This window comes from Acinonyx jubatus, chromosome C1 (assembly GCF_027475565.1).
Source record: "Acinonyx jubatus isolate Ajub_Pintada_27869175 chromosome C1, VMU_Ajub_asm_v1.0, whole genome shotgun sequence".
NCBI classification, from domain to species: Eukaryota; Metazoa; Chordata; class Mammalia; order Carnivora; family Felidae; genus Acinonyx; species Acinonyx jubatus.
The window spans coordinates 98368335-98490230 of NC_069381.1; the positions used below are offsets into that span (position 1 = coordinate 98368335).

At 47.8% G+C, this 121896-nt stretch overlaps 2 protein-coding genes across 2 annotated transcripts; one reads left to right on the forward strand and one right to left on the reverse strand.

The window, feature by feature from the left end:
* Positions 1-34419: 34419 nt before the first annotated feature.
* On the forward strand, positions 34420-121378 carry PTGFRN (prostaglandin F2 receptor inhibitor). Its single transcript, XM_027060835.2, has 10 exons — positions 34420-34435; positions 35258-35731; positions 76935-77303; positions 80132-80545; positions 84845-85225; positions 97599-98024; positions 102485-102904; positions 111100-111207; positions 115973-116278; positions 117776-121378. The coding sequence occupies exons 1-10, from the start codon at positions 34420-34422 to the stop codon at positions 117940-117942; spliced, it is 3081 nt and encodes a 1026-aa protein (XP_026916636.1). The 3' UTR covers positions 117943-121378.
* LOC106969660 (60S ribosomal protein L37-like) lies at positions 59302-59698 on the reverse strand. The gene has a single exon (XM_053214665.1). The coding sequence runs from the start codon at positions 59667-59669 to the stop codon at positions 59376-59378; it is 294 nt and encodes a 97-aa protein (XP_053070640.1). The 5' UTR covers positions 59670-59698; the 3' UTR covers positions 59302-59375.
* Positions 121379-121896: the final 518 nt, after the last annotated feature.

Sequence of the window (121896 nt, forward strand, 5' to 3'; positions counted from 1 at the left end):
TTCCCTCCCAGCCCAAATTCAAACCGTCATCAGCTACGCTTTTTAAATAAACCTGGAATTTAACCTCTTCCTCACCATTTACCACTGCCACCACCCATCCAAGCCATCACCGTGTCTTTCCTGTGCGGTTAAAAAGCTCCTAATGGGCCTGCGTTTCTGTGTTTGTCTTTTCTGTTTTCAACGCAGCAACGGGAGCGCTCTTGTTCAGTCATAAGCCAAATGACGTCACTCAACAGCTCAAGGCCTTCCAGCGGTTCCCAGCCCATCCAGAATGAAGGCCAAAGTCCTTGCTCTGACTCACAAGGCCCTGCTGATCTGCGCCCCCAACGTCTTCAACCTCATCACCAGCGACCTCACCCTCCTTCCCTCCGTCCCAGCTGCATTTGCCTCTGTGCTTCTTGATTCTCTCAGATGTGCTGCCATTTCAGGGCCTCTGCAGTCACTGTTGGCGCCCCGGGGCACGCCCCAGGTAGCCACATGGCTAACTCCCACTGCTCTTCGTTTCTGACTCAAAAATCTTCTTCTCAGGGATCCTTCACCAGCAACCCTAGCCAAGCCTTCCCCAGCCCCCTCTCCTCTCCTTTTCTACTTTATTTTCTCTCCTGGGCCTTTATTACTATTTGTGTATTTACCTTTTTTATTGGCTACCTTTCCTGCTAGCCTGTGGATTCACGAGGGATCACATTTTCATTCGTTTTGCTCACTCTCCAATCTCTAGAACAGTGCCTGGCTCATTTAAATTAGCTATTGCTGTGTCATAAGCCATCCTATAAAATGTAGTGACTTAAAGCAACAGTCAGTTCTAATCTCACAATCCCATGGGTTGACTGGGCTTGGCTGGGTGGTTCTTCATGGGCAATCTTCCGTGTGGTTGGAGTCAATGGCACCTGGGCTGGAGTCATCTGGAGTGCACGTGACTGGCACCCAGCGCTCACTACTGTCTACGCGTTCGGCTGGGGCTGTGGTCTAGAGTGCCTACACATGACCTCTCCAAGTTCATTGGGGGTGACATTTTTGAAGATTAGCTACCACCGCATTTGAGAAGTATCCGTGGGTGGCAGAAAGGCAGAAGGGAGGAGAGGTGGTAGGAGGGAAAGAAATAGGACTTCAGAAAGGAGAAAATGAGGAAGGGAGGGAGAAATGGGGCTCCACGCCCATCCATGAATATGCACGATAGCCCTGGAATAAAACCTGTTTTCCTATCTGACTCTCCTTTCCCATCTCCCTCAAGTTGCACAATGACCTGGCCTGAAAGCAGAAATTCATCCAACACTGTATATCAGAACTAGAGTGCTCTTGGCAGAATCTTTTACAATTTATACCCCAAGTTCCAATTTGAGCCAAGGCATATTTCCAAGGGAAGAACAACACAGCACTTTATCTTGATGTAGCTTTTTCCCCCCTTGGTAATGTCAAAGCAGTTTTATAAACAAGCACCATCATTGTACAAGAGAGGAAACGGAAGGGAGCTAGTGATATTTAGGTAACCAATAGCAAAATCATTGAATCAGTGTTTATACCGAGGTGATTAAATAATGATGTGGGATCAGAGGCAGGCTTCAACGGCAGCAAATTCATAAAATATAATTTGGAAGAAACAGAATCTGAAAATTTCCATATAAAAAACGCAGCCTATGAAGATATAAGGAGTTAAGAAATAAAAATAGATTTATACCGAACTAGATGGAACAGAATTTCCACAGTTGTTGGGATATTAAGAATGGATTTGCTTTTAAAATAATTTGGAAGAGTTTAGTCATTTTCCAGAACCACAGATATTCTGTGCCAGTCGGGAAATTTTTCCTAAACCAACCTGGCAGACAGTGGTCTAATAAGGGAGCTCTTTGCAGACAAGCTCCCTGGCGAAAACCCAGAGAAGTAAATGAATTTGGGTTTCTGAAGTTCCAGTGTCTCAAGACAGAGGGAGAGGGAATTCCCTGAGCACGGGATTCTCCTCTAATTTCTGTATCATGGGACAAGGTGGCATCTTGTTTAATTCCGTTGATGGCCTCTGCAAGCCATTTTCGGTCTTCAGCCTCCAAAATATGCTCACCTTTAGGAAAATCGGGATAACTCAAGAAAGTAACTTCTCACGTATTAGTTAGGATTAGGTTTGCCAAGCAGGAGGTTGAACTCTCCTTACCCTTCTCCCCTACAAAACCAAACCAAAAACAAACAAACCAAAACCAAAACACACACAGTGGCTTAACCAACATGAACGTTTATTTATCTTTTTAATAAGCCTGGGTAAGGAGTCCACAGATTGTAAAGTGCCACCAGTATCAGGGACTCAGATTCCTTTTCCTCAATTTTCTGCCTTGCATAATCTTGAGTTCCCAAACCATTTCATGGTCCAAAATAGCTGCTTTAGCTCCAGCCCTCACATCCCATTCCAACCAGGACGAAGAAACTCCTCCTTCCTTTAAGAACACTTGCTAGAAGTTGCTCACACTATTACTTACCGTGACCAAACCTTAATCGCGTGACCTTACCTAACTGGAAGCGAGCCAGGAAGACTAGGAAGTGGAGTCTTTCCAGCAGTATGTGCGTGCCTAAATATGAGATGTTCTGATACTATAGAATTAAGGAAAACAAATGTTTTCAGACAATTAAGCAGCCACTGCCGTAGTTCAACTCTTGACTTCCCCAAAATATGTATGAACCTTTCTTTCCTCACATAGGACATATTCCTTCCCCAAGAGAAGAAACACCAAAATTTTATCAAGGGTCTGCCTTCAGCTCAAAATTGAGCTCAGCGGGTATCATGCAGTCTCCTTGCTTGAGTCCAGATGTGATGTTACACGATCTCGCAAACCACCAATTAAAAACTAGCTGTCTGCCCCCAACCACACTACATACACGGCGATGGAGTAGGAACAGGAAAACCACAATTAAAGCTACCGTTCCGAAAATGGGAAAGCCTAAGCAGTCACAGTCTACAGCAATTATCAAATCCTGCCAAGCAAGAATAGAGGAGGTTGCCTTCTTCCACAGAAGAGGTCAGCCAACTGTCCTCTGGGAGGCACCTCTATGTCCATTATCCTCCGTGGCCCTCGCGGGGGCATGAAGCAGCGAGCATGCCCTCTGGGGGTGCACGGCTTTCATTGCCTGTTTCCCGCTGTTGCAGATTTGGAGGTACCAAGGTTGCTTTGACACTGCTTTTGCACTGCTTTTGGAGGCACAGGCTTTTGCACGTCACGTCTATGGTTTCTTTGGGAATGCAATTCTTTCAAAACCTCAGTAGGTATCTCTTCCATTTCCCTTCCATCACGTCCATGGACCAGTAACGGCAGCCAAGGGTCTTGTCTAAAAATAGGTTTTAAATGTGAAGACTCCGGCTTGAACTTATACACCTTGGTCCTCTGTCCACCCCTCCCCTCAGTTTAATGGCAGTTAGTTGAGGCTACTTGAAACAATCCATTCTGGAAGGAAAGCAACACCTTTACTCTTTTAAGTTTATTTTCATTTTTGAGAGAGTGAGTGAGCAGGGGAGGGACAGAGCGAGAGGGAGAGAGAGAATCCCAAGCAGCTCCTGCACTGTCAGAGCAGAGCCTGACATGGGGCTTGAATGAAGTCCTGAACCATGAGATCATGACCAGAGCCAAAATCAGGAGCTGGATGCTTACCCAACTGAGCCATCCAGGTGCCCCATGGAAAGCATCACTTCTTTTCTTTAAATGTTTATTTACTTTTGAGAAAGAGAGAGAGAGAGAGAGAGAGAGAGAGAGACAGTGTGAGTGAGCGAGGGGCAGAAAGAGGGAGACACAGAATCCGAAGCAGGCTGCAGGCTCTGAGTTGTCAGCACAGAGCCCCACTCGGGGCTCAAACTCAGGAACGACGAGATCATGACCTGAGCTGGAATCAGATGCTCAACTGACAGAGCCACCCAGGTGCCCCAGAAAGCATCGCTTTTAATTGCATCTTAACAGCTAAGCTGTCACCCATTGTCTAGCAGAGAGGTTTGTTTGTTTGTTTTTAATGTTTTTTGAGAGAGTGCAAATGGGGGAGGGGCAGAGAGAGGAGGACAGAGGATCCGAAGCAGGTCCTACATTGAGCATCGAGCCTGATGTGGGGCTTGAACTCATGAACTGTGAGATCAGGACCTGAGCCTAAGTCAGATGATCAACTTACTGAGCCACTCAGGCGCCCTCGGCAAAGAGCTTTTAATGGCACTTAGAAGAATGCAACTTACTATAGTTTTAGAGCCACTGCTTATGAATGCATGTTTTGAGGGGGTGAGGATAATTGTCTTTTTCCCTTTTTAAAAAAATGTTTATTTATTCTTGAGAGACAGAGAGAGAGCATGAGTGGGGGAGGGGCAGAGAGCGAGAACCCAAGCAGGCTTTGAGCTGTTGGCCCAGAGCCCAATGCAGGGCTCCTTCTCACCAACCCAGAGATCATGACCTGAGCCAAAACTAAGAGTCGGACACTCAACCGACTGAGCCACCCAGGCACCCTGTTGTCTTTTTCACTTTTCAGTTCCCGAACCACTGGACTGCTCATCAATTTAGATGGCAGGCCAATGGCAGGAAGCCATTATCGCTTATTGCTTTCCTGATATCTTACAGATTGGGTAGACTGAGCTTTAGTTTTCTACTCTTCCTGATGTTCAAGGATTTTAGGAATATGTAATGACGATACTCCACAAACCCCCAATCCTGATACTAATTTTATGTGTTAGCCAAGATAGATCCATTACCAAAAGCGGGCCCAAGAATTTTACCACGCTAATACAAAAGAAATGAATTTTCCTTTGACGTAACTATTGGAGATAGGTGTTCCAGAGATCTAGGGTCCCAGACCACCTGAGGCCATCTTCATCAACTTCAGCCATACTAATTCTAGACAATAGGTTGACTAAGGGCCTCTTATCCTAGGCCCTGGCCTGTCAAGAAATACCGATGGAACCTACCTGCAATCTACACAGCAGATTGCTATGTAGGCAAGACTCAGCGTTTCCAGCCAGTAGTTTCATGGGTGTGACCACAGAGCATCCGTAGTAGAGAATGTCCATTCCCTAACCGAGAGATTGGCTTCCCTCAGTTCCCCGATCTGAATCTGCGGCTCTAGGGAACTCCTGGGGCGTTACACAAACCTGGGTTCCTATATCCCCTACTCTCATTATTTACTATCTCTGTGACTTTGGGCAAATTGACTTAACCTTTCTGCTTCTCAGTTTGCTTAACTGTAGAATACAGATTAAAAAACAAAACTACTTATTGTGTAGATATTTATATATATATATAAATATATATATTAATGTATTATATATATAATATATATTAATGTATTTTATATATATATATATAAAATATATAAATGTTTGGCATTTAGGAAGTGTTTTCTAAATGGTAGCTATACCTATTTAAAAACATGTGATCAGGATGTTCGAATTGGGTCTTTATTTGGATAATCTCTGCTTGGATTCTCATTCTGTCTCTTGCAATTTGTGTCACCACGGGCAAACTCTCTCCATGTCACTTTCCTCTTCAGTTAAATGGGGATCATAATGCTCATCTTAGAGTGTGGCTGTGAGGATATAATAATATAAAATAACAGTGAGCATAGAGCATAGCAATGATCACATAATAGTCATTCAGTATGAGGTTATAATTTTTTTTAATTTTTTAAAATATTTATTTTTGAGAGAGAGAGAGAGAGAGAGAGAGCGCATGAGCAGGGGAGGGACAGAGAGAGAGGGAGACACAGAATCCGAAACAGGCTCCTGGCTCCGAGCTGTCAGCACAGAGCCCGATGCGGGGCTCGAACCCACCAACCGTGAGATCCTGACTGAGCCGAGATCAGATGCTCAACTGACTGAGCCCCCCAGGTGCCCCGAGATGATCATGTTTGCTTTTATTTTTCATCACTTTCTGATTAAGACAATGTGTGCTTGGGGCACTCGGGTGGCTCAGTCAGTTAAGTGTCGAACTTTGGCTCAGGGCTCAGGTATGATCTCATAGTTCGTGGGTTCCAGCCCTGCTTTGGGCTCTCTCTCTCTCTCTCTCTCTCAATCTCTCAAAAATAAATTAAAAAAGAAAAAAAAAGAACATGTGCTCAACTAAGTTTGGAAAATACAAAAAGTTAGGAAGGAGAAAATAAAAATCAGCTGAACCCCTACCACCCAGGATGACACTATGAGTATTGTATCTCAACGACTTCATCACAGTCTTCCTTTTTCTATCAGGCTATTATTTTTAAGGCTGTGGGCCATGTGGTGTCCTTTGATTATACACACAGGCAGCTCCCCACTCTGTTGCGGAAGGGAAGCCAGAAGTCCATGAGTGTGAAAATAACTCCCCCATTAGAAACAAAAAGGCTTTGTGAATACATACCAAGTTCCAAGGGACTGGAGAGTAGCCTTTCCTAAATGAGGAGGCAGTGGGATGATCCAGGGGCGTGGGTGAGTCTAGGGCTACTGTAGACGTTGAACCAGTTCACCATCTCGCCTCAGGCCAGCTCTGCTGAGGAACGTCCAGTGCTCATTCCAGTCAATAGGGTATTTTAGTCACAGAGGGGTTGTGAGATTTGGCCGAGAGCACAAAGCAAGAAATGCAGACAGAAACACTTACAAATTGCAGCTCGGCACAGGGCAGAAAATAAAACCCAGAACTCTGGATTTGCATATTCTGACATACCCAGTCGAACGGGAACAAAGATCAAAAAATTTACATTGGACAGCTACCAGCCAGGACTTATTTCTTCCCCGATGGACTGTGGAGAAATTGGCACTCAAGGTCTATTTTTATAATAATCAGCGATAACCTGATAATAGAATAACAGATCAGGTTGTCATTTTTAATTTCTAGACCTCTCCTTGCTATTAGTACTGAATAGACATTTTTGCATTCGTCCTTAAAATGTAAATTTACCTGCAGCTATTCATTCTGCCTATTCTGAAGCCTGTCAAACAGAGATGAAAGAAAGCGGTGCCAAGGCAAGTCTGAGATCTTTGTCTCAATCAGTAAAATCTTCCGTGGAAGATTCTGTGGAAGCCTGCACTACTCAGGCAAGACAGATCTGAGCTCCTGATATGGTTAGAAAATGTGACCTACTTTAAAACCCAGCAGTGTGCGTGTGATGAAATGAAAGTGAATTGTTTTGCTGAAATCTGACACTAAAAATAGGGCACCGGATCCTTCCCCTGCTGGAAAAAAAAAAAAAAATAGGCATTAAAATGAGTGTGTGTCTGTATGTCTGGGAATATGTCTCCATAGCAACCATTGTCCCACCTCCCCTATCAACAGCATTACCCCTTTCTACAGAAAGAGGTCATATGAACGCCTTTCCCCAAACCCCTCCCAATCCCTTACTCCATGAAATCTAATTAAAGAGTGAAATGAATTTTAGCGATGGTTCCAGAGGCTGGGAGAAGTCCAAGGTTGGGGAGGGGGGGCGGTGCACAGGGTTGGGGGAAGATGTCTGGGGGAGAGGGACCAGGAGATGTGTCTTTCCACATCGGAGCAGCGACATACAACTCTGTTCTCATGTTTAAAAAGAGCCACCACTCCCCCGCTGAGGGACTGCCAGGGAGTGATAAACCTGGCCCGCTCCGATGTTATTACTTTAATGGATACAGGACTGGTTGAGCACTTTATTTCCACCAGGGCTGTTTTACGTGCGTCTTCTTCCCTTCACGCAACATCCAATTTTCCTCGGGTCCCCCCTTCCCCCTTTATTAAGGAACATTGTTCCCATTTCTAATCACACTCGCACGAGGGATAAAGAAAGCATCACTTGAGATAATAGGTCTGCCTCTGGAATGAGGTGTGTGAGACAATCACGCATAGGGACAGCCCCCCTCCCCTCCCTCAAGCGCCCTTTTTTGTACAGATTGGAAGGCCGAAAAGAATGGGGTGGGGTGGAGTGGTTGAGTGTCTTCCTGACACTCTGGGGGAGGTTGAAGAAGATTTGTGCAAACCAGCTTCACATTTTGGGTTTTTTTTTTTTTTTTTTTGGTTTTTTTTTTTTAGCATCTGCTGGGGCCTCCCTTCTTCCTTTCCAGCAGCTGCCTCCCTCCCTCGTCCCCACATCTTTAGTGTCCAGTCAACAGCATTCTCAGGCTCCCCCTCTCCCTCCACTCTCACCATCCCTGCCCTTGCCATCTAGGCATCTGTGCCTCATTTCTGCATCCCAATGTCTTCTCCAGGTTGTATGTCAGTCTGGCGTTGAGCTGCATGGGGTCCCAGCTGGAGCAGAACTGTCCTCCTGTGGGGATGTGGTCAAGTCTGGGCTTGTCCCACTGGTAGGAAGGAGGCGGGTGGCAGGAAGGCCTGTGGGGCCTCAAGGGAAAGAAAGGAGCATCTGTCACACACAGTTTTCAACCCTTGCAGTGACTTAGGGGCGGAGAGGAGGGGCAGGGTGAAGAGAAACGGAGTGTTTGCCACCCAGACTTGCCTCCGTCCGAAGGGGCTGAGTGTGTGTGGGGTGCATGCGTGTAAAAAGTGGAAGCCATGCTGTCACCAGGACCGGGTGGCAGGGCACAGGGGAGACTGGCGTGGGGCAGCTGGCGGGTGACTCTGGGCATCCACAGGAGACGGCACCAGCTGTGGCATCTGGGGTAGCCGCCACCTCGGCTGCCAGGCTGCAGCTTGAGCAACAGGCACCTCCCTGTCCTTGGAAGAGATAGCCAGCCTCTCTGCGGTGGGCCGTAGGCCCGCAGCTAGTGACCCAGGGCTTTTCTCTTGCCAGCCTGCCCAGGCAGCAAGGACCCCTTGCTGGCCAAATACCCCCGGAGACTCCTGGCAAAAAAAAAAAAAAAAAATCAGGAAAGATTTGCAAGACCAGGTCATGGCCAAGCCAGAGAAATTTCTATGCTTTTAACTTTTTGCCCGGGCTGATGCAGCTTGGGGCGTATGGCTTATCCACAATATAATCATGAGAGCTGATATTTACGGAGGGCTCACTCCGGGCCAGGGATTTTTCCAAGCCCTAGATATATACTAACTTAGACTTCCATTTGCCGATGAGGTAGACAGCATTCTTATCTCCGTCTGACAGGTGAGATAAGAACATGTTCAAGGTCATATAGCTCGAGAGTGGCCAAGTGTCTCAAACCAGACAGTGAAAGCCAGAGCCCGTGCTCCAGCCTCTGAGTGGACACAGACCCACCCCCCCACCTCATGTGCATCAGACCTTCTTCATTTTCTCCAAAGTGCTTAGAAATTTTTCAGGCACCAATATCATTATATAAATAACATCATTCAGAACATGCTCCAACTGGCGGGGGGGGGGGGGGGCAGTGACTGCTAAAATCACTTTCTTGATTTTATATACGCATGTTTCCACAGTCCAGACACTCGCATAGTTCACAGACCGAACATATAATTCTGTGTTCTGTGGGCTTTTTCATGTAACATTATAAGGATATTTTCTTTTTTAAAAAAAAATTGTCTTAATGTTTATTTTTGAGACAGACAGAGACAGAGCGTGAGGGGGGAGGGAGGGGCAGAGACAGAGGGAGACACAGATAACCGACGGAGCCACTCAGGCACCCCAGGATTTTCTCTAATTTTAATCGCCGCATAACACTCCTCCGAGTCGATGCACTGTAATTCGCTTAGCCGGTCCCCTATTTTGGACATGTAGATTATTTGCACCATGTCACCATTTTCTTTTTTTTTATTTTTAATTTTTTTTTTAACGTTTATTTATTTTTGAGACAGAGAGAGACAGAGCATTAACGGGGGAGGGGCAGAGAGAGAGGGAGACAGAATCGGAAGCAGGCTCCAGGCTCTGAGCCATCAGCCCAGAGCCCGACGCCGGGCTCGAACTCACGGACCGCGAGATCGTGACCCGGGCTGAAGTCGGACGCTTAACCGACTGAGCCACCCAGGCGCCCCCTATGTCACCATTTTCAAGAGGAAAAGACACAACAGTCTTTGCTCCCATGTTTTCCTTTTATTAAACATGTCAACTGTTTTAGACAGAGGAGAGCCGCTTGAGCTGTGCAGTTGGAGCCATTCTGATAACCTCTGGCCTGCTCTCAAGCTTTCCTCAAAGCTCAGAGGTGTGCGAGCCGGGAGGCTTTCATCAGGTGCTATTTTTTGCGGAAGGATGTGGAAGCTGTGAAAGAGCGAACGGAATTCTGCTCCTTCTGGAATGGAATGTTGCCGCCGAGGCGTCAGAAGCCGTGTGTGTAACAGAGACCAGCAAAGCGGGCTGAGCAGCAGACTTGCAGGGGTGACATTTTTAACTTGGTAACAGATGGCCCACTGACCAGAGCGCAAAAGGTCGGGTCTCCTTAAACCGACAGGCCACAGGCATACAATTCAAATGAACTGCCACCGTCTACTTGCCGAGGGCCACCGTGCCGCGTGTGAATATGCAGGAGATGTGAATTATTTCTGCTCCTTTAACCTCTCTTATCCCTATTTCATTTTCCTAGCCTCAGGTAGAGGCTTTTAAAACTCTGAATCGCCACCAACTGCATTCCCAGCTCCATCTGGCCTGAGCTCCTCTGGAGTGATGGGAAAACCTCAGGATCTAGTATATGTTTAGACCGGTTAGACCTCCGCTTCAACCCTGGTGAAAATGGTCCCTCTCACCGTATCTTAGAAGGCACCTCCCTGGCCTCACCCTAGTCCTGGCCCTGCCCTCACATCCCAGTAAGGCTCTGGCTCGATCATTGCCACCTTTCAGAAGCCCACCTCCCCTTTGGACTCTGAATAACTAGTTAAACGTGGTAGGTTAAAAAAAAAAAAAGGTCACCTCCACTAAAAGGTAGCAACAGTGGAAGGGGTAGGCTAACAGCCTTTCTGTGCCTAGTTTGCAAATGTGAACCCACATACACCCACCGGCTGCCAGCCAAGGCTTACAGACAAACGAGAGGTACAGACAACCCAGAGCATGACTTCAGGCGGGGGTGGGCATGGTTTTTGGCCTGCCGAGAGAATTAACATTCTACGGCTGTGCATATTCGCACTGCTGAATGCGCCTTACACAATTTTATCAGACATTCTCCTACGCAGAGCAGCATTATTGGCCCACCGGGTGGGTGATTCACGAGGTTCCAACGCTGCCAGGGAAAGAGACCATCAAGATTTGGGGCATGAGAGAAATTGTAGCACATGGTAACAGAGGAAGATGGACCAGATATCTTTTTGGGCTGGATCAAGGAAAAGCTTTGACAGACTGAGATATGATTTTCCTTTATTCGACATGCCGCAGGTCTAGAGAACTCGGTGCAATTTGTTCTGTGTGTGGAACAATGCAGTGAGGATTTCTGCCCTGAACAGCTGAGAAAGGAGAGACGTGAAAAGCACAGAGGGAGTCAGGTAAGTCCACGCTTGACTAAGAGGTTCTCTTGGTAACAAAACCACAGAGGAGGCCAGGGCCAGCCCAGGTCTGGAGCTAACACGCACCTCTTCTCGACCAGCTTAGATGTCCTCATATGCCACCTTGGCCATGCCTCTCCCGGGAGCAAGACTCTTTTCAAAGCTTTCCCGGTGGCTGAGCCAGTGGCCTCTAAGGTGGCACGTATGTACTGATCAATTGGGGGTAACCGAACATATATTAGGTTACCTTTGATAATTATTTGGCCCCTGCCTCGATGTCTAGTCTGGAACAGGTTGTAGAGCATACATCGTATATTAGCACAGCCGTGATGAGTCTTCATTTGACAAGGAGCGCTCGAAAGGTGTCAGACTCACAGGTTGCACGATCAAAGAGATGTACAAGTGATTGGTCTAAGCAAGATGAAACCTTAGCCTACCGCCCCAAGTCCTCTGCAGTTATCTGTTCTACCTCCTGTCCTGCTAGTTCACCTCTCAGCCCACCCACTGCAGTAAAATGAATCTGATTATCCAGAGATTCTGGAGTTTTTTCTTTGTTTTTGCTTTTTTTTTTTTTAGGTCTATTTATTTATATTTTGAGACAGGGAGTGTGAGTCTGGGAGAAGCAGAGAGAGAGGGAGAAAGAGAGAGTCCCAAGTAGGCTCTGCACTATCCGTGCACAGCCCCGTGAGGGGCTTGAACTCACAAACCATGAGATCATGACCTGAAGCTGAACTCAAAAGTCAGACGCTTAACCAACTGAGCCGCCCAGGCGCCCCTGTTTTTGTTTCTAACACGTTCTGTCTTTTGTGTGTAGGCTGGTAGAACACCAGCAAGTTGAGGTCGTGTTTGCTTGGATACATGGAGCTTCCAACCACTTTACCAGCAGAGATTCCAGTCCATTCTAGGACACCCCTTCCTAAATAAGCTTCCTAAATAAGTAACTAATATGTTCGTAGTTCTCAGTGAAACAGAGCCCACTGTTGTCTGGAGAGGCGGTGACTCAGATATAATCAACTCTCATGGACAAATTAGCTATAGTTACTGCCTCCCCCACTCACAGCTGCCCCCCACCCTCCACCCCGTGCTCTCTAGACTATGGAGCATCAGCATCATAAGGATCATTACTACCTGCGTACCTAGCCACACCAGCCTGGGTGAGAAGACAGTGGCATCACAAAGGAAAAATAGGGGCACCTGGGTGGCTCAGTCGGTTAAGCATCCGACTCTGGCTCAGGTCACAATCTCACGGTTCATGAGTTTGAGCCTGCGTCAGGCTCTATGCTGACAGCTCGGAGCCTGGAGCCTGCTTCAGATTCTGTGTCTCCTCTCTCTGCTACTCCCCTGATCATGCTCTGTCTCTGTCTCTGTCTCTCTCTCTCTCAAAAATAAATAAACATTAAAAAAAATTTAAGGAAAAATAATTCCAGGAGGTACAGTATGGGGGGGGATCCAGAAAACATTCCTACCCTTCAATTCACTCAGTCAGGGGTCTTCCAAAGTGAAACTGCTGGGACTGAGGGTGCCATATGTGTTTCTGTAACAGGTGCACTGCACAATCGTGCTCAGCGGGGCAGTAGATGAAGCCTTCAATCTCCTACCTTTTCCCAACGTACCCCCTGGCAGACGGCATTTTCCAAACACAGCAACCTCAGAATCTCCTAACCTTCTTGTTCTTCTGACAACGTGACATGGCCACTCCTCCCATCTAGTGGTGAGGCCACACTCCCTTCCCTTTAAACGTGCATAGATCTTTGTGACTGCTTTGATGAGTATGGCAGAAATGATGTGTGACCTCTGAAGCTAGGTCAGAAAACTGCCATGCCCTTCTACAAACATCTCCCCAGATACTTCATCATCTGTGGCACCTACCGTGGTTGGCACCAGACAAGCTGTGGGACTGGGGGCAAGCTGCCTAAATTCTGGGAATCTTAATTTCCCCATCGGTAGAATGGGGATGATACTCATGCCTGTTACATGAGGATGAAATAAGGCAATCCAAGCAGGTGCTTAGTGTAATGCCTGGCATATGGTAAACTCTCATGGTTAGCAATTACTATTATCACCATCTGCCATTGGGTAAGGTGCCAATTAACATTTGCCCACTAATCAATCAAATACCCAGACTAAAAAAAAAAAAAAAAAAGATGAAGATCCAGTTGGTATCCAAAGGCACGGAAGGCTCTTCGTGTCCTGGCTCCATTCATGTCTCTGGCCTCACACCTGTGCACCAGCTGCCCTGTGCACACCCCCATGCAGCATTCCACCGCTGTGCCCCCCGGCCCCAGTCTTCTCCGCACCTTCCCTCAGACCCCATGTTGGCTCTTGGCATTTGTTTTTGCAGTTCCCTCTTCCCGAGGGATTCCCTTCCGCTCCTCATTCCTCTTTCAATGAATTTTTACGGGCACTTCCGTTCCCAGCCTCGAGGGCACCTCTTTAGAAGCCTTTCCTGACCTCAAGGTTAGCTAAAGTCCTCTCTCTGCTCACCCTGTCGTAAGCTTCAGTTATCTGGAAAAATAATTTGCTCGCAGTGCTTTAACAGAAGATGTTAAGTAAACGAGAATGCTCTCTAGTTTTTTCATTGGCCTCTCTGCTGGGTAAGCTCTTGGGAGGGCGGGGGTGGGAAGGAAAAAAAGCACGTGACTTCCACAGTGCCAGGGATGGAGCATTGAACGCTTAGTTGCACAATCGATGTTTGACGACAGACTCGTAGAGATTTAAAGCCGTAAGGGACCTTGATGGCTGACGGAAGATTGTCTGATTGAAAACTGAACCGCGTAGGAGCCCAGGGAGTGGAGCACAGAGCCAATGTCACCAGCCAGGAGGAGAAAGGAATACCCCTGTTGCACCAAGTGCCTCAGGTGTCTGAACTGAATAGCTTTCCAGGAACCCCAGTGGCCCCTGTGAAGGCTGCATTTTCTGGACTTTTTGTCCAAATGCGATTAGCACAGCATTCTGTCGTATTCCTTTCCCTACTGAAGCTGGGAAAACACCCAAAATTTCCGTTGTGATGGGATCCCCCAGGGTGAGGTTAACATCGATTACTAACATAACTCAGGCCATTTAAATTTCCCACAGAAAGCTTTCTACCACCCAAGGCTCCGCCTTGCTTTGCGTGGCCAGAACCTGTTGGAACAGTGCATGCCATGACCTGTACCTCTCCGTATGTTGCCTGTTATCAGAGTGCCCAAGACTATGACATAATGGCAATAACCTGCAGAATCCCGAATGAGTCTTCTCCTTGCTTGGGAAAGTCCTCTTCTAGACAGGATATGACATGTTGGTCTGGGAGATCTTGGGTTAAATTTTTCGGCCACCACCCAGGGTTATTACCCTGGAGGTAGGTGTGTCCATCATTTCTAAACCTGCCTTAGTTTCTTCCCCCCAACAGGTACCACACCGACAGTCCTGCCCAATGAAGTCTAGTATGTGATTCAAACTTATGCCAAGTTTCAGCACAATATGAAAAAATGGGGTGGGGGGGGGTCCAAAGAGCCGGAGCTGCTGGGTTGCCCAACTCCAGGGGGCGCTGTTCACAGATATTCTGCCAACAACCTGGAGTTGGCCATCTCACATCATTTCTCAGTTCTTTTGGCACAAATATAAAATCTTTAACATTGGAGTCCTGGGTACCTCTCTCGTCTTACAGCCCCTTCCCTTAGGCTATGACCTCGGGAGTTGACATTTCTTCTGGTTAACAAGAATAGCTTACTTTCATTTATGGTTAAGAAAACACTTTCAAGTACTTTGTAGCACATGAAACTCAATATGCCTTTGAAGGGGTTAGGCAGTCATGGTGGCCATGTTTTACACAGGAGAAAACTGAGGCTTAGAGAGGTCACTGACTTACCAACGGTCCCCCAGCCAGGGGAAAGCAGAGCGCCAGACTCTTAGTTTATTGTTTACGCCATCAGAACAAACAAGCTTCGGGATGTGAACAGAATTACCCTCCTAAGTGCTATCGCTGGCTCTCCAGTCAACCTTGAAGTCTCTCGTACTCATGTTTGGGGCCCCCGGAAGACTCTTGTGTGCTCATGCACAAGCCCTTTCAGCTGTCATGTGGCCTCCTCCATTCTCCTCCCCTCCTTTTCTGGCTTCCACCAGTTCTGTGACGTTCTGCTGCTGGTGGCTACAGCGAGGAACCCTGGAGCGAGTCCTCAGTGCCCGAGCCGCCATTCTGGGTCAGGGCCAACAGTGGAGAGGGGGAGGGGAGGAAGCCAGGGAACAGCCCAATGGCCCCTACTGTTGTCCTAGGGCGAACAGAGGTACCACCACAGAATGGGAGGTCTTGACACAAGACTATAGGTCTTGCTCTTTGGGATGACTCTTTTTCCAACGGTCCAAACACTCCCCGTCTCTTTATGCTAATAGTCTCCTGGCAGCCTGTGCCTTGACTCCTCTAGATATGCCCAGATACATCTGAATTGCAGTCAGAGCTGAATTAAGAAGATCCAACCAAGCCACTACCCAGGGTAGCAGCACAACACTGTTACAAATGGGAAGGGTTGCCACTTCCTTCAGATTTCCCTCCAAGTCATGGGAACATTGGTCTCTTTCCTGAAACCACACAGCACGCTTGAGCAATAGATTTAAAAACACTGCCAGTGGGGCGCCTGGGTGGCTCAGTCGGTTAAGCGTCAGATTTTGGCTCAGGTCATGATCTCACGATTTGTGAGTTTGAGCCCCACATTGGGCTCTGTGCTGACAGCTCAGAGCCTGGGTCCTGCTTCAGACTCAGCGTCTCCCTCTCCCTCTGCCCTTCACCCGCTCATGCTCTGCCTCTGTCTCTCAAAAATAAATAAACATTAAAAAAAAATTTTTTAAAAACACTGCCAGATTGAAGTATCTCTGTGGATTATGCTCAGATATGCCACATACACGTGTTTGATGCAACCAAACCAAAAGTCACAATTAAATGAATTCCGAAAGGCAACAGGGCAACATAGTGCTACTTACTAAGGCTGAATAATCTAATTCTTTTTGTTGAAATTTTAAACCCTTTCGTATTCCTGTCATGAAGCTGTCTTGTTTAGAAAATCGTGAAAGAAAACTGAATCGAGAACAAGAACATCAGAAGAGAGGACAACATTGTGCCAAGTTTTTTGCAAAAACATAGAGTCTGTTTTGGCCAGTGGGTGTAAACGAACAAGAGAATCTGTTTCTAGATGCAATTTTCATTAATAGATCAGTTTACTCTGACAGGCACTAAATAAATGTTGAACAAATATTTCAAAACAACTCACGGGTGCCTGGGTGGCTCAGTCGGTTAAGCATCCGACTCTTGATTTCGGCTCAGGTCATGATCTCAGCGGTTCGTGGGTTCAGATCCCGCGTCGAATTGGGATTCTCTCTCTCTCTCTCTGCCCCTCCCCCATGCACGCATGTGAGCGCCCTCTCTCTCAAAATAAATTAATTAGTTAATTTAAAACAGAAACCAAAAAACAACTCATTAGCCTGGCAGGTGCTGACAATTTTACTCTCGCCCTGATCCTCGGGGGGCAAATCAGCTCAGGCAACTCCAACCTCACTGGGCCTTTGGTTTGCTCTCCTGTGAAAGGAAGGAATTAGAGTCCAAGCTTAACACACGTTTATTAATTGAGTGCCTTTAAAAATCACACAAATTTGGGGCACCTGGGTGGCTCAGTCGGTTGAGCTTCCGACTTCAGCTCAGGTCATGATCTTGCAGTCCATGAGTTCGAGCCCCGCATCGGGCTCTGTGCTGACAGCTCAGAGCATGGAGCCTGCCTCGGATTCTGTGTCTCCCTGTCTCTCTGACCTTCCCCATTCATGCTCTGTCTCTCTCTGTCTCAAAAAAAAATAAACATTAAAAAATTTTTTTAAAAATCACACAAATCTTTGACGTCCTTCCTTGAAGGAAGTAGACAGTCAGCTGGAATGTAGAAGTCACCATGCTAGGGACCGTACCACGCCTGTTTTGCTGTGATGACAAGATTTCATCTGAGAAGGGCATCACTGTTCCATCGCGCTGAACGGAGCCCCGCCCAGGCAGGCTGGATTCCTCCCCACGCAGCTCATTTCTGTCTTCTTCTTATATAACGTAAGGAACGTTGTGGGCCAGATGAGAGCCAGCTTGAGTGATGGGAGGAGGTGCTTCCAGAGGCTACCAAGCCCCTTGTATGGGGTCAGACCCCATACAAAGGGCATGTGATTTCATAAACTCAAGCTCATGCTCGCCATTCACCTCCGTTAGCTTCTAACCCGGGGCTTCTCAAACTGGAATGTGCATACAGATCACCTGGCACCTAGAAAAGGCAGTTTCTGATTAAATCGGTCTGGGGTGGGGCCTGGGAGTCCTCATTTTTTTTTTTTTTTAATTTTTTTTCACGTTTATTCATTTTTGAGAGACAGAGAGAGATAGCATGAGCAGGGAAGGGGCAGAGAGAGAGGGAGACACAGAATCTGAAGCAGGCTCCAGGCTGTGAGCTATCAGCACAGAGCCTGACGCGGGGCTTGAACTTGCAAACTGCGAGATCATGACCTGAGCCAGAGTCGGACGCTCAACTGACTGAGCCACCCAGGCGCCCCGAGTCCTCATTGTTAATAAGCTTCCAACCAAGTGATGCTGGTGGTGCTAAGCGTCTGTAGACCACACCTGGAAGAGTGAGGCTCTCATCTGACACGGGAGCACAGCATTCGTGACCTTACGGTCCAGGGACCGTGGATCAGGGAACTCAAGGGCTAACTACGTGTGCCGACGATCACGTTATAATTAGTAAGCGTGGGGCGTCTGGGTGGCTCAGTCAGTTGGGCGTCCGACCTTGGCTCAGGTCATGATCTCGCGGTTCGTGACTTTGAGCCCCGCATTCAGCTCTGTGCTGGCAGCTCTCAGAGCCCAGAGCCTGCTGTGGATTCTGTGTCTCCTCCTCTCTCTGCCCCTCTCTTGCTCTGTCTCTCAATAATAAATAAACATTAAAAACTGCTTTTTTATAGTGTAGTAAGCGTTAACAAAGGTACGTATAAATATATACAAGCACAGGGGAGAAAAGGACAGAGCAAAAGGGCTTAAAGACTTAAAAAAAGAAAAACAGAAAGAAAAGGTCAGGCAGAATTAGGATAATTCCCCATTCATTAAGGATAACTCCCCATTCCCCCCTTCTCCCTGCCCCCCTGGCAACCACCATTCTGTTGTCTGTGTCTCTCAACTTAACGACTCTAGGTACCTCATAAAAGTAGAATCATAAGACATTCATGGTTTTGTGCTCGGCTCATTTACTGAGCACTGTATCTTCAAGGTCCATCCATGTGGTGGCGTGTCAGAATCTCCTTTTTTGAGGCTGAATAATACTCCATTGTATATTTACACCACATTTTGTTTACTCACCTGTTGGTAGATGTTTGGGTTGTTTCCACCTTTTTGGCTACTGTGAATAATGCTGCTGTGAAGGTGGCTGTGCAAATATCTGCAGTCCCTCCTTCCGATTCTTTGTGATATATACTCAGAAGCGGAACTGACTAGGTCGTATGGTAATTCTATGTTTAACTTCTCTGAGGAGCCTCCATACTATTTCATCTCATTTTAAATTTTAAACATTTAATTAAGTAGTACAGGAGATAAGCAATTTAAACATCTACGTTCTCCTTGTTGGGAGAAGGGAGGAATGACCTTCAAAGCTGGTGATTTAGAAAATGGTTTAGCTTTGTTTAACCTCCCCTACCAGACGCGCCTAAAGGTAAGCTGGAAGGCGGGATCGGAGGCTGGATGGACCGCTCAGCAGGGGGACTGTCAGGCCTTTGCATTTCTTGACCGACCAGCCCAGACCTTTCAAGAGTCTCTCTGCCCACCCTACCGCTGCAGAGAAGAGAGGTGGCCCCAGGTCAGTGCTGCGTGGCTTGATCCCACGGGAGAGCCTAGGGAAAGGAAAGCCAGCAAGGCTCCTTGTGCCAAAGGGAGGCTGGTTTCCGCAACTGGTGTTACTGGCAGTAACATTTTCCAGGGAGCCAATCTAACTCAGAGACAGTCAAACCTCTGGAAGCACAGCCTGCCTGAAGAGCAGAGCGCTGAGGGTGTGGCTAAGGCCCCCGGAGGGGCTGGTCCGGCAGCTGGAGGCCATTAAAATGTGGCAAAGGCTCCCTTCTTTGTTCTCAGGATCAATTTAAAGTGCTACCAGCCTCTTAAGCAGGGATTCAATTCCAGGAACAGGGACTCGGGCCTATGCACACAGAATCCTGACTCTCAGACCCAGGATGTCATTTTGAAAAAGGTATTTTTCGAAATAACAGACTTAAAAAAAATCATTCACAGTTCCACCCCACCCCCATCCCCAGCAAATTCACTGTTTGCATTTTTCCATGCTGTCCTCCATAGCTAATGCAATTTTTATTGCTTTTTGTACTCAGTCAGCCATGCCTAGATTTCTCTTGTCTCCTCCCCTATCTCTGAAGGCAGTTCTACCCAAACTAGTGTCATTTGTAGGTTTTTGGGATCGGAGGGGGGAAGAGTGGCTCTTCCTTCTCTGTCTCTTGGCTCACACCTCCCAACACACACACACACACACACACACACACACACACACACACTCCTTCGCTCCCACCCTCTAGGTGCCTTCCTTTCTGTTGGTGATGTGTCTTCACTGACTAGCTGACTCACTCCAGTTTATTGCCCACCTTCTTTGGGAAAGGTAGTTGTTAGGAAGAGAAACTTGCGTTTTCAGCCTCATGCCCGTTCTGGTGGTGAGCCTGCCTGGAGTGTGTCATTGCAGAAGGATGTGCGAGTGCAGCTGACCTCCTGGAGCCCAGCCTGGGCATGATGCCCTGTGCCAGATCGCCCCTCCCCTCTCCCTGCTCCCGTTCTCTGCTCCTGCTCTGGAGTTCTCTCTCTCTCTCTGCTAACAGCTCTCAGAACCTCCACTTACGTTAAGTGACTAAGGGAAGAGTTTTCTAAAGGATTTATGGTGTTTGTACACTGTCATAATGCATCCCATCTTTTACATTTCTCAAAGTCTTAAAACTATGACTTTGGTATTCCTAGCAGGCAGAGTGTGATTTAGGGATTGTGATTCTTTGCAGTCCCTCTAAACTAGCACCATTCAGGTTCCTGCCATAGCAGGACCGTGAAGAGGGCCGTGGGCCATGGGGGCTCTTCCCCAGCCCCTTCTGTTTCCCACCAACTGTGTCACTCACTCCGGGTTCATCCTTCCATTCTGCTGTCCCTGATAATGCTCCCTGGCTGCTTGATCAACCTTGCCCCACATCTGGAACTTTTGTTTCCAGGGACCTATTTCCTGAGTGCTCGCTTGCTTAGGTTTCCTGTTCAGGTATTTTGTATTATGACTTGGCTAGCTGCCATGACTTAGCAGAAAGCGTGCGGACTCTTTTTCTCAGAAATGTGCAGGCCGGGGAAGTCAGGACACAGGATTCGGATTAGGACTCTCCTCACACTGAATCTGGACTAACACTCAGTGCCTTGGATCCCTGTCTTGCAAGGTATTTTTTTCATTCATCGTTTTTCTCCTTTTTTAGTGAAGAGAACTTTGGTCTAGATTAAATTCAAGGACTTGAAAACCAATGTTGGAAGACTAAACAACTGTGTAACTTCGAAGGCAGAGAGGCCATGATTGGATCTTGGCTGGGCCGTAGACTAAACATTGTACACTTAAAAAATGTGCTGGTCTCTTAGCCTCAAGTTCTACATATATAAAATGGGGTTAATACTAACCACCTCCTAGGGGTGCCTGGATGGCTCAGTCGGTTAAGCGTCCGACTTCGGGTCAGGTCATGAGTTCGAGTTCGTCTCACAGTCCGTGAGTTTGAGCCCCGCATCAGGCTCTATACTGACACCTCACAGCCTGGAGCCTGCTTTGGACTCTGTGTCTCCGTCTCTTTCTGTCCCTCTCCAGGTTGCATGCTCTCTCTCTCTCAAAAATAAATAAAAATGAAAAAAAAAAATACTAACCCCCTCCTAGGTTTGCTATGGCATTAAGTGCAATACTGTATATAAAACTCTTAGCACCCTACCTAGGTAGCACACAGTACTCTACAATTGTACTTTTAAAATTGCCCACTGGCCATTACTGAGCAGGTACTATTTTATTAGTACATTAATTTGTATTAATTAGGGCACTTTAAGTGTCAAATAACAAAAATCCCAACCCAACTGGCTTAAAAATTAAGAAAAACATTTTTTTCACATAGCGGTAAGTCTCCAAAGTGGGGGGGCTCCAGGTTAAAATGATCAGTAGATCAACAATGTCACCAAGGACGCAGGTGATTTCCATCTTTGTTTCCTGCCGTTCTTGTCATGTTGGCTCTGTCTGTAGGGCAGCTCTCTTCGTGTCTATAAATTGGCTTACACACAGCCAGCATCACAACCAGGAACGACAGCTTCCAAGAAAGAGATCATATGTGTGTGTGAGTTTTTGTTTTGTTTTGTTTAAAAAAAAAAGAGAAGTTTCCATTTCTGGCCATGAAACTGTAGCTGATGTTGGAATTGCCTTTTTGCCATAAAGAATGACAAAACTGGACAAAATATATTGAAAAGTTGTTTCCCACCATTGTACGCAGGCAGGGCAGGATGATTCTCCACAGAAGGGGGAAAATTAGATGAGCCCTACAATTGCCCTGGCTTTCTTCCTGGAGATATTTATGGATCCCCGAGCAGGAGGGGACCACACAGAGCATGGCAACCTCTTTATGTTTGGGAGACAGAGATCAGAGTTGAAGATGGAGTTTGGAATGGGGGTCAGAGTCCTGGAGAGATGACAAAAAGACCCCCCAGGAATCTGCTTAAGGGGAAACTCTGAATCTTTGGATGAAACCTAAATTCAGAGGAAAACTGCACAAGGCTGGGCAATAAAACAAAATTCCATATTCACGCAGGAATGACAGCTGTTTGTATTCTAGCCAGCTGGAGTGGAGAGTCTTTTCTGGAGACCTGGGCATTCACTGGGGACTCCAGATGGGTCATGCCTTAGTAGTAAGGCTAAACGAACCCTAGATTAAAGGCAACTTGCTTAACAAAGGTTAAAAAGTACTCAAAAGAATCAAGTTTTGTTTTTGTTTTTGTTTTTGTCTCATGCAATATTTAGGATATACTTGTACTAAAAATATCACTCATTGTCTGAGGTTCAAGGTTAACTGGGCATTCTGTGTTTTTAGTTGCTAAATCTGGCAACTAAATGTACTGTAGTTATGGAGACGTTAACATCAAGGGAAGCTTGGGTGAAGGAGACACAGGAATTCTGTGCTACCTTTGCAACTCTTTTGTAAATCTAACATTACTTCAAAATAAAAGGCCAAAAAATTATGTTTATACAAGATTTTTAATGATATGAGAAAATATTTTTATAGGAAAACAGAACTGTGTGTTCATCGTGATAATACCTATGTATTTTTAAAAAACAATGTATTATTATGGGGTAAAAAACATTGGAAAGAAATATATAAATATTAACAGTGGTTATTGCTGGATAATTATATTTTGGACTGCTTTATTTTATTTTTTATATTTTTCAGATTTCCAAGTCTTGTATAAAAAACAAACATTACTTGTTTAAACATTTTTTCTTTAACTTTTTATTTGAAAGAGAGAGAGAGCATGCAAGTTGGGGAGAGGGGCAGAGGGAGGGAGAGAGAGAATCCTATGCTCAGCGTGGAGTCTGACAAAGGGCTTGATCCCATGACCCTGGGATCATGGTCTGAGCCTAAATCAAGAGTCAGACGCTCAGCCAACTGAGCCACCCAGGCACCTCTAAATATTACTTCTAATAATAAAAACATCTTAAGTAGTTAAAAAGAACCAAGCTGATCTGCAGGTAACCTAAATGCCTCTGCATGAGAAGCCTTTAAAAGACAGCAAAATCCAGATACTTAACATAACCTTCACAGAGCCTAGCATCCAATAGTTACTGAACATGCAAAGAAGCAGAGAAATGTGTCTTAACCAGAAAAAAAAAAATCAGACTTAAGGTGACAGTCATGGTGGAATTTTCAAAAAAGGAATTTAAATGGTTATTATAAACATATCCAAGAATTCAAGACAAAACTGAAAATAATAAAGATGTAGATAAACTACAAAAATAATGAAATAGAATGTCCAGAACTGAAAATGCAATATCTGAGATTAAAAAAATTTACTGGATGGGCTTCCCAGAATAATCAACACTGACGAAAAGATCAATGACCTTGAAGACGTAGCAATAAAAGCTATCAACACTGAAGCACAGACTGAAAAAAAGTTCTTTTTTAAATAATGGGCAGAGCCACAGTGACCTATGGAATAATACCAAGTGACTAATAAACATATGACTGGAGTTTAGGAAGAGAAAAAAAGCACAATGAGGGCCAAAAATATATTTGAAGAAATAGTAGCCAACATTTTTCAAAATTCGCTAAAAACTATACAAACACAGGTCTTAAAATTTTCATCAGCTTCCTGACAGGATAAACACAAAGAAAATCACAGCAGAACACATCATAATAAAATTGCTGAAAACCAGTGATAAAGAGGAAATCTTAAAAGTAACCAGAGAAAGAGATACATTGTAAACAGGCAAACAAAGATAAGAGTAATGGCTGACTACTTGTCAAAAACCCTGCAAGCCAGAGACAACGAAATGACATCTTTAAAGTTCTGAAAGAAAAAGAAACCTTACAACCTAGAATTCCATATCCAGGGGAAATAATATCCTTCAAAAATGAAGATGAAACAAAGACATTTTTAGGCAAACAAAAGCTGAGAGAATTTATCACCAGCAGACATATATTATAAGACATGTTAAGAAATTTTTTGAAGTGGTGGGAAAACAACACCAGATGTAAATTGGGAACCCCACAAAGAAACGGAAAGCTCTGGAAATGTAAGCATGTGTACTAATATGAGACATTTTTTCTTATTTAAAAAAATTTTAAAGTAATTGTCTAAAGCAAAAGTAACAATGATGTAGTCTGAGATTTATGACATATGTAGAACAAAATTAATGGAAAAGAAATAGTACAAAGGAGGAGAAGGGGGAATGGTCGTAGAGTGTTGTAAGATTTTTATATTTACACGAGGTAGATCATGACAAGTTGAAGATATATACTGTAAACTCAAAAACCACTTTAAAAAGAGTAGCAGAGAGATATAGCTAAAAGCCAAAATAAGAAATAAAATGGAATACTAAAAACAAAATAAAACTCAATCCAAATAAAGGCAGAAAAAGAAAAGAACAGATGAGACAAATAGAAAACAAATAGCAGGTTCATAGACTTAAACTCAATTACGTTGAAATTGCATTAAATGTAAATGTTGCAGACATCCTGATTATGAGGCAGAGATTGTCAGAATGGATAAGAAAGCAAAACCCAACTGTATACGATCTACTACAATTGTACTTTAAATATAAAGCCACCAACAGATAAAGGTAAAAGGATGAAAAAAGACAGACCATGAAAACATGATGGTGGAAAAAACAGATGTATAACATATATTGGATAAAGAACTTGTATTCAAAATATATAATGAATTCTTATAACTCATTAATAAGAAGACAAACATCCCAATTAAAAACGGGCAAAATATTTGAATAGACATTTTATCACAGAAGATATACAGATGGTGAAATAAGCACATGAAAAGATACTCTACATAATTACTCACCAAGGAAATGCAAATTAAAAGCACAATGAGGGGTGCTTGGGTCCTCAGACAGTTGAGTGTCTGACTCTTGATTTCAGCTCAGGTCATGATCTCACAGTTTGTGGGATCAAGCCCCGCATTTAGAGCCTGCTTGGGATTTTCCCTCTCTCTCTGACCCTCCCCCACTTACGTGTGCGTGTGTGTCTGAGTGTGCGTGCATGCACGCTCTCTCCCTCTCAAAATAAATAAATAAACTTAAAAAAGAAACCGCAGGGCACCTGGGTAGCTCAGTCACTTAAGCATCCTACTTTGGCTCAGGTCATGATCTCGTAGTTCATGAGTTCAAGCCCTGCATTGGGTTCTGCACTGTCAGTACAGAGCCTACTTGGGATATCCTCTCTCTCTCTCTCTCTCCCTCTCTCTCTCTGCCTCTGTCCTGCTTGTGCACACTCTCTCCCTCTCTCTATCAAATTAAATAAGTAAACTTAAAAAAAAAACACAATGAGATTCTACTACAGACCCACTGGGATAGCTTAAATTAAACACAGCTGACAATACCAAGTGTGGACAAGGATGCAGAGAAACGGAAACTCTCACATGTTTTGGGTAGAAATGCCAAATGATAAATCCCAAAATGTTATTTTGGAAACAGTTGGGTGATGTCTTATATAAATTTAAACTTAAAACTTAACACATGATCCAATAACACCATTTCCAGGTATTTTCCGAAGAGACACGAGAACGTATGTCCAAGCAAACACTCTCCTGCACGTGCTTATAGTGCCTTTATTCATAAGAAACAAAGACTGGAAAGAGCCCAGATATGCATCAGTGGGTCAATGGAGAAGCAAATTGTGTTAAATCTGTACAACGGAATAGTCCTCAGCAATCATAGGGTATGAACTACTGATCCATACAATGACATTGATGACTCTCCAAAGCATTATGCTAGGCAAAAGAAGCCAGACATATAAGACTATTGAATCTGTATGATTCAATTTATGTAAAATTTTAGAAGGGTAAGACTGTAGTGATAGAAGACAGATCAGAGGATGCCAGAGCCCAAGTGTGAAGAGGGGAGACTGACTACAAAGGGGCATGGGGATGTTTAGTGGGAGACGGCAGTATTCTTCATTGTAACTGTTGTGATGGTTACAGGACTTTATAGAAACTCCTCAAACTGTATATTTAAATTGGTGAATTTTATTGTATATAAATTATACCTCAATAAAGCTTACAAATAAAAGGAAATAAAAGGAAAACAGAGACAAGAGAAAGCAGTAATCATAAAAGTCAGAGTGACATTGACATAAGAAAAGGACCTTTGCAAGGCTTCCCTCACATCTCGTTGGCCAGTTTCCTCACCCGGTCATGTTTAAACCAATCCCTGACAAGGGTATTAAACTTATACGCCTTCAAGAGTAGGGGGTGCCTGGGTGGCTCCATCGGTTGAGCGTCAAACCCTTGATTTCAGCTCAGGTCGTGATCTCATGAGTTCATGAGTTCGAGCCCCACATTGGGCTCCACACTGAGCACGGAGCCTGCTTGAGATTCTCTCTCTCTCTCTCTCTCTCTCTCTCTCTGTCTCCCCCACTTTCGTGCTCTCTCTTTCAAATAAAAAATAATAAAAAATAAGACTTCAAGTTTAGAGCTTTAAAGACCTCCCATTGTAGAGCAATCCAGAATGACCCCCTGGGACTGGGGATGGAGACAGCCCCCCTTGGAGCATATGGCTCAACAGAGGTGGGCAGACTCCTCAACAACAGGGTGGCTTCTTAGAAGAGAAGGAGGGAGGTGTACTACTTAGGGTAACCGTAGCAGCTGGAACAAGGAAGCCCCACATTCCAGTGACTTAACACCATCAAAGATTCCCTCTCCCTGGCATAAGAGGACAATGCAGGTGTTCCTGGCTGGGGCAGCTCTCCCCCACGTAGAGATTTGCGGACTCTTGTTTCTTTCCCATCTTGAGGACCCGTCATCTTAGGCCTCTGCTTCCAACTAGCAGATGGGAAGAAAGTATGAGAAAGTCGCGTAACTTTTTAACCTGCTCCCCTAGGTGTCAGTTCTGTCATTTCATCTAGGCAGAGAGGGAGCTGGGAACGTGGTCCCCGGCAGCAGGACCGATTTCCGGTGACGGTCCCACACTGCGGAATGGGGCACACATTTCGGTAGGCAGCCACGGTGCTCGTGGGGGCACCCACTGCTGAGTGGCGCACCAGCAGCTTCTACCTCATAAATATGTCATGAGCCCTTTCTCAGTTCCCAAAATAATGCTTGGCCATAAATATCACTATCGTCCCCGTTTTACAGACACAGAAACTGAGCCCCAGACAGGTTAAATGACTCGTGCCAGGTCAGAGAGCTTTTGTAAGAGGCACAGCCTGAATGGGTGACTCCGGTTCAGGTCTCTTGGCTTCATTCTGCATCGCCTGCAGAAAAACATCACCACTTTATCACTTGGCTTTCGGGGCTTCCGGCTCAGGGGAGTGTCAGAAGGAAAACTGTGGAGAATGGACCACACAGGGGAGAAGCAGGTGTCTGCCTTACACTCATCAAGTTGTATGTTTTTTGTTTTTGTTCTTTTGTCGCGGTATGATGGACTGTGAAAATGCTAAACTGGCCCCTCTTTCCTAAACTAATGTTGGCCAGTGTCTGGGCAAATAAGAAAAGTTTAGTGGGAGTATGTCTGTTCAAGCAAGTCCTAACTCTCTCATTTGGCAGGCCAACTAGTTCCCATGACTCACAATCTCCCCCGTCCACTCAAGTTAAAGTGTTTCACTGCTGTTTTGTTTTTTTACATTGGCATGCAATGAGGAGTGGTAAACTTTTATTTCTCTGGGCTCTCATCATCATCTTTGACCATCCCTGGCATTCTGAATCTCACACACGTGCCCAAGACTGCAGCAGAAGGTTTTCTAGAGGTAGGAGGGAGCATAGGTGAAGGGGAGGGCTAGCCGAGGTTTTTTTTTTTTCTTTCAATTTATTAAGATAGTTGTGCCATCCACATCTCGTTTTTTTTTTAAATGAAAATGCCTCTCCCTATAGCTGCCACAGTCAGATGAATGGGTTGGAGGAAGAGAATGCTAAGTAAGTTCATTCTGATTCAAAGTCCTTGGTACATTACTTGAAAATGTGTTTACAGAGGGCGAATTTCTTCTCCTAGAAGAGAGAGCCCCATTCAAGCCATTCACCTCTTTAATCAGAGCTCAGGAACTTTCCAAGTTAATTTATTTTGAGCAATTTCCTGCTGGAAATCCAGCACAGAATGGTCATACCCTCCATTTCAAGTGCTAATAATTTACATTGTAACTCCGGCTGGCTCCCCTGTCTGCATTTGGCATACTTTGTGGAATCATTTTAATATTCCATAATCACTTTAATATACTGTGTAATCTCAGACAACTTACTTAGGCTCTCTGGGCCTCTGATGCCTCATCTGTAACATGAGAGGGTTGGACTAGATAAGTGGCTTTGGATATTTGTTTGCCCCAAATAAAATTTTACGTGGCACTCCCCTGGATGAAGGAGATAAAGCTATATTCGTTGGAGCTGACACATTTATTGAGCAGACCTACTCTGTGTCAGGCACTGTGCTGGCTGCTGGGGTACGAAGCTGAGTAGAAATCAGCCTCTGCTGTCATTAGTGTAACGATATGTTGTGTAACTATAAGACGTGCCTTCAGTAAAGAGCTGGAGATACTCACAGGGTTCTATGGGAGGGGGACACCAGCCTGGAGATAGGAGTGATGAGTAAGCTCTAGCAGATACCCCAAGTCACAACCCTCGGCCCCTCCTGGGGTTTCCATAAAGCGGTGGGGGACAGTTCAGTGTGTGCCATCAGTGGCCCACCTCAAGCACACCTGTCCCTCCTGCCTGCTAGGCCAGGACAGGTGCAGACCAGAGAGAGGCATGAAGGAGTTAACGTCCCCGCAGGCCAATTCCAACTGTTGGAGCTGGAAAATCAGAGGGTAATGCCTGACCCTTCTGTTTCCACTGGGGGCAAGGGCGACAGTTCAGAGGCACAGAAGTGTGAACAGTGTTTCAGAGGCTGGGTATGGTGGCAGCAAATGTTCAAAAATGAGAAGCAGCAGAGTGCAGGGGACACTGAGCAGTTCAGGGCCGGCTGGACCAGCGCACTGGAGCTGTTAACTACATAGAACCCAAGGTGAATTACCATCCTTCCGCCCGGAACGTTCTCAGACCACCCCAACCCTCCACCCGTTGTGTGCTTGGAGAAAGCGAGTTGATTCTAACATTTGCCAGCCAGTGCTGCGGACACACGAACAGTGCGCTGAGCTAGGGTTAGGGGAGGACAGGCAGTTGTCTGTCTGCTGCTCTCAGAAAGGATGTCCTTTCTCAGGAGCTCCCGGGGCTCTGATGGGATGTCATGCCTCTCTCACACAGGCCCCGAGTTCAAGGGCAGCCGCCTGGGCTTAATCACATTCCAGCCTTTCCCTGGAAGCAGAGTTCGTTGTGATTATTACCTCATTGTATTTAATCTGCAAATGAGGAGTTAGAATTTAAAATGTCTCTTGAAGGGCAGGAGGTGTGGAACAGAGTATCACCGTGGCAGGGAGGACAGGAAGCGGGTTCCTACGTGGTGCAAGCACAGGAATGTAAAAGAAAGGAAAATGAAGAAAGTCAAATGAGGGCAAGGGAAAAGAACAGGGGCGAGTGGGGCTATGCAAAATTTGTGCTTTTTGTCCTAGTCATCTGTTGGGGGCGGGGGAGGTGCGGATTTCACCATAACCTGTCTAGTCACTAGCATGAAAAGAGAAATACCACCAGTTATAACATTTACGGAGCCTGTGAGGTAAAAAGAAAGCAGTCACTAAGGAAAAGTGCAATCGTTTGTAGTGCTGAGAACAGAGTAACCTTCTTCCGTGATCTCCTAAGCAGAGAGGCTGCTGCCTGATGTAATGACCTGTCCTTCCAGGAAAAGACAATGACAAAGTGCGTCGGGCTGTTTGTTAGGTCATCCCTCAGTACAAACTGATGGCATCAGGACAATCTGGAATTCAGTGAAAGCAACGTCATGGGGGTGCCCATATGAGATGGCTAGGTATGAGCTCACTGACTGCTTAATTCATAATTCAGGGGTAGACCGTAGGGTATCTAGAAGAATATACAGACTGCATTTACTTCAGGTAATCTTCCATAAATGTTGTTTCTCTCAGGTGGGCTTTTGAAAATGCTGCGGAGCGGTGAGTTTGCAATCATCATCTGGATGGTGGCCGTTCTGGGTGGCTGGTTAAGCACAGAGGCACTTACCCTGCCCGTCAAGCAGCTGACATGCTGTCGTGACAATGCAGGGGCGATGCGAGGCCAGCCCACCGAGGCTCAGAAGCGGGGCCTCCTGTGTTTTCATGGGCAAGATGCCCGAGATTCTCCTCAGAAGGTAACTTTGCATTCTTCCTAACTCAGACGCAGAGGGATGATCAAGACCCCCACAAGCTTTATGTCACAGAGCATGGATGCAATTTCAGGCCAGAAAAAAAAAAAAAAAAGTAACACATTAAAATGGGTGCTACAAACCTGCCTCTGCTACAGGGGACAAAAGTCATTCAGTAAAGTACCACGAAGTGGCTGGCTGGCAAAATGCCACTCCCCATGCACCTTCCAAGGTAGGCAAAATTGCAAAATGTACCCCTCTGCTAAGTGACTTGCTGAGGGGGGTTTATGAGCTACGGAGTGGATAAAAATGGGGAGATGTCCACCCAAACTGACAGGTGGGTTTTAGAAGAACTTAGCCATGGGTCCTCTCCAGTAGAGAGTAGGTAGGTAGGTAGCAGGGGTAGCGATCCCAGCTTTCCACGAGAAAGCTGTGGTTGGTGCATGAATTCACCCTGTTCTCTAAGCTCCAGGGCAGACAGCCAGCCCCGCCCAAAGGGGTGGAAGTTCCAGAAAAGGGAAGAGCAGCATGGACAAAGATTTCACTTTGGAAGAGGGACTAGACAAGAGAGTTGGCTGGCCTTAGATAAATCACAGGATCTTGAGGTTGGAAAGGATTGCCTCTGAGGTCAGCTTCTCTGTCCCATCCCCCACCCCCAACCCCCATGCAATAATCCCCCCACAGCCTCCCTTACAGGTAGGCATTTAATGTCTGCCTGAAGGCTTTATAGAGAGAGCAGGATACCGACACATAATGCAGCTCCCCTCATCATTGAGCTCACTCTGGTTGTGACAAACTAGGCCGATTCTGTCTCTTGGCAATTTTTACCCAGTGACTCAACATAACACCCCGAAGCAAGTCTATTCCTCCTTTGAAATGCAAAACTTCAAAATAATCAGAAGATAACTACTGAGAGCTCCCTGTTGTCCTTCTCCAAGTCTTTTGGAAGAACCTACTTCCATATAAGGTAACTCCTCTCTGGACAAGGGTTGCCAGACTCAGCAAATAAAAATACAGGATGCCTGGTTGACTTCAAGTTCTGGATAAACAAGGAATACTTTTCCCGGTATGAGTGTGCTCCATGTGATATTTGGGACATACTTACCCTAAAAAAGTATTCCGTGTTTATCTGGAATTCAGTTTAACTGGGCATCCTGTAGTTGAGGTCGCATCCCTACTCTGAGTGAATTTTAGGTTGCAAATATTTTTACAGTGTCGTGCCGAGAACTGGAGACCATATTCCAGTTGAGCCGTGAAGCAGAGCTCAAGTGGGGTGAGAAAGGCTGGTGGGAGGTAATGGCAAGGGGAAGGAAGGCGGACATTCAATGAGGGGTAGATCTGGTCATCTAAGAACATTTTCTCCACTATCTCCCATTCCATCCTGAGGCCGGAGGTCACAGAGCTCAGCTCTCTGCAGGACCATGCTTAACCCAGTCCAAACAGATGAAGCCCTTACTGTCTTTAAGTTTGTCACTTGGGCATTTCGTAACATCCTCCACAGGCTCACCGGCTTCAAATGACTGTCACTCATCAGGAAACGAAGGCTTCCCCTCCCCACTCTTCCTTTCTAACTTCATTCCATCCTTTAATTTGATGATTAAATCTTACATTTCTTTTTGATTGGTAATCCCCTCCGTACCTTCAATGGGGGGGAAAGACACCTGCAAAGAAAACAAGGACTATGTTAATGAGAATGATTACTGGAATGGAAAGGTTGGACACCTTCCCTTGCCACTCTGCTCAAGTAGGGCCAGGGGCATCTGGAGACTCTGTGTGTGTGTGTGTGTGTGTGTGTGTGTGTGTGTGTGTACATGGGCTGGTGCGGATGGCATCACTAACACATCACGTGTGGGTGAATCTTAGAACAATCAGCACATTCATTCACAGGGAACTTTTAATAATTCCATTCTTAACTTTAAATAATAGGGCGTCTTTCCTGATCTCAGCAGGAAAATCTGTCAGGAGTGAGTGTAAGGACCTTCATGGGGTTTTCAGGGGGGCATGCCTGAAGACAGAGAAGCTTAATCAAGAGACAAATCCTGGCTGTCTTGACCAGAGCCTCTGAGGGTCCTTTGTGATCTGGCAAAGGAAACCCAGGGTAGGACTCACCTCCTTGGGGATTGGGTGTGGGTCAGAGTTGCTGGAGAGTGAGTCTTGCCTTAGGCAAGCCCACAGATGAACCAAACTGAGAACAATTGGTTGGGGCAAAAGCCTTACCTGTATAGGAGGTTACTCACTCTGGCATAAATATCTTTCATAAGCAAAGCATCATTGGATTCCAGAGTCATGAATTAATAAATTGTGCTAGTCTGCTGCAGGTGTTCTGTTTCTTCAGGATTTTATCCTTTGGTAGTCAGGGCTATGCAAAGAGCAGTGGTTATGAGCAACTGTCTGGAGTTGAGTTATTAATTTACACCCATTTTCTGCAGCAAAACGGCTGACTTGGGCTGACTCTCATGACACAGCTCACTGCCCGCTACCAACAGGCTATCCACTTCCGTCATCATTCTGCCTGCCCTGCCTGGGCAGTCTTATTTATTATTTCCATTTCAACTACCAACCACTGCTATTTCCATGATTGAAAATGCACCATTAATTTAATAACACCTGGGGGTGGAGAGGGGAGGGGAGGGGAGAAGAATCCCTATCATGTTAAATATACAACATCTATTATAAGCACATCCCTACACCTCACAGCTAAAGACCTCCCAATCATTCGAAACTCATCTCACAGACATACTCTCTGATCAGCTTTCTTTGACAACTTTTCCTGGGACCGACCACTCCCTGTGTCACACCTGCACCTCGCCTACGCTGTCACACCTTCCAAGTCATGATGCGTGGACACTAAGCACCTCAAGGGCAGGAAATGCCTTGTCCATCTCTGTATTCCCAGGGTCTAGCCCTTTGCCTGGCATTAATTCGCTGTATAAACATTTGCTGAAGACCTATCATGTGTCCAGGCTTGTACTTACTTGTTGAACAAAAGAGTTTTTAGTACCGACTCTTTCCTTTATTACACAAAAATACGAGTAGTATGCATGTTGTACCGTTTTAGTCTGCTCAAGCTGCTATGGCAAATGCCATAGACTAGGTAGCTTAAACAAAAAAACATTTATTTATCATAGTTCTGGAGGCTTTAAGTCCAAGATCAAGCTGCTAAATGATTTAGTTCCTGGTGAGGGCCTTCTTCCTGGTTTGCAGACAGATATCATCTTGCTGTCTCTTTACATGGTGCAGAGATCTTCTTATAAGGGCACTGATTCCATTCATGAGGGCCCCATCCCATCCTCAGGACCTAATTACCCCCCAAAAGCCCCACCTCCAAGTACCACTCGGGATTAGGGCTTTAATGCATGAATTTGCGGCGGGTGGGGGCGGGGTGTAGGTACAACCATTCAGTCCATAGCACGTGCTCACTTGAATGTGACCAAGTGCCAAGACGTGTGGTCCAGACATTAAGCGCTGTAGTGGGGTTAAGAAAAGAAAAGATCCCAGCTTCTGGAGGGGTCCAGCCTTCCTCTTCTCTGTGGTTCCAGCATCTCCCAAGGCCTAACATCAGGCTTGCATTTAAGGTGGATTGAATTAAATTCAAAAACTTCCCAGAGAAATTCTAGAGGGTTCCATGGGATGGGAAGTGGAAAGGGATTTCAGGGTGGGTGAACAGAACGAAGAGCACCTTGGTGGCAAAAATGAAATAAAAATGTTTTCTTTATTGTGTTAAACTAGGATTTACCATTTTAACCGTGTTTAAGTATACAGTTCGGTGGCATTAAGACATTCATATTGTTGTGCCACCGGGGATGAATTTTTTTTAATGTTTATTTATGTTTTTTGAGAGAGAGAGAGCATGCACGCACATGCATGCAGGAGTGGGGAAGGGGGGGCGTGCAGAAAGAGGGAGGGAGACAGAATCCCAAGCAAGCTCTGTCCGCCCTGTCAGCCCCAAAAGGCTGGATCCGAAATCAAGAGTGGGACGCTTAACCCACTAAGCCACCCAGGCGCTCCTTTAAGAGTTCCTTTCAGAAGGGTCCATACCTGGCTAACCACACACCTGTTAATGGAAATGATGCATCAGAGTAAAAACAGGGTTCCCCTCCCCAACCCGGGCAGTTTGTCCATTAACATCTGTGATCTGTTTTGCGTGTATTAATGAAAGGCCTTGGTGTTGGGGGGGCATGGCGCGCCACGATGGTCCCTTATAGGAGCACTCTTGTGAATCACCCTTGTGAAGTTTGGTCCCTTATAGGAGCACTCTTGTGAATCACCCTTGTGAAGTTTTAAACGATGAACACTAACAATTTTTTTTTTCAACACTGTGCCTTTTGTATTCAAATCGGAAGCTCAGAACCCTATTGTAGGGAAAAAAGAGTATTGGTAACCAGTTGTGTCCACTTAAAGCAACACCCATTTAGTCTTAAGAGTACATTCCATACCAAGAACTGTAGCTATTAATACATGGATTTCTGGTCTTGTTTTTTTTGTTTTTGTCTTTTCCCCATGGGTGTATTTGTGGGAAGTGTTCTAATCAATGCCATAGGCACCCGGGAGAGGGAAGAGGCCCACCCGGCCACAGGGCGGTGAGCAGAGCCTGTGAGATCCAGGCTCTGGTCTTGCCACTTGGCCGTGAGTCCTTGGGCAGGTCACCTGAACACGAGGTCTCCGTACCACGAAGAGGTTGGAATCGGTGACCTTTAAAGTCCTCTCACCTCTGGGGAAGTCCTACCTGAACAATGTTTGGCAAGAGCCCGGCGGCTTGTCGTGGGGTGCTGGGCTGGAGACGAGCGGTGGTGGGGGTGGGGGTGGGAGTGGGTGGGAGGCAGCTGAGGGAACAGCAGACACGCGTGGGTGCGTCCAGAGTGGCGGGACGCGGGCTGTCGGGGAAGAGAGCTGCAGCGATGGAGCTTCCAGCGGAGTCCTTCCAAGGCCAACTTTTAAAGGTCGGAGGAAAGTTGGTCGTGGGGCGGGGGCCCGAGGGGAGAGGGGGGTGGGCTCCGCCGCCTCCTCCCCTTTAAGCGGGTGGCCGGGCGCTGCCTCCGTTACCTGGAGCGGGGAGGGGCTTGGGAAAGTTTGTGTTTGTTGCTGGCAGAGCGCCGGATGGGAGGCGCGGGCGGGCGCTGCGGCTCTTCCCTTTTGCTTTCGGGAAGCGGTCGGGGCTGCGCGCTCGGCTCGGCGGGGCGGCTCCGGAGCCCGGCTCCCGGTGCCCGGCCGGCGGGAGGCGCGAGGCGGGAGGCGGGCGGGGGCAGGCGGGCGGGCGGCGCGGAGCGAGGGGCTCACGTACGGCCCAGCGCTGGGATTTCTCGGCTCGCGAGGAGAGCGGAGCAGGCGCGCGGCCCGGGAGGGGGAGCGCGGACTCTGGAGCAGCCGGAGCTGGAGGAGGAGGAGGAGGAGAGGCGGCGGGGACGCAGGAGGCGGGGGAGAGCCGCTCCCGCCCGGCGAGCATGGGGCGCCTGGCGCCGAGGCCGCTGCTGCTGGCGCTCCTGGGGCTGGGTGAGTGCACGCGCGGGGCTCGGCGGGGCGCGGGGGGCCCGGGGGAGGCTCGGCGGGGCGCAGCTGCGGCGCGCGGCCTGGGGCGCCGAGGTGCCGGGCGGCTCCCGGGAGAGGCGGCGGGGTACGCGGGCGGCGCGGGCCGGCGGGGAACGGCGCCGAGCCACCCGGAGCGGGGCGCGAATCCGGCGGGGCGGCCCGGCCAGGCCGCGCGCCTCGCCCCACCTGTGCGGGGAGGGCGGGGGAGTGGCCCGTGGCCGGCTTCCCCCCCGCCGCCCCGCAGCCCTCCCTACCTGTTGGCCGCCGGGAGCCGGCTCACCTTGAACTCCCGGCCTCGGAAGGTGCCCGCGGTCCCCAGCCGCGTCCCCAGGAGGGGGGCGGAAATACGCGCCTTTGATGTGCCCCGCCGTAGCCGAGACGGGCCCAATCGCCCCTGGCACATGCCAGCCCACGCTGAGTTGCCTTTCCAGGGATGGCAGGGAATCCGCCAACTTCCTTCTACGAAGGTCACGGGGTGGCCCAGAGCGCTACAGGAAAAATCGGTGTGCGCGTCCTTCGTCATGTTGGCGGTGGCTCGATATTCTGCCTCAGCCTTTTCCTTCAGCTCTTCTTCAAGCTGCCTAGCTGCACATTTGCACACAAAGACCTGGGAGCCGTGGCTTCTCCAACTTTTCCTACCTGTTACTTTTCTTCCCTTTCCTGTCCCCTGTCTTCCACCCTCCCCAAATCTGGGTGCCTCTGGATAATTTGGCCCAGAGCCTTCCCCCAACCCAAGGAATCTTTGGGGTGTGTGTGTGTGTGTGTTTTCTCTCCATTTTCCTTTTACCCCATACACACAGACACCATCTTCGTGTAAATCTACGTGATTATCATAGTAGGGTTATTTAACATAACCGTGCAGTTAGCAACAGTAGAAATGCATATGTTTGTTAAGTGACCACCAAGGTACCTGAGGTTCTGACCCCAGTGCTTTGATGTTCTTTAATATTCTTGCATCCCTTTGGTCTGTGTCAACCAGAACAGAAGGAGGCCTGCGACCTGACCCGGGGTTCCCTTCCAAACCCCGAGAGAAGGCAGATCTGAATCATTTGCAGAATGCATGGTGTATGGTGTTTGTCCCAGCCAGGCCCCAGCTGCACACAGGGCAGATGACTACTCTGCACTTACAGGCAGAGGTCCCAGTGGAAGCCTTCCACAGCCACTCCTTTTTCTGCTGACACCAGGGCCCACACTGTCCCAACCCCCACGACTCCTGCTGCTGGTGGGCCAGCCTTTCTAGCTGCTACTGGGTTTTCTTTCTTCACCTTTGAAGGCTTTTTCTATAATCCACTCCCTAAGAGAGCTCGTCCAGGCATATTGCTTTAGCTGCAACCATGTGCAGAAAGCTTCCAGATCTTTCACTTAGTTTTGTAGCATGCCTTGTACGGTCTCGGATCCTAAGGCTTTCCCCTTCACACCGGGACCCTTGAAGTTCTCTGCTGTGATAGTTCATTAATGGACTGATGTATCAGGATCAAACCAAGCCATCGCCCATGGTTGGTTGCACAGATTGTGCACTGCACAGCTCTAGGCGTCGTTATTCACATTGTAGCCAATGTGAGTGACTCCCCCTAGAGTTGTGCAGTTTACAACCTGTGCACCAGCTCAGATGGTGGGCTCAGGTGGAAGTTTGAAAAGAGTGCCCTTGGGTGTAACTACATCGAGGGAAAGGCAAAGGGGGAAAAGAGATTGGCAAGAGCAAAAATAGAAACGGGGAAAGCACAGCTTGTAGAAGTCTTGGTTGTGCGTGTCCCAGTGTATCCTGTGCTGGTTGGGCATTTCGTGTTAACTATACATGAACGTCTATGGTGTCACCAGCTAGTGCCTTTTCCTCTAACAGCTCCTGAGCTTGGTATTCCAGATGATAGCTCTGCCCTACAGCATCGCACTCGCTGTGGCTTCGTTGTGACCTCTGGGAAGCCCTCCGTGCTATACTGGCTCCGGAAACTTAATATGTTGATGAACAAGCTCATCTTTCCTCTTGTGTTGCATCCTGGTGCGATCTTGCTGTCACTGCTCTTTTTTGACCTCTGTGTTCACACAGTCCCTCGATTTTGTGGCTCTTTTCCCCTAGCACAGACTCCAGCTTCTTCCCATTCTTGTTTCTGCAGCTACTATCCTACTAGCCCAGGTTCTGATAGATCCCCCCACAGATAACTTCTGACATCTTCCTGGTTGAGCTTTTCCTCCAACCTCCCTTCTTAGTTCATCATTGTCCAGAAGGTTCATTTTTGGGGGTCCCACCTGTGCTCATTGGTTCTTTATGATTTTTTCCTCCAAGGCTGCTATGCCCCTTGTGGTCTCTTCTCTCTGATTTTCTCTCTGAATCAAATACTTCGTTCTAGGTAATGTTTGCTGTCCTTTGCATAGAATGTATGTGAACCTTCTGCACTTTCTATTTCCCATGGCCTAGGAATGTTTTTCCTGCTTCTCCCCTCTCGCCTGTGTATTCCCTTTCCCCCTAAAACTCGTTTCCTCCATGAAATTTTCCTACGTCTGCCTCTCCGTGATCACATCAGAATCCACTCAGCTTCGCAGAGAAGGCTTACACTTCTGTTGCCTGCGTCTGACCCATCTTGTCCATCCATTCAAATACAGCATTTCTCGAATACCCATTAGAGCCCACAGAACGTCCCAGATGGATGCCTCATGGAATGGTCGGTGCGGGTGGATGGACAAATAATGAAACAGCTAACTGTAAGACAGAATGAAATACCTGACAGAGGAACCATGTGCTGGTAGGAAGCAAGGAAGAGGATGATTAATTTTGACTTGGGGTTGGGGTTGATTTTGCTGAAGAGGTGACATTTGAGCTGAGCCTTGAGGATAATTAGAATTTTGAAAGAAGGGGTGGGAGAGCATTCCAGGAAATGCACACTTGTGGGAAGGCATCAAGTTCAGATGAGTGAGAGTGTGTGGCTGCTTCAGGAAGGGCAGGGAAGCTCCTTGGAGCTGGAGGGAGGAGGAACAGGTGGGAGGGGAAAGGTGGGTGTGGGGTAGGTCCTGAAGGCTTTCTGTGCTGTGCTGAGAAATCTGGGCTGCGAGGGCTGGGTTTGTTGGCCTCATGGGTGTATTCTCCAGTCATGTGACTTATTTATCTCACTGTATATAATTGTCTCTTTCTGGGCTAAATCCCCACCCTGATTATAACCCTAGAGCCAGGGACCATGGTCATCTTGTTCACTGTAGTATCCTTACTACTAATAGGGCACCTGGCCCATAGTAGGTATTTGGTAAGTGTTGGCTGACTGAATGAATACACGTATATATCCCTCAATCTGTGGGTAATGGGTAGCCATTAAAAGCTCTCAGGGTAAGGGGCGCCTGGGTGGCTCAGTCGGTTAAGTGCTGACTTCAGCTTAGGTCATGATCTTGTGGTTTGTGAGTTTGAGCCCCGCGTCGGTCTCTGTATTGACAGCTTGGAGCCTGGAGCCTGCTTCGGACTCTGTCTCCCTCTCTCTCTCAAAAATAAAATAAACATTAAAAAAAAAAAAAAGCTCTCAGGGTGAGAGGAACACAAACATGGGGATGTATTTGAGGAGGTAACACACAGCATGGATTAGAGAGTGAAAGGTACAAAGATCTGGGGAGGGATTCAGATATTCTCCATGTGTGTCTTTAAAGAAAGGAATAACTTGCAAATCCATCGAAATCGTTTTTAAATGACAAAAGCATTACATCTCTATTTTAAAATTCAAATAGGATAGAAGAATTTTGTACTAATTAGGCCAGACTGCTTTAACAAAGAAAGATTCTCGAAGCATAGTGGTTCAAACGATACAGAAGTGTCTTTCCAAACAGTCCCAAGGGGATGTTAAAGGTTGAATAGTATCCCTGCCCCTCGCAGCCGTTCTGGCACCCTGGCTGATGGCAGTCCCCTGCCTTCAGCCCACTTAATGTCAGCTTGGTCGTCACCATCACCGTGCCAGCCCCATACGGAGGAAAGATCATAGAGGAGAACACCTGGGGGTTTCATAGGCCAGGCTTGGAAGGGGCGCTCATCATTTCTGTACACATTCCATTCAAGAGAACTTAGTCTGGTCACCCTAGCTGCAAGGGAAGCTGAGAAAAAGTGGCCTGGCAGCAATGGAGTGCCAGCTGCTGTGGAAGAGAAGAGTGGATCTGGCTGGGGGTGGGGGGGGAGGGGGATGGGGGGGAGGACCAGCAGTCTCTGTCAGTTACAGAGGATGTAAGGTAAAAAGCAAATATGCCCACCCTTGCACCGCCCAGGCTCAGCCACTCGCATGATGTGCGTGTGTCCATATACTGAATGTTTCATTGGTTCTTTTTGTTTCTTTTAAAAAAAAATTTTTTTTTAATGTTTATTTGCTTTTGAGACAGAGAGAGACAGTGTGAGTGAGGGGAGGGGCAGAGAGAGAGGGAGATACGGAATCCGAAGCAGGCTCCAGGCTCTGAGCTGTCATCACAGAGCCTGACGTGGGGCTCAGACCCATCGACTACGAGGTCATGACCTGAGCCAAGGTCGGACACTCAACCGACTGAGCCACCCAGGTGCCCCGGTTCTTTTCGTTTCTGTACAGGGGTCTGCACGTGACAGTAACGATATTTGCTGTTTCTAGAGCACATATCAAGCATCAGGTTTTATTGTGCATTCTCTTACTGAATCCTCACAATACGTTGAGAAAGGTGCTGTTCTTTTTCCCATGTTGCACACGAGGAAACTGACTTCCCGTGTCCCGAGTCATTTAGCTGTTCCATGGTGGAGCCAGGATTTGATCACTGGAGTCCACTGTGCCTGTTACACGGAAAAGTTGACCGATGTTCGCCATCACCTTATGCTGTTTGTTGCTTGAGATTAGTTTCGCCAGAAAAGGGCGGCAGCATTTGGACACTCGGAGCGCAAACAGAGGAGGGTCTGGGACAAGTGCAGTCCAAGTGCAATTCCTGAAGGGGCTGTCGCAGGAGCCACCTCCCAAATGTGGCGACTCTGCAACCCTTAGCAGGTCACCAGGGACCCAAGGGCAACTTCCTCCAGAAAGCACGGGAGGAGGGGAAGGCTGGCAGGAGGAACCTAGTGAATGCATCCAGCTTAACGGTCTTTGAAGTGCCGTGGCCTTCAGAGATTCCTTGGCACTCATTTTAGCCTTGTTAACAGAATTCCTGTATCTGCCAAGCTGATTAATGCCTGCCCTGGCTATAATTATTCTTACTAGCCTGCTGAATAGGAAGCCTAGTTGTCAGTGATGGCTCCTTACAAGGCGGTCCGGCCGGTCGGCATTCGTATGACTATTTTGTTTTAGCGGTTTTTCCCCCCCCTGTAGATTGAACATACATTTTCATGTCGGCACAGTGTGTGGAAGTCCCAGAAGCTGTGTGCTTGTCCGGCAGTGTGTGTCTGCATCTCACTTTATATCAAATGAAGCTGGGGGGAACCTGTCAGGGCACTTCATAGCCGGTCAGTTTAATTGCCTTGCTTCCTTAAAGGCAGGGGAGCAAGGCCATATGACTCTCTGCCTTGGGAAAATAACTTGAACTGGCAAAGACGCTTCATAATTTATCTTCTGGAAAAGGCGAAGTGCTGCAGTTGGCACAGTCAGTGGTTTTTAGGTCTTGGAATAATCATCCCCCCCCCCCCCCCCCGCAACTGTAGAGTCTTTGCAAAGCACCAGAATGAGACCCGGTCGTGAACGCAGTTGCGGACCGGCAATGTGATTTCCCGGAGACTAGAGATAATGGCACCGTGTACACGTTTGTGTTCTTCGAATGCTGATTTCTCCACAATGCTCCCTAAGTGTTTGTGTAAGATTACGGAGTCGCTCAGCAGCATGATTCAAGTTTAAGTATGATGTTTCTGGGACCTTAATTGCATCCTGCTTTGCACCTTTATAAGCAGCTGGAACGTGAGCATTTGCATCATTCGGGATATTTCAGGGGAGTCGAGAAACACTGGCTGGAGTTGCTGTGTCTCAGATGAATTTTTCTCGGCACTGAAGGACAGGATTATGTTGAAGGGTTCAGGACGCATTTCAGAATGGGTGCTCCCTTTGAATCCTAATGAAATAGAAGCAGTGTGCAGATGGTTGGGTTACTTCTCAGACCTTCGAAGTGACACCAAGGGGCGCCTGGGTGGCTCAGTCGGTTAAGCGTCCGACATCGGCTCAGGTCATGATCTCGCGGTCTGTGGGTTCGAGCCCCGCGTGGGGCTCTGTGCCGACAGCTCAGAGCCTGGAGCCTGCTTCGGATTCTATGTCCCTCTCTCTGCCCCTCCCCCACTCGTGCTCTGTCTCTCTTTGTCTCTCAATAATAAATAAAACATTTAAAAAAAATTTTTAAATAGAAGTGACACCAAGCCAAGAATGTCCTGGTAACGATTCTTCTCCGTCCTTATGTAGAGCGGGACTGGGCCAGAACTTCGCAGCCTGTCGGCCATGGTAAGAGGAGCCAGTGTCATGATGCAGATGCTCTCAGCCCCCGGAGCCCACAGGTCAGAGCTGCCTCTAAACCAGACGCCCTGTTTACTGAAGAAGGCCCTGCAGATATTATCACTTCCCGTGTGCGCTCCGGTTTGACCGCGATTGCTAGTTGTCTCTTACCGGTGAACCACAACCCTTTCGTCCTGTTCTGGCCTTGGGAGGAGCTGTTTGAAGGTGGAAATTGAGCAGTCCAGTGACCTGGTGAGAGGTCACTTATCCATTCAGTGACTACTGAGAGCGTGCACACTCCTCGGCTCAGGCATTGTTTTGACTGCCGATTGCACAGTGAACCGAGCTGACTCAGGTCTGCCGTCCCTCGGGTGGGACGGGATGCATGGGTGTGTGGTGGGTGGTGTCCCCACAGGGTGCAGCACCGCCTGGATGATGGAGGTGAGGGTCAAGGGCATGCAGCCGGGGATGGCGGCAGCTAGGGAGCAGGACCAGGAAAGGAGAGTTCTAGAAGGAATAGTCAGGGCTGGAGGAAGATCCAGGAGGGCCCTCTGTCAGAAGCAAGCAGAGAGGGTTTGAGGAGACCCGCTATGGGGGTTGGTCAAATGCTGCTGAAAATGCAGGAAGATCAAGGCAAAGAGAAGCCTTGGATGGCGAGATTGTGATTCTGACCCAACAGTGAAGGATGAGGCGGAATCGCTGACGTCGAGGAGTGAGTGAAGTGGGACCGCCATAGCAGGTGCCACAGCTCACCTTTTCAGGTTGTTGCCTGCTGGGAGGCCAGGCCGAGTGGGGTGGAGGGCTGCTACAGGATGATTGCTGGGGCTGCACTCCAGGGACGGGGAGGCAGCAGGGTGGGAGGCTTCCAGAGCACCCTGGCCTTGGAGGTCGGAGTGCCAGGCAGTCTCCCCGAGAGGACGGAAGGGCGAGGTGGAGGGGGGATGTGCAGGGAGCAGTGTGGCATGGGAACCATGGGCTCGGCCACGCTTGCAGCCTTTTTAGCCTGAAGAGTGGTCACAGAGTCCCCAGACATGCCCGATAGAGGTTGTCCGTGTGTTCCCTTTCTCTGCACAAACTGAAAGTGTTTCCCGTGTTCCTCTGGACGTCTTCTTCCTTGTTGATTGGTGGAATTAGCCTCCTTTCTGATGGCTGCTTTTAGACCTTCAGCTGCTAGGTGGGACTTCCAGCACAGGGACTTTGTGGCCATTTTTATAACCCATCTTTATCTCATGCTCACCGGCTAAGAAGATTTCAGCAGTTTGTATTCCATGTGCTTTTTCTAAACTCTTTCTGCTCTCGGAAATCACTTTCATGGAGGCCAAGTAGGGATCAGGCTTTGGAATGTGCCCTTTAGCAGCCCTCCAACATCGGACGGGTTTCTTCACCTCTCTGACCTCGGCTTCTACATCTGTCAAGTGGGACTAATATCTTGCTTGCAGGTTTGTCACGAAGATAAAAATCTAGAAAAATGCAAACACTACACTTTCTGTGGTCCTTAGAGCTTTGCTACTCAAAGTGGGGCTCGGGGACCGGCTGCGTTGGCGGCATCAGGGAGAATCTCAGGGCCTGCACTCCAGTCTGTGGAGTCAGAGTCTGTGTTTTAACCGGATCCCCAGGGGATTCAAATGCCTGCTAAAGTTTGAGAAGCACTGGCCTGGAAGAGAGCTTGGCATGTATCTGGTGGCCTTGGCTTCCCTTGGTGAGCTCTGTCTGAGGCAAAGGCCGTGGTCAGGGTTAGAGCTAGAAGTGAGCTGGGGTGGGCTCTATGGGAATGTGACAGGCGCTCAGTTGGCCACGAAGGACGCGGTTCACGTAGGTCTGTTGTGGTGGCAATTATATCACGTCCAGGTGTTGTAGGGAAAAGGCAGGATCCTGTGACTAGCAGGAGTTGGGGGCTGGAGAGCAGGTATGCCAGGGAGAAACCAATATGGGGATTATTCCTCCCTAAGAAATTCCTCCCTACCTCTTACATAGCACTTAGTTTGTGCCTGGCACTGCACTTACCGCATATGAAGTCCTTTAGCAAGCTTCAGAACCCATGAGGCAGGTGCTGTTACCACCCCCATTTGAGAGATGATAACACTGAGTCACAGAGACATGGAGCAAACTGCTCCAGGTTACGGGCAGTGGCGGAGCTGCTGGGATTCAAGCCCACACCGCCTGGCTCCGGAGTCTGGGTGTGTTACCACAGTAGGCTGTTCTGCTTCTCTGTGTCAGTACAGATATGCAGAGTCTGACCTGGGTTGGAAAACAGACAGAGGAATTGATACAATTAGCCAAAATGTGATAACATGTGTTTCCTTGTCTTTTAAAACAGCAGGTGCAGATTCTGGCCCTGATCTTCCACTCACTAGTTTTGTGACCTTGGACAAGTTGCTGACTAGCTCTTAGCCTCAGTCCAGTAAGGCCTGGGCTGGCTGATCCCGAAGGCCCCCTTCCATCTCCAGAACTGCTGGAATCCGCGCTGACCCCTGCTGGCGGCCATATGGGCTGCTTGGTCCAGCCCTGGGGTCCCTGGCTCCTGGCCTATCTTCCCCAGCTCTCCTCCTGTCTATAGCCTGCGCCTCTCACCTCTCACCTGCCTGGCACCTTTCCACAGAGGGACGGCAGGGGACCCAGAGGGCTCTGAGAATTGTTTGTTGTTCTGTGTCCGTGTTGGTAACTGCTTCCTCCTTCCAGACCACTTCCCGTGCTGGGAAACAGGGTATCTTTCCCTGTGGTTCTTGAGGTCACGGAGGTATCCCAGCCACCAGGCCAACTGCGCCTTCAGACGGACTTTCTGGGAGAAGTTGCAGAAACAGTAAAACCAATTAGGCATTTCTAGATGGCGGACATTTTCTTATTACTGATTCGGTTGTTTGCAAGTGTTGTTGAGGAAATCAGCCATTAGTGAGTGAGTCGGGGTGGAGATAATCAAGTCTCAGCCCTCAGAAATGGGACTTGTGTTTTCTTCCACATTTAGCCTTCCAATCTAGGAGAGAGCCTGGGAGACAGTTACTTTGCATAGACTCTCTTTTTCCTAACAGTCTCCACCCCACAGTGAGAAGAGACAAAGACATCTTTAAATGTGTCCACATATCGATGCTAGTTTGGATTTTCCACTTGCCTAAAGGACAAGAGAGTCGAAATTCCGACACTTCCAATCAGGAGCCTTAACTGGCTCAGAAATGTGTTTCTCGTGTGTGGGGCCTTTCTTCCTTTTCATTCTGTTAGTCTGAAGGAGGAAGGTAAAAACGACGTTGGATGTGATACCAACGAAAAGGGTGTACCCGGAGGACCTCCGTGTTGTTGCTGTGGCCTTGGTCTTTGCTGCGTCCTGGCTGCCTTGAGATGTAATGTGTGCTGCTGACCTAACAGTGCTCCCTCACTCATCTTGGATGTGGAGATTTTCCCAGGCTTACCAGGAGCCTTCCAGGAGTGAGTTCTTGCATGTGTTTGAAGGTGAAGGGCTGGCTCGTGCAGTATAAATGCACCGTCCCCTAGGATGTCCTAAGAGCGGAGTGCCAGCCGATTTGGTGTCTGTCCAGTGCGCTGCCGCTCTGCTCCTGTTGCGGCGAGGACTTCAGAAAGCGAAGCCAAGCCACTTTGGGCACGGCGATTCATTTTTCCATTTTCTGAAGGCTGGCACATCCAAATGTTTTCTTATTTATTACAGGGCACCATAGTCCGTCATCTTCGACTGAGGAATCCGTACAGTAAGCCTCAAGCTCAGGCCACGGTGCCTAGCCCAGAGCCTGGCATGTGGCGGGCCCCTGGATTGCACAAAGTGGTGGCGGTTGTGGATAAATGATTTGTGCCCAGTTGCTACCCTACTCTGCCGTATGAGACGTTCCTGCTTTTCCTCGGGAGCTTATGTTTTAGTGCTTCAGCAGCACTTAGGGACTATTTACTGTGTTTCTGACACTGGGAAATTACAAAGGAACTAGGAAAGGGGGGGCCAACGTGGAGACGGAACCCGTTATAACAGAGTGGATCGCCGGTGCTTTTGAAACGTCGAAGTGGCTGAATCATTAGATAGCTGTGCATATGGGGCTGTCAGGATCCCAGGGACAAAAGCGAGGCCAGGAGCTGTTATTATGGAAAGGCTCCACGGAGCAGGTGGGACTAGAAAGCACTTTGAGCCAGGAGCAGGCAGAGCATTTCAAGTTAGGAGAATGACCCGCACAGGGTCTCGGAGGCGGGAGTAGATCGGTGTCGTGCCGGTTGGCATTCCGTCCGGGAATTAGCTGACTTAAACTGGAACGGTACGAGAGACCTCAGGGGATGTGGATATTAAGCTCTGAGGAGGGGAGGTTGGCGGAGAGGACGAATGTGAGCAAAGTCACCCTGAGAGGTGTTGTCAGTGCCCACATAGCAGCTCAGAGCCCACGTGCATAAGGCTGGTGAGGTCTGCTGGGGCTTACAGGGAGCTCGCCTGCTAAATTCAGGTGGTAAGTCAGGCCCTAATCCTATTCTGGGTTGTTTCCTACAAGGAAAATGGCTCACAAAACAATTACTGATGTTCCCCATAGGTGGTCGATCAGAACATTTCTTCAAAGGACTAACACGTGATAAGAGACACAGATACCTCGTAGAGGAGAGAAGGGGGATTTTAGATGCTTTTCTCTGGAAACCCGGTTTATGCAACCGCGTGGTCCGTTCATCAGAGCCTCCGCTTTAATAACAATTTATCCCGCAAATAAGCGTGCAGTCGAAACACCAGGATGAGTCTCAGCTCAAGGGCTGTACCTCGTGCTGTCGAAACACAAGGATGAGTCTCAGCTCAAGTGTTGTACCTAGCTCGAAAGTGGCAGAGGACGGAGCTCTGAGGGCGCATCTCCGGAATATCACAGCGGTGTAGCAAGGTGGGGGTATACTGCCCAGTTGTAGCCTCAGGATCCACGAGCCTTACGGGAGTTAACCCCAAGGCCGGGTGTGAGTTTGGTCCTAAGGAAACGGCAGTGCTCACACGAGCTCTGTGTCCCGTCCAGCACGTTCATCGAAGGCATCCGGGCCTCAGAACAGACAAGTGTGAGAACGGAACCCGTGATGGTTTTCCCCAGTCACCCTCACTCCATGCCCTTAGGAACCGACTCTACAGCCTATGTATGCAGTGCCCCTCTTCTGTTCATATGTCGTCTTGGAATTAATTCCATTTGTTTGAGTCTCTGGGGCTCAGGTCAAGCCTTGCTGCCCTGAGAGAGGATGACACGTTCTGATCCAGGGTGAGGCTGCCTGTAGCACATTCCTTTGTCGTTGGCTCTCGTTGAGCCACGTTCCTTCACAGCACAGCCATCAATTGATGGTCTGTTTATTAGGAGGGGTTTTATCTCACCCCAGCTGGAAGCCCCGTGAAAACGGGACGGTGTCCGTTTTTGTTTACCCCGGCGTGTAGGCATGCAAGCCTGCGGACGATTAGATTAGTGTGTGTGCTTAGAAAACGTCTGTAGATATCTTGCATATATACGTGTGCAAATAGCGTGTGTACTCTAGAGGGCACGTACCACACCTCTGTGAGATGCACATGTAAAATCTGTGTTGTGGAACCTTAATCACAGGATTCAGAGGTGACCTGTGTGTCCTTCTCTCTTTTGCACGCGTGCTTGCGGTCTCTTTTTGTGACTACCACAGTATTTCTGGAGGACTGGCCTGTGACTCCATTTCTAGGACAGAGGGTTGTGGAGTGGGCTAGGAGAAAATGGAGTCCACACGTGAAGAAGAAGGGACGGGAAAGCCTCCAGTCTTGCTTGGGAGGTTTCCCTCAGTTCTTTTCCTTGGCAGCTGGTGCGGAGGACCGACCACTCTGGCTATTGTCTTTCCGCCACCTCCACCCCTTCCTCCCTTTGTGGGGTTGACACAACCTCTCCCATCCCCAACTGGCATCTCCTCCCTTCCTGGGCTTCCTCGTGCTCACAGCGTGGAGAAGCAGGCTTCTCTACTCCCAGTGCGAGCCTCAGGGGCCCCGTGGCAGGGTCAGTCCAGACCACAGCCCGCGGGCCTGTCACCCCTGCTCCGGCCAGCAGCCAGCTCTGGCCACGTCTGAGGGAAGGGGCAGTGTGCTGCTGCCTGCGGCCCGTGGCCCGCCCCTCCATTTGCCTCCTTCGTAACTACTACTTCCTCTCCACCCTGTGCCAGGCGTTACTCTAGAGCTCTGGGCACGTAGGGACGTAGACACAGTTCCTCGACCCCTGTAGCTGCCAGTCTAGATGTGGAGGCGTGACCCACACACGGGAAGCGAGGTGATGTTGAAGAGGTGTCCGAGATCATTCGAGACGAAAACGTGTGGAGAGAAGGGAGAGTATTGGGGGCTGGTTTAGACGGAGGCGCTCTTGCAGGAGAGGTAAGGTGACGGACATAATGCTCCATACCTGTGTGTGTTACTACCTGTGTCTCCTCTGTACCTGTCTGTGCGTTTTTTAGGCCTTGGTGCTGTGTCTGGAACGAGAACCTTTTATAAGGATCCAAAGCACCCAGCTGTGTTGGCTCCTCTAGCCCCACGGCTGAGTGATAATAACCCTGAGGTGTCAAAATGTGGGCTTTGGAATATTGGGATTGCGTCGCCTCCCGAGGTGCCGAGGTCCCCGCCCCGCGGTGTTCTTGACCGGTGCTGTGTGTGACAGGTGCCCTAGCCCTGTGCTCTTTGCTTTCTGCGCTGAGCTTAGCAAAGAGCTCTTCTGGAAGTTACTGATCAGGGGTCATTTCTGATATCAGTGAGATGAAGTAACTCCTGTTCACCCCCTAGACGATGATCCAAAGATCAGTTTGGGTTCTGACATTCCAGTTTACCAAAGCCCACTGAGGTAGAAGTGATCAGTCATTCTGTCACCAGGCACGTTGCTGGGCTGGGAATGTGGCGATGAGGAGGCAACGATCTGCCCCTTCAAGGGGCTCACAGTCCTATGAGGGCAGCACACGAACTTCCTACGAGCGGTGGCTGAGCCGAGTTGCCCCTCAGAGGCACATTCACAACTCTGGCTGGGGACTGAGGCGGGGGGAAGGGGGAGGTTGGGGATCAGGAACGGCTTCCGTCAGGTGAACTTCTGTGAGCTTACTGAATCTTGTCGATCATCGGGGTTTTGTCTGACAGAGAAGGGGCGGGGTATTTGTTTCAGGCAGAGGGGAGAGCAAGGGTAGGGAAATTGACCCATTTGTAAGGGCATTTTTGTGGCTAGAGCTGAGGGTTAGAGCCGAGGGCCTCTCCAGGGGGAAAGGGTTGGGACGGGAGAGAAAATCGTAAGATTGGGAAGCGCTTTGAATGCCACCTGGAGGAGTTTAAGTCTGATGCTGTAGGTGGGTGTCTGTTTTGTTTTGTTTTTTCAGGTGCTGTGTTCCCTAGAATGCTTTAAGCCCCTCCTGTCCTTTATTTACTTATATCTTAGGATTCCCGTTGTTGGAGAACTCCTCTCCTCCTGGCCTTTCTGCAAAGCTGCCACACTGTTTCCGCCTCCTCAGCTCTGGCACTTGGCTAGGTGTTGGCTCAGTCACCTTACCTGGTGATGTGGTTCAGCACACGGTAGGTGTGTGAAATATCAGACTGACAGAGCTCAAGTCTTCTCCTTAAAGGGCGTGTGAAGCCAGAGTCTTCTGTTGAAGACCACCACAGTGTATTGCTTACTGAGCCTCAGTGGGGAAGATGGGCAGGGACGTCCACACCACCCATGGCAACCTGGCAGTGTGCCTAGAGGTGTCAAGGGTGGGCTTGAGTGAGGCCTTGCTAGGGAAGAAGGGTGGACAAGGCTAAGAAAGAGCAGAGAAAGGGCACCGGAGACAGTAAAATAGAGAGGACAAAGCTGGCTACGGTAGGAGTAGGGGAGTATTTCACTGACGACTGTCTCAGGTGCCTTCCACGCACAAATGCGAGTTTAAACCCAATGTGAATCCCCCATTCTCTTGAAACTAGAGGCTGAAAGGAGGGCCAGGTGTTCGCCCAGAACTTGGCAGACCACCCTGGCCAGTTCGAACATGGGGAGAATTGAAAATGGCTGAGCAGTGAGGGATGCTGCTCAGTGCTTGGGCCGCTAGCAGCTGTTAATTTTACAGAACGCTCCAAACTAATCCTTCTGGATAGATCTTGCCGCAGCCTTTTCTGTCTCTGGTCCTTGGACAGAGAATTGTTTAAATCATTCTACACGTAGAGAGTTATTTTGGTTACTCATTAGCGCAGATTGCCTCCAAGTGGTCTCTGCGCGTGTCGTTTGGCCACCTAACTTCTCGGAACCTCAGTTTCCTTATTTAATCCTCTCAAGGTTGAGTATTAAATCATGTGAGCAGGCTTTGCAAACTGTAAAGCAGGGCTATAAATGTAAGGTGGTTTCTGTCCATTACTGAGTCTTTGAGGGCAAAGCTGTCTGCTCAATACTTGGCCTACTGTGTCCGTTAGGGTTCCGTCAGGGAAGCAGAGCCACCGTAAATATGGTGGAACAAGGCCCGTGTCAGAGGAATTAATCTTTACACGATTATGGGAGGAGCTGAGGAAGTGAAGGCTTGAAAGGGGGAGCCGGAGGAGCCGAGGAAAACCACCCGTCAGGCCTCCTGAAGCACCGGTGGCCAGGTTGGGGCTTACAGAGGACCTAGGAGCCACGCAGAGTGGGACGGTGAAGTGGGGGAGAGGGGGTGGCAAAGAGTCTGGGAAACGCCTGTTTAGAGCTACCGCCTCTGCCTTTGCAGCCGAGCCGGTGGTGGTCTCGGGGTCACGCTGGTCGCTAGGGATAGTGCTTGGGAAGAAACCTGGAGCAGAAAGAAAAACCGGGACAAAACTAGTGCTCGCGAGTGCCCGCGCATCTGTCTCTCGCCATCTTTAGCCATGGCGACCACCAGAGCCTAATGGCTGCAGCTTCCCTTCCCTCTGCCTCCCAAGTCTCACAGGTGCTTCTGAAAAATTCTGGGTTCCTCTCAACCCGGAGCTGCGCAGGGAGGAGGATGCTGGGAGATGTAGTGCCAGCTTGGCCGAGCTGACACAGTAGAGAACCCCACGATTTCATAACGTAGAATTAAAGATTTCGCAAGGCTCTGCCCCCACCCCGGGGTCTCTCAGAGGCCCCGGAACTGGAAGCGATGTCATGCTTACAGGATACAGCATTTTACTAGGAAGAAGTTCAGTCAGTTCGTGATCCAGTCTTTTTTTTTTTAATATGAAATTTATTGTCAAACTGGTTTCCATACAACGCCCAGTGCTCATCCCAACAGGGGCCCTCAAGAACCAGTCTTTTAAGAAGTGGCTTACAGTTGCGTTTTTCAGCCGCTGGGGGCCTTGCATCTCTCCTGTTGTCCTCACCCTCCTGTCCGTCGTGCCGGAGGTAATGGTTATCTCAGCACCAGAAGCTAAGTGAAGGCGGGTTGTTCCTGAAGAGCCTGTCGGTTCCGGTGGAGTCAGTGTTGTTCGTGTCACCGGGTTCTTGTTTGACCCACGGCATATGGATACTAGCTCCGCCTTGCCCTGGATGAAGGCTACCCCATGCCCATGAGCAGGTATGAGCAGCTACAGACCGGAGCCAGATATCACGGAGATAGATGTTAGGTGAGAACAAGGCTTGCATGACTGGACCGCCCTTCCCCGCCCCGTCGTCTGTTCACCACCCTGCCCCTCCCTCATGTTGCGGCAGCCAGCCTGGGCCAGCAAAGACTCAGGGAGGGCCTTCAACGGTAAGCTCAGCCCCTAGGAAAATCCCACTGTGAGATTTAATGGCCATACCTGGACCTTGTTGTCACTCAGAATTCTTCTACCGTTTTTTTTTCTTTTAACATTTATTTATTTGTGGGGGAGAGCACAAGCAGGGGAGGGGCAGAGAAGGGACAGAGGATCCGAAGCGGGCTCTGCGCTGACAGGCTGACACTCGCGAACCCGATGTGGGGCTCGAACTCACAAACTGCAAGATCACACCTGAGCCCAAGTCAGATGCTCAACTGACTGAACCACCCGTGTGCCCCTCTTTTCCCTTTTTGATAGTCCACCCTCATGACCACAACTTCTTCCTTCTTGCCCCTTTTAAGTTCCCTTGTGTCTCTTGAACCTAATCTTCATCCTCACTGTGATCCCTCGATCTTGAATGTTCCTGTTGTCCACTCCACCAGGCCACGCTCACTGTCCTGGGCTCTACTCCTAGTGTGGCGTGCATTTCAATGGTGGGCTTGTCGATATCCCATAACCCACTCCCGTAATCCTTTGCCAGTTCTTGCACGTGGTTGAGTTATCCACACCGACCGTTGTCTCTGATCCTGAGCTGTATCATCCTGCTGGGGAAAATCTCGAAACCTGCCCACCTGAGTTTCCCCCAAATCAGGGGGTCATTACTGCATTTCAGCCCTCCCTTGTGTTCATTCTGTAATGGTTTCCTATTACAATCCTTGTTTTTAATGCTTTTATTTAAAATTTTTAACATTTATTAATTTTTGAGAGAGAGAGAGAGAGAGAGAGAGAGACAGAACATGAGCAGGGGAGGGGCAGAGAGGGAGACACAGAATCCAAAACAGCTCCAGGCTCTGAGCTGTCATGACAGAGCCCGATGCGGAGCTCGAACTCACAAACTATGAGTGAGATCATGACCTGAGCTGAAGTCGGATGCTTCACTGACTGAGCCACCCAGGCGCCCCTCTATTATATTCCTTCTAATGGCTTATTCTAAACCTTTTCCATGAACTCTGCTACTTTACTGAGACATTGGAGATGAACTTAATGTTCCTCAAGCTTTTGCCTCAAAACTTTTCTATAATTTGGGCATCTGGGTGGCTCAGTTGGTTAAGCATCCAACTTCGGTGAGCTCCGGTCATGATCTCACTGCTTGTGAGTTTGAGCCCCGCGTCAGGCTCTGCTGACAGCTTGGAGCCTGGAGCCTGCTTCAGATTCTGTCTCTATCTCTCTATCCCTCCCCTGTGCGCGCTCTCTCTCTCTCTCTCTCTCTCTCTCTCAAATATAAAATAAAACAAAAAAGGGGGGGCTTTAATTTTACCCATCCTTTTCTCCTAAATTCTAACAAAAGTAAGGGCCCTGTCTTTGGCTCCTTTTATCTCTATAATTATGTATACATTCTGTCTCCCTATATGACCCCAGGCAACCTGTGGCTTTAAATATCATCTATGTGCTGGTGACTCTTCAATGAAGCTCTTTGCTTGGGCCTCCCCCCAGCTCCAGATATACACGGTTGACTCTTGGTCAACGTGGGTTTGAACTATATATGCAGATTCGCTTACATGTGGACTTTTTACAGTACCATACGATAAATGTATGTTCTTTCTTCTGATTTTCATAATATTTTCCTTTTCTCTAGCTTACTTTATTTTAAGAATATAATATACACTCCGTAGGACATACAAAATGTTGTGTTCATCAAATATGTTACTAGGAAGGCTTTCGGTCAACAACAGTAGGCTATTCGTAGCTAAGCTTTTGGAGAGTCAAAACTTATATGTGTATTTTTGGCTGCCTGGGGGGTTGGCACCCCTAACCCCCATGTGGTTTAAGGATCGACTAACTATGCAAGGTGTATCCTGAGTCTGACCACTCTGAGAATGACTGCCGTTACAGCCTGAGGACAGGTGCCCATCATCTTGTACTTGATCTACTGTACCCTGTCCTCGCTTCCCAGTTGGGTCCACCATAATCCGTCTTTCACACAGCAGCCGGGGGGAGCTTTCTAAAAAGCAGGGTCTGTCTGTCATTCCCTAGCTGATGTGCTTCCCATTCCAACCAGATTCAAGGCCTCTGCGCCCTCCTTCATTACAGTCCAGTCACACTGACATTTTTTCTGTTCCGTGAACACCCCAAGCTTGCTCTGTCTTGGTGCCTTTATACTAGCTGTTCTCTCTGCCCGGAGCAGTCTTGCCCCAGCGTTCAGCCCCTGCCTCCTCCTCATTCTGGTCTGAACTCAAGGTCAAGGTGATCTTGTGAGAGGATCACCTTTCCTGACCTTGTTGGCAAAAGCAGCCTGCTACCCCTCCCCCACCCATCCCTGTCACTATCCTATCAGGTTATTTATCAGCACTCTGGGTTTGTTCCTTGCCCCCTTCCTTACTAGAACACCAGCTTCTTACGAGCAGGGACACTGAGCTGCGTGTCCCCAGTGCCTAGAAGGTGCTTGGAGAACCAACTGGTTGACTCTGCAGGATTAACTTCCCACTTGTGCCCTTCGTCTTGCCGGCTTTGGATCTTTTTCATGGTCGTGCCCTCTCTGGATTGCATCCTTGATCGTTCCCTTTCCCCTGGCTCTCTCTCTGGAAATCCCACACCGCATCACTGAGAATGCATTTCCGTGGTTACCAGTGACCAGTAGTTATCAATTCAGTAGTCTTTTCTCAGCAGCGCTCTGCCTTGACTTTTCTGCAGGTTTGACATTGCTATTCGTTTTTTGTTTGTTTTTTCCAAACCGAAACCTATCGCAGGAGTCTGCTCTCGATACTGTGCAGGATGCAGGGTAGGGAGCAGGTCCCGCCTGAGCAGCTTGCAGGCTGCCAGGAGCAAGGAGATGGGTATGTGCATAAGGGAATGACACGTTACTCTCAGCCTTTTAATCTTGAAAGCCTTGCATCCCACGGCTGCCAGGATAGAAGCCTTTCCTGTTTTTTTCCCTAACTCTGTGTCTGTGATTTTTCGTTCTCTTTGCTTTTGCTAAGTCTTTTTCGGCTGCTTGTGTCGTAAATGCAAGAGATCACGGTGGTTTGTCCCTCCTGCTCTTGTCTGCACTCTGTTTTGTGGTGACCTCCGTGATCCCACGTCTTTACCTTTACACAGATGCCCTCTTCACCCACCTGCCTCCACGCGTGCGACTCCACATTCATTTTGGGCTCAGATACCTTTTGGGGGTTTTCCATCCCCACTGCCTGGCGGACCTTTCAACCTGCCTACATGTCACTGGCTCTTTTTCTCCACTGTTTGCTTAGGCAGCTGTTAGCCCTTCCTTGCTGTCTCTAATGCCACAGGTCTATCAATTGAAGCTGCTTCTTAGCGTGGCCCTCAGAGCTGCTGCCTTTCCATTGCCTGCATTGCCCTAGTTTTGGTTCTCCTCTGTCCCGCCTGTCCTCGTGCAGAGGGCTCCCGACGGACCTCCCACGTGTCCACTCCTGTCTGCCCTCGGTCACTGCTCCAACCCCCCTGCTCCCCACGGGTCCCTCCCCCCACCCCAGGCTCTTTCCTTATGCTCCTCCCTTCTGCAAAGGGTTTTTTTTTGTTTGTTTGTTTGTTTTTTTGCGAAAAAAAGCACTTTGATCCTCAGTGTCCCCAGTCCAGCGCCATTCTCAAAAGGCCTAATTCAACTGTTGACACCCATGAAGCTTTCCACTAAACCCTTTGGGTGGACATGCCCTCACTTTCAAACCCCATGGCACTCGTTAGTACCTCTCTTTGGTTTCTGATATCCTTCCTTATATAACAGTTTTCGTGTGCACCTTATGGCTCTTAACACACTCTAAGTCTCCCAGGAGAAGTTCCAGAGGCTGGTTAGCCCTTCTCTCTCCTGTCGTCTCACACAGGGGCTTCCTGCTCGGTAGCTGTTTGTCGAGTGAGTAATGCTGTCTTATATTTGTCTAGTGCATCCCGGGGAGGTCTGAGCCGAACCTTTCTTTTTTTCTTTTCTTTTTTTTTTTTTTTAAATGATTATACGACCTGCTCTTGTAGAACCTGATTTGCGTTCAGATGGGATTTTGAAGTACACCATATGTGACTTCATTACACGTTCTCTGCTGGCTCTGACCTGTTTCGTGTGTACATGGCTGCGTTTTTGTCCCTTAGGGAGAGCTGCCACCATCTCTTCCTGCCAGACCTCGCAATGGCAGACGTGAAGAGACAAAGGTTTTTCATTTGGTGAGTCCGACACGCCAGGAAAGGCTCTACTAGAGTTTGCAAGTTTGACCTTCTCTGTGTTCATCTCTAGCTCACATGTGGACTGGGGATTCCGTGTGGAAATCCGTACCCCGTGCGCCCCCCCCTCCCCGCCCCCGGTCTCTTTTAGGGGCCTTGTAAGGACTCAGAAAAGAGGGATTTAGATGTCCTTTGACAAGGCAGACTGCAATACCATAAGCTCTTTGTTGCAGTATTTCAGCCCTCCCTGTACCAATGGATTCAGTAACTGCCAATATTCATCTTACAAATGGCTCAGGTTGGAAAGTCAGATTATTTGCTTCCGGGCAGCTCAGTGAGATGATAAAGTTTGTGCAATAATGGAAACAATCGCAAAAAAAAAAAAAAAAAAAAAAAATCCTTTATAGATACACTGTACTCTGTGGGTCTTGATTTAGAATAATGTTGATGATAACGCAAGAAATAAAATCTGCATATTTCCCATGGATATCATGAAGGGGTGGAAGAGGGTAGATAAATACGGTTTAGTCTTCATTAGCTTGTCTCTCTTAATGATTCCTCACGGTTGCCAGTAAGCACTTATTGAAATAAGTGTTGCAGGAATAGCTTACCTTGAAAAACTTGCCTGACTTTTCTTTCCCATCCCCATCCATTCTGCACGCTACAAGAAAGTTGAAGGCCTTTACTAATTTTCTTGAATACTTCAAAGGTAGGGAAATGGTAATCTGGAAGTGATTACCTCTTGCTTCTTAGTTATCCCTACTGCTGAAAAGTCACAGCAGTAGGGATTCCAGAAGTCCCTCCTATATGGGAAGGGATAAAGTTCTTTTCCCTTTTTTGAATATGATTATGTGAGATGTTCAGGTTAGTATCGCTTAAAATAATGAAGGCAACAGGTCAGAGAAGGTTTTGAAGAAACTGGAAATGGTTTATGACAATTCTGTTTCTATCTACATCATACTGAGAACGTGTAATATTTCCTCTCTTAGTGACTCGTTGTTACGTTGCTGCCTAGCCGGTCCACATTGCCCTTGGAGAATTTGAAATATTTCATATGGAATTTCGAGCGGTTTCTTCTTCCTACTAGGAGCAAGGACAAAACCAACTGAAGGTGGTGATATCAACAATGCAGTCGAAAGCAAACCATTCCGGCCCATCTTTGGACAGGGCAGCACATAGGCCAGATGAATCTGGGTGGGAGTCCCTCCTTTAATAGCTGTGATGGCCTTCTGCAAGTTGTTTAACTTCTTTGCATCTGTTGTCTCAGCTTCGGTCCTCAGTTTCATCAGATCTCTGATAGGGGAGGTAGTGTCTACCTTATGGTTCTGTTCTGTGGATTCATTAAGGGAAGTTTTGAATAGCACCCAGCTCGGTGCATGGTATAAGAGACACACAGCCGATTATACCCAACTTATTGTTGGCAGCTATTTGCTGATGAATCAAAGTGAATAGATTACAGAATAAATGAGAAGTGCTTCTATGAAGTTAGCTGAAATGATGGCTTCTTTGATTAATCAGATATTTTTTCATTACTCCCCTCCCTCCATTAGTTTGTTTGTTATTCATTCTGCCATTTTGGTGGTTATTTTAGAGGTTGGAACATACATCGTTGACTTATTAGTGTCTACCGGTGGTCCTTTTTATCACTTCCAGGATCATGCAAGACCTTAGAACATCGAAGCTCTGCCTCGCTTTTGTGCTGTTGATGTCATAGATTTTGATTATGCATATATGTTAAATTCTAGAAGACATTACTAATATTGGACTGTATAGTCAGCATCCAGTAGATTTGCCACAGAGTTATCCTTTCTGTTGCTCTTTATGCCTTCTTACATCCATGATTCCATCTGGGATCATTTTCCTTCCGTTTGAAGAACTCCCTTTAGTATTTCTTTTGGTATTTCTTTAGTATTTTTTCAATTAATTCTCTTTCGCTTGTTGAGAGTTGGTTGAAGCATATTTATTCTGTCTGCCTTTTAAGGAAATTTTTTTCTGTACACAGTTGTAGGTCGGCAGTTATTCTCTGTCATTACTTTAATTTTATTTTTTATTGTTTTAAATTTACACCCAAACTAGTTAGCATAAAGTGCAACAATGATTTCAGGAGTAGATTCCTTAGTGCCCCTTCCCCATTTAGCCCATCCCGCCTCCCACATCCCCTCCAGCAACCCTCTGTTTATTCTCCATATTTATGAGTCTCTTATGTTTTGTCCCCCTCCCTGTTTTTATATTATTTTTGTTTCCGTTCCCTCATGTTCATCTGTTTTGTCTGTTGAGGTCCTCCTATGAGTGAAGTCATATGATTTTTGTCTTTCTCTGACTAATTTCACTTAGCATAACACCCTCCAGTTCCATCCACATAATTGCAAATGGCAAGATTTCGTTCTTTTTGATTGCCGAGTAATACTCCATTGTGTGTGTGTGTGTGTGTGTGTGTGTGTGTGTGTGTGTGTGTGTGTGTATATATACACACACCACATCTTCTTAATCCATTCATCCATCGATGGACCTTTGGGCTCTTTCCATACTTTGGCTATTGTTGATAGTGCTGCTATAGACATGGGGGTGCATGTGTCCCTTTGAAACAGCACACCCGTATCCCGTGGACAAATGCCTAGTAGTGCAATTGCTGGATCGTAGGGTAGTTCTGTTTTTCGGTTTTTGAGGAACCTCCATACTGTTTTCCAGAGTGGCTGCACCGGCTTGCATTCCCAACTCTGTCATTACTTTAAAGATGTCATCCCATTGTCTTACGAGCAGTGTCTGTTAAAAGTCAGCTGTTGGTTGTATTCATGCTCCCTTCTCTGCCTTTAGAGAGTTTTACCACGATGTTCCTAGGTGTGGTTTTCTCTGTATTCCTCCTGCGCAGGATATGTAGCACTTCTTGAATCTGGGACATGATGTCTTCTGTCAATTTAACATCTTGGCCACTATCTCTTCAAAAATTAATTTTGCCTACTTCTACCACATTCTTTCTTTCTCCTGTAGGACTCTCTTACACTTGTGTTTAACCTTTTTACTGTTTTTTATGTGTCTTGTACACTATTTTGTGTATTTTTCATCCTTTTTTTTACCCTGGGCTTCAGTTTGGATAACTTATATTGACTTTTTTCCTGTTCCTTCTAGTCTACTATTAATTTTTTTTTTCAACGTTTATTTATTTTTGGGACAGAGAGAGACAGAGCATGAACGGGGGAGGGGCAGAGAGAGAGGGAGACACAGAATCGGAAACAGGCTCCAGGCTCTGAGCCATCAGCCCAGAGCCTGACGCGGGGCTTGAACTCACGGACTGCGAGATCGTGACCTGGCTGAAGTTGGACGCTTAACCATCTGCGCCACCCAGGCGCCCCTCTACTCTACTGTTAAACCTGTTTATTGAGCTCTTTTATTTTTTTTATTTTTTTATTTTTATTTTTTTAAACCAGAACATTTATTGTGTGACTAATCGTTGAAATCCTTAAGATGAACTGGATGCTGCAACAGCTGCCCTCTTGGGTTTAGGTGTTGTTCCTTCACGGAATCCATGCCTGAATCTGCGGTATACAATTTTTAGGTGCCTCATTCGACCGGTCCCAGTGGTATTTCTTCTTTTAGCCTTGGCACTCCAGTTACACTTTCTCCTCCACTTGGCAGGATAGCCACATTTGCCACAGGTCGACTTCTGAAGGTGGTAGGCCTTTGAGCCACAGCGGCGGCACAACGTGTGCGTCTTATTGCGACACTTTCCAAACGATGACGTCCCCTTCGTCATCTTGTTTCCGCAACCGAGACCAAAGAGCTATTGAGCTCTTTTAAAAAAAGTTTTTAAATGTTTATTTTTGAGAGAGAGACAGAGACAGAACGCGAGACGGGGAGGGGCAGAGAGGGAGGGAGACCCAGAATCCGAAGCAGGCTCCAGGCTCTGAGCTATCAGCACAGAGCCCGATGCGGGGCTTGAACCTACAAGCCATGAGATCATGACCTGAGCCGAAGTCAGACACTCAACTGACTGAGCCACCCAGGCACCCCTGTTTATTGAGCTCTTAATTTCAAATATGTGTTTTTTATTTTGTTTTTTAGTTCTAATATTTCAATTTGATTATTTTAATAGATTTCAGTTAAGGGGTCACATTCTGTTGTCTATTTCTGTAGTAAATTAACCATAGTTATTTTCAAGTCCACGCTGATAACAGCAGTATCTGGATCCCTGTGGATCTATTTCTCTTGTCTGTTTTTCTTTTTTTCTTTTTTTTTTTTCTTCCTCTTTTGTAATTCAGTCATTTGGTCCTATCATCTGGAACGTCAGATAAGTTTCAATTGAATACTGAAAAGCCACAGAGACTCTGCACCTCTGCACGATGTTCTCTTTTTCCTAAGAAGATGTGCTTGTTTTTCTGGCAGTCCAGCAGAATAAGAGCTCACCACGATCCCGTGAGGGACTGAGAGATGTTTTGAGACTGGATCTCAGTGTCGCCGACAGCTGATTCTTTGAGCTTTGCTCTCACTCCGAGGGCATGGCCCTTCAGGGCTGTCCCCAAACGCCTGGGGTGTTTACTACAGTCTACCTTCCTTTGTGAACTCAGAATTCCAATTTTCGTCTCCCCAGTACTGTGAGATGGTTGAAAACTTTGCTTAACCTTTTAGCCTCCTACTGTTTACTTTCTTCTTAGCTTCTCAGCCACTTACCCAGCCCTGTCCCCCTGAGTGTAGCTTTCATGTCAGTTCGCCTTGAGGAAAAATCAGTGCAGCAGGTCAGGCTGGCTTCTCTGTTGTTGCCTTTTTCTCTGGGATCCTGACTTCTCCAGCTATGACTTCCTAAAGGGGTTTGAACTTCAGTTGTCGTCTTGGCCCTGTGAGGCACTGGGAAGCACCTACATCGCTTAAAAATTGGCAAATGTCTTGGGGCGTGTGGGTGGCTCAGTCGGTTAAGCGTCTGACCTCCGCTCAGGTCATGAGCTCAAGGTTTGTGAGTTCAAGCCCTGCATCGGGCTCTGTGCTGACAGCTGAGAGCCAGGAGCCTGCTTTGGATTCTGTGTCTCCCTTTCTCTCTGCCCCTACCCCACTCATGCTCGCTCTCTCTCTCTCTCTCTCTCAAAAATAAACATTTAAAAAAAATTGGCAAATGTCTCAAGAGAAAAAGCAGTAGACATTGTGGGGCCCACCTTGATGTGTTTCTGGGATCTTGGTCCCCTGATCCTTCATACCTTGATTACTGACAATGCATTCAGTTAGCTGTTTCTTGTATTTTAGCCATCTTTTGTAGTTGTTTGCGAGGCTGGAGTTGATCTGATACAAGCTACTCTCCTTCATAGCAGAAAGGGAAAATCTCCCTAAAGAGGAAATCTTAATTATTGGTCTTTAGAAATGTATACCCTACTTCCCTCCCCTCCTTCCAAAAAAGCATTGGAGGCAATTTACAAAGACATCCATGTATACATGCAATAAAAACCTTAAGATGAAGGTAAAAAACAAAAACAAAAACAAAAAAGTACAAGGGCAGTAGGGACATATAGAGATAGAGAAAGGTATGGAGATAGAGAACAGATTATTATTAGAAGTTTAAACTGTGTATGGTTTCCATAGTTGACCATATTTAGTACTGACTTGAAGCTAAGGTACGGACGGACACATGAATTTTGTATATGTTGGGGGAAACAGGAGTTGGAAGTTGGGAGAGAGAAAAGAGAGATGAAGTTAGCAGTAACAATTACATTAGGTATTTTTTCTTTGAGGTTGTTTTGTAGGCTGAGGCAAATTATTTGTTCAAAGTTTATTTATTTTGAGAGAGACAGAGTGCAAGTGGGAGAGAGGCAGAGAGAGAGGGAGAGAAAGAATCCCAACTCAAGGCTTGACCTCACGAAACCACGAGACCTTGACCTGAGCTGAAACCGAGAGTCAGATGCTTAACCGACTGAGTCACCCAGGCGCCCCGCAAAATTTATTTAGAACGGGAGTTAGGAGACAGTAGAAGCTTCTGAGACTTACCTGTAAGGGTTTGGGATGTGGTGCTGGGCCACTTAGTAACTGGGAGTGCTAATGCTTTGGCACAGAAGCTTTCATACCGCTACACAGATGTGAAGTTGCTATGCCCTTATTTTGTCTTGAATAACAAAGGCACTCGTGGCTGTGCCAACTGGCTTGAACGCAAGGAATGCCTGCGTACTTCTTGTTTTCTGGGGAAAGAATGTACAGTGGTCCATCAACAGGTATTTTTTTTCTGGTACTGCATTTTGAGGGAATTTTAACACACGGACGTTTGAGTCACTGAACCAACACAGTAGTGTCCTCAATGGTGCTTTTAAGGCTGATGAAGAAATGCTTTTCGTATGAGGGTTTCTTATGCTGAACCCTACAAACAAATGAAAGCACAGGTTAAAACCGTTCCTTTGTAAAGACCTCTTTGTGGAGAGCTAAATTAATACGTTTCAGTTGCCATTAAGTGTCTGGGGCTCTTAATTTGAAATACTGGTAGAATTTGGAAAACCAAAGGAGAAAATTGTTCTTTTTCCGTCAGTTATCAACTGTTACAAGAGGTTTTGACAAAAATTGGCAGTGGGTGGCTCTGTAGACACTCTTTTTGATTTGAAAAGGGCCATATGCTTTAATTTTTACAAACTATATTTAAAAATATTATTAGCTGTTATTTAACAATATTAAAGGAAATCTGTGCTAAATACCAGACTGCTCAGAGCAAGTTGAAATTCTGTTACCAAAATTTAACATCTTGGTTTGTACGGATGAGGGAACATCTCTGTTCTGCATGCAAGATGCTGGCTGGGTTTATATCTTTTTAGATTAGAATTTGATCTTTCGAGCATCTGTTCATACCTGCTTTACTTTTCCCAGTGGCACGCTAACGTAGCCAGCACTGAAGGTATTTTTGCAGGTTGAGCTGGAACATGGAGGCAGGAGTGCCCAAGTGATCCCAGGAGAGAGGGGGAAGGCTTCACAGAGGAGGTGCTTCAGGGACAGTGTCTTCCAAGAGGATGAGGAGATTGCTGGGAGGCATTCCAGGTGAAGGAGATACAGAAGCAGGGGCCGTGAGGCCTCAGAAAGCATGGCATTTCCAGGAAATGAAGGGTCCTCTGTTTTGTCGGAGGCTGAACTTTAGAGTGTGGAAAAGTGGCAGGAGACAAAGCCACCCAGAGTGGCCAGCCTGCCGGTGACCTCGTATGTCTTTTATTCATTCACTCATTAAGCAAATGTTTATTGAACAAACTGCTAGGTACCAGGCCCTGTTCTAGGCTCTGGCATTCAGCAGTGAACAAAGCAGATAACCATCACTGCTCTTGTAGAAACTCACATTCTAGTGGGAAGAGACAGACAATAAATGATAGTAAAAATATACAAATACACATAGAGTCTATTAGCGATGAGTGATAAGAAAATCTGGCAGGAGTAAGAATGGGGGGTGTGGGTGTGTGCACAAGAGGCTGACCCGGGAATAAAGATCTGAATCCGGTGAAGGAGGCTTCAAGGTGGAGTGTGCTCTGAACTCTGGACCCGTGGAAGAGCACGGAGGTTGGAGAAGATCTGGTTTGTTCCAGGAATGTTAGGGGGAAGGCTTGGCTGGCTACCATCCAGGGAGTGCGTGGGAGAGGAGCAGGAGGTTCGAGAAGCAGCGCTGGGTCCTCTGAGGCCTCAGATGCTAGTCTGTGAGGCCTCTGTGGGTTTGGGCTTTGACCTGAGATGGGGAGCCATCGGCAGGTTTGCAGCAGGGTGATGACCTAATCCAGCCTAAGTGTTTAAAATAGTGCCTCAACTGCTGGGTTGGGAGTACAGGGCACGAGTGGAAGCCAGAGGCCAGCTGGGAGGCTCTTGCAATAATTCAGGTGAGAGGGATGGTGGCGTGAACTGGGGGAATCACATGGGGGGGCCGTTGGGAAAGATCGATTGTATCCTGGAGGTGGTAAGGAGCCATCACAGACCTTGACTAGTGAACGGACGCATGATTTGTGGGTTAAAAAGATGATTTGGGCAACCACGTGGGAAACGGATTACAGAGCGGAGACTAGGGGCTGGGTCGGGTGCCAAAGCTCCAATGACTAAGAAGAGGGAGAGAGACCTTATAAGGGATGTAGGCTCCTGCCTGAGGGCGCTGTGGGCAGCTTGCTAACCCTGGTCAAGTTCTTGACCACTGACAGGAATTGACAAGATTTGTACATTAGGGAATTCCTTTGTAAACCTTGCCAAGAAAGCAGCGTGGAAGGTTGTGATGAGGTTAGCTCCTTACCACCGCAGGGCACTGCGGTGAAGGTACACAACTCAGTGACTCCTTACACAGTATGGGTGTGTGTGGGGGGGGGGGTGGTTATTGCTGTCTCCATTTCACGGATGATGAAACTTGGCCCCAAGGAGGTTAAGCACCGGGCTGCACTGCCTCTTTTTTTTTTTTTTTTTATAATGTTTTATTTATTTTTAAGACAGAGACAGAGCATGAGTGGGGATGGGGCAGAGAGAGAGGAAGACGCAGAATCCAAAGCAGGCTCCAGGCTCCGAGCTGTCAGCACAGAGCCCAACGCGGGGCTTGAACTCACGAACTGTGAGATCATGACCTGAGCCAAAGTCGGACTCTCAACTGACTGAGCCACCCAGGCACCCCCGGGCCATGCTGCCTCTTAAGGGTCTCCCCCACAACATTTCCTTCTGAAAGTTCTCTTAGGGATCTTCACAATTGTCTGGTCATCACTAAAAGTAAATATAAAAAAGAGATTGCATATGTCCTTTGTGAACTCTGGTGACGAATGGGTTCAGGGCTGAATGGTCATGTAGGATTCCAAGGCCCTGGGTTGCCAGTGATAGAAATTCGCTGAAGGGATATGAGTGGGGTTGAGTGAAATTGCAAGATACTGAAATGTGCGGGGGAAGAAGTATGTACACGTGCGTGTGCGTGTGAGTGGAGTGATTGAGGTGGTGTGGCTGGATCCAGTGGCTCGTGATGCCAGGTGAGGTTCAATTCACCTGTCTGATCCAGGTGTCTGCCTGGCTCTCTTTGCTGTAAATGGCCTCCTCACCTAGCCAGGAGGGCTGTGCGAATATGGCTTCAGAGCAAATCATCTCTTTTTTTTTTTTAATTACAAAAAAATTTTTTTAATGTTTTATTTATTTTTGAGAGAGACAGAGACAGAATGCGAGTGGGTTAGGGGCAGAGAGAGAGGGAGACACAGAATCCGAAGCAGGCTCCAGACTCCAAGCTATCAGCACAGAGCCCGACGCGGGGCTCAAACTCATGAGCTGTGAGATCATGACCTGAGCTGAAGTCGGACGCTCGACCGACTGAGTCACCCAGGCGCCCTTCTCTTTTTTTTTAAACTGAAGTATAATTGACACAAATACACTCGTTTCGTACAGGATAGTGATCCAGTCTTTGTATGTATTGTAGAATTATCACCTCAGTAAGTGTAGTTACTATCTGTCTCCATACAAAGTTAATACACTATTGTTGACTGTGTTCCCCAGGCTGTCCATCATATCCCAGTGACTTATTTCATAACTAGAAGTTTGTACTTCTTCATCCCTTTCACCCATTTCACCTCCCCCACGCCTCCTCTCCTCGGGCGACCACCAGTCTGCTCTCCGTATCTATGAGTTGGACTTTTGTTCGATTGCTTTGTATTTTAGATTCCATGTGTAAGTGAAAGCAAATGTTATTTGTCTTTTTCTGTCTGATTTGTTTCATCTAGCATGGTACCCTCAAGGTTGGATAGATACCCAGAAGTGAAATTGCTGGATCATAGGGTAGTTCAATTTTTAATTTTTTGAGGGACCTCCACACTGTTTTCCTGAGTGGCTGCACCAATTTACATCCCCACCAACAGTGCACAAGGGTTCCCTTTTCTCCACATCCTCGCCAATACTTGTTATTTCTTCTCTTTTTGGTAACAGCTATTCTGACAGGTTTAAGGGGATACCTCGTTGTGATTTTGATTTGTATTTCCATCATTGTCAGTGATCTTGACCATCTTTTCATGTGCCTTTTGGCCATCTGTATGTTTTCTTCTTTCTTTAAAAAAATTGTTTTTTTTTACATTTATTTATTTTTGAGAGACAGAGAGAGACAGAGCATAAGTGGGGGAGGGGCAGAGAGAGAAAGAGACACAGAATCCAAAGCAGGCTCCAGGCTCTGAGCTGTCAGCACAGAGCCCTATGCAGGGCTCTAACTCACAAACCATGAGATCATGACCTGAGCCAAAGTTGGACGCTTAACCTACTGAACCACCCAGGCACCCCTCTTCTTTCTTTTTCGGAGAGAGAGTAGAAGCAGGGTCGGGGGTGGGGAGAGGAAGGGCAGAGAGGGAGAAACAGATTGAGACTCTTAAGCGGCCTCCACACAGCGCAGAGCCTGATGCAGGGCTCAATCTCACGACCCTGGGATCATGTCCTGAGCCAAAATCAAGAGTCAGACACTCAACTGACTGAGCCACCCAGGTGCCCTTGCACTCTATATTTTCTTTAGAAGAAGGTCTGTGCAGATTTTCTACCCATTTTTAAATCAGATTGTTTGGGCTCTTTTGTAATTGAGTAGTATGAGTTCTTTATATGTTTTGAATATTAACTCCCTATTGAATATATGATTTACCAATATCTTCTCCTGTTCAGCGTGTTGCCTTTCCATTTTGTCGATGGTTTTCTTTGCTGTACAGAAGCTTTTTAGTTTCATGTAGTCCCATTTGTTTATTTTTGCTTTTGTTACCCTTGCCTTTGAAGTCAGATCCAAAAAAACATCACTAAGACCAACTTCATAGAGCTTAACACCTCTGTTTTCTTCTAGGAACTTTGTAGTTTTATGTCTTACATTCAAGTGTCTTATTCATTTTGAGTTGACTTTTGTATATGGTGTAAGATGGAGGTCCAGTTCCATTCTTTTGCCTGTAGTTGTTCAGTTTTCCCAGCACCATTTTGTATTCTTGCCTTTTTTGTAAATTAATTGACCACATGTGCATGGGTTTATTGCTGGGCTCTGTTCTCTAGCATTTATCTATGTAGCTGTTTTTATGCCAGTACCATACTGTTTTGATTGCTGTAGTTTTGTAGTATAGGTTGAAATCTGGGAGCATGGTACTTCTGACTTTGTTCTTGCTTCTCAAGGTTGCTCTGATGATTTAGGGTCTTTGGGGTCTTTTGCAATTCCATATAAATTTTAGAATTATTTGTTCTAGTATTGTGAAAAGTGCCATTGGAATTTTGATAGGGCTTACACTGAATCTGTAGATTGCTTTGAGTGGTATGGAGATTTTAACAATGTTAATTCTTCCAATCCATGAACATGGAGTATCTTCCCATTTATTTGTGTCTTCTTCCATTTCTGACATCAGTGTCTTATAGTTTTCAGTATACAGGTCTTTTGTCTCCTTGGTTTATTCCTAGGTATTGTATTCTTTTTTTTAAAAAATTTTTTTTAATGTTTACTTATTTTTGAGAGAGAGAGAGGCAGAGAGAGGGAGACACAGAATCTGAAACAGGCTCCAGGCTCAAGCTGTCAGCACAGAGCCCAACGCGGGGCTCGAACTCTTGAACCTTGAGATCATGACCTGAGCTGAAGTCAGATGCTTAACCGACTGAGCCACCCAGGTGTACCATCTAGGTATCGTATTCTTATTGATGCAATTGTAAATGGGATTGTTTTCTTGATTTCCGTTTCTAATGATTTGTTATTACTGCATAGAAATGCAACAGATTTTTGTATGTTAATTTTGTATTCTGTAGCTGTACTGAATTCATTTTTTCTAACACTTTTTTTTGGTGGAATCTTTAGGGTTTTCTATCTCTAGCATTAGTCATCTGCAGATAGTGAAAGTTTTATCTCTTCTTTTCCAATTTGGTTGCGTTTTATTTTTCTTGCCTAATTATTGTGGCTAGAACCCCCATACTATGTTGAATAAAAGTGGGAAGAGTGGGTATTTGTCTTATTTCTTATCTTTCTTATCTTATCTTATCATTTGTCTTATTTCTTATTGAACATGATATTAGCTGTGGTTTGTCATATATGGTTCTTGTTGGGGTATGTTTCTTCAGTACCCACTTTGATGAGAGTTCTTATCGTAAATGGATGTTGAATTTTGCCAAATGCTTTTTATGCATTTATTGAGATGATCATATGATTTTTATCTTGCATTTTGTTAATGTGGTGTATGACACTGATCAATTCATGGATGTTGAACAAGACTTGCTCCCCTGAAATAAATCTCATTTGTTGGTGGTGATCCCTTTAATGTATTGTTGATGGTATATGACGGTGTGTGTGTGAATGGGTGTGATCCATTTAATGCATTGTTCAATTTTGTTTGCTAATGTTTTATTGAAGATTTTTGCATCTGTGTTCATCAGGCATATTGGCCTGTAATTTTTTTTTTTTTATGGTGGTGCTATGTGGTTTTGGTATCAGAGGAATGTTGGCTTCATAAAATGAATTTGAAAGCATTGCCTCCTCTTCAATGTTTCTTTGAATGTTTGGTAAAATTCGGAGAAACTGTCTGGTACTGGACTTTTATTTGTTGGGAGGTTTTTGATTACTGATTCAGTCTCCTTACTAGTAATCAGTCTTTTCTGATTTTCTATTTCTTCCTGATTCATTCTTGAAGATCAAATATTTCTAAGAATTTATCCATTTCTTCTAGGTTGTCCAATTTGTTGGCATATACTTATTCACAGTAGTGTCATAATCCTTTGTATTTCTGTGGTATCAGTTGCAACTTCTCTTTTATTTCTGATTTTGTTGATTTTTCCTTTTTTGCCTGGTGAGTCTAGCTAAAGCCTTGTCAATTTTGTTTGTTAAAGAATTTTGTTTATCTTCTCAAGGTTCTTAGCTTCATTGATTTTTTTTCCCCTGTTCTCTTTATTTCCTTTTAGTCTTTATTAATTTCCACTCGTGATCTTTATTATTCCTTTCCTTGCACTAACTTTGGGCTTCTTTGGTTCTTCTTTTTCTAGTTCCTTTAGACATAAAGTTAGGTTATTTATTTGATATTTTTCTTGTTTCTAGAGGTAAGCCTGCATTGTTACATATTTCCCTCTCAGGACCACTTTTGCTGCATCCCATAGATTTTGGTATGTTGTATTTCTGTTCATTTTCCTCTAGGTATTTTTTTAATTTCTGTTTTGATTTCTTTGTTGTCCCAGTTGTTTAATCTCCACGTATTTGTGTTTTTTTTAAGTAAGTTTTCTTCTTGTAGATGATTTCTAGTTTCATACCATTGTGATTGGGAAAGATGCTTGATATCATTTAAGTTTTCTTGAATTTATTGAGACTTGTTTCATGGCCTAACATGTGAGCTGTCTGGAGAATGTTCCATGTGCACTTGAGAAGAATGTATATTTTGCTGCTTTTGAGTAGAATGTTCTGTATATATCTGTTAAGTCCACCTGGTCTGATAATGTGCTGTTCAAAGCTGATATGCTTACTGATTTTCTGTCTAGATGATGTATCTATTGATGTAAGTGGGGTGTTAAAAACCCTCTACTATTATTATATTGCTGTCAACTTCCCTCTTTAGGTCTGTTAATATTTGCTTTAACATTTTACTTTATTTTATTTATTATTTTTTAACGTTTATTTTTGGGAGAGAGAGAGAAACAGAGTGCAAGCAGGGGAGGGGTGAAGAGGGAGGGAGACACAAAATCCCAAGCAGACTCCAGGCTCCGAGCTGTCAGCACAGAGCCCGACACGGGACTTGAACTTAAAAAGCGCGAGATCATGACCTGAGCTGAAGTCAGATGCTCAGATGCTTTCCTGACTGAGCAGTGGCCCCTGTTAATATTTGCTTTAAATATTTTGGTGCTTCTATGTTGGGTACATGAGTATATATAAATGTTGTATCTTCTTGCTTGCTTGAACCTTTTATCATTATGTAGTGGTCCTCTTTGTCTTCTATTACAGTCTTTGTTTTAACATCTATTTTGTGTGATATGAGTATAGCTACACCAACTTTCTTTTCGTTTTTATTTGCATGGAATATCTTTTTCCATCCCTTCATTTTCAGTCGGTGTGTATCCTAAAGTAAGTCTCTTGTAGGCAGTATACAGAAGAGACTTGTTTTTTAAAATGCATTCAGCCCCTCTATGTCTTTTTATTGGCGAATTTAGTTCATTTACATTTAAAATAATTAAAGATAGGTATGTACTTCTTGCTATTTTGTTCACTGTTTTCTGGCTGTTTTGTAGTTCCTCTCTTCTCTTTTTCTCTTCCCTTGTGGTATGATTTCTTTCTTTAGTGTTACATTCGTTTCTCATTTTCTTTTGTGTATTTACTATAAGTTTTTGCTTTGTGGTCACCATTAGGTGCACATATACTGTCCCATGTACATGACAGTCTATTTGGATTGATAGCAACTTAAATGTGAACACATTCCAAAACTCTGCACTTTTACGCCCTGCCAGCTCACATTTTGTTTTTGATGTCACATTTTACTTTTTTTTATTTTATGCATTTATTAACTAATTATTGCAATTTTAATTTTATTACTTTTGTCTTTCAACTTTTATACTAGCTTTATAAGTGATTAATCCACTACTTTTAATATATACTTACCTTTTCTGATGAGATTTTTTACTTTTGTATGGTTTCTCGTTGTTAATTAGTGACATTTTTTTCAGCTTTAAGAAGTCCCTTTAATATTTCTTGTAAGGCTGGCTTAGTGCGATGAACTCCCTTAGCTTTTGCTTATCTGGGAAACTCTCCTTCAATTCTGAATGATAACCTTACCAGGTAGAGTATTCTTGGTCAGAAGTTTTTTTCTTTCAGCATTTTGAATATGTCATGCCACCCTCTTCTGGCCTGCAGAATTTCTGCTGAAAAATTGCTAATAACTTTATGAGGTTTCCCTTGTATGTAACAAGTTGGTCTTCTCTTGCTGCTTTAAAGGTTCTCTTTTTTTCTTTGACTTTTGACATTTTAATTATAATGTGTCTTGGTGTGGCTCTCTTTGGGTATATTTTATTTAGAATTCTCTGTGCTTATTGGGCTTGGTTTTCTATTTCTGTCCTCAGGTTAGGGACGTTTTCAGCTATTATTTCTTGAATTAAGTTTTCCACACCTTTCTCTGTCTCTTCTCCTTCTAGGACCCCTATGATGTGAATGTTATTCCATTTAATATTGTCCTACAGATCTCTTAAGTTATCTTCATTTTTTATTTTTTTATCTAAAAAAAACATTTTATAATGTTTGTTTATTTTTGAGAGAGAGCACAAGCGGGGGAGGGCCAGAGAGATAGAGACATAGAATCCAAAGCAGGCTCCAGCTCTGAGCTTGTCAGTGTCACAGAGCCTCATGTGGGGCTTGAACCCACCAACCGCAAGATCATGCCATGAGCCAGAGTTGGATGCTTAACTGACTGAGCCACCCAGGTACCCCATATCTTCGTCTTTTAAAATTCTTTTTTCTTCTTGCTGCTCTGAGTGATTTCCAATGCTTTGTCTTCCAGTTCACTGATCCATTCTTTTGCTTCATCCAGTCTGCTTTGAATTCCTCTACTGTATATTTCAGTTCAGTTATTGTATTCTTCAGCTCTGTAACTTTTGGTTGGTACTTTCCTCTATTTTCTTATCTTTGTTGAAATTCTCACTGGGTTCATGCATTCTTCTCCCAAGTTTGGTGAGCATCTTTATGACCATTACTCTGATTTCTTTATTCGGGAGATTATTTATCTCTATATCATTAAGGTCTTCTTCTGAGGTGTGTGTGTGTGTGTGTGTGTGTGTGTGTGTGTGTGTGTGTGTTCTCTTGTTTGGAACATATTTGTCTGTCTTACTTTGCTTGACTCTCCGTTAGTTTTTGGGTATTAGGTGAAATAGCTACCTCTCAGGCATGAAGGAGTGGCCTTGTGTAGGTAATGATCCTTCTTGTTTGACCTTGCCATAGCTCTTAGTTGTCTCTCAAACCTTTGTGATTGTCTAAGTAGCCTGATTTATTCTTGATATGTCCCTATTGTTGAGGGTGTGCCAGGATCTGTCACTGCTCCAAGGGGACAAATCTCATTTATCACCTCGTTTCAGGCTGAGTAGAAGCCAGACCCTTAGGCAGCAGTTTTTAAATTATGCAAATATATACAGTCCTGTGGGACTGCACTTGTAAACCCCGCTGGCCTCCAGACCAGGAGATCTGGAGGCGCCCCTTGGGTAACAGTTGCAAAAATTGGGGCCCTGAGAGAGTGTACAATCTTATTGGAAGTTCTCATCAAGCTGTAGTGAGGCCAGTGGGGTGCACAAGGATGGTGTCTCTTTGCTTATGTTCCCTGGGAATGCCTGCATAGCCTCCGGATGTGTTGGAAACCTGAAGGTTATCCTGCAGGCTGAAGCTTCAGGATAAGTAAATAGGCCTTTTTTCACAGGAAGACCATAAGTGTGTTGCCGTCTGCTGTCTGTGCAGTGTCCTGTGGGTGTTGGCTTGCTAAGAATTGTCTTTCTGATTGTCCTAGTCCCCTGGAGTTCAGGAACACCAGCCCCCTTGGCCACCAGGGCCAGGCAGATAGGGGGTATCTCCTGTGTGGTTTCTGCATGTCTGCTGGCTTTAGCAGATCAGCTAGAGATTGTAGGGGTGGGGTACCCTGCCAGCTTCAGAAAGGCAATGGGAAGATGCCCGTGGGCTTCAGCAGTGCAGCAGGAGAGTGCCCTGTCTGCATGCATGCTTTGGCCTGAGTTGAGGGTGGGAGAATGCCATGACCACTAGGGCTTGCCAGCCCCAGCCAGGGTGTAGGGGAGCGTCACAACTGCCACCTGCACTCATCAGCTTTGGCAAGGGAGGCAGAGAATGCCGTGATTGTTCCTGCTTGCTTAGGCCTGCCAGGGAGCCGGTATTGTTGCAGTCGCCCAAGATCTCCAGCCTCAGCAAGATGGCAGGACGGTGCCATGACCACTCACCCCTACCCAGCCCAGTGAGGCCATGGGAGGGTGCTGAGTTGTGCCCAAGCACCCAGTCTACACCAGCAGGGTAGGTAGAGAGCTACAAATGGTCTCTGCCAGTGCCCCCATCTCTGGAGAGAGCGCCAGCTGTCTTTCCAGCAGATGCCCCAGACCAGCAAATGAATCTCCTTCACATACAGTCTGGGTGCTTTTGGAATGGGTGCTTTTTCACTGGATTCTGGGGCAAGTGAGACTGCAGGTAATCCCTTAAATTTTTTTTTAATGTTTGTTTATTTTTGAGAGACAGAGCACGAGCTGGGGTGGGAGTGGGGGGTGGTGGGCAGAGAGAAAGAGAGACACAGAATCCGAAGCAGGCTCCAGGCTCTGAGTGTCAGCACAGAGCCCGACGCGGGGCCCGAACCCACAGACTGCAAGATCATGACCTGAGCCGAAGTCTGACGCTTACCTGACTGAGCCACCCAGGCATCCCTAAGCAGGTGATCCCTTTAAAAGTAGAATCTCCATTTCCCATGGCACCATAGGTTCTTTGGATGTCAGCCCTGTTGGATTCTAAGCCAGATGTTTTGGGGCACTCGTGTCTCCAACATGGATCCCAAGGGTTGGAGTGTCTGATGTGGGGCCCTGACCCCTTGCTCCTCCAGGAGAAATTCCTGTCTGGCGAGATGTTCCTGCAGTGGGGGGAGGGGAGGTGGTTGTTTTGGTGCGACAGTGTTCCTAATTCTCCCACCCATCTCAGTGTAGTCCTTTTGTCTTCTGTTGTGGGAACACAGTTCATCTAGTTTTCAGATCTTTTTCAAAGGGAAGTGATCCCTACATAGCTGTAGATTGCATGTGTCCTTGGGAGGAAGTGAGTTCAGGATCTTCCTACACAACCATCTTGGACGCTTTCTTTCTTTCTTTTTTTTTTTTTTAATATGAAATTTATTGTCAAATTGGTTTCCATACAATACCCAGTGCTCATCCCAACAGGTGCCCTTCTCAATGGCCATCACCCCCTTTCCCACCCATCCCACCCCCCATTGGACTCTTTCTTTTTGAAAATCAGCTCTATAGTACCCTGATTCCAAGGGAACTGAAAGTTTCTGATTGGCTTCCGCAAAAGCGAGCCAGAATGATTCTGATTGACCCGGTTTCCACCAGAGTCAGCCCGATCTGAGGAGCACTTGAGGAATGCTGGGCAGCAGGAAGGCTATATGCTGTGTGTTTGGCAGAAGCAGTAGATGTGAGGTCATGGGCCACATCCTGTAAGCACCGGGTTGTCCTAGGAAGAAAGCAGCAGCATGTTTGAGTGCTGTTCCATAACAATATGGCGGTCCTGTTGTCTGCAGGAAGACACGTGACCCGCAGTTCCGAGTTATTAGCACCAATAACTCTATTTTTAAGGAGAGTGTTTTAGGGTGCGGCATCTTTTCTTTGAACTGGGCAGCAGTCCAGAGCTGCCCCCTGCTAGGCTGACAGACACCCCCCTGCATAGAGCACACACTAACCTTATCACTATTTCTGTTGTAGGGATGCTTCCTTTCACCCCCTTCAAGGAAATGGTAATGGGTGCAGAAAATAAGAGATGGGCTTTAAAAAGTGTTCAACTTGTTTTTCTTTTTTTTTTTACCCCAATACAAATTAAGATATATAATTTTCACCATCATCTGCTACACACACACCTTTGTGTACTTAACATTGAATGCAACAGTATTTATTCCGTACTAAATGCAGTGGACTCTAATATTTCCTCTTCTGTTGTGTTGTATTAAGACACGCACACACATGCTGGTCACAACCACTACAAATTCATTTCACAACCACCGAATGGCAACTCAGACTTTGAAAACCATGAAGTGAATCATTGGAGAGCAAGCAACAATGGTGTATCTGTCTGCTCGGGCTGCTGTAACAAAGAACCACTACCTGGGGGCTTCAACAGCAGACAGGTGCTCTCTCACAGCTCTGGAGACTAGCAGACCGCATGCCAGCGGGGTCGATTCCTTCGGAGGATGAGGGAGAGTCTTCTCCAGGCCTCCCCGCCCGCTTCCAGTGGTTTGTGGGCAACCTTTGGTGTTCCTTGGCTTGTAAACACCTCACCTCCCATCTCTGCCCTCATTTTCACGTGGTGTCTTCCCTTTATACACGTCTGTGCATAAAGAGAGGCTTCCCTCTCTTTAAGGATACTAGTCATAGGGTTAGGGTCCTGCTCTGTTCTCGTATGACCTCAACCGATGATGTCTAATAACAACTGATAACCTCTGCGGTGACCCCATTCCCAAGTATGGTCACCCGTTGAGATACTGTGGGCTTGGTCTTCACCATAGGGGTATTGTTGGGGTGGGGATCGTAATTCAACCCTTAACAAATGATAGAGATACAAAATTGAAAATACGTAACAGAAGTTCCCATTTTATTGAGCTCTTATTACACGGCAGACTCTCAGCCAGGCATTTTCCGTTTCACAAATTCAGTAAATCCTTCTTTCCCCATTTTATAGTTGAGGCAGCCAGAGCTAAGAGAGGTCAGTCTCTTCGGTTTCCTTCAGAGTGCATACTCCTATCAGAGTGTATTTGAGGGCAAATCTGGTGTGGTAGTTGTTCTTACAACTAAACTTTCTAGGGAAATTACTCAATTTTGTATGTGATTTCTGTATAAGACCTAACTGATTCCCTTATAAATATCTAATTTCTTTGTATTGGGCATGAGCTCTTTCCAGTCCTTCTAATCACTTCATACTTGCTTTTTTAAAAAAATTTTTTTCATGTTTATTTAGTTTTGAGAGAGAAAGAGAGAGTGCAAGCGGGGGAGGGGCAGAGGGAGAGAGACAGAGACAGAGACAGAGACAGACAGAATCTGAAGCAGGTTCCAGGCTCCAAGCTGTCCGCACAGAGCCTGATGGCGGGGCTTGAACTCACAAACCATGAGGTCATGACCTGAGCCGAAGTCGGACGCCTAACTGAGCCACCCAGGCGCCCCTCTTGTCTTTCCATTATAATTGTTAGTATAGTGTTGATTTTGTTCAGTTTTTTTTTTTAAACAAGGAGTATTTTTTTTTTTAATTCTTGTGATTTTTGAGTGATGTTCCTTTTGACCTAGCCATGCCTGACAATACTGAAGAAAAAGAGTTAATTTCGAGAAATCTAGTGAATGTGCATTCATCCTAGTACAAGGTATATGAATACCCAAACTTAGACCTCCTGGATATCAGAGCCCATGGCTTCCCCTTTGCCTTAGTGCTGTACCAGTTTGCTCATAAAACTGGTACATCAGGCAGGAGCCAGACAAGTTCATTTTGTCCAAATTGAAATGCTGTACACAGGTCATAAATGTACCACAAAATCACCCTCAAGTTCATGGGAAAGATGACATCTTAAAGGCCACATAGGTGCGGTCCCCCGGGCCCTATCAGAGGCCTGGGAGGTATGTGCTCTCGGGGCAGGGAACACCAGTAAACTCTTGGCTTTGTCCTCTGAACTCGGCAAGCTGCCGCGTTCCTAACAACGCCCAGCAACCAGCCAGACAAGGCGCTGTCTCCCTTTGTGTTTCCCTATCCTCATTCTGAATTTAGATCAGGGTGAAGAGTAGAGAGAAGGAAATGAGCCAGAAAATAGAAAATTAATACTTGGTGGAGTCGTCATATTTTAATATTAATTTATAGGCAATGTCAGATAACCGGAGTTAAATCTTTTTATCAGCAGGCTGCTCTCGGGTTTCGGGATTGGCATCCATCAGTGTAAATCAGGTCTCAGGAGCCCTAGGGAATGGTCTCCAGGGATGAGGGTTGATCCAGGGTGGGCAGAAATGTAAATACTTGATTAGCTGTGTCCTTTTCTTTCGCACCAACCCTAAAATATTTCTGCATCACGCTGAGTGACAATGGTATGTTAAATAGTAACGGGAGGGAAGAAGCCATTCAGGTTTACGGTTAGCCTACTTTTAATACTTGTCTTCTTCCCCGCCAATCCTAGGAAACTGTTGTGTGAGAGGCACGCACTTGAGGGTTGTATTCCTGGCTCGGGGTTCTAGGGATGGGCTTAACCTTCTCAGATTGAGGCAGCGCCTCATTTTTCCCAGCTGGCCACATGTCACATTTTTGCCACAAGCCTGTGAGCAGGAACACCCAACGAGGTTTTGACCCATTTATCCTGGGATGACCTTCCACGACTCAACGCCTGCCCGTCCTCTCTTGTCATTGCAGCTCTGTGTCGCGGGCGTGTGGTGAGAGTCCCCTCGGGGAGCCTGGTGCGGGTGGTGGGCACCGAGCTGGTCATCCCCTGCAACGTGAGCGACTATGACGGCCCCAGCGAGCAGAACTTCGACTGGAGCTTCTCGTCTTCGGGCAGCAGCTTCGTGGAGCTGGCCAGCACCTGGGAGGCGGGCTTCCCGGCCCAGCCGTACCGGGAGCGCCTGCAGAGGGGCGAGATCCTGCTGCGGCGGACTGCCAACGATGGCGTGGAGCTCCACATCAAGAATGTCCAGCCCTCGGACCAGGGCCACTACAAGTGTTCCACCCCCAGCACCGACGCCACCGTCCAGGGCAACTATGAGGATATAGTGCAGGTTAAAGGTATAGCCTCTTGGGGGGGGGAGGGGCATCGCGTCAGGGGCCAGACCCTCCCCTGCCACTCGGCTGGGGGTGACTTTGCCAAGAAAGGAGACTCCTCTGAGGCTCTGCTCCCTCCGTCCAATGGACAGAAAGAAGCACCTTACCTGCTTAACAGCAGAGGGTAGGCGGGGTCGCCTGGGAGGGTCCTTTCTCTTCGCTGTGATTCTGACCCATCCTTGGCTGGCGTGGTGGCAGGGCCCAGGTCTGGGCCAAGCTGCCCGCACTCGCTCCAATGACTGGCTGGACAGCCATGCAGCCGTGGGCACATGGCTCCACTTCTCCTCTGTGAAACGGTGCTCCCCTTAAAGGCTCCGAGCACAAGGTGATTAGCAGATTTGCAGTGAGAAGGTGACGGTCATGATAACGTTCACTCTCATGAGACTATCACATACGTCCAAGCTTATGCCCTTCTTCGTGCCCTTCATGATCTCAGTGCCCACTCTAGAATGTGTGTGGGTTCTCTGTAGAGACAGGACGACGTGGTCACTGCTAGCTTCCAACGGACCCCGCTATCTTACTGGCCTCTCTGCGGAGAATCATACCTTATGTACCTGGAATGTTTGGGGTGCGGTTTGGTTTGTTTGCTTGTTTTCTGTTTCCCAAGTCCTATTAGATTTATTCCCACCTTTGATTCTCTGAACCCAATGAAGAAGACCAGGCAGGATATTTGCCTAATTTACACATGAGGAAGTGGAAGAGCATAGGTTAATTACTTGCCTAAAATTCTCTCAGCTAATTAGTAAATAAGCAAGAACAAACTATTTTCATTTGGGGCCAGCAAAATAGAAACATTATTATTGTTATTACTTAACTATGCATTTATTCGTACCCTGCCTTGTTCCAAAAAAGTATTTATTTATGTATTTTTTTAAGTTTGTTTATTTTTGAGAGAGAGAGAGCGAGAGTGCACGAGCAGAGGAGGGGCAGAGAGAGAGGGGCACAGAGGATGCAAAGCCGGCTGACAGCAGGGAGACCGATGAGGGGCTCAAATTGATGAACCGTGAGATCCTGACCTGAGCCCCAGTCGGACGCTGAACTGACTGAGCAACCCAGGCGCCCCGCCATAAAGCATTTATATTAGAGCAGGGACTGTAGGTAACGATTGGGCAAGTAGAAGATGTACACGATGATCTAAAAAAAGGGGGCAGACCCAAGTATCTGTTCCCTCTGTAATCATGCGCAGAACTCTGCCATGTCTCAGCTGCTGTTCCCCCGCCCCCCACCCCATTCAACCATCATGAGGGAATAAAACAGCCACATGGATTATGTAGGTATTGACACATCAAATCTGCCTCTTCCGTCACCTCTTCCTTATTCTAACAGAAAATCCTAAAGATGTTTTTTAGAAAAAAGTCCCATAAGACATTCTTGATTGCAGTTCAATAATGTGTTGCTTTTAGTCACACACACGCCCTACCTCTATTAGGTCAGATGCACACTTATGTCCCCTGTAATTCTCATGTTGAGGAGTAGGGGGCAGCCAGAGAATTTCCCCTACCCTTTTCCCCCAGTGGTTTCCTGTTTCTTCTCCAGTCTTTGGAAGGAAGAAGCAAGGAGAGGCTTTCCTTGGGTGAGGAAAGGAGATAGATAAACGGTCACAGAAGAGACTGGCTGGCTGCCCAGGTGGCGCCTCCGGTGCCTGCCTGGCACGGTCCAGGGTCTGTGTGGCCCTCGGCTTTGTGGCTGTGTGCTAACAGATAACTGGCCACGGGAACTGAGTCATGTGAACCAGACTCACAGACCGATGTATATACTAGAAGGTCATTCATTGTGCAGTAGAGATGGTCTTTAGGATAGGTCTTTCTAAAGATGTAGTTTTGTCTTAAGGACGCTGAATTCCTTTCTCGGTGTGGAATGTTGAGAAAAACGGAAGAGATCATGAATAGGGGTGTTTGAGGATTCTTTTATCCAGCTTGTAGACCAGCCTGGGAGATTGTCCTTGCCCCCTGGTAGAAGGCCACTTTTCTGGTTACCTCGCTTATCACTTCCCTTCCTAACGTGCACTCACCAACACTTTCTTGATTTCTGGCCCCTTATTCTAGACTCTGTAAAGAGGCAGCCTTTTTCCAAATGGCCCTAATAGAGTAAATAGCTGAGGCTTCAGGTTTCCTTAAAGGGTTCCTATTCTGCAGAAACTTTCTGCTCATCCTAGTTATTCTTAGGCATTTCCTGGGCCTCAGGGCACAGGCAGCTCATGCCATGCTTTTGCCGTCTTCCCATCATGCTGCTTTATCTGCTAGGAGATTCTTCAGGCTCCCTATTGCAGCCCTGTGCCCGAACAGAGGAGCGTTTGACAGTAACAGCTAGTTATCTTCCAGCTTTGCCGAGTGCCAGGCACCTTCCCTTATCACTCCTTCAACTCCCTCAACTCCCGGAGATGGGCCCAGTTGTCATCCCTGTTTAGAGATGAGGAAACTGAGGCAGAGGGTAGTAAAGCAACTTGTTCAAGGGTGGCAGAAACGCATCCCCAGGGCACAACTCCCAAAAGGGAGTGTTTTCCATCCAGCTGAAGGGGGGGGAGGGGGCGGGGGGGAATGTCTTCTTAGTACCTCTTATTTTTTCTTTTTTCTTTTCTTTTTTTCTTTTCATTTTTTCTTTTTTCCTTTTTTTTTTTTTTTTTTTTTTTTTTTGCCTTAAGCACAAATTAAAATGGGGAGTGTTCCCACGTGGGCATTAAACAGGGCAGGGGCGCAGGGCCGCTCCCCCTGGGGCCAGAAAGCCCCAGAAGGGGCTGGTGCCTGCAGGGGCGGGGGGCGCGACGCGACCGACGCCTCTCCTTCCTCCCGCAGTGTTGGCCGATGCCCTGCAGGTGGGTGCCGTCGCGCCGCCCGAGCCGGGCCTGAGCCTGCGCCTGGGCGAGCCGTTCGAGCTGCGCTGCTCGGCCTCCACGGCGTCGCCGCTGCACACGCACCTGGCGCTGCTGTGGGAGCTGCAGCGGGGCACGGCCCGGCGGAGCGTGCTGGCCCTGACCCACGAAGGCCGCTTCCGCCCGGGGCCCGGCTACGAGCAGCGCTACCGCGTGGGAGACGTGCGCCTGGACACCGTGGGCGCCGACGGCTACCGCCTGTCCGTGGCCCGCGCCCTGGCCGCCGACCAGGGCTCCTACAGGTGCGTGGTCAGCGAGTGGATCGGAGAGCAGGGCAGCTGGCAGGAGATTCAGGAGAAAGCCGTGGACGTGGCCACCGTGCTGATCCAGCCGACAGGTGAGCTCCTGGGACTTATCCGGTTGGCACCCTGGCCTGTGTTCTGGCCGGTGCCGGGGAAAGAAACAGGCCGGTTTCTTTTGCTGACAGGTCACCTGCGGCCTGGCTTTGAGGGGATGGGGGAGTAGGTGGTGGTGACAGCTGGGGAAAGGCGCATTGGTGGTGTGCCGTGTGCCTGTAGTGTGGCTTTACAGCTGCTTCCCGTCTGGATTCATACTCAGGGGACGCTGCAGGTTGCAGAAGATACTAAGACAGTTTGTTGACTGAAAGCTTAAGTCCCTTTAAGTGTCAGAGTGAGGTCCGACCTGGTGTTCCGAGGGGCTTTGGGGCCGAGCTGTCCCCACCCTGCTCCCTTTATTGTGTTTTGGCTTTATCTTGCTCGGGTGTTTCCTGAATTTCCGAATCCTCCATTCTGCACAGCTGGTGGGGATGTGTGTCTGTCTCATGTGCAGACCTCTCGTCTGTCTTGGGTCCTCTGGGTCCCCTCAGATGGGCCGTGCCCTGCTAGGTGAGACTTCTCTAGGGCCGGGCCTCTTCTCATTCCATGTATGACACACACCCCAGGAGCAAGCATCTGGCCCTGGGGTCTCCGTGCAAGAAGTTCTGCATCCTCACATCTGTGAAGTAGCCTTTGTTTTTTTTTTTTTAAAAAAAAAAAAAAAAAGCCAACCCTTTCCTATTCCTACTGGAGAAGTAAGAAAATACAAGAGACATTTAGGAAAAGCCATGAAAAGACAGGTAAGAGAGAAAAACAAGCTGTTGTTGACTCAGTATCCAACAGGCATTAATGGAGAACCTACCAGGTGGTCAGCCCTGTCTGGGCCCTGGGGTCAGAGGGGTTTGAGGAACGTTTCCAGGCACCGTAGAACCTCCAGCTCTGACAAAGACAGCGTAAAGAGACCATCTCAAGATGTGGTCCTTGCTGTGGATGGATGGCTGTCCTTGGTTTTCTGGGAATCTAACGTTCACATCTGTTGCTGCCGCCCCCTGCTTTGTACGGTGGGAAGACAGACTCATTTCCTCAGTGTAAAGTGTGAATGTGTGGCCACTCTGTAACTCAGACGGGAAGGAAAACAGGAAACCGTGCACACGGGGAGTATTTTTCCTCTGCAGACTGCATGGTCCTGAGCATTTTGCTCTGCATTTATACCACTGCCCAGGAATTGGGTTTGGTAAAACAGGTTCCTGAGTGAGGTTCCTGAGTGACCGCAGCCATTAGTGAGGTGAGGCGGGAGGTGCTCTTGCCGAGGAAGGATGCTACCCATCGTGGTCAGTCTTGGTTCCACTGGCCGCAGAAATCACTTTCTAAATGGACTCAGGTCACCTTCCTTTGAGGATGTGATCTGCCTGGAATCTGTCCTAAGAAGCTGGGATGTTCAGCTTGTATCAGACAACTGTTCTCACAGGGCAGAGGATTAAGAGTTTCAGCTTTGCAACAAGTTACCTTTTTGTGCAGGAATCTCAACTATAAAGGTATTTGTTATTTCAAACAAGCCACAGAACCCATAATAGCTAGTATAAGACTTGAAAACTCTGAGCCTGGATGTACTAGCCTCTGACTCTCACCTGAGCCTGGGGTTTGTAACCATTTTGTGCCATGGGCCGCTTTGACGGTCTTTCGACAGTCCACCGATGCTTTCTCAGAATTAACGTTGTTTTAACTTCTAAAACGCATATTTGAGGTGACAAAGGAAAACAATTACATTAAAATAGTTATCAAAATATTTTAAGACAAATTTGTTATGTAGTAATATTGTGCTTTATTCATTCATTAAATAATCTGTAGTTGGCAGGCTTAGTAACTGCTGTAGTTTCCAAGTAGCAATGGATGCAAATGATATTTTAAGATACGTGCAACAATTACGTCATTTGAAAATATCTGTGGCTTTTTTTTTTTTTTTTTTGAGAGCAAGAGAGAGATCACACATGTGCACAAAGGCAAGATTTTTTCCCCATCCATGTCACAGAGTTTCTAAAGTGTCTTCTTGGACTCCAGGTTGAGAGCCACCACACTGGAGTGCTGGCCTTTCTCTTTTGTCAACACGTGCACTCTCCAGAATTACCTTCTTAAATATTCTTATTGCATTGTTATGATAAACAGCCCAAAGCCACTTAAACAGTGGGGCTGTGTAATATGTGTGGCAATACCCGCCTCCCCGCCATGTTGGGAGTGGTCTGGTTCGTGCACATCCTGGTGTCTGATTTATGGGTTCAGTTCTGTCCAGCCCGAGAAAGCTTCACCACCACAGGCTTTGTCTGAGGTATCCCCTTGCATTACGAGTCCTTAGAAATGATTCTCCTTTTTCTTTCGCCTGCACTTTCCTGTCTCCCAGCTGTGAACCAGCCCCCCCCCCCGCCCCCCCCCCCCCCCCCCCCAGTCCAGAACATACGGGAACAATGGTTAGTGATGTGACAAGCTATTTCGCAACTTGCGGAGAGAAAATTACAAAGTGAACTATTCAGTTGAAGAGCCGTTTCTGCCGATATTCCTAAAGCTAAGAATCCGTTTTCTCCATATGTGCAGTCTACAGCTGTGTATTTACCCCTCCTTCCCTCACGTGTCTCTCTCCTGAGCCTCCTTCTGCCTCCAGCCACACAGAGGGACGCTAGCAGCATTCCAGGGTCTCTGACCACAGGCATCATATGTGGGGCTGTTCACCACAGCACAGGCTCAGAGCAGAAGTTTCCATACTGACTCCTCTCAAAAGATGCCCTCAAATTACTTTTGGCCCCTTTCAAGAGGTGAAGGAGGAGGCACAATTTGGAAGGTGAAAAATTCGACTTATCAGTTCTCTTTTATAATATACCCACTTCATTTTCCATCTTCGTCAAGGTGGGTCTTGAACGTGGCCTGAAATGGTTGTCGGAAATGTTGTCAGGCTCTGGAAATACTCCTGTGAAAACCATCTACTCCAGAGGGCCTGGGCTTTGGGGTTGGGCCATTTCTGAACTGGGCACCAGCCTTTGTTACTGAGCTTACTCAGGATAGCTGACGCTGAGCCAGTCTTGCTGGAAGACCAGGACTGCGCCTGCACTTGAACCCCCTGGGAGGCGTTAGCTATTTCTCATTTAAGCAGTTGTTCCCAGAGCATTACCACGAATTGAATGTTTTTCTACTCTGATTACAGATGTTCAACTTCTTTAAAAAAAAAAAAAAAACAAACAACGCTCGAATAAAGTAAAACGTTTCCATGTAAAAAGCTTTGACAGGGGAATGCTGAAACCAGATCTGTCTAGAGACTGTGACACCAAATACTTCAATGCTTCATCTAAATATAGTCTACTTTTAATCATCCACACTCATGCGAGAAGGCAGTGGTGTGGAGAGTTCAAAAGTCATGGCGTTTTGCAAAGTTTCAGAATATATGCTTTATGTTTGACTTTAAGGTGGGCGTGTCTAACGGAATATGTGATGCTCTAAGTACATTGCATTTTGAAGACTTGACTCATAAGGCATATTGTCTGGTTTCACTTTCCTGGTCCTTCTGTTTAGGATTTTCTCCTGTTGTGCCCAGAAGATGTTTCCACCCTTACCTCCTGCCCGCCAGCCTCCAACCCCAAGGCCCTAGTCCCAAACTAGTTACGTCAGCCAGTCAGAACTGAGCTGTCTGTAGAAGCACCCAAGTTTTATCACGCACATGGTGAAACTATAATTGTAGTTGTGCGATGTTCCGACTTCTTTTCAAACGGTCGCCTGTGTGACCTTGGGCAACTTACTTAACTTCTCTGTGCTTCGGTTTCCTTGTCAGTAAAAGGGAGACAATGCTAGTACTTACCTCCTAGGGTTGTTTTGAAGGTTAATATTTACAAGGCACTCAGAACAGTGCCTGGCACATAGTAAGTGTATTAGTGTTTGCTGCTGTTAGTATTTTCGTGGAATGAAAACAAACGAGTTATAGTTCCTTAATTTATTCAGTAAATATTTCTCACACACTTACAATTGCACAGAGCCTTCTGACTTTAATGCCATAAATAAGAAGATAAAAGGAGAGGAGGATCTAGGAGCACGTGGGTGGCTCAGCCGGTTGAGCATCCGACTTCGGCTCAGGTCATGATCTCGTGGTTTGTGAGTTCGGGCCACACATCGGACTCTGTGCCATCAGCCAGAGTCTGGCTGGGATCCTCTCTTCCCCGCCTCTCTCTGCCCTTACCTGTCTTGCACATGCACTCTGGGTCTCAAAATAAACATTAAAAAAATAAATAAATAAATAAAAAGGATCTAAAGCAGGGAGGGGCACACATAACCCTGTTTATCTAGATGGGTTTTGTTTTGTTTTGTTTTGTTTTTTCATTTTCAAGTTCTGCGAGTGGCTGTGGCCAGGAATGTGTCTGTGGCTGAAGGAAAGGGGTTGGACCTGACCTGCAACATCACAACCGACCGAGCAGACGACATCCGACCCGAGGTGACATGGTACTTCAGCAGGACGCCTGATGGTGCTTGGCCTGGCGCCCCCGTGCTGGCACGGCTGGACCGGGATTCCCTGGTGCACAGCTCTCCTCACGTGGCCCTGAGTCACGTGGATGCACGCTCCTACCATTTACTGGTTCGAGACGTTAGCAAGGAAAACTCCGGCTACTATTTCTGCCACGTGGCGCTCTGGGCACCCGGACACAACAGGAGCTGGCACAAGGTGGCAGAGGCCAGGTCTGCCCCAGCCAGTGTGGATGTGACCTGGCTAGGTGAGTGCCTGGTGGGGGGGGGGGGGGGACGGGGTGGCTCTTAGCCTTGCTGGCTCCCTCCCTTCCCTGGGATATCTGGATGAGTTAGAGCACTGTGCCTTTTGCGTGATCTCGGCGTTCTTTACATCGGGACCAGCATACTTTAGCCTGGCTAGATCCCAAGGTGGGGGGAAGGAGGGGCAAAGCAGGCTGAAATAGAATCTGGCAGGCAAGGGCAATGTTTGGATAATGTGGCCTCGGTTGTCTCAATACCCTCATTTGAGAGGATATAGTTTCCTTTTGTTGTCAAGATTTGCAGGGTCGGCCCCTCCGAAGGGCTCTTTGAAATGGATCTTTGTTGGAGCGAGAGCACTGCCATTCTCCCTTTCCTTTTCCTATGCTCTGAGGTGCTCACTGGCAGGAGCTGGTGCCTTCCTAAAGCCCAGAGCAGAAAGAGAATTCCTTCAGTTAATGGAATGCGGTTTTTTTTGTTTTTTTTTGTTTTTTTTGCTGAATGCCCTGGAATCCCCAAATGATTTTATTTGCAGCTGCCAGTTCAGTGCAGGGGCCTCCCTGCTCCCCAGGCTCTTCTGGTGGGCCCTCTCACTGGCTGCCAGTCCCCGCTGGAGGAGCAGGGCGGTTCTCACCTGTTGACCACCTTGACCCTCACTTTATAACAACTCCGCACGTATGTGAAATTGTCGTGCCCTCGTCTTTTTTTGCCATTCTCATCTCCCCCGGCCCTTGTTTTCCTACACGCTTGCCCCCACCCAGGGCTGACTTTCCTCATTTTTGTTCCTCTCTTATAATTAATTACAGAGAAGCTTAAGCAGGATCGGGGACGAGCGGAGATCGGGGTGCACCATTACACAGGTGGGGACGGGCCCACTTGTCAGACTCTTCTGTTTTGAGCTTGATCTCTCCGCCATCCCATGGCTGTTCTGAGCCCTGATGCAGGCATTGGGCTCTGCTGTGATTGTTAGTAGGTAAACCACATCTGTAAAGGCCAGGAAATCATTTCCTCCATTGTCTGATGCTAAGTACCCTCCCACCATGACCCCCATCCCACACTTAGCTCTTCCTCGTCTCAGTGTCAAAAGTCTCCCGGGTCAGTGGCACGTTCACTGTCTGTTTCTTCCTAATTTATTGGCAGAGAGGGGGAGCCGGCAAGTGGGGAACAGAGGGGGCAGGGAGGGGACGAGGAATAAGAGTGTGAGCAGAAGGTATGGCCGATTCAGAGCGAGACCAGGCAGGGTGTTAATCATCCCTGGTAGCAAAGTGATTCTTTGATATCCGCACAGTAAAAGGAGCAGGGTTTATCTGGCGAGCTTTTATTCCTGCCGTCTGAGCCCTGTGTGAGAGTCTCACTATGAAGTACTGAACTGGAACAATGTTGGCCCAGCTAGAACTCTCCTTAGCAACCTTCAAAATAAAACAGATGTTGTCAGCACCGAAAGAAGATTTTTCATCTCTGGAGCTGAATTTGTCTCCCGGCTCTGATCCTTGGTGCATTGTATGGTGCGTCAAATCCCAGCGCTGACTCCTGGTCCCCCCTCCTCTCCAACTTAGAATCACAGCTCTGGTGGGTTTTTTTTTTTCTTTTTTTTTTTTTTTAAGAAAGCGCCGCCTGCAATCCAGTGTGAGGGCCTCTCTGAAGTGCTGGTGCACTGATCCCGGTGTCGCCTGGGGGAGATGCAGGGACTGTCAGAAAGCAGGAGGGTTGCTCCGGGAGGGAATGGGCTCTTTTAACTGGAAAGGATTTGTTGGTGGCCGTGTCCTCCAGAGAGTGAGAAGAAATAGAGAGACTAAATGGTGGGAAAAGGCTCCATTATGGTCCCAAGGATCCAGCCGTTTGTTTGCCCGCAGAGCGCCGGCACCACTGTCAGGAAAGTCATCAGCGTGCTTTAGCCTGACCGATGGAAGGTTCGCAGAACGCCCACACCTTGTGCGGCGCTCTGCACTTGGTGGGCACTCGGGCAACAATGGCCGAATGGATAGATAAACATGGAGAGTATTAAAGCATGTGCATAGGAAAACAAGAATTGCAAGGAAAGCAATCGTGTTCAGCTTCCAGAATGCACAGAGATATGTGCAGAAGGGTAACTTTCTGGGGGTGTAAGTGGTAGAAACCCCGCCTGTGTTCTTTTTCTTCCTCTTAAACCTCCTCCTTCCCCGTGCCTGTGACTCACTCCATTACAGCTGCCGGGACACTTATCAGGGGTGAGTCGGGCACGAGTACAGCAGCAGACCTTTCTCCAGGACCTCCCCTTTGGACTCTGCCCAGAGACGGATGGGCCTGGCCTGACACTCTATGATTATCTCTAGATACACGACGTGTATGTGCGTGCATGTGGACACCTTACCGCATGCACCTTGGGGGCTGTTGGAGGTGACTGAGAGGTGTCCAAGAAAAATAGGAAGACAGGCGACGTGCCAAGGACTCTGTTTATGTAGGTCATTTTACATTATGTGACTATGGAATGTTGTCACAAAACTGCATCTTGCGAAAAGTTGCTTCCCTAGGCAGGTGTTACACAGAACTTTCCGTTTTGCTACTTGACACGTTAAAAATAATAATTACCGTTTATCAAACACTTACTGTACACCGGGCACTGAGCTAAGGGCTTTACGTGCATTAAATATTTGATCCCCACGATAACCTCATGAGTGAGGTACTGCCCTATTCCCATCTGAAAACCACTGATTTTTATTTTGGTTATGATTTTGAGGGTTAGGATTTAGGGAAGGACTCTCCAGCATTCATTTCTTTAAAAAAAAAAAATTTTTTTTTTTAACATTTATTCACTTTTGAGAGACAGAGACAGAGCTCACGTGAGCGGGGGAGGGGCAGAGAGAGGAAGACACAGAATCCGAAGCAGGCTCCAGGCTCCAAGCCGTCAGCACAGAGCCCGACACGGGGCTCGAACTCATGAACCGCGAGATCATGACCTGAGCTGAAGTCGGATGCTCAACCGACTGAGTCACCCAGGCGCCCTGGGACCCCATTTCTTAATGAGAGAGGAGCAAGGTCATATTCCAAAAGGGCATGTAGGCTTGGAAACATAACTGCAGACATGTGTTGAAAATAGAATCTACCAAATGGTGAGTGCTTGTTTCTTTTATTTCAAAAGAAACGTTTAGAATGGCTTATAGAGAATTATGTCGCAGAGTCAAGTCTGTTCCAAGTATTGTCATCTTTTTTTTTTTTTAATGTTTATTTTTGAGAGAGAAAGAGTGTGAGCAGGGGAGAGGCAGAGAGAGAGGGAGATACAAAATCCGAAGCAGGCTCCAGGCTCCAAGCTATCAGGACAGAGCCTGACCTGGGGTTCGAACTCACGAACCACGAGATCACGACCTGAGCCAAAGTCAGACGCCTGACTGGCTGAGCCACCCGGGCCCCCCCAAGTATTATTATCTTATGTAGAAACATTCTGGGCTCTCGGAATCCGCTTTACCCCTGAAACTGTAAAGCATAAAGTTTTAAAAGCTGGGCCGTTCTCGTCCTGATGGCTTGGGGTTAGTGCACTGAGCAGAGGAGGGAGTCGAAGCTGATTGGGGTCTTCTCGTCTCGTACGTTCCATTGTGTTAATCAGACAGAGATGCATGGGTCTGGTGAGTCCAAGAGCACTTGAAGCAGCCGGGAGGGCTGTGATGGTTTTGTAGAGGGTAAGAAAAAGCCTCTTTTACTTAGGATTTGTGTCCTACTTTTGAAGGAGAGAAAAAAGATTTAAGTTGGCTTGCAAAATGAAGCCCGATTTAAAGCAGGAGATATAAAAATAAAACCAAGATCAAAAGGGGTGAGAAACAAATCAAAGAATAGATATTGCAAGGTGGTTGGGATCCATTAGTTAGCTCCACTTGAGTGCTGAATTTGCTTCTGAAGTTTTGAAGAGTTGGGGCAAGAAGAAATGTGATTGTACAGTTCACCTCTGATGAAGGAAAACAGAGAGAGCCAAACTTTCTGTTGGCACTGAATTTATCATGTGCTTTTTTTTATGGAAGGGCATCGGAGAACATAATGGACAGTGCTTTCAACTGTTCCTTTATGAAAGGCTCTGAGTGATTGTTTAAATGGATGTTTCTCATATCCACTCTATAAAAGCTGAGGGCGTAAATCTTAAGTGTGTGAAGGAGTTTCTGTAAGAAGCTGTTACTATGGAGGACAAACGTTGCTTTGTGTTGACCCAGTTTGGTATATGGCTAAAACGAGAGGCTCTGGAGGAAGGGTTGGTTGATCTACACAGCAGGCCACCTCTCTCTGCAGTCAGATGCCTGAAATGAGTCTTTGGCACGAGTTGGATCCTAATCAGTTTATGGTTGAGCTGTCTACCCAAAGTACCAGACCTCTGCGGTGTTAATTGGTGGGCGTTCCGTGGGTTTCAGCTACAAGAACAGGAGGAGGCAGAGCTGAGCCAGGCTTTTCAGTCCCAAGAACCTGATTTGCATTCTTCCCCACCAGAGGACTGTCCCCTCTTCCAGCCGTGTGCCAGCGAGGAAGGTAATTATTTTCCTTTAAAGGGAGCTGCTAATCTGCTAAGTACTTGGTAGAGACTTCAGAGTTCTGGGCCGTCCACAGGAGATAAGATTCAGATCTGCAGAACTTATGGGCGACTGTTATCAGCTGTCTGTCCGGGGTTATCTCTGGAGGCAGAGTAGCATGTGGGCCGGTGCTGGAGAACGGGGATGTGCTCCACCGCTCTCTAGGCATGTTATCTTGGGTGCGTTGCTAAGGTTGTGAGGCTTCGGTTTTCTAGGTTTCCGTGGAACGCTGCCTATGAAGTGCTTTTAGCACAGTGACCAGCGCTCGAGTCCTCTCTACATCCTCTTGGCGGCGATAACGGGGATTTATTGGAAGGGAGGGTCAATATATAACGTACTCTCCGCACCAAGTCCTTAACCAAGTAAGACGTGGGAGTGTGTCTCAGGGCATGGAGGGACTAAGGATGTGGGTCCCGGAGTCAGCTGCTCCCGAGGAGAGGGGGTCGAGCTGACCACGCCCAGCCCCTTTCCTGCCCCTGCTCCCCCCAAACCCGGCAGTTCACTCTTCCTTCTCTGGGATCGGTGAGGAGGATGAAGCGAGAGAGGAAACTGCGTGAGGTCGTCCAAACGTTGCCACTTTCTTCTATAAAGTGGTTGACGCTGAAAACAACCTCCCAATCATGGTCCTGTAAGGTGGGGTAGGGGGTCTCCCCCAAACAACGAGTTTTTGTAGACTGTTTAAACCTCAGAGAATACGCAGTAATTGTTACGCAGATGGCGAGAGCAGCCACTCTGACAATTAGCCAGCCGGTTCGCTGCCCCCGTAGTACCTGCCCAGTGCGAGGCAACAGAACTGGCATCGGCAGACACGGGGGCACGCCCTCTCCCGTTCCCTCTAACTCGTGCGTGCAGCCTGCCCATCTGATTAGCTCTCCCAAGTTAACAAGGCTGCAGAGCGGGTATTAGAGCTGGGCCCTGTCGCACACAGTTTGGGATTAGTGCCTTGGCTGTGATTGCCACTCTCGTCTTCTGGGATGTTGGTGGGTTTTGAGAAAGTGTTCACAACCGGGTATGTAAGGAGGCTGTGCACTTCGGTCCTGGTGGGGGAGCCAGGCCAGGATCCTGCTCACATGCGCGGTGCAAGACCTGAGGCTTCCAACTTCACACCTCTGGGCTCTGGGTTTTGTTTTGCCTTTTTTTTTTTTTTTCTATTTAGGAAACGTACATGGAAATAGTACCTATATTCAAAGGTTGTTAAGATTAAGCAAGAACGCGAGGAAATGTATATGGCACGGTGTGTGGTGTATGGAAAGTCCTCAATAAATGCCGGCCGCTATGATGCCTTGTGCTTATGTATGTGTGTAATTCCTGTTCGAGGAAAGGAGGCAATCTGTGTGAAAATGTCCAGTGCAGGCCCTACACACAGTAGGCACAAATTACCTGCTTTAACAAATGAGCCAAGGCTTGTGACAGCTTCTCATTGTGTTTGAAAGTTGTAACAAGGGAGTTCAATGACATATATTGAAAAAAACAAGTCTTTCTTTGGGCAGGGGGTGGGGAGTCTATTAGAGACTGTAGCTTTGGTGGGGGGGTGGGGGTGTGTATATGAGCAGAGAGCCTCGTGGAGCCAGATTAGGGAGCAGACCCTTGTTTCTAAGAATAGTAGTGATGATGTCATGCTTAGTCTGGTCTCTGTACTCTGTGAAAGGGCTTACAGTGTGGGTGAGTTGTTTGTTAATTTTTTAAAACTTTTTGGAATATAAATGTAAAAAAAAACTCATGCAGAAGCGGAAAGAGCCATCAGCTTCAGTAATTGCCAGTAGTTTGCTAATTGTATTTTGTCTCTCTTCCCTCCCGCAGACAGACAGACACACACACTTCTTCTGGTAGAATTTAAAGCATATCCCAGACATCATGTCATTTTGCCATTAAGTACTTTCGTGTGCATCCTTAACTGATAAGCAGGTTTTTAAACATAACCACCATTGCATTCTTAGCTGATTTCTTGATGAGATCAAGCAGGATAAATCAGTAGTGAAATGCTTATGCCACAAACGAGCATTTTAATGCAAAATATTAAATTTATTCCAATTCGGCAAACGGTTTAATATCATTTACGTACAAGGCACTACATGCCTGGCACAGAAGGAGGAATTAGGTAGCTGGTCTCTGGCCCTGGGAAGCGATGTACAGAGGGTCCATAAGACATACCTATAATAATAATCAAAGTTCAAGGCAGTGTTCAGATAAAAGGCTTGGAGAGCAGGAAGCCTGGTGGGTGTTGGGTCTCTGTGAAGGTTTGTTGAACAAGAAGCAGAGGTATGACAGGTGAATTCCAAGTAGGCGTTCTCTGGTCAGTAGAGAAGGCTATACAGAAGACGAATGTGCATGATGGAGTTCGAGGAACGGGCACAGTTCTTCACAAACAAGGTTTAAAATCGCAAAACAACAAAAAGGGAAAATTTCTACCCGTGTGCCAAAACAAAACTGAAAGAAGAACCCACCTGTACTCCCGCTGTTCTGACATAGAGGGGCCGTGTATGCCTCCTCCAAGAGTCCAAGTCCAAAGTCGGCCTGAAAGGCTGGTGGGTAGTTCACATGGCCTTTGAACATCCTTTAAATCACTGGAACCTGTGCCTTGTAAGTTCACAGGCCGAGCACCCACTTGTTTTTGTTCGTCTTTGCAGTAGGGGGGCCTAAGATTTAGTCTTAACAGAGAAGGAGACCAGCCAGTCGACGGGAATCTCCTGTCCTGCTGAACTAGACGTGCACATGCTGCAGCCCCGCTGTGCTCTGCCTTCTCTGTGTGTGGATTCATCGGGTTTAAACGGACTCACTTGGGGGTGGGGTGTGGAGTGGAACGGGGGAGTCTGTTCAGTCGTCTCTTCGACAGCCACCGGGCAGGTGTCGCAGGTGCCGAGGTAGAGGGAGCAGCAGGAAGGGAGGTAGAAAGCCTGGAAGCGTGGGAGGAGGTCAGGGAATGAGGAGAGGTGTCACCCCAGGGGAATGTAGAATAGATATAAGAAGGCAGCAGGCGGTGAGGCCAGATAAATGGGGTAGACTCACACTCACGAGAGCCTGGTGTGCCAGGCTGGGGAGTGTGCCCATCACCCTGGAGGTGAGAAGGAAAGCCATGGGAAGTTTACGGTACAGATGACCTGATACTTGTGTCCGCCTGGAGGTGGGTTGATTACTTACAATAGTCTCGGCCAGAGGCAGAGAGGGCCGGGATGAGGGCGGTGTTCATGAGGCTCCCACTTTTGTTCACAGATACTTACAGAGCACCTACTGTGTGCAGGTCCTGGAATGGGAGCAGTGTGAGGCTTAGGGCCCCTCGGAGTGGAGAGTTGGACACGGCACACGCCTTGAGCAGAGGTGACCTGGAGAGCGAATGGTGGGTGTGGCAGCAGGAACAGTAATTGGGAAGTTAGGAGGAGGAGCTGGCCGAGTCTGGAACGGGAGTCAGCTGTGTGTGCACGCGCATGTATGTGCGAGTGTGTATGAGTGTGTGCTTACGTATGGGTGTGCATGTGTTTGTGAACGTGTGCTTGCGTATGTGTGTGCGTGCGTGTGTGTATGAGTGTGCATGTGTATGAATGTGTGCTTATGTATGTGTGTGCATGCGTGTATGTACGAGTGTGTATGTGTATGAACGTGTGCTTATGTATGTGTGTGCATGCGTGTGTGTACAAGTGTGTACGTGTATGAACGTGTGCTTATGTGTGTGCGTGTGTGTGTAGGAGTGTGTGTGTATGAATGTGTGCTTACGTATGTGTGCATGTGTGTGTACGAGTATGTGTATGAATGTGTGCTTACATGCGTGTGCATGCGTGTGTACAAGTGTGTGTGAATGTGTGCTTATGTATGTGTGCATGTGTGTACGAGTGTGTATATGTATGAACGCGTGTTTGCGTGTGTCCATGCATGTATGAGTGTGTGTACGTATGCGTATGAATGTGTATGTGTGTGTGTAGTGTATGAATGTGTGCTTTGTGTGAGCATATGAATGTGCTTGTATATGTGAGCATGTGTGCATATATGAATGTGCGTATGTGTGTGCGTGCATGTATGAATGTGCTTGTGCATGTGTGTGCCTGCATGCATGTGTGTATTATATATTTGCATGCGTGTTTGTGCGCGTGTACATTGGCAGAGGCAGGTGGGGAGCGAGGTGATGGTACAAATGTGGTACGCTGGCCATGGCACGGACACACCCACCTGAGATGCCTAGAAGCCAGCTCTGTGCTGGTGTTCGGGTCTGAGCCTAAGGAGGAACCCAGAGGAGCAGCTGGGTTCCAGTATCCAGGGAATGAGCTGTGGGGGGGCCTCGTGGTCTGACCACAGATGTCACTGCTTCTCTACCATCCGTCTTTCATGGTAATTCTAATAGCTTTATTTTCAGCATGCCTCTGGAGGAATATGCTCAGGGGAAGAAAGTAAACCAGCAAGGACTGAAGGGCTTATTTAAAAAAATATTTGTGGGGGGGGGGGTGCCTGGGTGCTCAGTCAGTTAGGCGTCCAACTTCAACTCAGGTCACGATCTCACGGTTCGTGGGTTCGAGCCCCGCGTCGGGCTCTGTGCTGACAGCTCGGAGCCTGGAGCCTGCTTTGGATTCTGTGTCTGCCTTTCTCTCTGCTTCTCTCCCCCACTCATGCTCTGTCTCTCTCTCAAAAATAAACAAACATTAAAAACATTAGTTTGAAAAAATTAAAAAAAAAATTTTTTTAAGTTTGTTTATTTTTGAGAGAAAGAGACAGAGCGTGAATGGGAAGGGCAGAGAGAAAGAGGGAGACACAGAATCCGAAGCAGGCTCCAGGCTCCGAGCTGTCAGCACAGAGCCCGACGCGGGGCTCGAACCCACGAACCGTGAGATCATGACCTGAGCCGAAGTCGGACGCTTAACCGACTGAGCCCCCCAGGTGCCCCCTGAAGGGCTTATTTTTAAGAGCTGGTGACTGCTAAGGAAACAGAGGAAAAATCCGACAGCTTGCTTCTCGGCCATTTGGATGGTGCTGGTCATCCAGGCTTAGGTGACGGCACGTGGAGGGGAGCTGCCTCTGTGGGTGAGATTCCTGGTGATGGTACCATACCAGTGTCGTTGCCAGGCATGACATCCCGTGATGCTACAGGTCATTGTGCCAGTCAGTGGGAGTGAGAAAATAGTTTCGAAGACGGAACGTGGTTCATCCGGGAAGCGAGGCTGTCCTTGAAAGGCGTTAGAAAGGATATGGCCCTGGGTTCAGATCCCACTTTGGAGCTCTATGGGCACGTGACTGACGTCTTTAAAGCTCTGCTTCCTCAGATATGAGCTGGGAATGGTGAATGGTAGTTCGCCAATATGCACGTGTGTCCGTATATATACGTATATGTGTGTGTGCATAGGCATACACACACATACCAGGCACCAGTGTAAAGCACTTTTATGTATATTTTAACTCCTTTTTTAAAAAACATTTTATTTTTAAGTGATCTCTATACCCAACGTGGGGCTCGAACTTACAACCCTGAGATCAAGAGTCACACAGTCTACCGACAGAGCCAGCCGCATGCACCCTGTATAGTTTAACTCTTAGTCCTCACAAGCAGCATTGCGAGCCAGTAACTGCTACTATCTCTATTTTTATAGGTGAGGCACCAGAGAGGTTAAGTAGTCTGCCCAAGTGCACAGCAAGTAGATGGCCAAGCCAGGATTCGAACGGTCTGCCTCCGGATCCCTGGCTCTTCACCACTGCCCTTTACTGCCTCAGTTTGTTGTTCTGGTTAACATGGAACTACTTGAAGGGTGTTCGTGTTCTGCTCGTAATGGGGGTGGGATCCGTGCATGGCAGTGGCTTCTCCTGCCGTGTCACGAGCACTCTTGGTGTGGCTCTCCAGGTCAGTCCTGACAGAGCAGTGCAATCTTGCCATGCGCCCGGCCAGTCCACTGCTGTCCTTGCCGCGCGAGAGGAACCTGGTTGTCCCGTCTGCGCTCAGGTAGCTCTGGCAGTCTGCCAGGAGGAAAGGGTCTGAAGCCTGGGATGTAGGGTAATCTGGGAAGGTCTTAGGCACGGGACAGTGTAAAGGCATTGGGGTGGTATTTATTCCACAGGCGGTGTCATTGCCGAGGCAGCGTGGGGTGCCGGCCCTGTGCCCAGGAGGCAGGACACCCCCCAGCTGTGCGACTCTAGCACATTCACCTGTCCGATGAGGAGGCAGCGTGGCGTGGTGGCGTGCTGGCAGCCCATGCTGTTTCCGTAACCTCCACCCCGCGGCACGGCGTGCTCCCGTTGGTGGGCCAGGTCCCCTTGGTTTAACTATATATGCCACAGGGCCTACCCTCACTTGCAATGAAATGCTTGTGAAGATGCCATTTGAAGGTGTTAGGATTTTGCGTTCTTTCCATTTCCTGGCCACTGAATCGTTCTTGGAGAAGTCATGATGTTACACATTTTATTAGAGGTGTAAATCACAGAACAGTTCCTTGACCTCAGCAGTTTATAATCTGAATGAGTCATCAATAAAAGCAACGTTAAATAAAACTAAACTGTTTGGGGCGATGGGAATAAAGATCGCCGTAGCAGATGGAAAGTTCCCTTTAGGGAGAATTAGTTTTCTCCTGGCAGACCATATGCCACAAGAGAAGAATGTGACTTTCTATAAAAGCCAGGCAGCACACATTGATTGAGTGCCCGCTGCATACAAGGCTGTGTATCTGGCACTTGGGGAGGAGATCTTCAACGGTAATAACAGGGACGCTGCTGTACGAGCGTACCTCCACGGCTTATGGGAGCAGGGAGAAAGGGTGCGACACTCTGGGGACCCCGAAGGCGGACACAGAGGAGGGTACAGTGAAGGATGAGTGGAAGTTTGCAGGGTGGTCAGGAGGAGACGGCCACTGCCAGCAGGTGACCACAGTGGTGTGACACGGTGTGGGGGCTGGAGAACCTCAGATCGTTGAGAATGACCCGAGGAGGGGGTGGAAGGCCACAGAGAGGTTCTAATGCCAGTTCCTTGGCAAGTGTGGAGGAAGGCCTTGGGGACAGCAGAGACAGAAACGTGGAGTGGTAAAAATGGATGAGATGGGTGCAGCGAACCTCCGAGGAAGGAGGGTTTTCACACGAGGGAAGAATAAAAGTGAGACGGCTGTGACAGCAGTCAAGGGACGCCAGGAGGGCGCTGGCTTCCCTCCCACCCCCGGCAGAACGTGCACCTGGCAGGGAAGTGGCGTGGTCCCAAGAGAGCCCGCTCTGCTCTCCCGTGTGCAGGAACTATGTGGGAGAGTCACGTGGGGCAGCGAAGACAGTGTCGTGTGGGGAGGCTGTACTGACTACTGAACACACTGAGCGGAAAAAAGTCAGAGGACCAGGAAAGTGAGGATGAGAATCTGCAGGACGAATGGTGACCTGAGGGCCTTGCCTTTGGAGCCTGGCTAAGGGTGGCAGGAACCAGGCCAGGGTGGGGATCAGCCTCGAGTACTGGAATGCACTCTGGGATGGGGTTTTCCCATGCTGCTCCAGCGGGGGCTTTGGAGCTCTGTCGGCACAGCCTGGCAGGCTGGCTTTACCAGGCAAAACCTCGGTAGAGCATGAGCACTGAGCCTCTCGGCTCCCTCGCGGAAGACCGACCTGCTGGGGTAACTGACACAGCCCCCGAGCCTATGGAAAGGTCAGGACTCTGATTACAGGCATTTATTTGGCTTCTGGCCTTGGGAGGTTTCCCAGGTGGCAGCGTTGTGCAAGTTTTGCAGGAACTGACTCTAGATCCTTCCTCTCCAGCGCAAAGACTTTGATTCCCTTCACTGTGGTCAGTAGGATGGGCGTTTGAGGGTCAGGACGGGAGTAGCGCTTGTCTCATTCTTTTTGCTAATTCTTAGTATGTTGCTGTCTGGTTTTATTTATCCTGCCCCTTCCCCCTACCTCTCTCTCTCTCGTTCAGAACCAGACTATCAGGTGTACCTGAATGCTTCTAAGGTCCCCGAGTTTTCAGACGACCTCACGGAGCTGGAGTGCCGCATAGTGGACATGAAGAGCTTGCAGGCCAGCGTCCGTTTCACGGTGTCCTGGTACTACAGGGTGAACCGGCGCAGCGATGACCTGGTGGCCAGCGAGCTGCTTGCAGTCATGAACGGGGACTGGACGCTGAAGTACGGAGACCGGAGCAAGCAGCGGGCCCAGGACGGAGACTTTATTTTTTCTAAGGAGCGTACGGACACGTTCAGTTTCCGAATCCAAAGGACCACAGAGGAAGACCGAGGCAGTTATTACTGTGCTGTGTCCGCATGGACCAAACAGCGTAACGACAGCTGGGTCAAGAGCAAGGACGTCTTCTCCAAACCCGTCAACATATTTTGGGCATCGGAAGGTAGGCGCGTTGGTCTTGTTCAGGGACGGTCCGTTTTCTCGTTTGGGCCCGGTCATGCCACTGCGCGTTTTTACGTGCCCGGCCCACCTGCAGGCTCCCTTGCCGCCAGGAAGCCCAGAGAATGCAAACTCGAGCGACTACTGCATTTATCAACAGCGTGAACCCCTTCAAGAGGCTGATGCTCGAGGAGGCTCAGTCCCAGGGAGAGAGCTGGGGCTGGGTGGGTGGTAGACGCTCATCTCGTAGGTGCCCACAGTGTGGAGGGGCTCCGCCCTTGACACTTGCTCTGCTGGGTGGTCTGGGGTGTTTGCGGTGGGTTTGTGTCTGCGAGTTCCTGCTGGATGCAGGCACGTTTGCGGTGCCACAGATGAAAGGGCAGCCACAGGCCACTGCACCTGCCCCTGAGGCGTCAGTCATCCATTCAGAGAGATTGTTTCTGGGGAGAGGTGACAAGAACTTGGGGGAAGCAATTTTGTCTGCCTTGGGACGCCCGACTCATCAAGTCCTTCACTGCAGGGAGCCCAGGCTTCCTAGGTCCCCCTCGCGCCCGAGGTGTTACGTACCACATGCCCTTTGACACACCTCAATTGACTGGTTGCCACCCCCTCCGTACTACACGCCCACCCCCCCCAAACCCAAACAGGGCCCTCTCAGACTCCGTGGGATCTCCTGTTGCCTGAAGCTCAGCTTGGAACATTCCTTTCTCTTCCCCACCTGAAACATGACCAGCCTCGCTCTGTCCCCTGAGGCCGCTGTTTCCCCTGGGGTCTCCTGAGTAGAGGGGTTTCCTCCCCACGCTCCTTCTACAGCAGGGCCTATTCATCAGCTCATGCCACCCCCTCACTGGACTCCTGGTCCTCATTCCTTCTGGGAAGGGAGGCACTTTTGTTTCACGGCCACACGCTCCAGTCCTCTTACTGACTTGCTAGCTTCTCTCTGCGTACAGAGCTGGCCCACACTTCAGATGCACATTGCAAACACCCACGGAGCTTCCAAAAAACCCTGATGCCTGGGACGCCTGGGTGGCTCAATCGGTGAAGCGTCCGACTTCGGCTCAGGTCATGATCTCGCGGTCCGTGAGTTCGAACCCCGCTGTCTGTGCTGACAGCTCGGAGCCTGGAACCTGCTTCGGATTCTGTCTCCCTCTCTCTGCCCCTCCCCCACTCATGCTCTGTCTCTGTCTCTTTCTCTCTCTTTGTCAAAAATCAACAAACATTAAAAAAAAAACACCCTGATACTTAAGTCCCCCAAGGGGTACTGTCATAATTGGCCTGAGGGTATATGCAGTCTGGGCTTTGGAATTTTTAAATGCTGCCAAGCCACTTCTCCTATGTAGCCAGGGTGGAAAAGCCTGGTGAAGATAAACCTTTCTGTCTCAGTCCCCTGCCCTCCTCCCGAGTCATCGTGTCCTCTGTGTGGCTTGGTCATTTCCTCCCACGTTCACACCCTGCACTAGACCGTCTGAGTTGTGATCACCAAAAACCTTCCGCGCCCTCCATTCCAGGCATTCTGTTCAATAAACACACCTTCCGTTTCTTCCCACCACCCCCTCCAGTACTCCCGCATCAGCCCTTTAATCCTGCCGGACCGGCAGTCCATGACCTTGTATGTACTGGCCTTCATTTCTCTCTCCTGTCATAGCACCACTTGTCAAGGGCAGTCCAGTCTACACCTGTTGCCCTGTGTCATCTTTTTTTTTTTTTTTTTTAATTTTTGAGACAGAGAGAGAGCATAAGCAGGGGAGGGGCAGAGAGAGAGGGAGACACAGAATCCGAAGCAGGCTCCAGGCTCTGAGCTGTCAGCACAGAGCCTGACGCGGGGCTCGAACTCACGGACTGTGAGATCATGACCTGAGCTGAGATCGGACACTTCACTGACTGAGCCCCCCAGGTGCCCCTGCCCATTTTTTAATAGCCCCTGCTTTCATTCGGAGGTATGTCCGGGGGTGGAAGAGAGAGGGTAGATGTGCAGTCACCTCGCTTAGATTCCCAGCTAGCCGTCACCGCCCCCTTGCACGCTGAGCTCCCTTTTGCCCTGCTCTGGTTTTGCATGGTGCTCTGACCTAACCACGGGCCAGTTCAAAGCCGCCTGCTCTCCCTCCCACCTGCATTTGTCATTGGACAGAAACATTTAAACGTGTGGGCTGGCTTCTCTTTAAATCTCGGATCCTTTATGGCAACGGAGCTCTCAACGCTGCCTGGCAATCATTCTGCACTTCCCTAATCTGTTCACTTCCCTCCTCTCCACAGTGATTATTGCATACCACCTTCTCTGAAATCCTCTCCCAGCCTTACCCTCAGCTGTTTGCCCTGCTTTCTCTTTCCCTAAAGAAGCAGAAACCATCAGAGGAGAATTTCCCCACGCTCGCCCCCAGCCCAGGTCCTAGCAAAGGGCAGCTTCTCCTACCGGTCAGACATGTGGCTCCCCCCTCTTCTGTTGTCAACATTACTACAATTTCCAGACCTTTCCTGTTGACCTATAAACGTACTGTTAGACCTCTTGTCTTTTACTTTTGTATTTTATGAGGTAACTTTTTTAATATTTATTTTTGAGAGTGGCGGTGGGGGGGGGGAGGGGGAGGAGAAGAGAGAGAAGGCGACAAGTTCTGAAGCAGGCTCCACGCTGTCAGCACAAAGCTCCACGTGGGGCTTGAACTCACGAACCATGAGATCGTGACCTGAGCTGAAGTGGGATGCTCAACCAACTGAGCCACCCAGAGGTCCCTTTAAAGGAATTTTTTTTAAGTTTATGTATTTATTTTGAGAGATAGAGAGCATGCATGCATGTGCATGTGCAGGGGAGGGGCAGAGAGAGAGAAAGAGAGAGAGAGAGAGAGAGAGAGAGAGAGAGAGAGAGAGAGAATCCCAAGCGGGCTCCATGCTTAGCGTGGAGCCTGACTCTGGGGCTTGAACCCACGAACTGTGAGATCATGACCTGAGCCGAAATCAAGAGTTAAATGCTTAACTGTGTCACCCAGGTGCCCCTATAGAGTAATTTTGATCTCACTTCACCCTCCATCTTTCCGTTCCCCAAGCCCCTTGGCCCCCACTCACTGCTCTTTCTTTCGTTTTATAGCCAAAGCATTTGATTTGTCTGTACTGGGTGTCTCCAGTTCCTTTTTTCCTGTTCCTTCTGGCACCTGCCCTGATCAGGCTTTTGTCCCCGGTCCTCATGTTAAGATCGCTAGTGATTGACATACTGCACAATCCAGTTGTTGGCTGTCCTACTTGACTTAGGATTTAGTGCTGGTGATCATTCCCTCCTCCCAGAAGTACTTTGGTTTTTCCTTGGCCGTGGTACGCCGTCCTCTCTGGTCTTCCCTTGGCTTTGGGACAGTGTCCTCCCTAGGCTTCCCTCCTATCTCACAGCTCTTCCTTCTCCGCCTCCTTTGCTGGCTCGTCTTCATTTTCTCACACATGATCCCCCGCTAACCATACTGTATATTTTATTTATTTATTTTGTTCCTCTTCCTCTGCTAGCATATAAGGCATTCTTTGTTTATTGCCAGTACCTGGAATATGGGAGGCTCTAAGTACTTGGGTAATTAATCAGTGGATTACCAAACTCATGGGAGAACCAAGAAAGAATGTGGGTGGCTCCGTGGGACCTCAGGAACCAGTGACACTGGACAGACACTATATAACACACGTGTTCTGCCTAATAGGTTTGGTGCAAAAACCCAATATAAAAATTTCAGTTTCTAGCTAGGCAGATTATAGAATTAATAATCTTATTAAAGGATAAAAAGAGTATGTTTAATTCATTTATTCATCCATTCAACCAATACTGAAGTACCTTCCGCGTGCCTGACATTGAGCTGTCATAATATAGATGACTCCTAATGTGTATATGCTTAGGGATTTCTGTTTTCACAGAGAAGCAGGGAGTAATGTGCTTAAACGTAAAGTTAGTGTAGCCATGGACACTCGCCCAAAATGTTAAAACAGTGTCTCTGTGGGAAGGACTAGAGCTACAGGTGCGTATTCCAGTCACTTGAGTAATAACCCCATTCTGACCGAGAGCATCATATGATGAAACAGAAAGAACCCATTTCTCCCTTGCTCTGCTCCTCCCAGCGGACTCTCCCTCACCCAGCAGAACCTCAGGGGAGGGCAGGCAACTGGCATGGCCTAGAGTCCCCCTTGGGTGATGGGTTCAACCACGTCTCCTCCCGTCCTCTAAGCGTCAGCTCTGCCTCCTGTCCTTGAGGGCACCGCAAGTCTCCCAGATTCCCTCACGCCCACCAAATCGTTCCAGTCTCTTCTGCTTCATCTAGCATGGTGGCCTGTAGCCTGCTTCCAGATCCGTGTGGTTTTCCTTCCGGGTTTCCGGATTTTCTTAAGTGCTGTCGTGCGGCAGTTTGCGCCTAAATTCCAATTCCCCCGTCATTGTGCTCTCAGACGTACGTCCATTTTAACCAGGCCTGTTGGAAATCACCTCTTTCTGGTGCTTCGTTCCAGATTCCGTGCTTGTGGTGAAGGCAAGGCAGCCAAAGCCTTTCTTTGCTGCAGGAAATACATTTGAGATGACGTGCAAAGTGTCTTCCAAGAATATTAAGTCGCCGCGCTACTCTGTTCTCATCACCGCTGAGAAGCCTGTTGGGGACCTCTCCAGCCCCAATGAAACCAAGTACATCATCTCCCTGGACCAGGATTCCGTGGTGAAGCTGGAGAACTGGACAGACGCATCGCGGGTGGATGGCGTTGTGCTCGAGAAGGTGCAGGAAGATGAGTTTCGTTATCGAATGTACCAGACTCAGGTGTCGGATGCGGGGCTGTACCGCTGCGTGGTGACAGCCTGGTCTCCTGTCCGGGGCAGCCTGTGGCGAGAAGCAGCAACCAGTCTGTCCAACCCTATTGAGATCGACTTCCAGACTGCTGGTGAGTAGGGAGCCCTGTTGAACCTCACACTGAACTAGAGAGACCCTAGGATCTTGATCCAGTGGCTTACTTTTTTTTTAAATGGCTTTCTTTATTGAGGTGTGATTCACGTGCCATACAGTTTACCCATTCAGAGGGCATAATTCAGTGGCTTTGAGGACAATCACAGCTGTGAAGCCATCACCACAGTCGATTGGAGAACATTTTCCTCATACGCCTGCAGAAATCCTGTACCCCTCCTCCGACACCCTTCAATCCCTAGCCTCCCAGCAAGCACTCCCCTTCTTTCTGTCTCTATACACGTACCCGTTCTGGACACTTTACGTTAATGGAATATAATATATGGTCTTCATGTCTTTTTTTTTTCTTCCACCTTAACATAGAGTTTTCTGTTTTTTGTTTGCCTGTATTCTTAATTGTTAAACAGTGTCCTCAGGGATATCCATGTTGTAGCATGTATCAGTAATTCATCCATTTTTATGGCTGAATAATACTCCAGTGTGCAGAGACACGACGTTTTCTTTGTCTGTTTATCAGCTTGTGGCCATTCGGGTGTTTTCTAGTTCCTGGACCATTGCGAATAATCCTTGTGAATATTCGTGTATCAGTTTTTGTGTGTAAAAACTACCTTTTTTTTTTTTTTTTTTAAATAGATGAACCCAAACTCAGCTATTTTAGAACCTTTAGAGAACACGGTGGAGTACAAAGAGAAGAGGGAGCTGAACCCCCAGAGGGGTTGTAAATGGCTTGCCAGAAGTGCAAGGTTCAGAGCCAAGACCCCCGTGGCATCCAGCCCCATAGCTTTCACTCTTTAGTGGGTCTTTAGGGGTCCCCAGGACTGAAGGTGATGGGCACTAGTTTTGGTCCAACTTACAGAGCAGTATTTCCCCGCAGGGGGTGAGCTTCTGACCTTATGCCTCCCCTTGCTTTGGGACTGGAGAAAGATTTCCCGTCAGTTAATTGAGTTACCAGAGCTGTGGTGGTATGGATGAATGAATGTACCTGTCACCAGTTCGTTAGGAATAGTTATTGGTGGTGTTCATGTATGGGAAGATCAGTTAAAACAAGGGCATTTTTGTGTCTATTTCCGACTTGATTTTATCTTTGGTTAAGTAGAATGTTTTTATGCTGTAAGGCGGAAAGGCCCACTTTTTTTTTTTTTTAATGGCATGGATACATAGAGAAATGTTTCTTTTTCATCTGTGTAATTCATGAAGCTCTTCTGAAATCTCTGCCTATGTGTGTGCATTTTGGTAGGTAGGTCAGTTAAAAGTTTTTGATCCCCAGTTTTGTTTAGGATATCAAGGTGAAACGATCATCATTTGTGAGTTTAATGTTGAATGTTTTCAGTCAATCTCCCATGAATCCCAGGGAGAAATTTCTGAACGTGTACATTTATACTCACCTGTAAAAATTCAAGTGTTAATTGAATCAGCATAGTGAATACGAGATATTTGTTGAATTAAATGATTACCTTTTATATTAAAAGTAAACTAGACCTTAAAGTTTATTTTTTTCTGTTAAAGTTATTTTTTTAGTATTATTTTGTATTAACATAAACTTTAATACTATAATGAAATTATCTTGGGGTACCTGGGTGGCTCAGTTGGTTAAGCATCCGACTCTTGATTTTGGCTCAGGTCATGATCTCATGGTTCCTGAGTTTGAGCCCTGTGTTGACATCAGACGCTGTGTTGATAGCTGATAGTATGGAGCCTACTTGGGATTCATTCTCTCTCTCTGTCACTCTCTCAAAATAAATTTTAAAAAAACTTAAAAAAAATTATCTTCTGGCATTTTCTAATCCGTTAACCTTTAGGTTACTGAAGAGGAAATATTGATTTAAACCCTGAGATTTGGAAAGAGCAGAGAAAGTGCAAGTTTCTTTTGTTGTGTATTTGCTTGTTTGTTTTTTTAATAATAGCTTTATTGAATTACAGTTAACACATTGGAAAAGTCACCCATGTGAACTGTACAATTGAGTAGTTTTTAGTATATTCACAGAGTTGTGCAACCGTCCACAATCTCTTCTGGAATTTTTCATCGCTCCAGAAAGAAACTCGACTCATTAGTACTCCCCGCCCCCACCCCCAGCCCCCCGCAGCCACTAATCTTTCTGTCTCTGTAGAGTTGCCTCCTCTGGACATTTCACATAAATTGAATCACATATGTGGACATTTGTGCCTGGCTTCTTTCATTTTACATGATGTTTTCAAACGTCCATGTTAGGGCGTGTGCCATTGCTTCATTCCTTTTCGTGGCTGAATAGTATTCCATTGTGTGGCCGTCCCACATTTCGTTTATCCATTCATCTGTTGATGGACATTAAGTTGTTTCCACTCTTTGGCTACTGTGAATCATGCTGGCATAAGCTTTAGCGTACAAGATTTTGGATGGACACGAGGGTTCATTTCTCACCGAGGAGTGATGCTGGGTCATATGGTAGCTCTCTTTAACTCTGAGGAACTGCCATGTTTGTTTTCCAAAGCAGCCGCTCAGTTTTATATTCCCACCGGCAACGTGTGACGGTTCTAAGTGTTCCGCATCCTCACCAACCCTGGTATTCTCCATCTTTTCTAGAAGAGCCAACCTGGTGGGTATGTGAAGTAGTATTTTATTGTGGCTTTAATTTGCATTTCCCCAATGACTGTTGATGTTAGGCATCCTTTCGTGTAGTTATTGGTCATATGTGTATCTTCTCTGGAGAAATGTCTGTTCAGATTGTTTACTCATTTTTAAATTGAGTTATTTATCTTTTTATCATTGGTTAGTTGAGTTTTTCATATGGTCTGGATACAAGCCCCTTCACAGATACATTGTTTAAAAATACCTTCTCCCCGTCTGGGTAGTCTTTTCACTTTGTTGATGGTATCCCTTGAAGCATGCAACCTTTTAATTTTGATGAAGTCCAATTTAGTTTTTTCTTTTTTTGTTTATGTTTTTGGTGTCTTGTCCAAGTAACGATTTCCTGATCCAAGGTTGTGAAGATTTATGGTTCTGTTTTCTTCTAACAGTTTTACGTTTCAACTCTTAACATTTAGGGCTATGATCCATTTTAGTTAATTTTTGTGTATGGCAGGGGAAGGGATTCAGTTTTGCCTTGTTACATGTGAAGAACCAGCTGTTCTTGCACCATCTGTTGAATAGCCTCTTCTTTTCCCCTTGACTTGTCTTGGCACACTTGTCAAGAATCATTTACCCATAAGTGTAAGGGTGTTTTTAGACTCTCAGTTCTATAACATTGCTTTGTATGTCTGTTCCTATACCAGTACCACATTGTTTGATTACTGAGCTGTGAGGTAAGTTTTGAAATCAAGAAATATGAGCCTTCCCAACTTTGTTCTTTTTCAAGATTGTTTTGGCTTTTCTAGGTCCCTTGCATATCTGTATGAATTTTAGGATCACCCATTAATGTCTGCAAAAATGACAGCTGGGACTTTCATAGGACTTCTGTTGAATCTGTAGATCAGTTTGGAGAGTATTGCCATATAACAGTACTGCCTTCCAATCCATGAACATGGTACATGTTTTTATTTATTTGGGCCTTCTTTAATTTCTGTCAGTGATGTTTTATAGTTGTCAGCATACAAATCTTGAACTTCTTTCATTAAATTTATCCTAAGTATTTTATTTTTTGATGCTATTGTAAATGGAATTGCTATTTATTTATTTACTTACTTACTTATTTATTTATTTAGAGGGAGGGAAGGAGAGAGGGAGAGAGGGAGAAAGGGAGAAAGAGAATCCCAAGCAGGTTCCATGCTGTCAGCACAGAGTCCAACATGGAGCAGGAGCCCACGAACCAGCAGATCATGACCTGAGCCAAAATCAAGAGTTGGACGCTCTACCGACTGAGCCACCCAGGCACCCCTGGGATGGCTCTCTTAATTTCCTTTTCTGTTTATTCGTTGCAAGTGTATAGAAAGAAACACAACTGATTTTTGTATATCGATGTCAGGTTCTGCAACCTTTTATATTGATGTCAGACTCTGTAACCTTGTTGGACTTATTATTAGTTTTAATTGGTTTTTTTTTTTGGTTGATTCCTTGGACTGTTTTAAATACAATGAAATGGCATCTGTGAATAAAGACAATTTTAATTTTTCCTTTCCAAACTGAATGCCTTCTAATTCTTCTTCTTGCCTAATTGCCCTGGCTAGCATCTCTAGTACAATGTTGAATGGTAGTGGCACGAGAGGATATCCTTGTGTGGTTCCTGATCTTACGGGGAAAGGTTGCAGTTTTTTACCATTAAGAATCATTGTAACTGTGGGTTTTTCATAGATGCCCTTTATTGAGTTGGGGAAGTTTCCCTTCATTACTGGTTTGGTGAGTGGTTTTTTTTGTTTGTTTTTGTTTGTTTGTTTGTTTGTTTTTACCATGAGAGATGGTGAATGTTGTCAAATACTTATTCTGTATCTATTGATATTCAGAGGATTATGTGGTCTTTGTCTTTCATTCATGTATCTGTTTTACTCTCTATAGGAGTTTATTCCATCTTGTTTTACATTTGTTATTTGCTGTTTCTCTCGAATTGTTATGGGAAAGAAGGGAGACATAAGATCTTTTTATTCCTGGGTGAGGAATGGGTATTGAATGTATTTCTCAATTCTTTAAATCTCTGCACAACAGATAAAATGATAAAAGGTTGAACACTGGCTTCGGTCTTAGACTGGCTAAGGTTTTTATTGTATTTAATCTATGCAGTTGTCATGGCCAGTTCACAGTTGAGTTAGGAGAAGTTGCCATCAGATCCTTCCAGCACAGTGCCCTCACCCCGATTGACTCCCAGCAAGCACTGACTTGATATTGAAGAGTGTTTGCTTCCTAAAAATCAGCAGCACGCCATAAGAGCCATATGACAAAGAGGTCCTTCCTGGTGTCCACCTTTCTATCCTCTGGTTTGGGGGTACTTGCATCTTGGTACGAGGACAGTGTTTCCCAAGGGGCCCTGCTGAGTCATGAATTTCACTGACCCAAAGTGTCAGGGGGAAATATGGATTAAATGTTATGGTGTTCAAGGTTTTGGCCTTTCAAAAAGGATAATACGAAAGCTCTTCTCCTTAAAAGAGAAAAAATTTTAAATATGATACAGTAGAGAAGGAAAAGAATTACCCATAACCTACCAGACCTTGTTAATTGGTGTTGTCTGTCTTCCTAGAAATCTTCTCTTAACGTGTTTTCTTCATGACTGTGACTTCAGGCCGTATATACATTTTCATGATCTGCTTTCCCGCCTTAACCTTATAAGATACGTATTTTTCATGTTAAAACGAATTCTAGGTAAATAACAACTTTAATGACTACACCTCCTAGAAAATTTAGTTAACCATTACCCTATTGATGGACATGCGGGTGGCCTACAGTTTGGGCTTTCACAAAAACACTGCTGTTTATAACCTTTTTTTTAGGGGCTGGAGTTGGAACATGGTCCTGTCGGTGTTTGTATTTAAAAACTAAGTGGTCCGTGTGCTTACTCTCTGCAGACTAGGAATCGGGGGACATCTAGTGACTCTGATTGTTCACTTACATTCTCTGTGCCGACGTCTGTCATCTGTGAAGTTAACCAAATTCCCTCGCAAAAATAGCATTACCACAGAAATTGACCATAATAAAAATATTTCCAAGGCTGGCATAAAGACCCATATTAACAGCAAGTTGTTGATTTCATTAGAAGGAAGTGCACCGCCGTTTATATATCACAATGAAGGCCTTTTCCCAGACCCTTGTCTGCATCGTGAGCCGTAGCACAAGTGCTCCGTTGTTCCCACAGCCGTAGCCGCTAGGGGAAATGACAACCATAACTTGTGACCTACAAGGCATTTTGGGTTTTCTTTGGACATACAAAGAAACGAAAGTGAAATTTGTCCAAATTGGTAAGTCTTCCTTTGCGGGTTCAAATTTAGAAACCCAAATCCATGATGAGGATCTTCCTGCTTTATTATCATTTTGTGGTGTGTCAGAAGGGGGCTGGACACTTCCAGAAAGCCCCTTGGTGGAGCTCTGTTTCTAGTCAGAGAAAACATGTGGTCCTCACGGGTCACCTTGGCTGCTACTAACGTGCACTCTCAGGGAGCCATCCAGGTAGATCAAATCCAGGCTGGTCAGGACCTGTGGGAACCGTGGCTGGGAGGGCAGTTAATTGAAGGGCAGGCCGTCCACACGTAGGTCAGGCTTCCCTCTTCTCTCTGCTTTCATCCCTTTCCCCATGCCCGGGACCGCCATTCCGTCATGATCCCCCTGCCCTGCCCCCAGAGTTGATGCCCTCCTGCTGCCCGTGGTTCATCTGAACTCTCCCCACAACCTGCTCAGGGCTGCCCCACCCCCCTGGGCTGCCGTCTCCTCCGCCCGCCCTTTGCCTTTCTCCCAGCAGAACAGACCACTCTGGTCCTTGGTGTGAGGAAAGCAATCCGAGCAGTTCATCTTCCCGCTCACGGTGAAGTGAAAATACAGCCTTTTCGACTCTGCCTCGTTGGTTCGCATGACCTTCACACTCTTTCTCGGTCATTTCTTGTAGGTGTTAAAAAAAAAAAAAGTACTTCCTCCTCTTTGATGATCTGATTTAAAAGATAGTAATCACAATATGTTTAGCTTTGAATGAGTTTCAGAATCTGTGTCCAGGGCCATCTCTTTTTGCTTCCCAGGAAACCCAAGAGAAGTCCCATAGGTATTCTGGAACCTTCTTCAGGTTTGCCTGTTCTGAGATTTTAGAAATTAGAATAAGGTAAATACTGAGCTCTTCGGATCAGGTTGGCTGAAAGCTACGTAATGCTGCCACTTAAAACCGAGGAGTAAAAGGAGTGAAGACGATAGGAGCCAGATTGCGGCCGTGCAAAGGGATACTTTTTTTTTTTGAAGTTTTTTTTATTTTTTTAATTTTTATTTAGAGAGAGAGAGAGAGACAGAGAGACAGAGAGAGACAAAGAGAATGAGAATGAGCAAGGGAGGGGCAGAGAGAGAGGGGAACGGAGGATCTGAAGCCGGCTCTGTACTGACAGCAGTGAGCCCAATGTGAGCCTCGAACTCACAAACCGTGAGACCATGACCCGAGCCAAAGTCAGAAGCTCAACCAACTGAGCTACCCAGGTGCCCCATATTTTATTCTTAGGGAGAGGGGGAGGGAGGGAATCCCAAGCAGGCTCCGCACCATCAGTGCAGAGTCCAACGTGGGGTTCGATCTCACAAACTGTGAGATCATGACCCGAGCCGAAACCAAGAGTCAGCCGCCCAACCAAATGAGCCACTCAGGCACCCTGGGATACTTTTTTTTTTTTTTTTAATTTAATAAGTCACTTACTTATGTCTAGTAATCAAATAGCATAATAGCAATGATATCTACAGTCAGATGCATCTAACTGACTCTGTGGCAAATATTATGAAATTCTAGCACTAAATTCTCTTTATGTGTTCACTCTTTATACTTCCAATTTTGTTGCTCATTTTTGTGCTCACAACTCGAAAGCTTGGAGTACCTGTGCCCTATACAGTTAGCACACTTTGAGTAGCACCATCTTCTGGCCTCTGGAAGAAGGAGAAAGTTCTTTTTTTAAAGCAAACTGAAAGTCAAGGAGAGGTGTTCTCAGGAAGGTGTGCGAGACCGATCCTGTGTGGGTAGTGTTTTGAAGCAATACCCATGCTGCCTCGATTTCCCCTGACAGATTGGAGCCTGTGGTGCCCGCCAGTGCCCCCTACAGTGTCGTCATTGTTGGCAAGTTGGTCTGCTCACTGGATCTCAGCCTCCTAACGGCAGAGCCCCTGTCCCCAGCACAGCGAGGCCGCTCTCCCCGTCGGGGGCCAGAAGTGTCCCCAGTCCAGTCCTGTTCCCTCTGCTCTCCTGCCACCTTGGCCTGGAGGTGACCCGCACAGAAGCAGAAGCAACCCAGGCTGTATCAGGCTGGCAGGTGGGGGTGGCCTTCGAATGGGACCACGGTTGTCATCAGAGAAGAGGTACGGGAAAAGCCAGAAGCAAAAGTAATTCTATAGGAAGAGTTCTGTGGTGGCTGTAATGAAGAGGACGCTCATTTGACTGTGCGTGATGCACGTGTCTCTCTGAAGAGAAGCAAAGCCACCTTAGACCGCCACCTAGCCCAGGTCCGAGGAAGGCGGGCCACATTTAGATGGCCATTAGAGCGCCAGGAATGGAATTTAAACACGAGTGTGAACGGGAATAATGAGGTGCCATCACTGTTTTCCAGGTCCTATATTTAATGCCTCCGTGCATTCAGACACACCGTCGGTTATCCGGGGAGATCTGATCAAGCTGTTTTGTATCATCGCTGTTGAAGGAGGAGCGCTGGATCCAGGTATTTCTCTCTGTCTTGCCTCCTGCTCCATCTTGCTTTCCCTGAATGTGTCTCGTGTCTTCCCACTGTGTTGCGTAGACCTGGAGGCCAGGGATTAGACTCTCTGCTGATCCCAAATTGCCTAGCTCAGGACTTGGTACTCAGTAGGTGTTTAATAAATACTTGTCGATGGAGGCATCTGTGCGTTAGATGATTCCAGACACTGGAACATGAGCTCTCAAGGCAATCAGTGGGCCACTTCCGGGGCCGATTCAAGCTGCTTTGAAACCTACCAGCAGAGTCCAGCCCCTTTCCCTGGTCTTTCATTCATTTATTCATTCAGAGATGCATTGAGCGTCTTCTGTCAACAGGTGCTGGGAATAGAGGAGGCACTAGAACACTCCACGGCTCTTCTCACGGAGCTTGCCACCTGATTAAGGAGACAGAAATCACCATATAACGTAATATCAGGTGGTGTTAAGTCTGTGATGAAATACAGAGCAGAGTAAATGGGGCGAGCGACCAGGCGGTGCTATTGTTTAAATTCTTGGGAAACCTTTGTAAACCTTTTCTTTGCAAAAAATATTAGCACTGCCAACAGGACGCCTGGGAGCCGTGGGCCATCAGTCTTACACCTGTTCTGCCTGGCCCCCTTCAGCGACCAGTCGGTGTCTTCGCCTGACACTTAGACCCGCAGGGTTTGAAAGGAATCAAGCTCTGCGCAGAGACCACTGGATGCGTGGCCCTGGGGTGGGCACGGGAAGCAGGTTTTCATTCTGTATTCAGGGCAGGTTGTAAGCAACGCGAGGACGGCCTGCAGGGAAACCAGAGTGAACGGCATGATCCCTCTGGCATCGAGCAGCGGAGGCCTGGGTGGCCGCAGGCCCTCCGGCCCGCGGTTCGGGTAGCCACTACTGCAGGGTCAGCAGTTATGTTCCATAAAGGGTTCCGGTGAGAGGTATTTTTGGCCTCGTGGGAGGCCTGCAGCAGTCACCTCTGCGGCAGTCACCTCCGCAGCAGTCACCTCCGCAGCGAGAGCAGCCGCGGACAGTATGTAAGCAAATGCGCTTGGCTGTGTTCCACCGAAGCTTTATTGACAAAAATAGGTGATGGGCTGGGTCTGGCCCGCGGGCTGCAGGTTACGGACCCCGGGACTGGCTGGTTGATACCGAATTGGTTCTTGCAGGGAGCCTCAACATGGTTGAGTTTTAGAGGTGGGAGAAAGAAGAATTGGTGAAAAAGAAAAGAAGTCCCTCCGAGCCACCAGTTGGTTAGCTCTGTTCTCAAGGTGCGGGGTAGGGTGCCTCGGTCTCGAATAAGCTGAGATGTGGACTGGGGGGGAGGGGGGGGACAGAGTGGGATTCAGAAGTAGAAACGGAAGTGAAAGTAATAGAGGCTGGCAGGAGGAGGGGAGGTACATCCTTTTCAGCGGTTGGTACCATGTTTACCCTTGAAGCTCGTTTGTGACACGTGCAAAAATAAATCATGTAAATGTTCATTCTCAGCAAATTAATGGGTCCCCATATATTAATCATGCCCTTAATATAAGAGTCTTTTCCCCCAGGGTAATTACCGAAGCTATAGGTGGCTGTTATCATGCAGATCACAGTTTTCCAGAACTTTGCACCCGTGGACGGTGTGGGTGGAAGATTCTGAATAATTAAGCACACGCTATAATTCAGTTTTTCCTCATGCATCCGATGGGCCGTGAAGGAATTCTCTTTTGGAAAGGACGTATCACATACATGGGCCAAGCGCCAAGGCGCTCTTGTGCCCAGAAGGGGAGGGACGAGGCAGATCGTGTGGCCCTTTAGAGTCAGTGTCTTAGGTCACGCCCTCTAGAAGCAAAGCCCCGAGACAGGTGTGCAAGTGATTCATTGAAGTTGTGCGCCCAGGGAGTGAGGGAGTCCAGGCGGGCAAGGGAAGGAAGCCAGGCAAAGACGTGACTTCAGAACGAGTCTTAACTCCCCACGGCGAGTTCTGGCGCGTGGGTTGTACCACAGAGTATGGCCTCCTTGAGGTGAGGGACTGGGCTTTTAGATGCCCGCCGTCAGTCAGCCACTGTTCACGGGCTGAACGGTTGGGGAGCAAGGGTGTTGCCTAACCTCCAGGAGGTGGCTTCCGTCAGCTGAGGCTGACCCTCGGCAAGAGGGCACGGGTGTGAGAGTGTTAGCAGTCAGCACCGTCAGCAGCTGGTCGGGGCGGGCACCGCGAGCCTCTGCTACAGGCGCTAACGCCCTCCCTGTTAGCACCTGTTTGTGGACCCTGTGTGTCGTACTGTGGAGGTAGGGCTAGTGAGCGCTTCCTACGTGCCAGGTGCTGTTCTAAGCATCTTGCAGAGATAGCTAACTTAACCACGGTGAAGCTGTTAATACTCATTTTACAGCCGAGGAAACTGAGCCGCGGGGAATTAAGTCACTCCTCCAGGCCACGTGGCTCGCCAGTACTGGTCCAGCCCGGGAGCCTGGCCCTCCAGGCCAGCCTCAGCTCTGTGAGGCGCGGCGGGACTGGGGCACGAATCGGAGCCCACATAACGGGGACAGCAGTTGTGACTTTGCCTTTGTAACCGCCCCGCGTCCCCAGGCGACAGCTGCACTGAGCACGTGACCATGATCCCGGGGGCCCCCTCTGCCCTGGCACCGTGAGGGCGTGAGGATGTTGACAGCACTTCCTCTGCCCCCCCTTCCCCCGGGGAGTTGGTCTTCTTGGCAAGAGATGACCCACACACTGAGAGCAATCCAATTTTCTGCTCAAGTGCCACAGCGGACGAGGGGGAGGGAAAGCAGGTATTTTGAGCGTTGGTGTGGAGAGCTGTCATCCTGTGGGTAGGGAGCTGAGGTTTGCTCTGGCGCTTAGCATTTTCAGAGCAAGTTGGAAAGGACTTAACCATGTGGATAATTTTGTACAAAGTCTTGCTTTTGTTTTTTTTCTTTTATTTTTTTCTTTTATTTTTTTTAATTTTTTTTTTTCAACGTTTATTTATTTTGGGGACAGAGAGAGACAGAGCATGAACGGGGGAGGGGCAGAGAGAGAGGGAGACACAGAATCGGAAACAGGCTCCAGGCTCCGAGCCATCCGCCCAGAGCCTGACGTGGGGCTCGAACTCACGGACCGTGAGATCGTGACCTGGCTGAAGTCGGACACTTAACCGACTGCGCCACCCAGGCGCCCCTGTTTTTTTTCTTTTAATACGTAAGCACCTGAATACCGTTTGCCTTGACGTAGCGCTATTGGAGGTCACCAGTGTATTTTCGCTCGTGAATAAACGTTACTTTTTGTTTAACAGACGTGGGGTAATTTCACATGTATGCAGAAAGCCTTGTCAAGTGAATTTGAGAGAAAACGGTGTTGGGGGCGCCCGGGTGGCTCAGTCGGTTGAGGGTCTGGCTTCGGCTCGGGTCGTGATCTCACGGTTTGTGGGTTCGAGCCCCGCGTCGGGCTCTGTGCTGACAGCTCAGAGCCTGGAGCCTGCTTCAGATTCTGTGTCTCCCTCTCTCTCTGCCCCTCCCCTGCTCACGCTCTGTCTCTCTCTCTCACTGGCTCTGAGAGGTGAATAAACATTTAAACACAGAGAGAGAAAACCGTGTTTGTGGCCTCGTGGTCCTTTCTTGCCTGCTGGATGTGTCCCAGTTCTGACACTGCTGCTCCACTGGGAACAGCCAGAGGAAGAGGTCAGGGGCTCATGGCATGTGCTCTGACTTCACACCCTGTGAGCATTGCCTCTTGTACCAGTCTTCTTTGTCAGATGCCCATCTTCATTTATTTGACGCTGTTAGAGCCCTCGTTTTGCAGGGTACTTTAAGGTTCAGTAGTATTCCTCTCTGGGACTGTTAAGTTGTGTTCAATTTTCTCAGTTTGACGTTTTTTTTTCCTCTTGTCTGGAACTTGAGTGCTTCGGCCGGGGAAGAAAAGGACTGAGAACAATAAAATCTAAACTGTTGACACTGAATTGTGTACAGGTCACTTTACGTACCTTTTGTCCTTGACCGCGGTTAGCGGCCTCTGGGTCTGGGCTCTTCTGCCTGAAATGTCAAGGAACACTGCTGTGGGAGACAGTTTGGGGTGCCCGTTAGACTGGGCGGTGGCAGCAGGGTAGAGAGGGCAGATTCCGGGGGCGCCTGGGTGGCTCAGTCGGTCAAGCGTCCGACTCCTGCTCTCGGATCGTGGGTTCTCGCACCGCATCAGGCTCTGTGCTGACAGCAACCTGCTTGGATTCTCTCTTCCCCCTCTCTGTCTGCCCCTCCCTTGCTCACTCTCCCTTTGCCTTTCTCTCTCAAAACAAATGAATTAAAAAAAAAAGAGGGCGGAGTCGGGGCACCTGGGTGGCTCAGCCAGTTAAGTGTCCGAGTTCGGCTCAGGTCACGATCTCACGATTTGTGAGTTCGAGCCCCGCATCAGGCTCTGTGCTGACAGCTCGGAGCCTGGAGCCTGCTTTGGATTCTGTCTCCCTCTCTTTCTGACCCTCCCCCGCTGGTGCTGTCTCTCTCAAAACTACATAAATGTAAAAAAAAAAAAAAAAAAAAAAAAGCAGAGTCCGCAGCTACGCTCCCTGTGTGAAGTCACACGTTCTCCCGCCCCTGGCTCTGTGACCTCGAATAAAGTATTTGGTCCCGCCGTTGAGCAGGCAGTGTGACAGGGCCGTCATCGCGGGGTTGCGAGGATCCAGTGAGACCCAAGGCATACAGGCCAGCGCTGGCCCCTGGTGAGGTTACGCGCGCGTTAGCCTCGTGTGGCGTTTCCGCCCGTTGCGCTGACCCGGGGTTTTGGCGTGGTCTGTAATCCACAGACGACATGGCCTTTGACGTGTCCTGGTTCGCGGTGCACTCCTTCGGTCTGGACAAGGCTCCCGTCCTCCTGTCTTCTCTGGATCGGAAGGGGATTGTGACCACGGCCGAGAGAGACCGGAAGAGTGAGCTCAGCCTGGAGCGTGTCAGCGTGCTGGAATTCTTGCTGCGAGTCCATGGCTCCGAGGACCAGGACTTTGGCAACTACTACTGCTCCGTGACCCCGTGGGTGAGGTCCCCAACAGGCTCCTGGCAGAAGGAGGCAGAGATCTACTCCAAGCCCATCTTTGTGACTGTGAAGATGGATGGTAAGGAGGACGTCCGGTTACGTCTCTGGGCTGTGCGGCGGCCGACAGGGTCAGGTGGCCGCCCTTCGAGGAATGTGCCACCCAGCACCCGGCCCTCTCTCTCTCTGTAGACCTGCCCTGGGCCGGCACGCAGAAGGAGGCCTTGCTGCTACCCCAGGTGCGGCATCGTGTGCCCGAGCCGCCACCGGGAGGTGGTGGTTAGGACTTACCGGAGAGACGTTTGATGGTTTCTCCGAATTCTGTGCAGACCCCTTTCCCTGTCACGGGGCTGGCATGGATTCTGCCAGGCAGAGCCAGAGAATGGCATCGAGGGAGCAGGTTCAGGGCCCCGGGAGAGGCGGTGAGTGGGTTCCTGCCCCTCCTGCCCTCTTGGTTTTGCTTCTTGGAAAAGGGAGGATCCAGCTGGTGTCATTAGCATGCAGGGGGTTCTCTCCGGAACCCTGGGACGAGAAGGGGGCTCCCTGCCTTGTTGGCCAACACCGGCCTCCAGAGTCATTCTAACTAGGTGGTTGGAGGGCCCCCTTCCCACCCCTCTGTTCCCCGAGCATCCCAGAGCGGGGGCAGCTGTTCCTGGGCTAATGAGAAACCTGTCTTCTCTGCAAAAACTTCAGAGTACACATTAATGGAGAAATTCCCCAGAGAGAATTAAAGTCCTGGCGCCTCCGAGGGTTAGGGGAGAGCTTTGAGTGGGTGTCCCTGAGGAGATGTCAGTGTGGGGGAGACTGGAACTGGAGCCCCAGCTTGTCCACGGATGCCTTAGCCTCTGTGGCTCTCTGTCTCCTCTGCCGTACGATGGGCTCTTCCGAAAGGTGAGCGACATTAAATGCCAGCTGCCGGCAGGCGTGCTAGCACCCGCGCAAAGAGTACTGCTGCTTCTGGGAGAAGGGACTCGGGATTTGGGTCCGTACCGTGTCTGTGCATTCCTGAAACTTTGTCATTTATCCCATTTGCATCGCAGAAATTCCTTGCTTCAAGTAGCTCCATATGAAAAGCCAGATTTCCTGAACAAGGGAGGGAATCATTCACTTTCCTGGATAATCGACTCTAGTGTTACTTAAAATAGCCCTGCTAGTACACTTCAGTTATTCGATGCACAGAATTGATGTATGAACAGTGTTGTGTGTTATTTTTTTTTTTTTTAAGGACGCATCTGCTGCTGAATGTGCGGCGCCCTTATACTGACTTTTAAAAATCAGTCCCCTGCCAAAACCCTAAAAAGCAAGCTGACATTCAGAGACATCAAACGAACGAAATCTTTCTCCCGGTTTTTTGTTTCTCCCCCACAGAACCGGGCGGGGTGTCATGTGCTCACTTTGTGGGCAGATGAGAGGGCTCCTGCCCGGAGCGCTGCGCTAGGTGCTGGGGACAGCTTGAGTGCCAGCTGGGCCCCGCGGGGACACCCGCTTGGGTGGGGAGGGGAGGGGAAGGGAGGGGGCAGGCTTCCCGAGGCCACCTCCTCGCACCACTGACCGGCATCCCCCTGTTCCTTCCCTCCAGTGCTGAACGCCTTCAAGTACCCACTGCTGATCGGCGTGGGCCTGTCCACCGTCATCGGGCTCCTGTCCTGCCTCATCGGGTACTGTAGCTCCCACTGGTGCTGTAAGAAGGAGGTCCAGGAGACAAGGCGTGAGCGCCGCCGCCTCATGTCCATGGAAATGGACTAGGCCACGCCGGGGGAGCCGCGACAGGGGCGGTCTAGGAGCGACGGGGGGGGGGAGGACCGCGATCTTTCTCACGTGCAGTGTGTGACACTAGAAACCAGTCCTCTCCAATCTCAGGTGGGACCGGGCGCTCTCTCCCCCCCGCATGTCAAGTTCTGAGCGCGGACACGTTTACCAGCCCACGACTCTTCTTCCCACGGCACTTTCTGGTAGAACAATCGCGTGTGTGTGTTCCCGGCTGCGGCTTTTTAATGGTTACCCTTTGTCTAATTTTTTTCTCCTACCGGTTTATAGATCTCTGACCTGTGTGTGTTCGTATGTTTGGTTTTGAGGGGTCGCGGTGAGGAAGGACGGTGGCTCTCAGAGTTCTTTGTCTTAGGTGAGGACAGAGCTGCCCGCCAGGAGCCAGCTTCCGTGTCGGGCCTGTGTTAGGAGGGCCACTAGACGAAGCCGTCCGCCCCGGCCCAGCGACAACACAGACCTGTGCCGCAGGCTCATTCGTGGCTTTGACCACCCTACCCACCCCGTATTTTCAGGGGTTTAGACATTTGAAATCTAAACTTGCAGTATGTAACTTCTTACTGAGCCCAAATGCTTTTTTCTTTTCCTTTTCCTTTTTTTTTTTTTTTTTTTTTTGCTTCTCTGCCCCCTTTCCATTTCTTTCGTATTTGCTTTATGTGAGTGTGCTGAAATGGCCCTGGAATCTAGAATTTGGCTCCCCACCAAGCACCTTATCTTGCCACCTTAGCCTTAAGAATGAATATGAAGAAAAATACACAGCCACCTCTGTCCGGGGCAGTAAGAAGGTCCTCAAGGAAGACGAGGTTGGGGACAAGGGAAGGAGCAGGCCCTCCGATGGTTCTGAGGGCGCCGTGCCTCAGGGGGCCCCAGGGAGCGCAGAAGAGGGTCCTGGGGGGTCAGCTGTCCTCGGCTCGGGCCAGGAGTGTCGGGGTGCCGGGGCTGTGTCTGGAGGAGGACGCCACCTCCGTCCCCCTCTCCTGCCCTTCGTGGGAGGTGAAGGCCTCGGCCACCGAGGGACACCCACACGTGTACCCCACGTCCTTCGTGGCTGCTTGGGCTCCTTAATGTGAAGGTGTATTGCTGCTTGCAAGACTGACCGACTTCACAGAATCAGAAATTGCCTGGAAGAACCGTGCATTTTCCATGACCTTTTCAGCCCTTCAAGTCGTCGTAAGACCCCCCCGCCGGGGGTCAGCGAGCAAGGGTACGCTTTGTGGTGTGTTTGCTTTCCTGTTAGGAACACGAAGGAAACCAGCAATTTACTGCCGTGTGAACAGCCTACAAAGTAGATCTGAGAGCAATCCGTTTTGCCCGACTGCTCGTACCCGGAGTAGGACGCGGACCAAAAGAGCTCCTCTGCTCCCTGAGGCATCTGCCCCTGCATAGCACTGGCCTTTCGGAAGCATCCCAGTGGGCTTTCTGAGGCTCACTGGTGAGTCATGCCCCGCATTGCAATCCTCTGCTCTTTCATCCTGGCTCTGACAGATCTCACGCTGCTCTGTCTTCCGAAGGGAAAAAAGATTCGTTTGTTTTGAGCAATAAAGTCCTACAAAATGATGGCCATTCATGTGCGGCTCTTTGTCACAAGGGGCCAGACGAGCCACACTCCCCCGCCCACCGGCTCACCATCGTCCCCGCTGCTTCCCTCCCTGCGCTGCCCACAGCCCACTCTGCCCTTGTCACTGAGTCACCCCCAGGAGGCAGATTGCCACCCCGCTTCCCTTTTTGTCCTGCCCACCTAGGGGACCACTCACGGTAGACGCTGTGTTAACGGTAGTGGCACAAGTGAGTTCCAAGCCCAGCACCTGCCCCACCCGAGCACGGGTGACCAGAGGAACAGGAGGAGGCCTTGATGGCACTAGCTTCGGGTCTTTTCTCCCAGTTGTTTCTTAACTATGCCATCTCAGAGGAGGTGGGTCCCAGGTGATTGTATATACGGGAACGGAAGAGGGAACACACATTCACAGGTGCTACGTTAGGGACACCAGTGCCCTTTGAGTCCACACAGTTATCACCATTAAAAGAAGGTTCAGGATTGTCGTAGTGCAGGCCCTTCTTGGTAGAGCAAAGGGTACCTTGCTGTGAGTGTGGCCAGGTGGCCCCAGGTATGCGTTAAAACCATGGATGGGTCACGCCAGACACACGGCAAGTGACAGGTGTTCACATGCTGTACCTTCTGCTCTCAAACTGCCACTGCTGGGGGTATCGCTCCGTGGCAGAGCATTTGACTGCAAACTGCCACTGCAGCTCGAGGCTGGGGTTGCTAAGGCATTGACGCCAACCCCACCCTGTGATCGTGGGGCTGGCCACACTGCCAGTCGCCTAGGGGCTGGTACAGAGGAGGAAGAAATCCCAGGGTGTTGTACCAGGGACCTCACTCCATCCAGGGCCAGAAACTGGCCTGGAATGTGTGTCCTTTTAAATATGTGAGATACACTCTCTTGCTGTACCAAATACGGCTTCCCCCCCCCCCAAAGTGCTCTTCTGGAAGGGGGTTCCTGCCAGAGGCACTGGTGTGAACAGAAGAAGAACCTAGCCACAATTCACACAGATGAAATTGCACTTCTCAACAAAAAGAAACTTTATAAACAGTTTGGGTTTGTTTGTTTGTTTTTTTTTCCTAATCATAAAAACAGCCCCCAGGAAGAGCCTAAGCTATGTTCAGATAGAAGCCTCAAAATTACTTTCAATTGTTTACTTTATGATGTTTACATAACACTTTTCACTTTTTAAAAAAGAAAAAAGAAAAAAAAATGCAAACTCTGACTTTTTAACAACGCTTCGGATTTTTCATGGGACGATGGAACTCTGACTCACCAACTGGATTTAAATGTTAATTTAGAAATGTATTTATTTGTGTGTTTCCCTCCCCCTCCCCCCCCCCCCCCACGTGGCTTTTCCTTAAGATCCTGGCAAAGGACATCCCTCCTGCCCAGACCCTTGTCTGTTTCCCCCGGTGGCTCTCGCTTCTTGCTTTACAGACTGCCTGCAGCCATGATTTTGTCACTGACATCCGTGAGCCAAAGACTGAGCCTTTTGGGCAGGAATAATAAGCAATACTACACAACTTGCTACTTTCAGAAAACTTGTGTTTTTTTTTAGCGTCACCGATGGCAGCAGAGGAAGAAGGGATCTGGGATTTCGGTAAGTCCTCCTCTGCTGTTTGACCAAATTCTCCGTGATAAATATTGCGCGCAGATCGCTAGGAGGAGAAAAAAAAAAGTTGACTCTCTGTCTTTCTTAGCGTCGCACAGAAGGATCTGCCAGATTTTACGTAGACAAAGAAAGGGTCTCGTGTATTTTTGTCCATACCCGATGTTACATGAACTAATTGTATTGTTTTATACTGTGACCACAGATATTATGCAATGCACCGTTTGTTTTTTATTTCATTAAAGGAAGTTTAATTTAAATTGAAGTCGTGTGAGGAACTTGGTCTCGTTACCTTTTGGTCCCCTCTGCGTGAGGCATCACGGCCGAATGCCAGTGGCAGCTTTAACACCTTCCGATCTCTCTGACTCGTGGCAATAACGTTGTAGGTTTTCACTAAAGATAGAAGTGGATTTAACAGGATCAGCACTGAGAGCCCCACCACACGGAAAGCTGGGGGCCAGGATCCTGTTGCTGAGGAAGGTCTCCTGGTTCTTTGGTAAGTTCTCATGACCTTATGGGTCTCTCGTCATGAGAGGGGAAGTTGGACGTTGTTCCTTTCTGCGGATGAGGAAACAAACGCAAGGTTCTGTGACCTTATCGTGACTGGAACACAACGGCTTTTCTGACTCATGACCCAGTCTGGAGCCAAACTGGTCCAGAAGGTGCCGGCCCCTGTGATAGAAAAACAGTGCTCCTTCCCAGGCCACCGGCTTCTGGAGCCCCAACTCTCTGCTGGTCTCTGCCCCCCACCCCACACTCCCCTGTGGGTCCCCTAGTGTCCTG

What these genes read in the sequence shown, in the direction of transcription:
- PTGFRN (XM_027060835.2), top strand. An exon ending in GGATATAGTGCAGGTTAAAG is followed by an intron (nt 77,304 to 80,131) that starts GTATAGCCTCTT and finishes TTCCTCCCGCAG; the next exon opens with TGTTGGCCGATGCCCTGCAG. An exon ending in AGGAGGAGCGCTGGATCCAG is followed by an intron (nt 111,208 to 115,972) that starts GTATTTCTCTCT and finishes TGTAATCCACAG; the next exon opens with ACGACATGGCCTTTGACGTG.
- LOC106969660 (XM_053214665.1), bottom strand. Translation starts at nt 59,669, where the DNA reads ATGACGAAGGGGACGTCATCGTTTGGAAAGTGTCGCAATAAGACGCAC.